The 140575-nt window shown below is 49.8% G+C and overlaps 4 protein-coding genes and 2 long non-coding RNA genes across 12 annotated transcripts; 2 read left to right on the forward strand and 4 right to left on the reverse strand.

Moving 5' to 3' along the window:
* Positions 1 to 5900: 5900 nt before the first annotated feature.
* On the forward strand, positions 5901 to 19626 carry TF (transferrin). The gene is made up of 17 exons (XM_059855089.1): positions 5901 to 6059; positions 8090 to 8253; positions 8428 to 8536; positions 9731 to 9922; positions 10800 to 10935; positions 11208 to 11263; positions 12298 to 12467; positions 12588 to 12774; positions 14124 to 14278; positions 14401 to 14494; positions 15137 to 15166; positions 15829 to 15987; positions 17111 to 17255; positions 17718 to 17782; positions 17894 to 18078; positions 18793 to 18979; positions 19385 to 19626. The coding sequence occupies exons 1-17, from the start codon at positions 6017 to 6019 to the stop codon at positions 19420 to 19422; spliced, it is 2115 nt and encodes a 704-aa protein (XP_059711072.1). The 5' UTR covers positions 5901 to 6016; the 3' UTR covers positions 19423 to 19626.
* Positions 19627 to 20038: 412 nt separating this feature from the next.
* Positions 20039 to 26611, forward strand: SRPRB (SRP receptor subunit beta). The gene is made up of 7 exons (XM_059855091.1): positions 20039 to 20197; positions 20323 to 20417; positions 21241 to 21318; positions 22433 to 22515; positions 23066 to 23202; positions 24001 to 24055; positions 24769 to 26611. Exons 1-7 carry the CDS (start codon positions 20092 to 20094, stop codon positions 24983 to 24985), a joined length of 771 nt encoding a protein of 256 aa, XP_059711074.1. The 5' UTR covers positions 20039 to 20091; the 3' UTR covers positions 24986 to 26611.
* A 2227-nt stretch (positions 26612 to 28838) lies between these two features.
* Positions 28839 to 51317, reverse strand: SLCO2A1 (solute carrier organic anion transporter family member 2A1). Its single transcript, XM_059855090.1, has 14 exons — positions 50914 to 51317; positions 40888 to 41025; positions 38849 to 39011; positions 37165 to 37380; positions 35998 to 36096; positions 34305 to 34432; positions 33204 to 33285; positions 32164 to 32328; positions 31685 to 31874; positions 30502 to 30661; positions 30005 to 30168; positions 29787 to 29851; positions 29562 to 29685; positions 28839 to 29451 (listed from the first exon to the last, which is right to left on the reverse strand). Exons 1-14 carry the CDS (start codon positions 51001 to 51003, stop codon positions 29331 to 29333), a joined length of 1905 nt encoding a protein of 634 aa, XP_059711073.1. The 5' UTR covers positions 51004 to 51317; the 3' UTR covers positions 28839 to 29330.
* A 3853-nt stretch (positions 51318 to 55170) lies between these two features.
* Positions 55171 to 70972, reverse strand: LOC132331588 (uncharacterized). 6 transcript variants are annotated; one of them, XR_009487635.1, is made up of 6 exons: positions 68517 to 70972; positions 67578 to 67649; positions 60079 to 66037; positions 57965 to 58098; positions 56482 to 57159; positions 55171 to 56449 (listed from the first exon to the last, which is right to left on the reverse strand). It is a non-coding gene; the product is annotated as an uncharacterized LOC132331588 (long non-coding RNA). The 6 variants fall into 6 exon arrangements; XR_009487633.1 differs by lacking the exon at positions 67578 to 67649 and having other exon boundaries at positions 60079 to 60273; positions 60491 to 66037; positions 68517 to 70970; XR_009487637.1 differs by lacking the exon at positions 67578 to 67649 and having other exon boundaries at positions 60079 to 61201; positions 65880 to 66037; positions 68517 to 70968.
* A 12472-nt stretch (positions 70973 to 83444) lies between these two features.
* Positions 83445 to 138705, reverse strand: RYK (receptor like tyrosine kinase). 2 transcript variants are annotated; one of them, XM_059855092.1, is made up of 15 exons: positions 138357 to 138705; positions 120600 to 120721; positions 118815 to 118914; positions 118361 to 118495; positions 116120 to 116176; positions 114960 to 115104; positions 111041 to 111142; positions 108116 to 108249; positions 105609 to 105695; positions 93158 to 93227; positions 92457 to 92589; positions 91586 to 91695; positions 88915 to 89074; positions 85382 to 85518; positions 83445 to 84454 (listed from the first exon to the last, which is right to left on the reverse strand). In XM_059855092.1, the coding sequence occupies exons 1-15, from the start codon at positions 138637 to 138639 to the stop codon at positions 84343 to 84345; spliced, it is 1887 nt and encodes a 628-aa protein (XP_059711075.1). In that variant the 5' UTR covers positions 138640 to 138705; the 3' UTR covers positions 83445 to 84342. The 2 variants fall into 2 exon arrangements, with proteins under 2 accessions (XP_059711075.1, XP_059711076.1); XM_059855093.1 differs by having other exon boundaries at positions 108116 to 108241; positions 111042 to 111142; positions 138357 to 138704.
* LOC132331589 (uncharacterized) lies at positions 129652 to 133267 on the reverse strand. The gene is made up of 2 exons (XR_009487638.1): positions 132478 to 133267; positions 129652 to 131277 (listed from the first exon to the last, which is right to left on the reverse strand). It is a non-coding gene; the product is annotated as an uncharacterized LOC132331589 (long non-coding RNA).
* Positions 138706 to 140575: the final 1870 nt, after the last annotated feature.

Genomic DNA, 140575 nt, shown 5'->3' on the forward strand with positions numbered 1-140575 from the left:
TCCTTTCAGGAACATCACAGCTCCTGGTGTTGCCCAGAGTTGCTGGTAATCCTGTTAACCTTGGGGTTAATTAAGCAAACAGAGACCCTTCATTAGGAGGAATGGCACTAATTGCATGTCTGAGAGGGTGAGTTTTGCATGGACTGCTGGCTGGTGGAGCAGAAGCCACTGCTGACTTCAGCAAGGGGGCTGGGGAGTTAATGGGGGCCTGCTTGGGAAAGGAGGTCAGGAAAACCTGTTTCCTCAGCACTGCTGGGCCAGCTGGTGTTTGCTGGAGAGGGGGATGTGCACGGGAGGATGTGGGGCAGTGGCACTGTCCTCCAGAGCTCCCATGCAAGGCACAGAGGGTTGAGTTGCTGGCACCTGGCTGTTCAGCTGCCATTAGTTTCCAACCTGAAAATGTAAATCTATAAGCAGCTCTGGACAAGAAGCCTCAGTCTGCAGCTGAGCTTAGCACTCCAAGCTTGGAAGAGCAGCTTAAAATCGACAGAGAGCTCTTTGTTTGCTCTGTGCAGTTTAGAAATTAGGCAATACTTAGAAGCAATACTTAGGAGCAAATATTGGTTCAAACAACACCAGCTCCAACTCTCCAGTGGCTAGTTTGGCTCTTCCCGGGTAGAAAACAACATTTTGCAACACAGTCAAAACCTGATACCAAATAGTTCTCCTAACCAGCAGGGAAACAGGTTTGTGGCATTTCCTTAAAGATAAACTAAGCGCAGTGACTCTGCAGTTGGAGCATGGCCCCAGAATTGACACATGGGTCCAAACACAGCCTGCAAGCCTGTTTCTGGAAAGCCAGCCACAGCTCTCCAGGGATCTGTCAGGCCTTGGGAGCCATGGGGAATGCCAAGCTGGTCCCAATCCATTGCCAGCCAGGGCCACGCTCTCAGAGCTGGCACTCCCACAGTGGCTTACATTTGCTGCAAGCCCCATGCTGACCTGGGCTCCAGGGCAGGAGAGATTTCCTCTTCCAGGAGAGACTTGGCATCAGGCAAGAGTGCTGGGATTTCCCCCAGGTTCTTACACAGTTGAGATAAACCAGTTCTGCAGAAGCCCCCTGACTTCTCCCTGTCCCTCCTGGGTACCTGAACATTAAATCCCAGAATGGTTTGGGTTTGAAATGACTGTTAAAGACCATCCCATTCCACCCCCTGCCATGGGCAGGGATACTTTTCACTATACCCCTTTGCTCCAAGCCCTGTCCAACCTGGCCTTGGACACTTCCAGGGATGGGGCAGCCACACTTCTCTGGACAACCTGTGCCAGAGCCTCCCCACTCTCACAGGGAAGAATTCCTTCCCAATATCCCATCTAACCCTGCCCTCTGGCAGTGGGAAGCCATTCCCCCTTGCCTTATCACTTTATGCCTTTGTCCAAAGTCCATCTCCAGTTTTCTTGGAGTCCCTTAAGGCACTGGAAGGGGCTTTAAGGTCTCCCCAGAGCCTTCTTTAGTCCTGCTGCTCACACTCTTTTGGATGTGGCCCAGCAGACACTTGGCTGCCATTACACAGTGCCAGCTCATGTCCAGTTTATCACCATCAGTTCCCCAAATCTTCCCCCACAGGGATGCTCCCCATCCATTCACAAACCAGGGGCACCACCTCCCATCTCTCAAGATAGGCATCTTTGCCACTTGAGTGCCAGTCTCAGCTTCTGTCCCACCCAGGCTATTGACAGAAGAAGATCTGGGAAAATGTGATCCTGTCAGGCTGCTCTTCCTGCCTTCACCTGCCTCCACAGGCAGACCCAAGACAGGACAAGAACTTTTGTGGTTGACCGTGCTGACATCCTTGTTTTGGGCACGCTCCGGCCTTCTCCAAGCCACAAACTGGAAATTCCTATTTCCTAAGGGAAACAAGTTAACTCTGGAGAAGCTGTGACTCCTGGTGACTGTATATTTTGCCCTCTTCCTTCAGCACACCCCACCTCGAGGTTCAGTAAATTCCCCTTGGGTTTTTTCTTCCATTTTCTGGGCATTTTCTCCTTAGTCACTCAAAGGTGAGCTGGGTTTTCATCACAACTGCCAGCCTGGTGATGCCTGGGAACACCAACCTTAGCTCCAAAGGCTCCCACAGCTGCCTGGGAGCACCTCTATGGACATAACTGCTCCAAAGAGCTGGGTGAGATACCTGTGTGGTGCCTTGATCACAGCTTTCCCTATTTCCCTGGGTTTTTTTGGTGTTTTCCACAGGCCCAGACACAACCAGAGCTCGGTTAAAGCCCCGTTCAGCTGTGGGATGAGCTGTGCTGTGGGCAGCATCCAGTTCTGTGACAAAGCCAAGCCTTCTCCCACACATCCCTGCCAGCTCTAACTTTATCCCAAAGTCTTTTGGATAAAGGACAAACGTCCTTTCCTTAGGACACAACCAAAACTCCAGTGCAGCCTCATCTCAACCACAAACCACAGGGCACACACATGACCTTGCAGTAATGAGGGAGATGTGAAAATAAACAATATTATTTTACCTTCTCTTTCGCTTGGCATTGTTCTTTCCCCAGGGTTCAGCTGTGTTTATACATCACCGGTGATCCGTGGTTGGGCAGAGGGTGTGTTAATTTGTATTTCTTCATCATTCATGTAATTTTTAGCAGCAGCATCCTCTTTTGGAAAACACAACGGCCGGTGTTGCAATGCAACGAACTCGAGATGTGTGACAATAATTCAGGTCATTCCATGAAGATGTGCACTACAGAAGGGTGGATGTTTCTGGGTAACTGGGACAAAGTCTGAGGGGCACTGACTTAGCTCTGTCCTTTCTGTGAAGCTGCTCCTGCTCACATGAGCCAGAGCATGGAGCTCTTGCCTTGAAGGGCAACAAGAATTTCCAGTGTTACTAAAAATTGGCCTTTGCTGTTCAGTCTCAGCTGAGTCAGCCAGACATGGACATTTGGGAATGGGACCAACCATGCACTCAGGCAGTCAGGTATGAGTCAGAACCTGTAGAGGGAGGTGAGTGTACTTAGCAAGAGGCAGGATTCCCCATGTGACTAAACATGCATTTTCTAACAGAAAATTTGGCAAAGCAGATGTCTGATGGATATTCAGGGGAGGAAATTGATTGCACCACGCAGTTCATCCCTCCTGGACTCCAAAACAAATGGCATTTTGCAGCTGGAGGCCACCTGGGACACTTTCCTTTTCCTTCCAAGGCTTCCCATGGTGGGCTGTACTCCTCAGAAAGAACCACCTTGGAGAGCTGTTGGGTCCTTTGGAGATCAAGGCCTGAGCCCTCAGCCCAGGTGGCCTAGAGGACACAGCCCTGCCTGCTGTGCTTCTGCCATGGGGTACCTCCAAGGAAAGTTGTGTGTTCAAAGAGTTTGTTCTCTGCAGGCTTGGCCACGGGAGTCAAAGCTGTCAAAGGAGCATCCACAGGAAGGATGCACACCAGCAGGAGAGTGGAATCATCATGGAGAAAGGTAGGATTTGCTAGCACCAAAAGGAGAAGCACCTCTGCTTGTGGCTGGTGATTTTCCAGATGACTTGTGGCTGGACGTCTGGAAATGAAGGAGATTGCTGTAGTACAAGAGGTATTGCAATCCAAGCACCTTCCTTCCCCTCTGGATTTGCCCTGATGCCATCTGGAAGAGTAAGGGAAAGAGATGTGAACACCACCCATCCCATCAGCACATCACAGCCATCCCCCTGGCAGGCAGAGAGGGCATTGAGATGCAAGCATAATGTGAGAAGGGAGAGAGGAGCAGTGAGTTGTCCATGGAAAAAGGTCTGGGAACCATGTACAGAAGGCAAAGTTAGTTTGGGCCCTTCAGCAACTGCTCTTCTGTTATTTGAGTGGATCCTTTATGTTTTCCAAGCTCTCTTCTGCATCTTTCCCCTTCACCTGTCCTGTGGTAAAGGAATCTTTATCTGGGCAGCTCTGTAACCACTTGTGGAGTCAATATGCCCAAGCATTTCCACCAATATTTAGGTGCTCAGGTGTCTGTTGTTTCAGCTGCAACTTCAGTTCCTCAATATGTCTGTTAGAAGAGGCATTTTGGAACAAATCAGCAAAAGGCTCTGGAAGAACCACGTGAGACAGTCTCCTGCAAGCCCTTGTGCTCCTTCTTCCCATGGATGGGGATGTTGCTAAGGCTGGATGAGTGAGGCAGGGATCAGTGAGACCTGCAGGAAGCTGGGGATGGATTTCAATTACTTCGACCTGTCTTGGTGGAAAAAGACCTTGGAAGGCCACAGCTTGCTGGAGTAAATATGGATGGGAGATCTTTTAAAAGGAGAGGCTTGAGGTGGGACAAAGTCAGTCCTCCTACAGCTGCAGTGTGTTTGGAGACACTCTGAACATGAGAAATTCTGCTCTTCTGAGAAAGCAGGGGATGAAGGGATGAGAAATAGGAACCAGCCATGCTGAAGGAAGTGCTACAGATGATGCTGAAATAACCAGTGTGGCCAGGAGTGCCTCTCACTCAGCCACAGGCAGGGTGGGCTCCTGGTGCCATGGTGGAGGTGGTCATTGCCTGAGGGCCTCCACCTTCCCTGGGTCACTCTGTACAGCCAAATCCTTAGCCTGGAACTGGGCTCCCACCTGTACTGAAGCCACTCTGGGCACCACCACCACCTGCAGGTTGCCCTGAGCCTGCTGGGAGAAGGGACAAGAGCCAACCCAGGTGCTTTCTGTCAACCTCCAGCTGTGTAGAGAGTGAAGGCTGTAGGGGAAGAAGAACCTGGGCAGGGGACCCAGGAGATCCTCCCTCCAAGGGGAGCTCATGTTCTTGAAGCAAGCCTGGGAGCTGGACCTCCTGACTGGGCTTTTTGCCCTCTTCCTTCAGCACACCCCACCTCGAGGTTCAGTAAATTCCCCTTGGGTTTTTTCTTCCATTTTCTGGGCATTTTCTCCTTAGTCACTCAAAGGTGAGCTGGGTTTTCATCACAACTGCCAGCCTGGTGATGCCTGGGAACACCAACCTTAGCTCCAAAGGCTCCCACAGCTGCCTGGGAGCACCTCTATGGACTTAACTGCTCCAAAGAGCTGGGTGAGATACAGCTGTATCTTCTGTGGGGTGGACATGGCGAGTGGACCAGCCCTAGCAGTGGTCTAGGGATGCTGTTTGGGCTTAGGGGCTGGCTGATGTGGTCCAGGAATTCTCAGTTTGTGTGCATATGCCAAAGGCTGAGGCTGGTCCTGTACCTGGCTGCAAAGATGGGGACATGAGGGCTGGGACAGCATCACAAGGGCTGCCCTTTATAGACCAAGCCGTGCCCTCTGGCCCCAGGGGGACAGGCCAGGAGTGACACAATGGGATGGAGAAGCTTTGCAGAGGAAGTGGGAGGGGGCTAACTGCTTATCTCAGTATTTCTTCCCAGGTTCATCCCAAAAATTTACCAAAAGTGCAGCGTGATGCTTCCTTCTGTCTGCAGGGAACTTATGGAGCTGTCTGGTCACTGCTGTTGGCTTTTTTTTTTTTTTTTTTTTTTGCCAGATCACGTGTAAGAATCATTTACTGCCTTTCAAGCTCGCTGCCATTGCCAGGAGCACGCAAGGGAGCGGGCAGGCACTCGGTGCTGCGAGCCAAGGGGCATCGGGCACCTCAGCAGCAGTTCCTGGCAAACACACAAAACTCTGCTCTGGATCCAGCAGGGACCTTCTGAGATTAGTTCTGGGCAAGGCAGGGGGTGGGCAGCACAAAGAAAATCGCCTCTCCTGCCGCGTTTCAGCCCGCAGGAGAATTCAAATGTCACAACTTGGGAATTTTCCATCTGAAGCCCCTTGTAAAATGCAAAGCGCTTTGCCCTGCTCTGACTCCCGCCTGCGGAAGGGTTCAGTGCCAAAGTGAAAGGCTTCCTAAAAATGGGCTGATCCAGGGAGGGGGGCGATTTAGGAGCTATTGAGAAACAAGGAAGGACAAACAGTGTTAGGTCATTGCTTCTGCAAACACAGCCAAGGCTGTTCCTCTATAAAAGGGGCAGAAAGCGGTTCCAGAGCCATCACAGACTCGGAGGGGACGGTCTGTGACCAAGGCTGCTGCACCCCTCCCACGGCACCGACCCCCCTGCTCCAGCATGAAACTCGCACTCTTCACTGTGCTATCCTTCGGGATAGCGGGTAAGTGTCTGCTGAAAGCAAACCTTGGGGGAAGGAAGTCAAAACTTCCATGGACCCCAGGCTGTTTCGGAGCTGCGGCGTACGCCAAAGCGGGCAGCTGTTCAGGAAAAGCCGGGACACGGAGCGGTGCTTGCTTTGGCAGCCGTGGATCTGTCAAGGGGGACGGTGCTTTGATGTTACTGACGGCAGCTTTGTGGGATGGAGGGAGGGTTGCAGCTGCCCACACTGCCGATGCCCACCCTAAAAGGAGGAGGGATGCTCCGCTCCCACCAGCGCGGAGGAGAATGCTTGGGACGGGCTCCGAGCTCCGGCTGTCACGGGGTGAAAGGAAAAAGCATCCTCCGGCCAGTGCTGTGCTGGGACAGGAGCACGGGCTCAGCCAGGGGGGAGAAATTATAGCAAGACCTGCCTGTTAAGCCTGTACATGTGTTTGGTTAAACTTGAGGGCAGTGACAATAAAATAGAGCTTAAATAATGAAAGATGCCGTGTGCTTCTCACTCTGCCCTGCCGCTGCAGCTGCACTTTGCTCAGGCTCCTGCCTATTTTATGCCAAATTTGTGCTGCTGCAGGGCTGGCTCTGCTTGGAGCAATTCTTTCCTCTTTCTGTGCTCACAGCTCTGGCTGGCAATGAGCAGGTAGCTGTGGCAAGGAGGCTGCTGGCTGCACCTGGCCTGGGGACTGATGCCTGGACAGGGAAAGAGAGATCTCCTTCCTGGAGTAGGCAGCAGGTCTCTTCTAATCCCCCATAAATTGTGGTGGTGATTAATGTCCTCTGTTAGGAAGTGTTCCCTGTGCCTCTGGCATCAGGAAGTCCTTCAGCACCTCTGCTGAATATTAGCATGCAAAGATGTTCCTCCTCTGCACAGAAAGAGACAAGAAGTCACCCAAAAGGTCTGTGACAGTGGCCAGGGCACTCAGGCTGCCACTACCTTCCCAGTCTCACCAGTACAGCTGGGTTGACTCCTCAAGGAGGTCCCCACCCAGCCTCTGCCCCAGGCAGGATGCTTGCTAGCATTAGTTAAGATGACCATGGCTTTGTGCAGCCAAGACTTGAAAAATGTATGATGAACTTGAAAAACATATGAAGAAAGAGGTGGTGGCCGTAGGATTTGAGGCTAAGGATTCTCCCTGTGACCAAAAGCAGCATGTCTACTGGGAGGCTCAGGAATCAGGCAAAGAGAGGCTATTTCTGAGATTAAAGAGAAAATGGAAACTACACAGGTTAATCTGGAGGTGTTTGGATGAAATGTGCCATTGAGGTTTGGAGGGAGAGCGGGGTGCAAGTGGCCTCTTGGTCTGCACAGCCCTGCCCAGAAGGGGCAGAGTGCAGGTGAACTGACAGCACAGGCTGGCCACATCCTTGAACTGCAAGTTTCCAGCATTCCTGGGTTCAGGTTTCTGGAGGAGACATGAATCTGCATCCACCAGAGGCTTCTGCTTTGTTCTGGTGCCCCAGAGCAGCCATTCAGCTGCTTGGAGCACTCATAGAGGGACTGTGGTGGTGCTGTGGCATCTCTCAGGGGGTGCAGTGGAGCAGGTGAGACAGAGGGACAGTTCAATAGATCAGACCATTCAGCTGCCAAGGAGGTGAGAGTGGCAGTGCACTGCACACAGCCTGGCCAGGTCAGAGCTGCTCCCCCTCTGGGGTTATTGGCACAGGCACTGCTTCAGTGCTCCAACTTTTCTCCTGTTTTTGCAAAGGCTTGAGCTTGATTCCTATTGAAGTGTGTGGATTTGTTCTCCTAATGCTGTGGAAGTGGCTGTGAGTCCAGGCTGCTTGAATCACAGTAGTCCAGGGACAGGAATGGTCATCCCAGATGTTCCTGATGGGGCACAAGTCAGGCAAGAAAGAAAGAAAGGACCTTCCTGTGTGGCTTGGGAGATCCTGCATGTGGCCATCACCCAAGGCCACGACCACAGAGAAGCAGTGACCTTGAGCTCACAGGGAACCCTGTGCTCACAAAGATGCTGATTCTCTCCAATCAATGCCTTTCTGTTTCTCTGACACTATTTCTGGTTCTTTCTACAGCTCTGTGTTTTGCTGCTCCCCAAAAGCCAAGTGTCAGGTGGTGCACAATATCCTCAGCAGAAGAGAAAAAATGCAATAGCCTGAAGGACCAAATGCAACAGGAGAACTTTGCTTTCAGTTGCCTGCAGAAAGCATCATACCTTGACTGCATAAAAGCCATTTCGGTGAGTGGGCAGCAAATTCCTCTGCTGGGATCTTTCAGCAGCCTGTTACACCTGGAGATGGAGTTTCCTTTCTGGTTGTTACCTGTGATCCCACTGTTATACACAAGGATCCAGGAGAGACTCTGGGAAGTGCTTCTCCTGCTCTTTGTTAATTGATGAAATCTCTTTGTTTAGAACAGTGAAGCAGATGCCATTAGCTTGGATGGAGGTCAAATTTTTGAGGCAGGCCTTGCTCCCTACAAGCTGAAGCCCATTGCTGCTGAGGTCTATGAACACAGTGAAGGTACATTTCCATGCAATTTTTTAAAGCCAAATGTTGGTAACAAACTGAGAGTGCAGAGGCCATCCCTTGCATGCAGAGTTCCCACATATTTTGGTTGGGGGTCCAAGATATTGCCCCTGGTTTCCAGGTCCCAGAGGGGAAGGCATGGGCGGGCAGTTCAGCAAAATGTGAATCATCACCCATGGTCACAGGACCCAGTGCCCCATTTCTTGTCATTTGCTGCAGTACAGGTCTCTGATCCCATGAGCAGAAATCATGGTCCTCCTGAAGCATGGCATAAAAATGGTGCTGGTTCTAGAGATCTTCTGCTTTCAGTGGCCTTGAACTCTGTGGGTAAAACACAGAGCTGGGAGGCACAGATAAGTTCTGTGATTTCCTGTGCAGTCATCCAGACAGAAAAAAAAAATGATTGGAGAGGCAACAGCATTACTAGTGGTTGGGAGGGACACCCAGTGAGATCACTGAGGCAAGAAATGCAGGCAATGCCCAGGAAAAAAGAAGCATAAAAAGGGCTCTGCAACAATCCCTTCTGACTGGAGTGAGATCCATGGCTCCATCCCTATTCACCCATTGTACCATCCTTCATGTCTTCTGTCTTTTTCCTGAGCCAAACAGATGCCATTTCCCTGCCACATCCAAAGCTCCAATCTCTTTTGACCTCTTCCTTGGAGTTCAGCCTGTTTGTACACAACATTCAGGATCAAAGCAACACAGCAGAGTCATTCCCAACGTGGTAGTTAAGAAAAAGATCTTAAACCTGAAAGGCTGAGGTCTGTACCACCCCCAAAACTCAGTCATTGTATCCATATTTAGCATGTGACAGACTGGGTAAAATTCTAAAGATTAAATATGGAGTTTCAGTCTCACAAGGCGTCCTGGGCAATGGCATTTGAGAAGAGACTTGCCAGTGGAGACTTGCAAAAAGATCCGTTGAAGTGCCTTACAAAACTATGGCACCTTGAATGTGATAGCATTTTCAGGTCACTTATGGGAAGTTGTAATGTGCAGCATTAGTGCAATATGGGCAGCATTAGCTCACCCCCAAGAAAATGAGAAAACCACAAGTGTTCAACCAAATTAGCTGATTGTTTAGAAGCTCAGCACTTTGTTCCCTGAAACTGGGGGTTTAGCAGGATTTGAAATGTCCCTAACTCCTCTTTTCCCATGGCTTCATTCCTTTTTCCTGCCCTGCAGGCTCCACTACCAGCTACTACGCCGTGGCCGTTGTGAAGAAAGGAACAGGCTTCTCTATAAATGAGTTGCAGGGCAAGACCTCGTGCCACACGGGGCTGGGCAGGTCGGCTGGCTGGGTCATCCCCATCGGGACACTCATCCACCGCGGGGCCATCGAGTGGGACGGCAAAGACTCGGGCTCCATTGAGCAAGGTGGGCTGGGGCACGGCGAGGCTGGGCTGGGAGCTCAGCCAGGGCTGGTTATTGGAATGTCACCAATACAGCCAAACAGGACGTGCCTGGGCTTGTCTGGCCCTTGCTGCTTGATCAAAAGGTGGCAGCTGTGGTGTTTCACCCCAGAGACACCTTTGGCTAGCTGGATGCTGCAGCTGGGCGCATGGAGACAAGTCCAGGCTTGCAGGAGCTCAGGTTTACCTCTGGCAGAGAAGCTTTAAGGTGATGGTGAAGGAAAGGAGTTGGTTCTGATGGAGGGTTTTGATCCAGAGCTTTATTCCTGGCCCACAGGCCTCTGAATGCAGTAACAGCTCCAACAGAACTCCTTGAACCACGTGTTTGCTGTTCTTTTTAACCCTGGGGAGAGGGGGAGGGAAGGAACACAAGGGACCACCAACCACATGGGGAGGGAAGTCTCAGGGAACAAATGACACCTGGATGGCCCAATGTCTCCTCAGGAGTGGGGCATCTCCTGAATTCTACCAATCACTCAACGCTCTTCTGGAATGCCAGGATTGACCGACAGCGCTCAGCAGGGGTCAGGGTGTGGAAAGGAGGGATGATTGACACACCTGGCAGGGAATTATCAGGGAGAAACCTGGGGTATATGAGGCAAACCATGACATCACACCACAACAGCTGGTGTCACGGTGAAAGGGGTGACACCAGGTGTCAGGGTGAGACTGGGGTGGGAGCTCAGCCAGGGCTGGTGTCACAGTGAAAGGGGTGTTGCCCAATCTTCTGCGGGGGTCTGGAGGTAGCTCGCAGGGCACTGACATTTCTTGTGGGTCCCCTCCCTTCCCAGTCCTCCTAAAAGTGAATTTTTGACCAACTGTTGCTTCCTTCTCATCCATAGCTGTGGCCAATTTCTTCTCTGCCAGCTGTGTTCCTGGTGTCACCACTGAAGCCAAACTGTACCGTCAGTGCAAGGGGGATGCCAAGACCAAAATGTCCCGCACAGGACCTTATTCTGGATATTCTGGAGCTTTCCAGTGAGTGACAGTTATTTTTCCTTTGGGGGAATATTCTAACCCTGACACATGCAAGTTTTTGTTGTACCAAGGAGAGCTGTGTTGGAATCGTGGGTCCTGAGGAGACTGAATTACTTCTCTGCCACTACAATTTCTTCCCTTCCAGCATCGCTTTTTTGGGGAAGACCATTCTTCTACACCTGCAGTTTATGCCAAAATAATTTGTTGAAACAGGAGATAGGGAGTCACAATGTCAGTTTTTCTAACTTCTCTTCCATTCCTCCCACCTGCAGCTGTCTGAAAGATGGCAAAGGAGACGTGGCTTTTGTGAAACACACAACTGTTCAAGGTACACCTGCAAGATCCCTCATTTCTCCTCTTTCTGCCCCCACCTCTCACTGCCACTCCATCCTGCAATTTGTCTACATTGTGCAGCTTTCATTCCTCTCCAGGCCCAAATGCTTCTTTCATCTCTTGAAAAAAGTTTTGCAAATTGTGAACTGACTCATCCTTGTTAATGAGAAATGGGATTATGGTGGATCCACTTTTTCTTCTCTGGGGTTCTTTGTAGTTGGAAAACTTGCTTGATGCCATATCTCAGAGCCAGCTGTAATGTGAGAAATTGAGCAGGTCACCCATCCCTCTGGAAGGGATTTTGGAGGGAATTCAGCCCACAGCAAGAGTTCACTAAGTCTGTGGAGACCAAGAGTGACCTGGCACACCCAGGACCTGCAGTGAGCTCAGTGGAGGGTCACCAAGGTGGTCATGGGGCAGGGATAACTGTCCTGCAAGGAGGTGCTCTGTGGGATGGGCTTGATCAGCCTGGGGACTGGATACAAGGGGAATTTTTTTTCCCCTTGAGGACAGTGGGGTAGTGGGACAGGTTGTCCAGGACAACCATGCACTCTCCATCCTTGAAGGGTTTCAAGATCTACCTGGAACATCCTGCTCTATCCCTGCCTTGACAAGGGATCTTCAAAAGTCCCTTCACTCTTGAATTCTCATGTAACCTTGTGATCTCAGTCCTGGGTTTTGTCTGCAGCCTTGGCATTAGTCACCTACTGGGCTTCACTGACCATGTGCAGCTCCTGACCTGCTCAATCCATTTGTATGGGATTTGTAAACCTATTTGTATCCCTTTGTGCATAAATCCTTGTACTATTGGGTTAGTTATGGCAGAGGCTGAGGTGATCTCTCTTCCAAAGGCATTGCCTTCATATGCCCAAGGTGACCCCATTGCAAGGGGTGCAGGCCTGCAACCTGCCTTCTGTAAAGAACTCCCCCCAGAGCTTCAACAGAAATAAATTAATTACAAATCTTCCCAAACTCACCTTTCTGTCTGTTTTCATGGTGGTGCAACTCATGGTTCCTCCCTTCCTTCAGAAAATGCCCCAGCTGAGAAGGATGAGTACGAGCTGCTGTGCCTGGATGGCACCCGCCAGCCCGTAGACAACTACAAGGCCTGTCACTGGGCCAGGGTTCCTGCTCATGCTGTTGTGGCTCGAGATGACAGCAAGGTCAATGACATCTGGAACTTCCTCTCCAAAGCACAGGTACCACCAATCTCTCCTGTCCTTCCTCTAACATCCCCTGTCCTCTGGTTTTGATTGCTTTCTCCAGCTTTCTGAGAGTTTTGGTGTGGTTGTTTGCTGAATATTTTTCCCTTGTGGCAGGAAAAATTTGGAGTGGGCACAACCAGCACCTTCCACCTCTTTGGGCCACCTGGCAAGAAGGACCCAGGCCTCAAAGACTTGCTTTTCAAAGACTCTGCAGTACAGCTGAAGCAAATCCCATCACTGATGGATTCTCAGCTCTACCTGGGCTTTGAGTATTACAGTGCTGTCCAGAGCCTCCAGCAAGGTAGGCAGGACATCAAACACCAGTGTCATGTCAGCATGGGCTGTGTGGAAGAGTTGGCATTGGCAAATACAGCCAGGCAAAAATAACATGATTTTTTCAGACACAGACTGTGTTATCTGCAAAATATTTTATGTGAAATCACAGAACCTTCACAAACTTCACTAACATCAATAAAGAAATTTGTTGTATCCAAACCCAAATCACCACACTGACAAACATGGAAAATCTTCATAAACTCTACCACCAGTTATTCAGCTGGTGGTAGAGACTGGGCATGGTCAAAACTACTGCTTAGAAAAACCATTTCTGGGCTGTAAAAAGAAGGAACATCCCAGGACACCAGGTTTGGACACTTGAGGGAACCAATGTCCTTGATTTTCCATCTTTTCCATCCTAGACTCATCAAGCATTTTGTGATAGCTTTCTGAGAGTCAAACATCCCACAAATGATCTCTGAAACCCACTTTGAATTCATAGTACAATTTAAAGTACTTCACTTCTGTCAAGTGATATTTATGGAAGGGGGCGAATGGACTTCACATAGCATCAAACCAGATTATTCAAGTGCTAATCAAACAAGATGATTCAAGTGCTGTTCTACAGAAACATAACTCGGTTAGTCTCATAGCTGTCTGGGCTGTGAGGAGTGGGACATATTACAGGCAGCAGTTCCATGGGTGTTAAGTGGTTGTGCTGTTTTAGCTAACAGAAATCTGCCTGAATGGCTTGTGTTGTGCAGCAGTTGTGCAGCAATTCACCTTTCTCACCTGTAAGTTGATTTTTGAGCCTACTTCAGCTCAAGAATCACCTTTTCTGTCCTTGCCAGCTCAGGGCTTAATGAAATCCTTGCCCTGAGCAGCAGCAGGTTGGTGTGTACAGGTGGTTTGTGGCCAAGTCCCTCACACCAGGATGTGATGGTGTTCTCAGGGGTCCCAGGATGAGGGAAGAGATGAGAATCTTGAATCCATGTTTCAGAAGGCTGATTTATTATTTTATGATATATTTTATATTAAAAGAAAATGCTATATTAAAGCTATACTAAAAGAATAGAAGAAAGGATTTCATCAGAAGGCTAGCAAGGAAAGGAAAGGACTCGTAATAAAATATTGTGAGTGCTCACAGCCTCGACACAGGTGGCTGTCATTGGTCATCAAGTAAAAACAATTTCACATGCTGGGTAAACAATTCTCCAAATCACATTCCAAAGCAGCAAAACATGGGAAAGCTGAAGCTTCCCAGCTTCTCAAGAGAAAAGATCCTAATGAAAGGATTTTTCATGAAATATGTCTGTGACACCAGGACGTGGCTCTGCAAGGCTCATCCCTGTTTTCCCTGTTTTTCCCTTGCAGATCGCCTGAGCCCCAGCCGCAGAGACAGCAAGATCCAGTGGTGTGCCATTGGCAGGGATGAGAAGAAGAAGTGTGACGTCTGGAGCGTGATGAGCAACGGGGATGTGGAGTGTGTTGTGGCAGAGGACACCAAGGAATGCATCACAAAGATCATGGTACAGCTTTTTCCCCTTTTCTCTCACTGTGAACTTCTCAAGTGCTTCTTTTACCATCTGGGCTCTGGAAAGGGCTGGCCTGGGGATGTGCAGTGTTTCATTTCTGCACCTTTCCATTTCAGAAAGGTGAAGCAGATGCCATCAGCTTAGATGGAGGCTTTGTCTACACTGCTGGCATGTGTGGTTTGGTGCCAGTGATGGCAGAGAGCTATGAGGGTAAGCACAGCTCTGTCTCAGGGCCCAACTGGTGGCGAATGGGCTGGTGCCAAAGTGCCAGTTTTATTCTGGAATCCTACAAAGCAGCTGCAGTGCTGCATCCTGCAGAAAGCACAGAATATCCAGGGTTGGAAGGGACCCACCAGGATCATCAATCCAACTCATGGCCCTGCACAGACATGCTGACAATCCCAGCCTGTGCCTGGGTGCGTTGTTCAAATGCTTCCGGAGCTCTGGCAGCCTTGGGGCTGTGCCCATTCCCTGTGAGCCTGGGCAGTGTCTCACCACCCCACTCCTCTGGGGGAGGAACCTTTCCCTGATACCCAACCTAACACACGTGCTCTGAGGCAACTCTGCTCACCATTGCAGGCCTTGTCTTTCCATGGAAGCAGAGTAGGCATGGATAGTCAGGAGCTCTGTTTTGATTAGGATGCCCTGGTCCTTTAGCACCAGCCTTGGTAAAACTGCTTGTTTTAGCTCAGAGGAGCAGCTGGAGGCTGTGCTTTGTTCTGTTGATGCACAAGGTGTTACTTGAAATGGTCACTTTTGCAACAGAGTTTCTCCAGAAATTAGTGAGCTTGATTCTTCTTTTGGATTTGAGGTGTATTTAACTTAACATCTTCTTCTTCTCCCCTCCCACAGATAATCATTGTGAATCACAAGAAGAACCAGGTAATTCCTGCCAACAGAGGGACAGAAAACAGTCCAGAGGGATATAAGTACAAAAGCAGATATGAGTCATGAGTGGAGAATAAATGGCCAGTCTCCACCCAAAGAGTGTCCAGTGTAGATATTAGAATTTTGGGAGATAGGTTTAGTGGTTGGAGGGAAAATTAGTGGCTGCAATAAAATCAAGGTGAAACATTTGGTAGTGGCAGAGATTGGTGTGGTGACACTATAACAGTGTCAGGGCTGTGAACAGAGGAAGAGGGTCTGGGCTGCAGCATTAGGAAATTGTTCTTTCTAGAAATTTAAAGGGGGAGAGGAGGGGAGGGTTTTGTCCTTTGGTAAGGAGAGAATAAAAATCAGGAGTGGATATGAAATCCTCACATGTGCCTTGCCTTCTCATAGGCTTCTCATATGCCCAGGTATCAGAGCTTTGGAGGGCAGGGAAATGTCAGGGATCATAATTTCCCAGGAGTGTGGTGGAAGTAGATGCATCACATCTAGAAACTCTTCCCTTGTTGCTGCCTGGCCAAGTATTTATAAGCACAAAGTAATTCTGTGCTGTTCATAGGTGCCTTTTCCCAAGTGAAGCCAATGCTCTCTCCTAAGGGATCACAGTGGAATCCTTGGGTCAGGCCTCAATTCTTCTCTATTTTATCTTCTGAAAGCAACCTACTTTGCTGTGGCTGTTGTGAAGAAGTCTGACAAGGATATCAGCTGGAACAACCTGCAGGGTAAGAGGTCGTGCCACACCGCCGTGGGGAGAACTGCTGGCTGGAACATCCCCATGGGCCTGATCCACAACAGGACAGGCAACTGCAACTTCGGTGAGTCCAGCTTGGAACCCATTTCTTTGAGCTGGGAATCTGCTCACAAAAAAATCTTTTACCACCCTTCATCGGGTTTTCACAGTTTCTTGTGCCTCAAAGATTCCCTCTTGGAGGGAGGAAATGGAGAAGTTGTTGTTATTTAAGGTTTCACTGAGCAGAATTTTAGGCTTTTGGCATCTGCTTCAGAGTAAGAGATGGCACCTCAGCTGCTTTGGGGGTCTGTGCTTTCTTTTCACATCTCTCCCCTTCCTCTTGCAGCAGCCCGGGAGGTGTTTCCAAAAAGGGAATGTGGGCTACCCCAACAAGGCCTGGTGCTTGTGCAGGGTGTGGAGTGGGGATAAAGGGAGGGGAAGGGCTGAGAACAGGGGATTCAGGCTGATCTTCAAGAAACTTAAAGGGTCTGATCTGACTGCCTGAGACTTCACTGAGAGTTATGGTCCAACAAAAATAATTTGGAAACATCAATGTTAACAACCAAGACAAAGTAAGCATATAATTATTAAAAGATTGAAGATATTAGTGTTAGCAAGTTTTATTCTTGGCTTCTCTATCCTCCTGCCTTCATTTCTGACTGTCCTTCTACCCCAAGAGCTTTGACACTGCTGCCAAATGCACCTCTGCTGACCCATAAAGGCTGTGGAGGCTCCAGCTGGCTCTGTGTGAGCTGGGAATGATTTGCAGGGAAAACATTCCTCTTTTTATGCCAAGATAGTGCCTATTGCACTTGAGCCTTAGGCCCTGCTTCATCACAGAATCACAAAATCATGGAATGGTTCAGGTGGAAAGGGACCCTAAAGCCCATCCCATTCCACCCCCTGCCATGGGCAGGGACACCTTCCACTAGCCCAGGTTGCTCCAAGCCCTGTCCAACTTGGCCTTGGACACTTCCAGGGATCCAGGGGCAGCCACAGCTTCTCTGGGCAACAATAATTATCAACAATAACAGTAATTATCAATAAAACAGAACCCAAGTTCCCTGGTCAAAGCTGGATGCATGTGATGTGCTGCCTACTAAGTCATGCTCCTTCTCCCAGCTCCCCAGTGAGCGAGAATGTGTTATCACAATAAAACCTAACTTCTCAGGGCATGAAAAGTGAATTTCTCCTATCCCTGCCTCCAGATGAATACTTCAGCCAGGGCTGTGCTCCCGGCTCTCCTCCCAGCTCCCGCCTCTGCCAGCTGTGCAAGGGCTCAGGGGGGGTCCCTCCGGAGAAGTGCGTTGCCAGCAGCCACGAGCAGTACTACGGATACACCGGAGCTTTACGGTATGTGCTGGGGACAGCCAGGCTGCCTCAGTGCCCTGGGGCTGCTCTCAGAGGACAGGCCACAGCTGAAGCACAGCCTCATGTCCACACTAACTCTTTTCCTTCATTACACCACTGAAAGGGCATGTCTCTGTAATACTATACATGCTTTTTCTTTGCTTTCTGAAAGTTGATGTGAAATATCTCCGTTCTATAAAACTCATGTCCTGGTGCCTCCAGACAAACCTGGAGAGGCACAAGGCCTGCCACAATGGCAGAAGTGCTCCTCTTTTAACATAAATAAGAAGTGTAAAGGCTGTGTTTCAGATATAATATATTTAAAATATTTATGGCAGGGCTCCTAGACCTGGATGTCCTTGGAGATTAATTGTTCTGAATAAGACTCAAGTCTAAATCAAATCTGTGGGAAAGGGACAGGATTCAAGCTGTTTTATATCACTGGCCTCTCTTTCTTCTTCCCAGGTGTCTGGTTGAGCAGGGGGATGTGGCCTTTATCAAGCATTCCATCGTTGAGGAGAACACTGATGGTACGTGGTCAGGGCTGCCTTCCCCATCTGCATGATTGCCTAGGTGGTGTTGAGGCTGATGTTCTCCTGCCATGCAAGCTCTCTGAATCTCCAAACCCATTCTCTTTAAAGGCAAAAACACAGAAAGCTGGGCCAAAGATCTGAAAATGGATCAGTTTGAGCTGCTGTGCACTGATGGGCAGCGGGCAAATGTCATGGATTACAGAAGATGCAACCTGGCCAAAGTCCCTACCCACGCTGTGATGACACGTCCTGAGAAAGCAGAACAAGTCCGTGAGATGCTGGAGAACCAAGAGGTTTGTAGTGCTGAGAGTAGAAAAAATATTGTGGGGTTGCTCTGATTTTCCCCAAGTCAGTAAGGTGGAAGCTTTTACCTCACTGCTGTGGGGTGACAGCCTTGTCCCTTGGCCTCCCCCTTCCTCCATCCCTTCCCAAGTGCTCTTTCTCCTCTGCCACCTCAGCAAACACACCTTTAGGTAGCAGTGGGATTGCAGCTGTTGCTGCTGTCACACTATGCTTGTGTGACATGAGTTTATCACCTCCTTTCCAGCCTCTGCTCCTGCTGGGGTGTTTCAGAAGCTCCTTTGTGGTGCCTGGTCTGTGCCACAGCTGGGTCGGGCTCAGCCCCAACAGCAGGCTCCCTGCACAGACACAGCTGACCAGAACCAGGCTGAACCATCTCTGTTTCTCCCTGCAGAAATTAATATTGGCTCCACCATTAGGGTCTGGTGAGAGGAACCTGGGGCCTTTTGATTCTACTCGTGGTTAACTTACAGGACCTGCTGGCAGCATCTCTGCACAGAGGGACATGTTAAAATGGGGCAAGAAGTGTGCCTACGGAGCACATGGAGTGATTGCTAGTGAGCAATCCCTCCTCTAAGCATACAGACAGAAGGTTTAGTCCTGAATTTCCAGAGCCTGGCTTGAGGCTTCCCAGACTGATGGTGAAGAACCATGAAGAAGAAGTAGGCCAGCTTTCTACTTCTCTTCTCTTTGTGCCTTTCTTTCAGAGGCTGTTTGGACCAAAAGGAACCAGGAGGGATGATTTCAATATGTTTGCCTATGAATCCAAGGATCTTCTGTTTAAAGACCGGACAAAGTGCCTGATCAGGCTCCATGATGGAATATCATACAAGGAATTCCTTGGAGATAAATACTATGCTTCACTTGCCAGCCTCAACACCTGCAATCCATCAGGTAACTGGAACAGCCCCAGAGGAAGTCCTGAATTGCAGTTCTTACCTAGCAGGCATGAGCAGTTTCTTCTGGAACTGTGCATTCCATGCCTTTAAAGGAAGAAAATGCCAATATTCTTTTCTCAAAGTTCCTTAGGTGAACTGAGAACAGACTTAAAATCTGCTGCTCTGGCAGCATTGTGTATAAAAGACTTTTCCTCGCCTTTAGGAAATAGGGACTTTGAGAAATGCCTCAGAGAACCCCCTCTAGAGCCAGCAGGGTGGGATTTGTGGTTAAAGCTCTTTTTCTGTGGCACACTGTGGATTTCCCATGGTGTGACATTGTTGGCATGGCTGGGTGCGTGCTGGTGGGACGGGAGTGTTTAAAAGCAGGATCTGAACTTCTCCCTGTCCTTTCCCTTTCCAGATCTTCTCCAGGTGTGCACCTTCCTTGCAGACAAGTAGTGAGATGGGAAGGATCCTCGAGGTGGGGGAGAAAACCTCAAGCCATGACTCCTCTCGTGCCCTCAGCAGTGAACACTGACCCACGGAGGGCCCTCTGCCTTCACTGCTTTCTCTGCCCTCCCTCATCACTCTGAAAGTAGCTCTTTGACACTTCACAATTCTCTGCTGCCAGCACAGCAAAAAAATAAAATTTAAAATCGAAAAGGGTGTCCTGAGATTTTTCCAAATGGTCCTTAAGCCCATTCCTTCCTCAGTGTCTCTCACTGTAGGACAGTGACAGACACCTTCTGGCTCTGCACAACTCCTGACAGGAGGGGACAGCCGGGGGTGGTCGGGCTCTGCTCCCAGGGAATGGGGACAGGACAGGGGGAACAGCCTCAGGCTGTGCCAGGGGAGCTTCAGGTTGGAAAATTTCTTTGCAGAATGAGCTGTCCAGCCCTGGCACATCTGCCCGGGATTTAAAAGCCCTGTGCATGTGGCACTTCGGGACGTGGCTTAGTGGTGGCCCTGGCAGCGCTGGGGTCAGAGAGCTTTTGCAGCCCAAACCATTCCATGTTCCTCCACGCTCCTCAGGGGAGAACTACAGCTCCCGTGAGCCCCCGCGCCCCGCCCTTCCCGGCGTGCCGCGGGGCCGGAAGCGGAAGTGCGGCGTGGCCACGAGTGCGGGCCATGGCGGGCGGGCTGGAGCCGCACCTGGCGGCGCTGCGGCGGGAGCTGGGCGGCCCCGCCGTGCTCTCCGTGCTCGTCGCGCTCATCGCCGTCGCCATCACCTTCCGTGAGTTGCGGGAACCTCGCTTTCCCCCCGCCCCGCCGCCTGCTGAGGGCGCGACGGTGCCGGCAGCGGCGGGCTCGGGTGTCCCCTTCTCCTCCTCATCCTCCTCACGCTGCTCTCTCCCGCAGTGCTCTGGCGGTTCGTGCAGGGCAGGAAGAGCAGCCGCAAGGCCGTGCTGCTGCTGGGCCTCTGCGACGCGGGGAAGACGCTGCTTTTCGCTCGGGTGAGCGGGGAGGGCGCGGGGGCCTCTGGTACGGAGGTGAAGGAGTTGCCTTTAGTTCGATTTTTAATCTTTTAATGAAAAGATTGAAAGGTGGGGCTTATAGGTTTAAGGAAAGATGGAGAGCGAGTTTTGTCCACCACGGAGTGTCCAAATAAATTGAGTTTTGGTTTGAATCTGTCACATAATAAAAGGCTTAGGGATGCTTGACCTCACAGCAGTCTGCAGTTCCAATCTCTGGGACCAGGGACAGCACCCCAGGGAACGGCTGGAGCTGTGCCAAGGGAACTGAGGTTGGATATCAGGGAAAGATTCTTCCCCCAGAGGGTGCTGGGGCACTGAACAGGCTTCCCAGGGAACGGGCACAGCCCCGGGGCTGCCAGAGCTCCAGGAGTGTTTGGACAATTCTCTCAGGCACTGGCTGGGATTGTTGGGGTGTCCGTGCAGGGCCAGGGGTTGGGCTGATGGTCCTGGTGGGTCCCTTCCAACCCTGGATATCCTGTTACTGCTAAGTCTGAAAAAGAAAGGGGCACTGCCATGCTTGCCCTGGTCCAAGCTGAAAAACTCTGAAGGCTTCCTTCTTGTTTTAGTGGAGATTCACAATACAAATAAGTATTTATTTTCCTAATGACCACTTATTAATTAATTAGCTGGGGAAAGTGACCCCAGGTGTAGTTCCCTGCAGGAAGCTGTGATCAGATCTCTGCTGCCCATTACCCTGTGGGACCATTTCAGTTTCTGAGGAGGCTGAGGGTGGTGCTGGTGCTGGTTTGGGGCTGGGGAGCCTCTCAGGCTGCTGGCTCTGACGCTGTGCCTGTTCCCCCAGCTGCTGTCGGGGCGCTACCGGGACACCCAGACCTCCATCACCGACAGCTCTGCTGTCTACAGGCTCAGCCAGGACAAGGTGAGTGCCCTGCCCAGCCCTGCTGCAGCTTTTTCCTGCTCCCCCTCATAAACCTGGGAATTTTTCTGCTGCTCAGGCCCCAGTTTGAGTGCAGGACAGGGTTTTTCCAGGCAATCCATACTGAGAAAGAAATACTAGGATGTATAATGTATTGAGCTCCACAGGTTCTTTTTCACTTTGCTTGTAAAATAGTGAAACATTTCTGACTGAAAACCACACCTCTGGGTTGGAGCAGGAGGGAGATCTGGGGGTTTCACTGTTCTGTTGCATTGGTTTATTTCCTCAGCAGTAATTTCTGTTTCTGCCAAGAAAACCTGAAATTAAAAAGCTTCATCAGGTTTAAGCAGAGGCTCCAGCTGGACTTTAAATGGTCCCAGAAAGGATTTTGTTGTTTTTAGGTCCTGTTATTTTTAGGTTCCCAGATCTGGTAGTTTTCAGTTTTTGGCAGTTCATTCATTCTGGAAATCTCTTGTGCTGGATGCACACGTGGCAGGGAGAGCACAATGCTGGCAGCACCTTAACTGCTGGTGAATTGTGAAAGCAGAGGGAGGTTTTGTGGCTTCACCTGCCCAGTCATTCTTAACAACAGTGTGACAGTAAGGCTAAAAACTTTGTAAAATAATGTGCAGCGGTTTTGAAATTTTTTTTTTTCATTTTTGTGTCTCTTTAATTGAGCAGACAAGTATTTGCAAGGCAGATTGCTTTTTTGATTCTTTTTTTAACCATAGCCAAGGTTTCCAGTGAAACCCAAGAGCCGTGGGCAGGAAGGGGCTGCTGCAGCCTTATCTGGAGAGCAGGGACGTGGCCCTGCTCAGCTGTGTGTTCTCTGCCACCTCCTGCCTTTGGCTGCTTCCTTTCCTGGGAAGGGAAACCTCTGGAGCCCCCAGTTAAAAAAGGCTCTTGCAAAGGCACTTTTTGTGTTATTCCCAGCAAGGTTTGGTGCATTTAGGGGAGCTTGGTGTGTGTGAGTGGGTGAGGCTGTTGTGTTCTGTGTCAGGGCAGGTGGGGTTGTGCCTCCAGGACACAAATCCAGGGTCAGGCTGGTTTTCCCCAGTCTGTGATCACAGGAGCCCCTGGATCAGGTGTTGTTAATTCCTTCTTGCCTGTGTTCCAGAGCACTAATGTGACCTTGATCGACCTTCCAGGCCATGAGAGTCTGAGGCTGCAGTTCCTGGAGAGGTTCAAAGCTGCAGCCAGGTAACCTGGAGGGGATCAGCAGGGCAGGAGGGGGCAGGTGGTCCTTTAGAAAGGGATAAATCGAATGATGGTGCTGGGAATGCTGTGAGCTGGCCTGGTGGTGCCCCCAGAGTCAGAGCTCTGCTGTGTGGGGGGGGGGTGCTGCTGGTTAATTTTTGCTTTTCCTTCATAGAATATCCTGAGTGGGAAGGGGCCCACAAGGATCATGGAGTCCAGCTCCTGACCCTGCACAGGACAATCCCAAAATCACACCACAAATTTCTTACTTACCTGTGCTGGTGGTGCACCAGCAGGAAAAGCCACTGCAGCAGGGGGGTCTGGGGGGTGTGGGATATCTGGGGCAGACAGGGGAAGAATTCCTGCTGGGGCTGGAGCTGATGGGATCAAATACATGAAATACATGGGATGTATTTCATCCAGCACATGCTGCCAGCCTGCGCTTGGGCTGGGTGAGCCCAGATGTGGAGATCTCAGCCCAGGCTGGAATACCTGCAGGGGAAGGTGGCTGCAGAGCTCCATCCCCATCCCCTGTCCTTCCCTGTTGCCCCAGAGCCATCGTGTTTGTGGTGGACAGCGTGGCCTTCCAGCGGGAGGTGAAGGATGTGGCAGAGTTCCTGTACCAGGTGCTGGTGGACAGCACCGTGCTCAGGAACGCGCCCGCGCTGCTCATCGCCTGCAACAAGCAAGGTACCCTGGGCTGGGCCTGGCAGTCCTGCAGGGCTCTCTGCCACACCTGCTGGAGCTGGGATTGCAGCAAAAGGAAGGTTGGAGTTTAGGTTTAAGCTCTGACTACTCAGCAGGATTGTTTGAGGACGGGCTGGGAGAGCTGCAGCATTTTGGGTGGGTGTAAGTAAGGCAGGTGGATTTTGTGTGGCTTTTTGTTTCTGCTGGCTTTGTGCAGAGCTGTTCCTCAGTCTCCATCCAGGCAGCAGGAACTAGGATCAGCTCAAGCACAATGAACTATCCCTATACACTCAGCAGCTTTAAAGTTAAAATGTTCAGCTGCCAGGGTTCCATGTTTTCTCTGGAGTAACGAGAACACCCAACTACTAAAAAAGACTCAATTTTCAGATTCCTGCAAGTTCTACAGTGAAAGTGTGGGTCCCTCTGTAACAGTTGGATGTCTTGGGGCAGTTTGTAATTATTTCTTGCCCTAACTGAGGAGTTGCCTGAGGCCTTCATGGCTCTGTGTGCCACAGGTGGAAAGCACAGGACAGGAGGAAGTGCTGCTGCATCAAACCCATCCTCTGAAGTATCTTCCTGCCCAGCAAGAAGTTAATTCCCTCATTGTGTCAGACTGTTGGATTGTTCCCATTCATGCCTGCTATCCCAAAGCTCCAGCATCTCTCATCCCTCTGCAGGCACAGCTGTCCTTGTCCTGGTAGCTCCAGTGACTGCACAGTGTGACCTGGCCTTACTTTAGGGGGAGGAACAAGGTTCTGAATTCTGACAACCAAAGAGCTGATTTCCTTATTTTCTCTCCAGATGTCACAATGGCAAAATCGGCAAAACTCATTCAGCAACAGCTGGAGAAAGAGCTGTAAGTATGAAATGGGATCTCAGTCCCTCTGAGCTTTTCCTCTTGTCCTTTTTCTCTTACCTTAGTGCTCAGTGAGCTCCCTTGAGCCTTGTCTGAATTCCCTGTGGAGCTGGGAGCAGTCTGTTTGATCTGGGGCTTGGAGTGCTGGGTTTACAGTTGGGCTCCATGGTTTAGAGAGCTTTTCCAAGCTAAATGATTCCCTGGATCTATAACCCCTTTGGCCAGCAGACGGCAGCAGGGCTGTTTGTGCCGTGCTTCCTCCAGGCTGAACACCCTGGGGTTAGTTGCCACACATTCACATTCTCCAGGAAAATAAGGGTTGCTTGTTCTGATGTTGAGCATTTGCCAGCTACCTGTGTGTAGGTGTTGGATTTCCAGGGAGTTGTTGTGCCCTGTTAGGCACTGTTATTCCAGTGTTACCGTGGGCAAGTTGGGATAAGGACATCATCATCATCATCATCATCATCATCATCTGACTTCTGCTATCCTTTATTACAAACCAAACCCGGGTGCCCTCCTACTCCCTTGAGCCTCTGCACTTGTGCCTTCCAACAGTGGCCAAAGGCCCTGGCTGAGCCTCACAGGGCAGTGCTGGGCCTTGTGTCCTTGGTGTAGCTGGCATGCTGCTGACACCCCAGACATCCCAGATCCATGGTGCAGGTGATATTCCCCTGGTCCCCAGTTCCTGACCCTTTTCCCTTCTCTCCCTGCAGCAATACCCTGCGGGTGACACGCTCTGCAGCCCCCACCAGCCTGGATGGCTCAGCCACAGGGGGCCCTGCCCAGCTGGGGAAGAAGGGCAAGGACTTTGACTTCTCCCAGCTGCCCATGAAGGTGGAGTTTGTGGAGTGCAGTGCTCGAGGCAGCAAGGGAGAGGAGGGCGAGGCTGACTTGGAGGCCCTGGAGAAGTGGCTGGTGAAGGTGGCCTGAACACAGATGGACAGGGCTGGGGGGCTGAAGGGAAAAAGATGGTCTGGAGCACTCAAATCTCATCTTGATGTAAAAAGAAGGAACTTCAGCTGGAAGTCAGCACTGTGGTGTCTTCTTCTGCTGCTCGTGGGCTTGGGAGAGACCTGACAATTGCTGGTGTGATTCCCTCTGACTGTCCCTTCATGCTGCAATGTTTTTATCCTCTCCCCTCTTCCCTTGCCCTCCTCTGGGCTGCTGAACCTCTGGGCTTTTCTTTTCCTTAGTCTTTAGGCTTTTCATCTGGTAGTTGCCAAGCAAATTAGGAAGGAGTGCACTGGCAGGTGAGTTTTAGAGACTGGAGTGAGCCTGTTGTTTCCTGCCATGGTTTAGACCCCTGTTGCCTCTCAGAGCCACTGACCACCTTATGGCTGGGACTGCTGGGGAGCACTGCACAAGCTCCCTAAGTTTGACAGGCATTGAGAGAGTAGAAAAAGCTGGTTTCCTCTTTGTGTCTGCCTTCCCATTGTTCCAAACTGGTGCAGCCCCATTTCTGTGGGGCAGGAGGAGTGTGAAATGCCCAAACCAGACTGCCTGCCCTGCTTTGCTCCCTGGGCCCAGCTTTGTGCCCATGTCTGGTGATTTCCTGTCTTGATCAGCTCCTGGGAGTTTTTCTTCAGCTGAGGGCTGTGTCCTGAAAGCTTCACTCAGCTTCTCCTTCCAGGCTCTCCTCCCACAGCCAGGAACAAAGAGTGGCAGAGCTACAGGGGGTCATGGCATGAAACTGTGAGATGGGCTCACTTTCAGATCTGTACATGCAGCTGGGACCTGCCAGGCATTTGCTGTGCAGTCTCCTGCTGCCTCCTGCTGCACTGGCTGCAGGAAAGTCTTGCTTTATGTGTAATTAATTAGTCAGCACTAATGGCAGAGTGAGAGGGAAAGTCAGGGCGCTGCCAGCCCGTGGGTGTGCTTCCTCCTTGTGGCAGGGATGCTCAAGGAAGAGGGGAAAGAAATAGGAGATTTTCCCAGTTTGTGTCTCACTGCACATTGCAGAGTTCTAGTGCAGTGTCATTTTTCCTTTGTGGCTTCCCCTGTTTTAGGGTTGGGGGATGGCTGGCTCCTGGCAGACCCTTTTTGTAGTTTGTAGCCCCCTCTCCCCTGTAGTTTGATGCCTCCTTCATCCCTCAACTCATCTGTTGTGTTCTTTTCCTTCTCTGGGGCATTTCCTGCCTCCCTGCAGCATTGCCAAGTGTTAGGAAAAGCAGGAACAGCCTTCAGCAAAGGCCTGTGCCTGTCATGAAGCTGGTCCTTGCATTTCCAGCCTCGGGAGCCATCCGTGCAGGAGGTGGGGAGGGTTATATTTACCAAACATGTTACATTCTTCTGTTTCCTGCAGGCAGAGTCCTGTTGGAACGTGTTTGTCATGCTTTGAACTCCTTTAGCTGGAGGTCTTGGGCTGCCTGCTTCAAATCCATAATGCTGAAATGATTTTGGGCAAAACATTGCTGTTTCTTTATGTGATTGCTCTTGCAAAGATGCAGAAGCTGAGCACCAGCCTCAGCTTAAGGGGGGGAGGTACCATGAGGCCATGGTGGGTTTTAAGTTGTTATTTTAAGAAGTATTCCTTAAGTAAATTATTTTATGCTTAAATGTTTGCTCTCAAGTCTTGCTTCAGTCTGTGCTTTTGCCTTGGCTCTTCTCAGAGATGTCAGATCCACATGGATGGGGCTCTGCTCCTGCTCAGCACAGTGCTGGGGATCAACCTTCCTGCTCTGAGGCCAGGTCTGTGTTGTCAAAAAACTTTGTTTTCTGCACACAGAGGGCTTTGGGGTTGGCTTCTTTTTTGTTTTGTATTTACTTCTTGGTCCGACTAATTGAAAAATTGATAATCACATAGCAAAAAACACCCCCAAATCATAACTGAAAGGCACTTTGGTGATGTGCACAGGAAAGCTCCAGCCAGCTGTGGTGGAGAGCAGCACTGCTGTGCCCTGGAGGTGGCTGTGGCAGCCTGTGGCTGTGCTGGATGGAGATGAGATGCCTCAGCTTTCCTGGGCTGGGGAGTGGCTGCACGGCCGTGGCTGAGCTGGGGCTGTGCCCGGAGCACAGAGCAGAACTCCAGGAGTTCTTTGGGCCTCCCTCCATGATTTTTTAAATATTTAAATACTCAGGGCTGGTTTTCCCCAGTGGCTGAGGGAAAAGAGCAGAACTGGAAAGTCTGAGTGTTGTTTTCTTGTTTTTCTTGATTCCCCAGTCAGCTCTCTGCTTTGTTCTTTGCTCTCTTGACCTTGTTCTCAGCCCGTGGCTCTGTCAGCTGGGAGTGCTGCTCCTGAGGCTGCAGCTTGGCAGGGCTGTGTTGGGATGGCTTTGGCAGGACAGTGGGATGTGATAAACTCAGTCCCTTCTTGCTGCAGCTGCCTGACCCTGAGTCAGGAACCTGCTGTGTTCACACATCCCCAGGGACTTGGGGCCCTTACTGTGCTACAGCTCTTTTGGTCAGTGTTTTTTGCTATGGATCATACTCCAGATTGTTCCCCTGGAAAAGACAGATGTTTTTGGAGGAGAATGATGAGCACAGTGATAACTGGGGTAGCAGAAAACCTGAAAGAGGGAGAGAGATTGCTGAAAAGCAAAAATAACCATGTCTGGATATCAGCAGCCCAAGGGGTGGTTTCTAAGGCTCCCCAACACAGGTGTTCCAGCTGTGACCTTCCCTGTGCACAGAGCCACCATCCTGGCATCTTTGGGGGCCAGGAGCTTTTTGGGCCACCTCATGCTCTTTGTGACTGGCCCCTCCTGGGGCTTGTCCTGCTGGGTGTTACCCGTGGTGTGAAAGAAGTGGAGAAAGTTACAGAAAGTCAGGTGGGTGTTCAGGGAAAAATCTGCCAGGTAGAGGTGGAAATGGAATAGGGTTAACATGGAGAGAGCTCTTTTTTGTGAGGACTTTGGTGATCCAGAGCAAATCCAGGGCAGGTCTGCTCCTGTCCTCTCCTTTCCCTCGACTCTCTCCATGAACATGGAGGCAGCAGGGCCACAACCACAGGGACAGCAGGTAAGGACAGCGGGGCCTGAATGCATTTAACACCCCAAACCCACTGTACCCTGCCCAGAGCCCACTGCATTGAAAAAATTACAGGATTTTTAAGTAGCTTAGTGCTTGATATAAGTAGCTGGACTTGTTAGGCCATGGGTTGAACTTGTTGTGAAGCCTGAGGTTGTGCTGTGTCAGGCAGAGATGGATCAGAAGGAAACCAGGAGCTGACAATCTGATCAATAATAATAGTAAAGATCATTAATAATAGTTAGAATAGGCAAAGCTGCAGTTAAAATATTACATTAAAATGCTTCAGCAGATTGTGGTCTGTGTACTGGAACACAGTATGGGGTTCCATCACAGTGTGGACTAACAGAAGCAACCAAACCCTGACCAAAACCCACCTGAGGATTGTGAAGGGTGAGAAGGACCCCAGGCTCTTGCTCAGGACTGTGGTGTGAGGGAGAGAGTATGAAACTTTTCAATTCCCAGGCATTTCTTTGCTCATGGTCCCTCCTCTGAGGCACCAGCTGGGGCAACTGAATACCAGGACTGATCTGTGCCAACAAACCCATCGGGGATGAGAACCTCGGGTAAAACTGCTGTGCCTGCAGCCCCTGCCTGTATCCCTGTGCCCATCTGGGAGATGTGGGCAGGCCTGGGCAGGTTCCATGGGACTACCAGCCCTCCCCCATCAGGGGTGGAGCTGCAGAAGAATGTCCCCATCTGCCACCATTTCTTCCCCTTTCCCAGCTGGAACGTGCTCAGCAGGGCCAGGCTGTGACCTGCAGCCCTCCCCAGGGCTTGTCTTGCTAGTGGGGTGAGACCAAGAACACCCCACGGTTGGAAAAGTGACCTTTATTTAAAAAATAAAAAGAGCAACAAACCCCAGATGTTCTGCAATAAAGCCCTTGTGCTGTCTTGTCCCAACACGTGCGCGGTGTCCCTGCTGACCTCTGTGGGGGCTGCGGGCGGGGTGACACCGGGCAGCCCCTCGGGGCTGGCAGCCACCTCCCCTGCTCCTGTCCCAGCCGCGAAGGCACCTCCCGGCCGGGAATGTCACACCGGAGCGGGACCGTCGCCCGCAGCAGGCACTTCTCCGGGTCCGTGTGTTCCAGCCCCCTCTGTCTCCTGCTCCAGCTGGCCGGGGCTGCCCCTGCCCAGGGTGACGGGCTGGAGAGCCCGGGAGATGCCGTTCCCAGGGCGGGGCTGGCCCGGAGCATCCCTCGCCGGGAGCACCTGGGCTGCGGAGTCGCTCCCGTGGGAAGTAAAACAAACCCGAAGAAGATAAAGTAGTGGCAGTGGGTGATGGGGGTGCGAGCCAGTCCTCGGGGGCTACACCAGCCCCGCCGCCTTCTCCTGCACGTTGTACTCCTTGCTCCTCTTCACCTTCCAGCTGATGAGGGCGAGCAGCACGGTGCCCACCACCTTGTAGCCCACCTGCAGCCCCAGGTATCTGCCGGGAGAAGAGCAGGGACGTGTCACCTCTGCAGCTGGCGCTTCCAGCCGGCCCCAGGCTGGGCTGGGGCCCCTGCCCTGCCCTGCCCGGGGAGGGGCACAGGGTACCTGTTCCGGAGGAAATCGTTGTTGTAGTAGGCGCAGAAGCGGCCCGGGGCGCACTGCTGCTGCTGCCAGTAGATGCAGGAGGAGTCGATGAGGGCTCCGAACATGGCCGGGGCCGGCAGCCAGGCTGGGGGGGAAAGAGGATGGAGTCAGTGCTGATCCAGAGGAGGCTCAGTGCCTCCTGCAGCTCCAGCAGCCCCCCAGGCTCATTCAGGGAGGAACACTCACCCAGCAGTCTCATCAGCAAGAACTGCACTCCGATGGCAAACGACTTCTCATCCTGGTTCACCACCCTGCAGGGGAGAAGCCACGGGAGGTCAGAGCTGCTGGCCCTGGGTTTGGCCAGGACTTGGGCTGCTTGCACGTTTATGACATCCCGTTGATCCCAAAGTGGGAACCATCATATCAGCTCCCCTCTGGGACTGAGGGCCCTGCACACCACTCACCGTAACACCATCATGTAGAGGGGGTTGTGGGACAGGCAGGCGATCAGGGCAGCAAAGGAGATGAGGAATATGGTAGGAAGGAGCATATGGGAGCAGCTGACTGGACAAGAGCCCGTGGAGGTGGAGAACAGCTCATTCCCATTCAGGGAACAGTTGTGGTAGATCTGTTGGAAACGTTTGGAACAAAACAGACGTCAGACTCCCAGCTCCAGGAGCAGCCTTCTCGGGACAAATCATCCCACATCCCTGTGCAGGACACCCATAGGAGCACCAGCTCCAGTTTTAAGGCACAGCCATGGCATCCTGTAATGGGGTTTGCCACCATCGCTGTTCCTCCAAGCAGGTTCCCAGGGCCTTACAGCAATTCTCCAGGGCACATGGTTGCTCAGCACACCGTGTGGGAAAGGTTCCAACCCCTTGTTGCGTTTATTGGGCTCCTCCAGCACCACTCCACTATTCCCAGCAAGGCTGCTTTGCTACCCACTTGCTTTACTCACCTTTTGTTTGGGGTTGGAGGGGTTGGTGGTGCTGTTGGTGCAGCCAGCGAAGCAGGGGGAGATGTATTCCGTGGTGTTTTTCCGGCACACGGGGTGGAAGATCTGCTTAGAGCATTGGCACCCAACCCGTGCCTTAACCTGCTGCTGGGAGTTGGGTGCACTGCCAGAAAGGAGGGGGGAGAAAGTGGTAAAAAATTAAGAAGTAGGACAGGGGGAATTAAAAAAAAAATCAAATCCCTTTTACTAGTTGAGCAGTTTTCCTGTTCCTGTTTGGGCTGGGACACTGCCAGCAGCAGCCTGGCCTTCTGCCAGCCCCTGATCCCTGCAGGTACCTCTGGAAGCGTGCAGTGAATGTCACAGGAATTATGTTATGTCTACAAACAAGTACTGACACACTTATTTTCTCTTTTTTTTTCTTTTTTTTTTTTTTTTTTTTCTGCTGAAAATTAATCATCCAAAAGCCTGTAGAAATGGACCTGGGCTCCATCCAGAGCTGCACAAACAGATGTGCGAACATCCACAGCTGGAAACACCACACGGACACAAACTGAAAGTGGGCACGTTCCCAAACAAGCCTGATGGCTGTGGAAATGAAGAGGACAAACCCAAATCTGCCCTGTCTTCCCTCACTCCCCCAAGGAGTGCATCTGCTGGAGTCACAGCCTGAGTCCTGCAGGAATGTGGGGCTGGGGAGCTGCCCTTGGGCAGGGTGGGATGGGGCTGCTCCACCCTCTGTGGGAAGATGGCATCAGAAATCTCTTCCTTGCTGGCAGTGCGCTGGGAAATGAGCTCAATGCACTTGACATCGAGCCCTGGTCGTATACAAATGTCATTTTTATCTTAGGAAGTCATGGTAAGAGCCAAAAATATGCACTGAGGTGAGGAGAAAGATGATGTCCAGCTGGAACACTGGGGGCGTGCGAAGTGATGTGGACACAATGTTACTAATTTTCCCCTAAAAATCCAGAGTGAAAAATTACACCCTGCTTGTTTGGCCCAGAAAATCATGGATAAACGCCTTCCCAAGGTTTCTGGGCTGTGAAGCACCCAGACCTCCTCCATGCAGCGGGGATCAAGGAGCAAGAAGGAGCATGGTGACATCTCCTGCCTCTCCACCTGTGTGTGTGCCTGCCCGTGGGTAAGAGCTGGAGAAACGAGGGGCTGGGAGCAGCACCTGCATTACCTGGGGTGGTAGATGCCCTCGATGTGCCCTGTGGAGCAGCCCATGAAGAAGAGGGGCAGGCAGATGAGGATGGAGAAGACGAGCACCACGACGGCGAAGCGCGGGATGGCGCGCAGGGAGAAGGAGAAGCGCTTCATGATGATCCCCCCCAGCAGCATCCCCAGGGCTGCTGCCGGCAGGTTCACAGCTCCTGCAGAGGAATGGAGCCATCAGGGGGGTCCTGCCTGCCCAGAACCCCTCCATGGGCAGGGCACAGCTCTCTGGACCCCACAGGAGTTGGGAGAACCCACAGATCCAACTGGTGTCCGAGACGGGCAGCTGCGGAACTACAGGTCAGGAAAGTCACCAACTACCCCAAAGTGAACCCCTCATCCAAAAATGAGCTTCCACTCACTTCTCCTCCAGGATTTTAAAAGCCTGGAGAAAATGGGCAGTTGGCTCCCTGCTGATGGATACTTTTTGCCTCCATCCGTGCTCACCTATGAGGAAGTTGGCCTGGGAGGAGGAGGCACCGTACTGCTTCTCCAGGAATTTGTTGAGGAAGGTGGACAGACCCGCAATGACGGAGGAGAAGCTGCACTGAGCCAGCACCAGGAGGATGAAGAGGGGGTTGAGCAGCAGCCTGAGGAAGATCTTTGGGAATCCTACAGGGAAAACATAGGAAAAATGTCTTTTAGCTATTTGTACTGGGAAGGAACCCCCACCCTTAGCCTGTTCCCAGTAAGGATGTCTGTGGGACAATGTTGATCTGCTGGGGATGTCTGCGGGCATGGGAAAGTGGGAGGGGAGACACCCTCATGTGTCCCAGCAGCTGGCAGCACCATGGATGGGACATTGTGTCCTCTGGCCCCATCAACAGAGGCAGATGGACCCTGGGAGCAACTCTGTTTATTTGGTCTCTTATGAGTTTTCTAATTAGCAGAGAGTGGTGGAGAGCCAGCATCCATTAAAGCCCAAAGAGAGGAGACAAGGGAACTGACAGCTCCAGGATATGACTGCAGCGGAGGAGGAGGCAAGGAGGGAGGAGCTTTATCTGGGAAGAAATCCTCCTGGAGCTAAAAGAGTCATTAATCTGGTGCCTGAGCAGTGACATCCCTCTCAAGCCTGTTTTGGCTCCACATAAACAGTGTCAGCTGCAGTGGGGTGACCTCGTCGAGGAGCTGGTGGCGCCGGCAGCCCCATGCCCACTCCTGGAGCTGGGGCTAAACCTCCCAGAGACCTTCTCTGGCACACTCCTACCACTTTAAGGTCCTCAACGCAAAATTTGGAAACAATTGAGGCCCCACAGAAGAGGGGCTTCTAGAGGTCTGCAGCCAGAGGGAGGCTGTGCCCACCTTCCCCAGGTCCTTACGCCCTTGTGGTGCCGGAGCTGGTCCACACACAGTGCTGGGCTCCCAAGGACACCCAGCGAGCCCCCTTGGGGTGAATCTGCTGGAGTGGGGGTCCCCACCCACCCCACATGGCCCAGCACAGCCCAGCATCCCCATCCACCCTCTCCTGGACCCCTCCAGGAGTTTACTTTTGATGAACTCCAGCAGGGAGGTGTCTTGAGCAGCCCCTGTCTCCATCTTCCTGAGCATCCCAGCCTCCGTGTTCCGCTCCTGGCAGGGAGAGAGGAGCAGCCTGTGCTGAGAGGGGCTGGCACTGTCCTGGCACAGGGAGGCTCAGCAGGGCCAGGGTCTGTCCCAGGGGCCTTTGACCCCCAGCCAAGCCTTGCAATTACAGCAAAGCCCCGTCCCACGTGCCCTGAGCAATCCTCCAGGCTGGGAGAGCTGGGAGTGTTCGCCTGGAGAAGAGAAGGCTCTGGGAGAGCCCCTTCCAGGGCCTCCAAGAGAACTGGAGAGGGACTTGGGACAGGGGCCTGGAGTGCCAGCACAAGGGGGAATGGCTTCACACTGCCACTAGGGTGAGATGGGACCTTGGGAACAAACTCTTGCAGTGGCGAGGCCCTGGCACAGGGTATCCAGGGAAGCTGTGGCTGCCCCATCCCTCTAAGTGTCCAAGGCCAGGCTGGATGGAGCTTGGAACAACCTGGATTAGTGGAAGGTGTCTCTGCCCATGGCAGGGGGTGGAACAGGATGAGCTTTAAGGTCCTTGCAACCCAAACCATTCCAGGATTCTGTGATTAAAGGCATGAATTATCCCAAATATCACTGCAGCCCCTGAGCAGAGCAGCAAGACAACAGCTTGTTGAGAGGTTTTAAGAACTTGGAAATCTTTCCTCCCCTGAACCCTGACAAAATACCTCCCTTTGAACTCTGCAAAAAGCCTGAAAATGAAAGTTAGAGATAGTTCAGCTCAATTCTGGGGAGTCCTTAACCATAACTGTGAAATATTCTGGGTTTGATTTTACCTTTAAAGAATCAAGAAATAAAACATTTCAAAACAGAACTAAAGTATTTTTGTAACAAAACCAGCAAGGTTTGGCTTTGAAAACACAAAAATTATACATGTTAGTTGTTTTCCAACTATTTAAAATTTGTTGTAATGGGAAAGGGTTGCTGGACTGCCTTCCTCCCTCCCACCCTTCTCCTCTGGGGACAGGTATTCCCTCCCTGAGCACATCCCTGGCTCCAGGATGTGCTCAGGGACATTCCAGCCTCTGGAGATGCAGTCTCACCTCTCCTTTCAGCATGTAGCGAGGGAAGAAGAAGTAAGGGATGGAGGTGAGCACCAGGCAGCCCGAGGAGATGAGCAGCCCCAGCCACCAGGCTCCGATCCACCGCTGGTCGCCCGGCGTCAGGTCCACTGTCAGTGCAACACACAAGGACACTCTGTGAGAGCTCCAGGGGTGAAAGGGACACAGCTCCATCAAAACGTGGGCTGGTGGAGCATGAAGAGTCCCCGTGGGCCCAACCCAAGGGTCTCTCCACTGGCAGGTAAGAGCAAATGGATGGAGGTGGGAGCTCCCACCAGTAAGACTGGCCGTGGTTGTGTTTGACCTGTGTTTTCCCTGGCTAGGAAAACAACCACTGCCACTCATCCCAACTGTACCAAGCCTCCCAAGGTGAGTGCAGGATGGATTTGGTCAGCATGGAAGCACGCTGGTGGCAACCTGTGGGGCAGAGATTATGGGGGCCTGACTCCATCCTCTGCCCGGAGAACACAGTGCTTGGACCATGCTGCTGGCAGGGATGCTGAGCCAAGACAGGGCCTGGGAAAGGCTGTGCTGCTTTCCTGGAAAAAGTTGCTCCCCCATTGTTCCAGGCTGGGTCACTCTCTGCTCACAGGGACCGAGGGAAGGCCCTGTGCTGGCAGAAGCTCCTGGTTTCCGAGTGGACCAAACTCCGGGGGCGCCTTCTCCGGAAAAAGGAGGAGAAGGTGAGAGCCTCTCTGTCTCCAGCACACACATCCTTTGCCTGGGCCATGTGATGCTCATGAGAGGCCTGACAGATTGCCCGGCTTGCCTTGGGGACACGGCTGCCCACGGCCAGGATGGAGCCACGGCCAGCTCTGGGTGGGAGCTCCGTGCCAGGGTGTGACAGGAGAGGAGCCCACACCCCCCTGGAACAATCAGCCCACTTCCCCAAGCAGGACCACTCCACTCTGGAGCCTGGACATCATCATGGAGCAACCAGGCAGAGGCTGCTAAATCCGTCTGCCACCGCGGGGAGTGGGCCAAGGCTTTTTGGCATTTCCTGCCCACGTTCATTTATTATTCTTATCAGGCACCGGACAAAAATGTCAGGCAGCTCTGATCTCTCTAAGGAAACACAGGAAAAGCCATGTTAATGATGGAGCTGGGGTGAATTCTTTAGTGATTAAGTTATCAGAAATAATAAGCACATGCCATGGATAAAGCAAATTATCCCTGCGGTGGCGTCACCCACCACAGAGAGCTGAGAGCTCAGCCCCTCTCTCTGCAGGTGCTGGTGGTGGGTGCTGGGGAGGAGGATGGGTACACTCAAGTTCTCTGTGTATCCACGGGGCAGTGGTTGCTCTGTGGTTCTCTTCTCCATCCCTGGATTCCTCAGATTTCCCTGTTCCTCTCCACCACCACGCTAGGGTTGGGGGATACCTGCTCAGTGTGGTGGCAGTGGGCAGACCCCAGCCATGATCTCCAGTGCAGCACCATGAGTTGGGCATTGGAATGTCCCTGCCCCGAGCTCTGCTTCAGTGGTGGTGTCAGGACCACCTGTATCTTATGGGGTGATGGAGTGGAGTATGCTGGGGGTGCTTTTCCAGGTCGGGTCTTTCCAGGGCAGTGGGTTTTATGGGTCACAGGACTGGTGGCTTCTGTCCCCCTTCATCTCAGAGTGACCTTCTGGCCCACAGAGGGTCTTTAGGACCTGTGCTAGCTGAGCAATACTCACCAGTGTCAACCCTCCCGATATCCACGAAGAGCCGCAGCACCACGGAGCCCAGCAAGTATCCAAAGGCAGGGCCAAACACAGCAATGGCAAAGAGGATGGCTGGGAAAAGGGAGCAGAGAGAGCCCCTGTGAGCAAGGAATTGTAGTTTCCATGCAGATATGGCTTCTGTCTTCCCAGGAAATGCAGGAATGGTGGCACAACACGCAGAGGGGAGACAGCGCCCTTCATCACGCTTCAGATGGTGAGAGGGTCCCCACTGCCCTGACACTGAAGGTGGTGTTTGTCTGACAGGAACACAGGGGGAAGGCAGCTGCCTGTGGACAAACTCCCTCTGCTCTGCTGCCATCGAGGCTTTGCTGACACAATACAAGTTGTCAGCTACATCATTAATATCCGTGATATTTCTGAACACCAGGGAGCAGCAGGGCACTGACATCCTGGACTCCCACAGGTGACTGAGACCTTCATGTCCTCTAGGACAAGGAAACAAACACCTCCTAACCCTCAGATCCAAGGAAAAATATTTGGTTCTAACGTCAGGAGAGGTGAAAGATTCTGAGGGCAAAAAGGCCACCAGACCACTCTGGGTGTAGCTGCACCCTCCCATTCCAAATCAGATAACCCATAAGGTCAGAACATTTTCTTTTGATTTGTTTGCAATGACAGGATCCAAGTTCCCTCCTTGAGAGAAACTCTTTCCACAACTTTCTCAAGATGTTTAAAAGGAGGCAGTGAGCTTGAGCTGCGTCAGACATAAAATGAAATGGGACATGGGGAGATGGAATTTCTGCTACATTGAGGCAATCCTGGAGCCATTCACCCAAACAGACATTCCCACAGCCCTAAAGGGAGCTCCTGTATTATAAACAACACACCAGTCCCTCTTTCCTTCCTCTTTAGAAGCTTTCAGGTTCCTTCAGTTCTCTTTCCTTCATTTTTCTTGCAGATTTGAGAATTTGAAGGGATCAGTGGGACAATTCATTGAAACAGTGATCCCTCACTGCAGAGGGTAGACAAGGATGCTGAAGCCTGGAGCAACTTGGGATAGTGGAAGGTGTCCCTGCCCATGGCAGGGGATGGAACTGGATGAGCTTTCAGACCCCTTCCAAGCCAAACCCCACTGGGATTCTGTGAAACAAAACAAGGCAGAGCAATGGTCCCACTTACCAACATAGAGTGGGGAATTGTTGGAGTCTGCAAAGTCGTCCACGTAGGATATCCCAAAGGGCTGGATGGGCACGGTGCCAATCCCAGCCAGCAGCTGGGCAATGACCATCATGGCCCACACGCTGCTGGCCTCCTTCTCAGGGTCCTGGGTGCTGTTTGAGCACACAAATCTATTCTCTGCATAGCACAGCTCATCCTGCCCCTGGCTTTTGTTACCTGGAAGGGAAAAAAAAAAGTGCATTTCAACACGGGGTACATCCCCTGCCTTCTCCCACACTAAACCCCCACATAGCAGGAATCTCCCAAACTCGCTGAATAAGCACAAACTGCTGGATTTTGGATGGATTGCTCTTTTTGTTCAGCAGTTCTCATCACCCTGCACTTCCTTTGGAGTATGATACTGAGGTCAGCAAACAAGCAGGCTGTGATTTTAATCACACTTTTAAAGAGTTCATGCCATGGAGTGAGGGCAGACCTAACCCATGGCTGGTTTTTGCTCTCTGTGGTCTCTGCTCCCTTGTGGTACCCGGGCAGGAACAGGGAGTGATGCCCCCTGGGGTCAGCTGGCTGCCCTAAGCAGGACACTCTGCCCTGAATCCCTGCTGCCCCCATGGCTCAGGAGTAGCCCAGCTCCTTCCAAAACATGGCCCTTGCTTCTTCATACAGCCCAGACATTGGGGGTCTTCACCCTGCTCCAGACTGCCATGGAAACTCCAGCCAGGACTGAAGTATCTTCAGGGGCTGTTCACAGACTGAATGTGTTCTTTTCCATCAGGCAGTCCACACAATGTCAATATCTCTGCCCTGTCCATCTGTTTTTGCAGCCCATCCTCTAATCCTGTTCAGTTTATCAAAGGTGTTCTGCAAGAATTGTGTTCTGAACAGAACTTTTGGGTCATTTCCATTCTGCATGGAAAACAGAGCTGCCATTGTTCACATGAGCTTGTTCCCAAAGCCTTCCCAGTGAAAGCAGCAGCCTTCCTTGGACTGGATCAGATCATGATCCTGGCCAGAGCAGGCCATGGGGACAGGGAAGCTTTGCTGTATCACAGAATTCCAGAATGGTTTGGGTTGGAAGGGACCTTAAGCCCCACCTCATTCCACCCCCTGCCATGGGCAGGGAGACCTTCCACTATCCCAGGTTGCTCCAAGCCCTGTCCAACCTGGCCTTGGACACTTCCAGGGATCCAGGGGCAGCCACAGCTTCTGTGGACGCCCTGTGCCAGTGCCTCAGTACCCTCAGAGGGAAGGATTACTTCCCTAATATTTAATCTAAACCTACTGTCTCAGAGAAACTGTGGCTGCCCCATCCCCGGAAGTGTTCAAACACAGACTTGGAGCAACCTGGGACAGTGGAAGGTGTTCCTGCCCATGGCACGGGGTGAAAGGAGATGATCTTTAAGGTCCCTTCAAACTCAAGGCATTCCATGATTCTGTAACAACAGCTGGAATAACATGTGCAGGAGAGGCAGAAGAAACCCCACATGTAATTTTGGCATTCAGAATGGGTTCCAGAGCTATAATGACATCAGGTTCAACCAGCAACTGCCCACCTTAAGGCTCTGCCTTCACTCTTTGAATCACGTGTGCCCTGGGAACACCCCCTCGTTTTGGGGGGCAGTCACACATCACCCATCAGGAGCAGCTGGATCTGGGTTTGTGGGGCACAGCTGGTGGCACTCACCCGTGCTGAGGGCAGTGTACTCGTAGGGGCCCGAGAGGAAGTGGGGCAGGGTGACCAGGAAGGCACCCAGGGCCAGCAGCAGCCCCCCCAGGCCGATCACGCGCGGGCGGTGCACGCGGCTGCCGAAGTAGCTGACAAAGATGATGAGCACCACGTTGCCAATCTGGAAAAGGCACAGAGAACGGGGAGGAGCGTGAGAATCCACGCAGAATCCCAGAATGATGAGGTTGGGAGAGACCTCTAAGATCATCGAGTCCAACCTGTGCCCTAACACCTCAACTGGACAATAGCACCAAGTGGCACGGCAATGCTGCCTTCTCATCTCCAGCCACAGGCTCACCTCTGGGCATCCCTTGTGGCATGAATGACATCTCAGCCTTCCTGTCATCTGGCTGGGGCTCTTTCAGCACCCACACCTGCCCCCCACCCCACAGGCAACCCAGAATCATTTAGGTTGGAAAAACCCTCCAAGACCATCAAGTTCTACTGCTCCCCGAGCACTGCCAGGGCCACCACTGCCCCATGTCCCCAAGTGCCACATCCAAACCCTTCCAAGAATGGAGACTCCACCACTGCCCTGGACAGCTGTGCCAGGGCTGGGCAGCCCTTTCTGGGAAGAAATTTTCTCTCATACACAAACTAAACCCCCCCTGGCCCAGCTTGAGGTCATTTCCTCTTGTCCTGTCCCTCATTCCCTGGGAGAAGAGATTGACTGATGTGGCATAAACTGACAATTCCTCCAAAACCAGCAAGGAATGAAACATATTGCCTCCGCTCCTGTGACTCAAACAGACATGAGCCCTGCTACAAAGTCCAGCTCACTGCAAATATTTATGACCCTGGGCATTTGCAACTGCAGACAGCATCAACTAGGAAGCCATGAAACCACACAGCTCGCTCAGGCAAGTGGGTGAACACCACAAAATTCCCATTACATGGGCTTTAACAGGACAACCTAAACATCATTTTAACTTTGGCCTGTTGAAGCTGTCCCTGCTCATTGCAGGAGGTTGAGCAAGATGGCCTTTAAAGGTCCCTTCCAACCCAAACCACTCCGTGATTCTATGTATGGCTAAGAAAAGTTTGTATTTATGTTTGTGTGGGCTCCCTTGTTTGTCTCTTTGTGGGTTTTGTTCTTGGAATTGCTGTAGGCACCAATGCACTAAGATTGCTGTCCTGGACAGGCAGGGCACCTCACACAGTCACAGGCAGCAGGAAGTCTCAGTGGGCCCTGAGACATCTTTTTAATCCCAAATGTCCATGCTGGTTGAGGTAAGACTTGGGCATCCACTTCCCCAGGGATCCAGGAAGATTCCCAGTGTCCAGCTTCTTGATGGAGCATCCCCTGTGCTCACCAGGGAGCTCATGAACAAGTGTGCTGCCACTTGGTGCCAGCAAAAAACAGTCTCTGCCAGCAGATATTTTCCTGTCATTTCCCAGGCCTTGAAGAGCTGCTAGGAAGGACAGAATTCCTGAAAATGTAAACGAGGAAACTTATTCCAAGGGATTTCTTGATAAGAAAGTGTTTCTGAGAAAATCCTCAGCCAGCTCAGAGATATGCCTTAAACTGCCAGAGGGCAGGGTTAGATGGGATATTGGGAAGGAATTCTTCCCTGTGAGGGTGGGCAGGCCCTGGCACAGCTGCCCAGAGAAGCTGTGGCTGCCCCTGGATCCCTGGAAGTGTCCAAGGCCAGGCTGGACAAGGCTTGGAGCAGCCTGGGCTAGTGGAAGGTGTCCCTGCCCATGGCAGGGTGTGCAATGAGACGGGATGAACTTTAAGGACCCTTTCAACCCAAACCATTCTGGAATTCCATCTGGTGGAAGTCTGCTGTTGTCCAAGGGCCACCAGCACAGGACCCCCCGTTCCCCCCGGAGGAGGCAGAGCAGAATGAGGTGTGACGAGGTGTCCCAGAGCACAGCACAGCTGCTCTCCCAGCACAGAGGCTGAGGAAGCCCTGGGTGTGAAGAGCCCCAGGCCCTGTTTTGGGAAGGTGCCCCCCAGGTCCTGGCCACCCTTTGGGTGCTCCTCTCCCAGTTACCTCGTGCAAGCTGGAGATGAAACCTGAGGAGAGGCTGGAGAGCCCAAAGCGCTTCTCGATGGTGGTGAGGCTGCTCTTGAAGTTGGCGCTGTAGAGGAGCTGGGAGAGCTGGAGGAGCCCATGGCACAGCACAAACACCTGTGGGCAAACAAAGAGTGCCACCCCAGTGAGGACCCAGCTGGAATCACAAACTCATTAAGGCTGGAAAAGACCTCCAAGGCCATCAGGTCCAACCTTTGACCAGGTACTGCCATGCCCACTAAACCATACTGAGAAGTGCCACATCAACTCGCTGTTTGGACGCTTCCAGGGATGGTGACCCCACCACTTCCCTGGGCAGCCTGCTCCAATGATCAACCACTCTTTCAGTGAAGAATTTCCCTTGATATCCAATGGGAGTCTCTCCATGCACCCTTTGAGGCCGTGTGAGACCACAGTGCCCTGCTGCTGCGTAACTGCTGGCAACCACATCCTGCATGAGCGTGTTCCAGCTGGCTCTGGCCAAGGGCTGCACCTCTGGCATGGAGCATCCTGGGATTCACTCAGCTGGAAAGTCAATTTACTGAACCTGCTCCAAGGGGTGTTGCTAGAAAAAGTTGAAAAAGGGTGTTAAAAGCCCCAGAGGGAAAGGATGAAATATGCACAGCGTGGTCTCACTACTGGAAGATTCCAAAACAGTATTCCAAACCCAACATCTTCCTTTGAGCTGGGCAGCGAGCCGAGCCAGCAGCCAAGCTGAGCAGAGGCAGAGGAGGGAACACAGAGAGTTTGGGAGAAATCTGGCTGAAATAGCCTGGGTGGGCTGCGAGAGGAGAGCACTCTCAGCCAGGGATGCAAGAGGCAGCTCACAAGTGTCTTTTGATCTATATTTAGTCAGAACAGTTTTCCTTTATTTTTCTTGGAACGGAATGCATCCACACGGCGCCAAAAGCATTTTAAAATCAATTTTAAAATAATCCCAACAAACAAATAAAAACCAAATGAGGGAAGGTCTTTTAATTTAGATTCACAGGAAATCAAATATTTGCTGAATACCGGAAGAGTGTCCCTCAATGATAACGTCGGGAAGTGCAAGATGATGGATGGGGGATCAAAGGTACTGCAGGGCTGACAAATTCCTGATGTTCTTGGCCAGGAGAGCAGCAACAGTCCTTAGGAGTATTTATCTGGAAGGGCGGTAGCACCCAGTAGCCCTGACCCATTAAATGATTAAAAAAAAAAATCAAAAAAGACCAGCTTGGAGGATGCAAATTCCATAAGTGGGTGGAGTTGTGTTTAGGGAGCAGAGGATGATGCATGGCCAGACCCACCAATTGTTGCAGAATTTGGGTAGAAGATGGGAAAGAAAATGATTTCTTGAGAGTCTTCTCCTGTGAAGGAAGAGAGATCCAGCCCAAAGACTTGGCTGGGAATCTAAAAGCGTAAGGGATGGGAGAGATGCTGACAGACAGCAGAAGAGAAGAGGATGGAGATGAAGGAGAAGGAGAAAATGGAGCCCTGGCAGTGTGAGGGCAGGCTTGGAAAAACCTGGAGACCATGAGGAAGATGAAGGAGAAAGGCAAACACCCAAAAATGAGGAAAGAAGGATCACAGGCACAAGCTGCCATCACGGAGTCCCCAGCCACATCTGGGAGGGGTGAGAGCAGACAGGCTGGCATCAGGCTGGCATCAGGCTGGCATCAGGCTGGCATTGCCATTGCAATAACCAGGAGAGGACAAAGCCCAAGCTGGGACTTTGCCCCGACAAAAAGCTGCAGAACAGGAATTTGGGGTGTAACGTGGGAAATCCTCCCAGACAGGGCCAAAGTGGAAGTGAAATATTTGCCAGTAAACTCTTGAAGCTGAATGACCTCTCCATCCTCCCACTATCAGCTCCCACACTTGAAATCCCATCCCAGGACAAAATCCTGCGGGTGGAAGCCGGATCCACCATCCTTCCCAGGCCTGACCTGGAATCATCATCTGGAGCAGAGGGGTGACTCCTGGGAGGATGGCGACTGGAGAGGGGATCTTGTTGCCAGAGATCAATTTTTGTCCCTGTGGCTCTGGGCAGACCCTACAGAAGCCTCTGGAGCAAGGAAGTGCCGGCTGAACAGCAGCGGTCCGGGAGCCACGGAGCAGCTGGACACAGAGCTCTCCTGGAGCCAGGCGCCAGCCAGAGGAGCAAAGCTGTTTACCAACAGGGAGGGAAGAGGGTGGATCACCGAGGCTGAATTTAGCGCAGCAAATGTCAGCCTGACCCCAGGGCAGATGGGGACATGGAGTGTCGAGGACAGAGGGGATGCTGGCACGGAGGGAAGATGAGGAGGAGAGGCAGCCTGGCTCACCAGAGTGCTGGGGGTGGCAGGAGATGGGCTGGAGGCATGGAAGGACCATGGGAACCACGGCAGGAGAGGAGAAGGACAAGCCATGGGTGGAGAGGGCAGGGAGGAAAAGGCAGAGCTGCCAGGAGATGCCCTGAGATGCCTTGGTGATAACCTGGGATGGCCAAAACGGAGCCCTGGGGCCAGAGATGCCTGGGAACAAGCTGGGGCTGCCTGCCAGGAGGGGAGATGAGGTGGGAGAAATGCAGCTGGAGAGCACCAGCAAAGGGAGAGAAAAACCTCGGGGTGTGACTGCTTCCCCCTGTCCTAATCCAGCTCTTGTCTGCAGGATTAACCGGAAAGGCAGAGAAGCCTGGATCCTCCAGGGATGTGATCCCACCCTGAGACCACACAGCAGCCTCAGCCCTCGGATGTGCAGAGCCCTGAGAATGGGAGGGGAAGGGCAGGGGTGATTTTTTTTCTTGGGAAGAACCTGCCACCCAAAACAGCAGAGAAAGGCAAAACAACCTTTGCTCCAGGACTAGTGCAGCTGGAGTCTGGCTTTTCCAGACATGCTCCAAGCATCTGGAGGTGAGATGAGGCCTGATTCAAGACTTCCCCTGAATTCAGCAGACTCAGTTTTAATTATAATAAGGACATCCTAAACCTTGAAGGCTCTGAGTGCAAAAAAACTGGGAGAGAGCCTTACTTGGAGAGCTCCCCAAAAGGAGTCCATGCACACCCTGAGGCTGGTGCACATGAGGGGCACCACTCTCCTGTGTCTCCTCACAGGTCCTCACGGGTCTCTCCCATTCCTGTCTCTCTTCCCCCGTGTTCCCCATCCCCACATGCTCACGCTGACCACCCTCAACCTGCCGGTGCATGGAAACCAGCCCCGGCTCTTCCAGCTGCACCAGATGTGCTGTACTGCCCCTCGCTCCCGCCGAGCAGCCCCAGCAGGGGAGGGAGCTGCCCTAATCCATCTTCCCTGATGACAAGAAGGGGCTCTTGAGGAAGAGCCAAGCTCACTTGCAGGGAGGTTTCGCTGACGCAAAGCCGACACGAGGGCGAAGGCACGGTGGGAGGTTGAGGAGCCGGGGGCACTCCCAAGTGCTGACCCTCCGGAGCAGAGGCTCCCACGGGAGCCTGGAGTATTTTTGGAGCTACAGGCAAGGAGTGCAGACAGGCAGGGAGCAGCACGGGAAGGCCAAAGGCGTGCACCCACGTGGAACCCCCCCAAAATCCCCTTGTAATCGTCCCCGCGCTTCTTTCGGAGCAATCCTGACCCCAAATTGTTTGTACAAGGCACTTGACTCCTTTCCAAAAGGAGCTGCAGTTAGAAGGGAAGAAAACTCCTGGGGCTGCTACCCCCACCCAGCTCGTGGGGACCAGCACCTCCCAGGGCAGTGCTTTTTCCAAAGGAAGAGAAACTCATCCCATGGCAGAGAAGGGGGAGGACTGGTCCTTCCATGCTGTGGACAATGAGAGCTGGCAAGGATTCAGTCAATCCCATCCTAGACTTCTGCCTGAGTTGTGTCCAACAAATACTCAGGTTTTATTTCATAGGAGTGAACCATCTCTATGGAGCTTCCAGGGATCTCCAGGAGTCAGGATAAGGCTCTCCCAGGTGGGAGCCTAAGTCTACTCTGCAGGGACCACAGGTTTGGGAGGATCCTGCCACATGTGGCATGGCCACTGCTCCACCTGGAGGAGTGAGTTGAGGGTTAATTCCTTGCTGTGCTTCCACCCTTCCTGTCCAAAGTCATCCCTCACCTCATTTTTCAGTGTCTTCCCCTTGGCAGCCCTGGTTGGAGATACCTCTGGAGTCTCCCTCCACTTTAATCTCCAGATCTTGCAAGAGGAAAAAAAGGAAAGGGAGGTGGAAATGTAGGAATTAATAAGAATATCCCCACAATTTTAATATGGAGAAGACAGAGTGTTTATTTTAGAGTAGTGAGATAACTCTTACTACACTGGGAGATCCTCCTGCAGTAGGACAGCTGAGGTCACTCAGTCCAAAAGAGATATATCAGCTGGATATGGAGAGTGTAGGGTTAGGGTTGAGTAGAGTGGGGAAATACATCCCTCCTTGGCATCACTTTCCTGGATTTGTAGACCAAAAAGTACCACGAAGGATGAAAAAAAGCACAGCATTTCCAGAAAGGGGGCCAAACACCCTGCACAGAGCCCAGCCTTTAGCACAAAACCTCTGAGCCTGATGGCAGAAGCTGGCTTCTAAGTGGGATTTCTATTGCAAATAACAAAATAACATAAAGATTATCCTGATCAGGGGTTGCCTGAAGCACTCTGGAATGATGACTGTCTACTGCCAAGCCAGGCAGGTTTTACACCCCCCGGCTGTCACGTGCAAAGACAATATTTGCTCTTTTCTGCAACAAACATGGGATTTCCTGGCACTGTATCCCTTCACAAGGCCCAGGTGAGCCCAGCTTTGCCCAAAATGGGGGTTTTTGGCTGCAGAGGCATTCCCTCAGTGTGGGATGCTTCCCAAGAAAATACCGCTCTCCAAATAGGACACCAGGCATCCCTCAGCCTTTCCTCCCTCTGGCAGACTGGGTGGTTGGTCTTCCTTCATTCTTTCCTGAAGGTCTGTTTTCATTCTGGGGCATCAGGATGCGATGAGGTTTTCCCTGAGGGCAGGTCCAGGCTGGCTGTGCTGTGCCTGACCCAGGAGTGTGTGCAAACACTCCTCGTGCTCCCTATCAGCGTCACTCCTCTCCCGTCCTGCTCCCACAATCTTATCTACACTGACCACTCCTTGCTTGTGTTTGGGCACCCAACCACCTCACCCCTCATAAAATTACCTTGTCTCAGGTCTCCTAGACCTTGATCCCACTAAACTTTCCAACTCATCTTTTTCCTTATCCCACTGCTGGCGGTGCTGGTGAAGACAGGGTGGTTCTTCCCTTCTGGAGCCTGATCCCACCAAAAGCAGATGTGACCACAGTGCTGGACCATCCAAACCCAACCTGTGCTGTCTGGTGCCAGCACCATCACCACAAATGCTGGAAGACCCAGGGCCTTCTTCTCCTGTCACTAAGGACCCTCCTGGTGTCTTTGCCACAAACACTCATCCAGCCTGCACAGTGCCCAGAATTGCAATATTGCTTTGGTTTTCTTGCTTAAATCAATGGCTCTAATCAGCCATGACTTTCCCCTTTCTGTGTTTCCCTCTCCAGACCTACAGCCAGGCTGCCTCCAGATCTGTGACTTGATAAATCTCCTGTTCTGGCTAAACAAAGCAACTAATAATCTTTTCCAACAGGATATGAGAGCACAACTGGTACATCTCCAGGCTTCTAGAATACACTCCTCAGCAAATTCCTTGAGTCCCTTGGAAGGAAGGGACAAAAAACTTGCCCTGCTGCTGTTGGGACCTCAGACCCCAAGGCCAGGCTCCGTTTCCTCTGCAGGAGACATCCAGCCTCCCCAGGGAGCTGAGAGCTCCCTGCTCCTGCTCCCTGCTCCCAGCACCTTCACCCCAGGATGCTTTCAAGCCTCATCACACTCTGAGAGCCCACAGACTCCTCCTGACCTTGCTGTCCCCTCTCCTACCCTCTTCCATTCCCTCCCTCTCCTTGCCCCAGTACAACACCCAATTTAAAGCTCTCCTAAGGCTTTTAAATCTCTCTCTGGATCACCTCCGGCTGACATAAGTGAGAATAATTCTCTGTTGTCCTCCTGTTTCCTTTTCCATGCCAGGCAGTCTGCAGGCGTGGAAAAAAAAAGCCTCTCCCTGCCTGCACTCACAACACTTTCACACTGCTCCTCTGTGCTCTCCAGCTTCCAGCTGAAACCAGTCCAGCTCCTTTAAATCAAAAGATATTTATAAAGCTCTCCTCCTTGTCATCTTTCTGGGGATCCCAAAATCAATTAAAATAGTTCAAAACCACGAATGAGACAGTAAAGGCGAAGAAGCCAAAATATCTGAGGCTCTGTAAACAGAGAATTCCTGTGAAATAATCCTTCTCCAGTGGTTGTCTGGGAGCAGAAAATGGACATAGAATCATGGCCTCATTAAGGCTGGAAAAGACCTCCAGGGTCATCAAGCCCAAGATGAGTTTAAATCACATGGTTGGGGCTCTGGACTGGGGGACACTGATGGGGTCCCTGGCCATGGGTGGGTATCAAAAGGACCAGCCACCTTCTCCACCTTTCAAACCTGTTTCAATCCTTTAGGCTGTGAAGTTCTCGGTGTCCCCAGTGCCACCAGGTGCTGGCATCCACCTGAAGGCTGGGCTCATGCTGCATTTGCTGAGGAGCACACAGCTGCAAGTCCCCAAACCCCAGTCTGCACAACCCTGGGAGCTCTGGTGAATGTCCCTGCTCATCAGAGAAATCATGGAATGGTTTGGGTGGGAAGGGAGCTTGAAGCCCATCCAGTCCCACCCCTGCCATGGGCAGGGACACCTCCCACTGTCCCAGGTTGCTCCAAGCCCTGTCCAGCTGGGCCTTGGACACTTCCAGGGATCAGGGGCAGCCACAGCTGCTCTGGGCAACTGTGCCAGGGCCTGCCCACCCTCACAGGGAAGAATTTCCCCTCAATATCCCATCTGAATGTCTCATCACCATCCCCATCTCCACCAGTGCTGTGGGGTTACCGGGATGCTCCAGGTTTCTGGCTGAGGTCAGAGCTCAGCAGAGCGCCAGCACCTGCAGGAGTTTTGTGCTCTGCTTTGTCTCTCGCGGGGGGATGAGGGTGGGAACAGCGAGCTGCCCTCGGACCGAAGGCAGCGGCGGGGCTGCTTCCAGCTGCGGGGCACGGCAGGCAGCAGTCGCGCTCGGCCGGGCCAGGCGGAGCCCGGCGCTATCAGCAGGGACCGAGCCCGCCCTGTGTCACGGCCCCGTCTGCGACACAGAGCCATCGCAGACACACGTGTGACCGCAGCTGGAACTGCACCTATCCGAGCCCACGGCCGCATCCACAGGGAATTGCTTCCTGACGTGCAGCTGCGCTGTTCCTGCATCCCCCAGGACTCCAACCCTGCCCCACGGAATCCCTCAAACTGCCCCTTTCCACCAGGACTTCTCCCTCCCCGATGCCCATCCCTGGCACCAATGTAGTCCCACACCTCCAAACGTCAGTGGCAATGGCTCCAGGTCTGGGTCCAGTTTTCCAGTTCTGGAAAACACCCAGAGAGAGATGGGGTCCAGTGCAGGGGGTGGTGGTCCCTGTCACAGGCATCATGGAGGGGCAAGATGGTTTACATGGAAAAATAATCTGTTATTTTTGCCCCAGCCCTGCAAAAGACACCTTGGATATGATCCCATCACGTGGGCTTTGGGGATTAAATATCAGCTCAGTGATCAACTCTCCCAAGTCGTGATAGTGTCCTTCCAAGCCTGTTAAAAGTAGGGAACTTTGTTGTGTTGGAAATACTGCCCCATCAGAAACTGCCATTGCCTGAGTGAGGATGTTGTGTCTGATGGCTCTGGGGAGGGTGATGCCCACAGCTTCCCATAAAATTTGGGGCTGAATGAGGTTTTTTTATAATCCACAACCAGAGGCTCTTGTACAAATAAGAGCTACAAACCCTTTCAATGCAAGATGTTGGCCATGCCTTGCCCTCTGATGACCACTCATTCCAAAACTCCCCAAACCTGGAAATTCCACTGTGACCCTTTGACATCCTACTCATTTTTGGGGGCTGAGGGGACTGGCACTGCACACAGGCTAAGCCTTTTTGACCCTGAAGCAGTTCTTGTGTTAATGTATATGTGTTTAATGCAAATGTCACAGGACAGGAAGAGGGAATAGGTCAGGAAAGGGTGGGGGATCTTGTTGCCTGACAATTTGTACATTTTTTCTTAAAAGCATGAATTTTTCTCTGAGGGGTGGGTGTCCTGACTGCCCAACATCCCAGATGGAGCACACCATCCCTGTGATGCCAACGAGCTTGTTTGGGTAGAGCTCAAACTGTTCCTTCATGTGCTCGCACGGTGCCACTGCTAGACTGCTGACTCTTTAAACCAGAAACAATGCTAAACTAGGAGTTTTGAAGTAAAAACTTTAAAAAGCACTTTCAAAGCTTTTCTTCAGGCAATGGTTTTGCTGCCACTAGCAAAGTGACACCCCTGAGTTATCTGCCCTTGGCCAGATGCCCCTGAAAGGTCCCATCCAAGTGCCCTGGGGCATGTGGGGTGCTGAGCACCCAGCCTGACTCTGGGGCACCCACAGCCCACACCCTGTGGCTGCCTGTGGGCTGTACAGATGGAGCAGCATTTATTTGTTGGGGCTTTTGTTTTTTAATCTGAAAGTCTGACATCCTGCAAGAGGGTTTGGCAATGTTTTTTCACTCCAGGCTGTTTTTTCTTGCTGCCAGTTGCCAGAAAAGAGCAAGAACTGCAAGAAGAGCTCTGGTTTTGGGTGACTTTACTCACCCCAAGTCAGGGTCATTACTGCAGCAGCCTGGAGGGGGCTGGGGGCAAATTTTGCACCTCCAGCAGAGCAGAGGACAGGTCAGCAGTCCCCTCCAGAGGAACACCAGTGTATCCCAGAAACCACCCAGGGTAATCTCAAGCTCTTTTCTCCTGGAGCCCACAGCCAAAAAGTGTCATCAAGTCACCTGCTGGAATAGCCCAGCTGGGCAGCAGGGACCTTCAGGGGTATGGGGCTGGGAGGCATCACCTGGGATCATGCCTGCAGCCCTGGGAGCTGTCAGCAGGAGCCTCCCGTGGTACCCTCCAGCACTCCCCAGAACCCCAGCACGGCCCGGGGAGCAACACCGTCCTCCATGCAGGGTGAGGGAAGCAAACAAACCCCAAATCCATCCCGAGCAGACACCTTCTCCACGGCCACACATCCTGAAAATCCCGGGCTGGGAAGCGCTGGCACAGCACAGCGCACACGCTCGGGTCCAGGAACAGCGCTGGGAAAGCGCAGCCCGGCCCGGGCAGCCCCGGCACGGAGGGTCCTGCCCCGCCGGCTGCCCCCGGCACATCCCCGGGGCCGCTCCCAAAAACCGCAGCCGGCTGCTCCAGGTGTCCTTGTGAGGAGGTGCTGCCAAGGGAGGATGGAAATCCCCTCTTCCAGGGCCATCCAGGCGGATGTCCCGGGGACAGCTACCAGCACGGGCAGCAGCCTCGGTGCGCATCCAAAACCAGCCCAAAGAGCGGGGAGGGAAGGGAAAGCCAGGTGAGGGCTGGTGTAAAGGCAGCAGGATGGGAAAGGTGACACACGGCCGGGGTGAGCGGAGTGCCCTCAGGCCAGCAGCGAGCTCAGGAGCCTGGAGCTCAGGCAGGGGCCGGCTCTCCGGTGGCAGCACCCAGGTGAGGATCTGGGCAGCCAGCACGGGAAAACCACCTCAGCCCACCGAGCTTTCGTTCCTGTCACTCAAAAGCTCTGCTCACCCGAGTTTTTAAAGCAAGCCCGTGTTATTCTAAGGCAGTGCTTTCTTTTCACACCAGGATGTGGTTAATCATTCCCCAGGCAGCAGCACACCGTGTACGAGAGCCGTGGGGAAGCTCACGGAGAGCTGCTCCATGGGGAGAAACACCCATGTGCCGCGCAGGGCATCACTCCGACCCCGCAGAGCCCCCCGCCCTGCCCGGCCAGGGCTCCCCAGGACTGCCCCAGGAGCTGATGTTCAAATTCTGCATCTCCAAACACTCTTCGTTGCACGGGGATGCGTGGGGTGGGCTGGGGTCCCTCTCCGGGCAGGACCCCCCTCCCTCCCCGCCAGCATCCCTGCCCCATCCTTACTTTGATGTTGCAGAAAAAACTCCTGGAGCAGGTGCCGGAGCTCTTGGGGATGTCCACCGGGGATTTGCCAACTTCGGGGCGGACTCCCATGGCGAGGGCTGCCCGGGGAGCCCGGGATGTTTGGGTGCCGCCGCTCTCCGGCCCGGCCCGTCCCGCCGCCCGCCCGGGCTGTGCCGAAATCCCTCCGAGGCTGCGAGTGAGCCCGGCAGCGGCAGCGCCAAGTGCTTATAAGTCGGCTCTCGGGAGCGATGATGAAACCCTTTCTCCTCCCTCTTTCGCTTTGCGCGCAGAGGGAACTTTAAAGTCGCAGGGAGCAAAGGCAGCGCGCACGGAGCAGGTGGGCAGGGGGCGAGGGCTGTGACAGCGCTCTGCCCGCCCGTGGGGACACCCAGCGCCACCACCCGCCTCCGTGCCCCCGTGCCAGCCTGCAGGACCTGGCTGGACAAGGGAACGGCGCTGGCAGTGGAGCCTTCCCGCGAGGAAAACCACTGGGATTTTAATCCAAAGGTCTCCTGAAGGGGCGAGAGGAAGGGGAGGCACCTTTCAGCGAGTGAGATTTGGCTCCCAGATTTTGGTGGTGGGAGGGGGAAACTGGGTGGTCAGATGGAGAAATCCTTCCCTTGGCCGTGGGGTTTTGGAGGGACAAAAAAAACCTCCAGTGTTTGTTTTGATAGAAAAAACTGCATTTGTGAAGCTCCTGAGCGCTGTTTTTTTTCACCAACACCTCTCGGGGCTGTGTTTATGCAAAGCACTGATTTATTTTGCAAGCTCCTCTCAGGGGGAAACGCGTCAGAAGGAGAAGGGCAGGTTGATCCAGCCGGAGGAGAAACCAGCTCCAGGTGTTCTGTCCTCACTATCGCTTCCCTCTGTGAAGCAGGTGGGGTGAGCAGGGGGACCCCACGCGAAACCGGGGCGCACCCCGGGCTGTCCTGAGGCTGGAGAAATCAATCCCAGCTCCCGGGATGGTGTCCCTGGGGGGCTGGCGGGTCCCTGGGTGCGGTGCCAAGGACCGAGCCCCGCTCCGTGGCTCCCCCGGCCCCGCGGGCTCCGTTCGAGGGCGCTCACCACGAGAGGGTGCCTGGAGCCCGTGGGAAGCGGCTTCCCGGGCGCTGCCGTCCTCCCTCCCGCCGCCCGACCCTGGGGATGTGACCCTGCCCAGGGCAGGGTGGCAATCGGCGCTGCCGAGATAAAAAGAGCTCATTTGGGCTGCCAGCGTCCCAGTTTCTGAAGCCGGTCCCAGGACTGGCTATCACTGGCTTTGGGGTGGCAAAAGAAGCATCTTTGTTTTCCAGTTTTCTTTTCGCACTCCCATCCCCAGATTTGCCAGATCTGAGGTGTGAAGAGACCCTTTATTCCCCGTCAGAGTTAGCCAAGCCCTTTTACCCGACATTCTGCGGCAAGACGTGGAAGTTTCAGCCTCAGCAAGAGAAAAGCTCAAGCAAGCCAGCACCTCTGCTCCTCTCCCATCCTCCCCGGGGGCCCAGCGTGCCACTGACCTAATTTTTGAGGCAGTGCCTGACCTGCTCCCTATTCCGTTTATTTTGCAGCAGCTGTGAGGCTCACTCTGTCATAACAACCCCTCGTGGAGCAGCTGTTCTGGCCACTGACTCCAGCTTTTCCCTACAAATCTGTCTCCATAACCAAAACCTAGCAGGGAAGATGCCTGACAAGTCTGAGCCCGGCCTGGCAGCAGGGAAGCAGCCCTGCCCTGATGGCCTGGGCCATGGGAGGGGTTGGACACCCCATGAGGGAGGGATGGTGGCCCCCACAAGGGGAGGGAAAGGCTCTGGTGGGTCAAAAGGGAATTGAGACCCTCTGCATCTACTTCTGGGGACTGGATGTTGCTGAACCACTGGAATTGTTTAGATTGGAAAAGCCCTCTAAGACCATGGAGTCCAACAGTTCCCCCAGCACTATCCCACGTCTCCAAGTGCCACATCCACACCTCTGTAAATCCCTTCAGGAATGGGGACTCCACCACTGCCCTGAGCAGCCCCTTCCAATGCCTGACCATCCTTCTGGGAAGGAATTTTCCCTATATCCAATCTAAACATCCCCTGGCACAGCTTGAGGCCGTTTCCTCTCATCCTGTCCCTGTTCCCTGGGAGCAGAACCTGACCCCTACCTGGCTGTCCCCTCCTGTCAGGGAGTTGTGCAGAGCCACAAGGTCCCCCCCCGAGCCTCCTTTTCTCCAGGCTGAGCCCCTTTCCAGCTCCCTCAGCCACTCCTGGTGCTCCAGCCCCTTCATGGATGCAGGTCCTTGGTGGGAACTGACCACACATCCCCTCAGGGGCTGGAGCAGCCTCAGACCTGCTGGGCAGCACAGGACCTGTCCCCTCAGGCACCACTGTGCTCCCCGGGTCTGGCCACCCCCAGCAAGCCCCTGCTGGATCTCAGACATGGGGAGGTGCCCCAGCAGGGCCAGTTTGCTGGAGGGCAGGGGGAAATGCTGCTGGCAAACCACCTGGGATTTCTCAATGTGCAGCTCTTGCAATAGGTAAGGCAAGAAAACAGCTGGTTCATGTCCAGCCATGACTGCACTGGGACCCCCCAGGGGCTGCACACCCTGCTGACCCACCTGGTCTGTGCTGCAGGAAAAGCTCCCAGACCATCCTGGTCTGTGCTCCAGAGGAGCTCCCAGACCATCCTGGTCTGTGCTCCAGGAAGGGCTCCCTGACCATCCTGGTCTGTGCTCCAGAAGAGCTCCTAGACCATCCTGGTCTGTGCTCCAGAAGAGCTCCTAGACTATCCTGGTCTGTGCTCCAGAAGAGCTCTCAGATCATCCTGGTCTGTGCTCCAGGAAGGGCTCCCAGACCATCCTGGTCTGTGCTCCAGGAAGAGCTCCCAGACCATCCTGGTCTGTGCTCCAGAGGAGCTCCCTGACCATCCTGGTCTGTGCTCCAGGAAGGGCTCCCTGACCATCCTGGTCTGTGCTCCAGAAGAGCTCCTAGACCATGCTGGTCTGTGCTCCAGAAGAGCTCTCAGATCATCCTGGTCTGTGCTCCAGGAAGGGCTCCCAGACCATGCTGGTCTGTGCTCCAGGAACAGCTCCCTGACCATGCTGGTCTGTGCTCCAGAGGAGCTCCCAGACCATCCTGGTCTGTGCTCCAGGAAGGGCTCCCAGACCATCCTGGTCTGTGCTCCAGAGGAGCTCCCAGACCATGCTGGTCTGTGCTCCAGGAAGATCTCCCAGACCATCCTGGTCTGTGCTCCAGAGGAGCTCCCAGACCATGCTGGTCTGTGCTCCAGGAAGGGCTCCCTGACCATGCTGGTCTGTGCTCCAGAGGAGCTCCCAGACCATCCTGGTCTGTGCTCCAGGAAGGGCTCCCAGACCATCCTGGTCTGTGCTCCAGGAAGGGCTCCCAGACCATCCTGGTCTGTGCTCCAGGAACAGCTCCCAGTTTTTCCCTAGCAGGGAGCACTGCCCAAGCCATGGCAGCTTAAATACCACACTAACACAATAAAAGCTGGCAATCTGAGTTTAAATTCCAGTCATCTCTGGCCATCAGAGAGCACTGCTGACATCTCCCACACTTTTATCCTGCTGGAAGAGAAACTCCAGCCCTTGGACACAGGTTCATCTCCAGCTTTCCTACGCCTGCACTGCTTTTAAATCAAGAGATTGTGCAACAGGAGTTAACAAAATGAGCTGCACATGAGAAAACGGGGGTCTCTGGCCTCTTTTCTGGCCCCACAGCAGTGGGACACTGCTGTCCCCATGCCAGAGAGGCCCAGAGGGGGTTTGCTTTTGGGACAAGTGACAGCTGAGCCCCAGAGCAGGAGGTGACACTGCCTGTCCTCCACCCGAGGCCACCCCCAGCCCTGCAGGGCAGCCAGAGCTACACCCAGGACTGGGAGTGAGGTCAAGGTGGGATGGAGGGCAGGGAGCTCCTCCAGGGGTGACGGCAGAGCTGCGTGTCAGGGGTAGACCTTCCCTCCCATGGGGCTGACTAATAAATACCTCCAGCTGCTCATCCCAAATCCAAAGCCAGGCAAGCAAGCCTCCTGCAGGGCAGCAGCAGAAGCAAGGTGAATTCTGGAGGAATAGATGGGAAGGCAGGTTTTGCCAGGCTGTGACTGCAGGGAGGCTGTGGAGGCAGAGATTTTGGCAGGCTGAGGCTCTAGGAAGAGCAGAGAGGACAGCAGGAGTTCCTCCACTTTTAAGAGCTCACAGGAGAATGGAGGAAATGCTTCTAAATGAGCCCTGGCTGGTGGTGCTTTGTGTCTCTTAAAACAACCACTTTCTTCTCCTCTGCCTTTTCTGTTTCAAGTAACTCCTGTTTATTCTGAGGCCACTTGAGTTTCACCATCAGTAAAGACAATCCCATGAGGCTCTTCAGTTAAATGCTTATAACATTAATATAAATATGAATATAATGATGAATATTAATGTGCATATTAATATGAATAATACCAGAAGCTCTTCAGTTAAACTGGAGATGGCCTGAGGGGTGGATTACTTTGGTGGGAGAGCCAACTCTCCATTCTCCATGACACCTTTCCCACCTCTCCTTTCTCCCCAAAATCTTTTGGAGATGCCATCCCCAAGGTGTCACCTGTGGGGCCTTTAGCTCAGGACATTCCAGAGGAGAAACTCTTCTGGCTGGCTGAAGGAGGGAGACTGGAATTCAGATAATTTATGCCACTCCCTGCCCACCTGTGTTGTGCCATCCACGAGGGAAGGACGGATGGTGACGCGCATCCCTCGCTGCCGTGTGCGTGCTGAGAATTCCAGGGGTCACCCGGCCCCCACAGGACCCCCCAGCCCTCACACCCTCCTGGCACTCTCTGAGCACAGCGTTTCAAGCAGCCAGATGTCTGTAGCCAAGCCAGAGCCCCGGCCTTCCCTGCAGGATGTGTTCTGCACACCAGAACAAAGAGACAGCCTTTGCCTGGGAGGATTTGCAATCTGAAGCATCAGTATCCTGTAGGAAAAGCAATTAAAGCAGGCAGACAAGGATCTGACACGGCCATTCAAAGCAGGATTACACTTCCTTGAGATTGCTTCAAGTGATCACGATGAGACAATCTAAATTGCTTCTGCCCACTGCCAATAAACTGCACAGTTGGTAAATATTTCAGGATGAGTGCCCCTAAGCGAGGATTCTGCTGCCTGAAAAGGTAGAGTCAAATATTTATGTAAAATTCCCTAACCTCCACACCTCCATGGACTCACACCCTGGAGAGACAGACTTTTCCAGGCTCTTCCCTGCCTCAAAACGGGTTGCAGGGCAAAGCTGGTGCATCCAGCAGCACCAAATCCTGCTGCTGCTTGTAGGAGTGCCCTAAATCCCTGCAGGTCTGCAGGGCTGTGAGACGTGGGACTGCATCAGGCCCTGAGCAGCTCGAGGAGGATCCTATCCAGGGGGACACCCCTCAGCAAGGGGCTCATCCCAGCCCAGGCAAGGAGGTGGTGACACCTCAGCATCACCTGCTCCCAGCCCGTGTGATCCAGCTGCACTGGCCATGCCAGGAAAGGACAGAGAGCTCAGGTGTCAGCCTCCTTCTTCCCTCGGGAAGGCCTGGCAGGTGACACCTCTCTATGTGAGATGTGTCACCGTGTGACACCTCTCTGTGTGAGATGTGTCACCGTGTGACACCTCTCTGTGTGAGATGTGTCACCGTGTGACACCCTCTAATTCACTGTGGGTGAGGAGTCTCTGCTCTCTGGCACACGAGGGACTGACGTGAGCACAGAGTCCCCACAGACAGCCCAGGAAGGGCCAGGAGGGTGGGATGGTCTCTGTGGCTCAGGACACGGGGCACCCAAGTGCCCACTCTGGTCACATCCCACTGGAAACCTTCACTTCCTCCAAGAGCTGATCCTTGTTGGGTGGATCATGGAATCACAGCATGGTCTGGCTGGGGAGGGGCTTTAAAGCCCACCCAATGCCACCCCTGCCATGGGCAGGGACACCTCCCACTATCCCAGGTTGCTCCAAGATCTGCTCAACCTGGCCTTGCAGGGATGGGGCAGCCACAGCTTCTGTGGCCCTTAAACTTGGAAATTATTCTCTTTAGCTGTTTTGCCTCCTTTAAAAGACCTCAGAGTGCTCTGGCAGCCACCACTGAATGGAAATTAAACTGAAAAAAGAAAAATATCCAAAAGCTTTAATGGCTCTTACCCCATTACATGGCAGGAGCTGGTCCAAGCACTGTGCAAAGATCACAGCTCTGATCTGATCCCTCCTGAAGCCATTCTGAGGACAGTAAAACCACAAACTTTGGATGCTTGTAGGCTTCCCTCTGGAAAAAAAAAAGTTAAATTCAATAAAAAGAGGATAAGTGAGAGTGAATTCAGCACATCTCATTCCTGACATCTCTGGCTCTGACTGCACTCACACTGCTGCAAGTCCTGAAGTTCTGGGCATTGTTAAATATGGAATGAGAGTTATGTGTTTGCAAGGAAAATGCTTCAGTCTCCACTAATAGGCAACAAAATATTTTTATTATACTATATATTGACTTATTTAACGATGATGGCAACAGGAGTGCCAACAAAGTTGTGTAATCATCGCTTTTTTTTTTCCATTTTGTTTTTCAACTGCTCAGAAGTTTCACAAAAGCTCCTTGTTTGGTTGGAAATCTTGCAGATCGGGGTGTCACTGCATGGTTTGGCTGTCACCAGGGAAGGGCCACCCCCTTCAGCCTGGATTCCAGGAGCCAGGGAAGGGCCACCCCCCTCCAGGAGCCAGCCTGGATTTCAGGCACCAAACTCCTCAGCACAGCCCAGGACAAAGCCATTAAACCTGCTCTGCTTGGCTCTGAGCAAGGTGCTGAGGTTTGGCAGCCACCAAGCCCTGCTGACACGGGTTTAGTAGAGCCCAGCTGGGAATCAGGTTTGACAGATCTGTTCCTGAATGCCCAAAGCTGCTGGATCTCTTTTTTCCTCCTCTGAGGTTTTCCAAGGAGGAAAAACCGACTGCTGCTACGATGTCTTTACATCCCCACACAAAACACCTTGGGAGGGTGTCTCTTCCCATGGGGCTCCCTCCAGCACTGAGATTTAGCAGCTCAAACCCCCAAATTAAGGTGAAGGCTTTGGCCATACCTTGGTGCTGGCAGCTCTGGCTCCATCCTGGGCGTCATTCCCAGAGGAGAAGGCGGGCATTTCCATCCAGGGCAGGATGGAAAACTGCAGTGCCCGTTGGACAAAACATGCTGGAAACTTTCTGTTTGGAGAAGCTGGAATCAAAACAGTGAAGAGGTTTTTTGGATCCTAAGAGCCTCTCCAAGCTCTGAGTGCGGGCAGGGAAGAGCTGATTTTGAGCTGCTATCGGCACGAGCCATTGCAGGTGAAATTTGTTTTCCTTGGAACAGGCAAATCCATCTGGAACAATGGCAGGAATCGACATCTTGCAGGGAAAGATTTTGTTTCATCTTGAAATGCTGCAACACCTTGAAATATTTTCCAATGGAAATGACATTTTCTTTCTGCTGATAAACACAGGAGTTCTCCCATCACAATTTCCATCCTTCTCTGGCCCTTCCCACTTCAGCAGCAGTGGAGCCACATGCAGGAGCAGTGGAGAGCCATCCAACCACCCCATCCAGGGGGATGGAGAGCCATCCAAGCAGTCCCCATGGGCACAGCTCATGGGAACACCTCTTCTAGTGTGGAAAACAGAGGGCAAGACGGTGGGATGTGCTCTGGGCTGAGGAGCCATGAGAGCTCGGGGGATGGCCGACAAATTAGGAGAAAAACAGCACTGAAATGTGACATATCACAGAACAGGTGACCTGGGGATGGCTTTCAAAGCTCTTGGTTTCTCCCTGACAGGAGGAGGAGGCCTCTTTGCATCTCCTCTGTGGGCTGGGTGGGAGCAAGTCCCCGCGGACCCACGTCCAGGGCACAGGAGGAGCACTGGAGAGAAGCCAGAACCCCTGCCAGTTTTCCATAAAGAAATGGAAGGAAAACAGGTAACAGCTGAGAAATCTGAGTGCTGCCTTGCTGTAGTCTCAGGTTTCTCATACCTGGAGAACTCAAGGAACCTCCCACCCCTCCCATCTCCAATCCAGACAAAAACTCTGCTCTTGAAAAGCTTCATCAGCAGAAGAAAGTTGCAGTCTCAGGTTGGCTGCAGCGTTACCCTTTCACAATTTCAAAACATTTCCTTTAGATCGTGCCTTTTTTAGCACTCTGTGATTAGCTCACATTCATAAGCAATCATTTCTGAGCAAAATAATCTGCCGCTGTTTCCTCTCAAAAATGGGCTGAGGACTCTGAAACATCTTCCTTCCCTCATCCCCCCCAGCCCACATTCTAAATGATTGTGAAAAGCTTTGGGTTTGAAACAAAAGGTGTCCCTTTTTTCCTTCCTCTTTGGAAACAATTTTTAATGGAAAAAAAGTCAAAGTATTCCAGTCAAACCTGTTGGAAAGAGGATCCTCTCTTTCCTCTTCTCCTTTAGGAGATGGGACAAGCGGGAACAGCTTGGGACTGGGAGAGGGCAGGGCTAGGTGGGATCCTGGGGAGAAATCCTTCCCTGTGAGAGTGGTTACTCCTGGCACAGGTTGCCCAGAGGAGCTGTGGCTGCACCTGGATCCCTGGAAGTGTCCAAGGGCGGGCTGGACAGGGCTTGGAGCCACCTGGGACAGTGGAAGGTGGGGTGGGGCTGGATGGCTTTAATGTCCCTTCCCAAACCATAGCGTGGTTCCACGATCCAGCATCCTGATGGAGGTGATGCTGCAGCTCCCAGGCCACCCCACAGCCCGTGTGCCCCTGACTGTGCTGGGGATGGGCTGGTGGAAGGAACCACTCAGCACCACGTCCTTGGACCAGCCCCAGCCCACACAGCCCCTGCTCAGGGTGTCAGCAGGGCAGCCTGGCTGTTCCCAGTGCTCTGAGGACAGCAAGGACCCAGGTCACACAAGAAGGGAGTGAGCTTGGAGCAGGTGTGGTGAGGAGCTGCCAGCTCCCATGACACACACTTTGCCTTCACACTCCACCTGAGCCACTTCAGAGCCTCCCGCCAGGTGACAGAGAGAGTGACTGAGTGACTGCTCAGCCTCTGCCACGGCTGCTCAGCCTCACCCTGAAAAGGGAGGCAGGTCTTTATTTTCACAGGGCAATCAGTGAATGGTTCTGACAGCCATGATGGAGCCCTCCCACCCAGAAGAACTCCCTTGACCAACCATCTTCCTGATGGGCTTGGCTTGACTTACCTTAGAAATGACTGGTTTTGAGTCAGGAACATTGTGTTCCTCCTCTGTATCTGACAGCTGACAGTCAGACGAAGGATTTGTCACAAGGTTTGAATTCCAGAGCAAGAGGCGCAGCTGAGATCCCACCAGCTGGATCCATAGTGGCTGGCTGCACAGAGACCCCACTCCAGCTCTCTTTGACAAGCCAGCCCAGAGCTGTAAGGGGAGATACACCCCAGTGTAAAAAGGATGTGGTCAGTGATGGCCCCCTGAAGCTCTCCCAGAATCAATCATTTCACAAGCTGCCAGCTCATGGAGCAAGCTGCCTGTTTTCCCTTGGAAGTGGCATTTTAAAATTTCCCCACACCCTGAGCAAAAGGAGAGTGACAGGAGCTGCTGTTCTTTAGAGAAGAAACTCCCCTGAGCTACTCACCTGAAGGGAGGACCACGCAGCACTGTCACTGGGGTAGGGTGGTAGAGGCCACTGGGGGAGTTTGGTCAGCATTTGGAATTGCACAGTCATCCTTCAGCTCCCTCCCTTCTGGAGTCAAGGAGAATTGGCTTCACCTGGCAGGGGTGGGCACCGTCTATCCAGAACAATGGGAAGCCTCATGGACACCACCACTCTTTTTGGGGCCAGCTGAGCCCTTCACAGACAGCCTGTGGGGTGATTTCAGTGGGGCTGCTCGACCATCCCATCCCAAGCACTGCCCTTCTTTTGGTGAGGAGACACCAAAGTCCTCACCCCACTCAGCCCAGATTCCAGCATCCCTGGCACCCCAGGGACAGCAGGAACCCCACAGCCCAGTGCTCCCCTCGGCACCATGAAGGGAAAAGCTCTGACTCACACCCAAAGACATGTTCAATGTCTTTTCATCCACACAAGTTCAATAATTTCAGCAAGGGATCATTTCCTCCTGTATTTGACCTCTGGCTTTGCTTTTCCTTCTCCTGCAGTCACCAGGTCACACCAGTGAGAAATGTCAACCCACTTCTGGGAACCGCTTCCTGAAATGTGCCCACCTCTGTTATCTCTGTGTTGACATGCTGCTGAAGGAGCCTCTTGACTGGAAACACTCAGCTGGGAAGAGAAATGGGACATCCCATCCTGCTCCTGCCTCCTCCCTGCTCCTTTGGGGAATGTCTGTAGGAAACACAACCCCATCCCTCATGCTCAGGACACTCAATGGCAAGGCTGATGAGGTCCTCATCACCAAGGCACCAAACATCAGACAACAGCTTTCCTCACGTGACTTTTTAATACCAAATTTAAACCACAATGAGCCTGGAAAGATAAAAATAGTGGTTTAAATTTAGGTGGAATAGACTGAGAGGCACCGTCGGCACTTTCCCTGGCAGCGACAGCAGTCTGCAGCCAGGAGGAAGCAAACAAAACAGGAGGAGGGGCTGCCAGGCCAGCTGTAGGATGCAGTTGTTGAGGAGATAGCCAAGGAAAGATGATAGCATGATGTCTGTCCCCTGGAGGCTCTCTGGACAATGCCTGACTCATCGTTTGCTGCCTGCTCCCCTGCTAGAGCGAGCGGGGCAGGGGATGGAACATAACTGAGATAGGTGGAGCACAGCAGCAGTTCTTCTCTCGCATGACTCAGGCTGTACCTCCTCCCACCCCCAGAGGCCCTGGTGTTTGGGGTCTTCCAGGGATCCAAGCTGTCCTCTCTGTGGGCTCTTGATGTCAGCAGAAGGCCGTGGGCACCTGGAGACTCATCTCCTTTTCCAGTCCCACCAGGAGGTTTGCTCTCAGGTGAACGATGTCTGCTCAAACCCAGCCTGGGCACAAGCAGAGCAGCAGCAGAGGGATGGGAAGATGCCACGAGGAATTAAGACTCAGCCAGTTCCCCTCTGCTGCCACAAACAGCAGTGCAGATCTTGCCTGGTCCATCCATGTATCAGGAAGCAGGTTCCTCACTCACCCAAATTAAGGAAAATTAACTCCTGCAGAGGTTGCTGGTGCTGGCATGGACAGCAGCTGCTGCCCCTCCAAAATGCTGGGGAAGACCCAAGGACAGGAACATCAACTTGTCCTGTCAGCCAGGAAAACTCCCAGAAGAGATGTCAAGGATGTGATGCAAACCTGGGGCTAAGGGGAACCTAGAGGGGAAAGATCACAGCCTGGTGTGGACAGAACCCATCAGAGAGGTGGGTGCAGGCAGCAGCTCTCTGGCCCTTGAGTCACTTGGTGCCATCCAGATGGACAAAGTTTCTGGGTTTTCATGGAGCAGTGCCCTGCCGTGGTCTAGAGACGCATCCTTGGGAAAATAACTATGGATGTAGGACACGGGGCATCCTCCCCCCAGGTCATGGGCACAGAGGGGTTGAAAGAGCAGGATTTGGTGCTGTCTTTGTTCCCCAGACAACCAGCCTTTCCCTGCCTCCTGCAGCCTCAGAGCCAGCCCTGATCCTTGATGCAGCCAGGACATTTCACAAGAGCGTGGCAGCACCGAACCGGGAGGGATGGCTCTGTGAACAGCCTGTCCAGAGCTGCTGGCATCCCCAGCTGGACACCAGCCCGGGACTCCTTGTTCTGCAGCACCAGAGATAAGAGGCAGAGCCACTCACAGAGCGCTGAGTGACAGCCAACATCCCCCCTGGAGGGACCAGCCTCGGGAACATCACCTTCAGCGCCCAAATTCCCAGGCAGAAGGAGAGCAGAAGGTTGTGCCCCTCGTGGTGAGGAGGGCACCAGTGCCAAAGTGGGGCTGCACATCTCCCAGCAGCACCCACGGGGGTGGTTCTCCTCCCAGAGCCCGTGGACACATCCCAGGGCACGCCAGGGCATGGCAGGGCTCTCTCATGGGGAAGGGACAACCTTGTTGGGGACATAGTACTGGGCTGGGGTCTCACTGGAGCGTGGGGTGTCCCAGCTACCTTTGGCACAGTCCAGAGATGCTCCATACAGGGAGTTTGGGACTGCTGCAGTTCCCTGGGGCTGCTGCAGGCAGATCAACCACTGGATAGAATCCCAGGATGGTTTGGGTTGGAAGGGACCTTAAAGACCATCTCATTCCAAAGCCCTGCCATGGGCAGGAGGAATGTCTTCCACCAGACCAGGTTGCTCCAAGCCCCATCACATGGAGTGTGCAGAATGCTGTGCTTTCACTGCCAGCTTGGTGTTGGAAGCATTGCTGGGAATCACACAGGAATGGTGAGGACACAAGGCCTCATGGAGTGTGATATGGGGTTTGATTTAACACACTCAGTGTGTTTATATGGTGAGGTCCCTTGAGAAGCAATTTATCATTCTTTGCACAACAATCCAGCCTCCTCTCCTGCTCCTGCCATGCTGCCCAGGAGCACAAGGCGTCTCTGGTGGGTTCCCAGGCCAACATTTCCCTCTGCAGCACAGAGTCCCTTTCTACTCACTGGACACAGCAGCACAATTCACAGAAGCAGAATCTTGTGGCACAGAGCAAACCCAGCAGGTGTGGGGTGCAAAGAGGGAAAGCAGACCTGCAGCTCCTTAGGGCAGAGCCGTCCCCACCACACACTGCCAAGTCTCAAATGTTTTTTAGCCTCTTTTGCAATCCCCACCCCAGGAATTCTCACCTGGGCTGCTGGCACCTCTTCAACTCAGAAAAGTGCCAGGACAGGGGATTTTTTCAAGGCTTCATGGATAATTCCCTTTTTCTTGGGCCAGGTGATACCGGGACATTCTCCTGCAGCGTCCAAGAGGAAAGGTAAACAGGACACTCGGATTCAAACAGAGGGTGTGTGCTCTTCCTTGGCAATTATTTTGAAAAGGCTGACTGGAATGCTGACTGGTATGGCTTCCTCTGGACTGGGAATGTCCCCTGCCACTGCTGGGACTTGGACCAGGACCAAAGAGGCAGCTGGGTGGGTAACACAGCTGGAGGAGTGGAGACATCGGGGTGGTGGGTTCTGTTTTCTCCCACCTTTTCATGTGTACAAGAAACTCTTGTAGGAAGGGTTCTCCTTGGGAAGGATTCAGGAAGAAAATCAATGATTTCAGCAGAGAAAAGCCCAAAGCAAGTGTGCACTCAGGTAAAAGCAGATCCAAACAGGTTTTGCTCCCAGATTCAATTCCTTAATTGAATGGGAATGTGTTGCACTCGAGCTCAATGGAAAACAGCAGAAATGAGCCCAAGAAGAGGCAGAACTTGAGGAAACCATTTTTTGGTCAAACACCATAAATTCAAGCAGAGGAGTGGGTTTCTAAAGTAGCTGTGGCTGCCCCGGGATCCCTGGAAGTGTCCAAGGCCAGGCTGGACAGGGCTTGGAGCAGCCTGGGATAGTGGAAGGTGTCCCTGCCCATGGCAGGGGGTGGAATGAGAGGAGCTTTAATGTTCTGTCCAACCTAAACCAGTCTAGGATTCTGTGTTCCACATCCACAATGGAAGGGAAAGGACAGGTCCCTTCCCACCCAAACCATTCTGTGATTCCAGGGTTTAATGCTCCAGATGGAATGATGGTTCTGTGGAATGGAAGCCAGTGACTCAGACGTATGCCAAGTGAGGACCAAGGATCCACTGCCCCAGCTGGCTTTGGGCCAGCTTGGCTGTGCAGACACAGGTGCCAGAGGGGAAACCCCTGTGTCCCTCAGCAGGACATTCCATGGCTTCCCATGACCAGGGAGGGATGGACATCTAATGTGCAATCTGTCGGTCCCTTTTCCCAAGGAGTTTGGGAGTGTGCTGGTCCTTTTCCATGACAGATGGAAATGAGTGAGGCACAGGTACAATATTTTCCCTGCTTCATTGTTTCCAAGCCCTTTCAGAAGCTGAGTTTCTAAAGAGAAGGGTGGATTGGCAGCATCACCTTAATGAAAACTAATTAAACATAATTATTTAGCCCTTGGAAAATATTCCTGCTCCACCAGCAACACCCTGCAGTTGGCTTTTAAAAGGCAGGAAGAAAGTCCTTTTCCAGAAGCAGGTTTTCCTATCAGCTGATGTGGTGGGGAGAGCTTCTCATTGAGGCCTTTCATGCTCACAGAAACCAGCTTGGCCAAGAGTCTGGCACAACCAGCCTGAGCTTTGCATTTTTGAGAGTAAGGAACAGCCTCCTCCACCCAGTTTCATGGATTTAGGAAATCTGCAGTGAGGTGGGTAGAGTGAGGGGGGGGAAAGCTTCACCGTATCTTCTGATTTTTCTCTGAAAGCTGCTGGATTTAGCATTGAAGAGGTTTTAGAGAGTAAGATATTCCTACCAGAACATTCTCTGCAAGCCGAAACCCCCCAAACCACACAACCAGCCACAGATCAGGATGTTCTGTCTGATGAACTCAGTGAACAGGAAGGGCCATTTCTCAGAAGGGAAGGGTCAGGGAAACGTCAGCCCCTGGTTTGCAGAAATGGATGAGCACTGAGATAAGTTGGAGTTACTAGAAAGACAGAGAGGCCTGGGTTCTAAGAGTCTGCTGGTTTTGTACATTACTTTTCTCCTCTACTATCCCACAGCTCTTCCTCTCTTTCCCTGTGACTCTCAGCACCAAGGACCTGCAACACTCAGTGGTCCAGGCAGCAAAGGATGGGAAAATCCTCCTGACTTCTCCCTCCTTGGGATGCTTCCTCATCTCTTCCCTCCGTTTCTTGGGAGTTCAATTTTCCCAGAGCCCTTTGCAATTCATTCAAGGGGATCTCTCCATGAACATATTCCAGGCTGCCCAGAGCAGCTGTGGCTGCCCCATCCTTGGAATGACCAAGGCCAGGTTGGACAGAGCCTGGAGCAACCAGGGATGGTGGAAGGTGTCCATGCCCACGGCAGGGGGTGAAATGAGATGAAATTTAAGGTTCTGTCCAACCTAAACCAGTCTGGGATTCTGTGTTCCACATCTGGAGCCTTACCATGACACAGACAAGTGTGGCAGGGAGGGATCAGTGCTGGCAGTGCTGGCACAGGAGGGGACACTGCCCGCGTGTGCTCCGGAGCTGTCCGGAATGGAGGAAGCCATGAGCAGAAAGGCTGGGCTGAGTTCTCAGCACCAGCCCCGCTCTTCCCGGAGCTGAAAGAACAAGAAAAAGGAATTGTGTGTTGCAAAACCATTGGAATCTGCAAGGTCACAGCAGAGACTGACCCAGCCTGCCCGGGCTTTGCCCAGAGGGAGCCCCGTGACCAAGGTGGTCGGCAGCAGAACCAAAACCCCTGGATTCTCAGATGTCATCTTTTCACGACCTTTCTTCCATGGAAAACATGTGATTTTTGATTGTAAAGAGCCCACGGGAACCAGCTCTGAGGCAGACAATCCCTGGCTCCTGGGGCCAGTGAAACAATGGGAGCTCTTTGGGAAGCTGAGCCGAGCCCGTGCCGATGTTTTGGGCCATCATTGTTTCATAAAGGGGTTTGGGACCCCTGGTCCTTGACCACCAGGGAGGTGGAATCTGCCACTGTGGCTCAGGGAGAAAGCCAAGTCCTGATGAGATGCTGCTATTCAGTGGCAGAAGTGATGAGGTGACCCTCCCTCCAAGGCTGGCAGCCCCTCCTGGGCAAGGTGTGGGCTCAGCCCAAACCCAGGCTGGGGGTGTTTTGGAGAGGGAACAGCCCAGGATCCCCTCAGCCTCTGCAAACCCAGCTGCACCAGCAGCAACTTGACCCCCACACCACTCACAGAGCTTACAAAGATGAGCCCAAAAGAAACCCCAAAGCACAGATCCCACTTTTTAATGGACAAGGGGGCTCAGGGATTCCAGAGAAGAATGGAATCGGGGATTCCATGCCCCACTCTGACCCCTCACCCTTGTGCTACTGAGCTGCATCTTTTCCATGCAATCACTCAGTTCCCTGTCTCTTCCTCCCTGATGCTTCAGGTGAGCACAAATTTTGTAAGTCATGGCTAAAATCACAGCTCTTGCCAACACCGAGGTCATTGGAGCTGTAGGTCAGGTCTGTAGCAGAAAGCAACACCTTTTATTAATATTTCTAATTTTCTAACATTTCTATTTCTAATATTTTCTAAAACACCACGTCTCCTCCTCAGCCTCATCTTGCTAAAGGTGTGCACAACACTTCTCCTAAGTCTTCCCAGCTGAGTTTCTAGGGAAGCTTCTAGCGTGCTTATGGTCATTTCCTCTGATTTGTTCATTGTTTTGATAGTCAAAGTGCCTTTGGCATGGTCAGAACTGATTGTGGGTCTCCAAAGCCTGGGCTGGTCTGCAGAGCCTGCCCCACACCCCCCCCCCAGTCACAGAAACGTGCACACATGAAGTCTTGGCTGGAATATTGGACAGAAAATACTGTTGGAATATCAGCTAGAAAATAGTGAAGTTTGCCACTGCACCCCGGGGCAAGGTGGACAAGAAGATAAGGTCATACACGGAGGATGCTCACTTAAGAAAAGTGATCAAAGGAGGCTTTTTGGGTAATCAAGTGCAATTTTTATCTCTATGACGGAAAACTTGAGTTATACAGCCCACATGTACCCTCTGGAGCAGAATTTCAAGGAAAAGAAACTCCCTGCATACTTTTGGATGCCTCATTTGCTGAGAGAGGGCTGAATCACAGCATTTGACTAACTGAGGAATCCAGCTTTCTCCAGAAAAACTCACCATGGCACAACTTGTGCTGCTTCCCCTCCTCTAGACCAAGCCATGGTTGATGTTTCCCCAGAGACCTGAAAACTGAGACACTTTGGTAAAACCCTTGCCTGGTGGATATCATCCAACTTTCAGTTTCCAAGGCCTCAAAAATATGAACTTGGGAAGCAGCACAGGCACATGCCAGTGGTGCAAACATTACCCAAAGCAACCTGAGGCAAGATGTCGAGTAATTTACTCCAGGGTTACTCAGGTTCTTTTGTGCTGACAGGGGTGGGGGGCAAAAGAAAACAACTTACATTTGAGAAGTGGTTTATTTACAGGGTTCTTTGACCCTCCTGGCTTTCAGCTCAGGACCTGCAATGGTTTTCAGGCTTTTCCACTTCCCAGGTATGACCCAGGTTGAGCTTCAGCACAGTTGCCACCAAGTTGCTTTCTAAGCCAGGAAAAAAAATCCCTTGGGAGCTACTTGTGATAACTCCTGACTTCCTTTTCTTTTGTCTCCTCACTCCCTGGGTTGCTGCCTTTTTTTTTTTTTTTTTTTTTAAATATGGAATATTTTTAAGGATGTTAAAGCAGAGCAGCCCAGCCCAGGGAAAGTGTGCCAGGGGTGGCTGCCCTGTGCCACAGGACAAGAGTGATTTCCCTGCAGGAAGGGTTGACTGCCTTGGCCAAAGACCTCGAGCTGCTTGGGGAGCAGGAGTCCTGCAGCAGAGCAGACAGGATTTCCAGCTTGGAGAACAATTCCCATCAGGATGTGTTGCTAAGGTCACAAGTGGAAGCAGCAATGATATCCATGCCAAGACTCTCCAGAGCTTTATCCAGGCTCCAAGGATAAGTGAGGCTTTGCAAGATACAAGGGAGCTGGACCTGGACCACCCCTGCAAGGAGAAACAACGGATGCCCAGCATTCCCCAGACCCCTGAGTACCACTTGGATCATCCTGGGTACCTGTGGATTCCTGGAGGCAGGATCAGTCCATAGGAGACACAGGGTGTTGTTCCCATAGCCTATTCACAGGACCTATTTCCTTCATGGGGAGGGCAGCAGAGCTGAGTTGACCAAAGCCAAAAGTGACATGGGCATGGCTTCCAAGCAGCATCCTGAAATGTTCCCTTGAGGCAGGACAGCAATGTCCAAAGCTGGCCCAATCCAGACAGGGACAAGCAGCTTCTTTAATGACAATAGAGTGAAGGGAGGGGCAGATCCACACCTCTTCCCTAGGCCTTGAGACAAGGATGAGAGGAGAGCAGCTGTCACCCAGCAGCACAGACAACGTCCAGGTTCCCATGGCAGTGGTCCCAGCTGGCCCCATGGGCTCAGAAGGGCAGGCCTGGTGCTTCCAGGGCACACACAGACTCTCAGCATGGGCAGGGAAGGGAATCCAGCAGCGATTCCCAGCAAGCTGGACACGCAGGGTGGCATTTTCCTGCATCAGTGATGATGCCCAGCCAGGCAGAGCGGGCTGTGAGTCAGCAGAGGAGCGGCGTCCCTTGGCACTGCACCCCTTGTCCTGTCTCCAGCTCCTCCTTCTCCCTCTGCCTGCTCTCCCACTGTGGTTTCAGAGTGATGTTTTCCTGCTAAGCCCACGTGTGCGGAGACTTGCCCATTCTTCCCCAAAAGCCCCCTGAGCCATGGCATTGACGTCAGCAGCACTCCAGCTGTCAAACAAGGGAGATTAAGGCTTGGCAGGCGGTGCCAAGCCGTGGAGCACGTGTACCTCCCCGGGCAGGTGAGCAACATTCCCTGCCCAACAGGAACAGGCACATTGCATCAACCCATCTGCTGCACCTGGACACCTGACCCGGCCTGATCCCTGGCAGGAGCTGGGTCATGCCTGTGCAGCCCCCAGGGGTCACGGTCCCTGTGCTCACCCACCGTGGCCAGGGCACAGGGCTGGATGGAGGAGTGTCCTGCTTCACGGCAAGTTTGGGAGAGACAAGGACAAGGAGGCAGAGCCTTGGCAGGGGCAGCTCGTCGCTCCAGCCCCTGGGAGGGTTATCCTGCGTGCCAAGGGATGTGCCAGGAACAGGCCTGGGGCTCCTCCCTCCCTGCTCTGCCCAGCACAGGGACAGAGGCCACGACAGAGGAGCGGCACAGCCGAGGCTGCGCTCCCCGCTCGGGGGGCTCAGCCCTGGGGGCTTTCCTGGAGCAGACATCTTCAGGACACTCAGTCCCAACCCACAGCAAGAGCCTGGGCAGCAGGGAATGTCTGGGACGTGGCCAGGCTGGCACCAACTTGAGGGAGCAGCTGGAAAGACTCCTGGAAAACAGGAAGGGAGATGCTGCTGGTAATCACGCTTGACCATCCCATTGTCCTGGCTTTGCATGCCAACCTTCCCATTCCTGCTGCAGGCACAAGGTGCCCCACGGCCAGCAAGGCTGCCAGGACCTGTCTTTTGCCAAAATAAAGGCGGCAGAACTGCAAACACCAAGGTCACCCAGCACTGCCACTGTAACTCAGCTCCCAGGCCGTGCTCAGTAAGGACCTGGGGGCCCCCAGAGCCAGAGGAGAGACAGAAACATCCCTGTGAGCAGAGCAGCACCTGAGCCACCAGCAGGGCACCAGCCTTCCTCCCAGCCTTCACTCTTCACCAAACAGGCAGAGCCAGGAGGGCACCTGAGGTCGGAGAAGCACAATCTGCAACACCCAGAGATAGGAACCACAAGGATTGACAGCTCCAGCTCGAGCTACAAACCCTGTAGGGCTTGTGCCCTGCTTTCTGGGAAGATCTCCAGCTTAGTGTGTCTCCTCCTCCAACGGCAGGATCCCGCTGGCAAACTGGGTCTGGCCAAGAGGGAAGCATGTGGCTCACCCAGGAGGGACAGACAGAGCTGCCTGGGGACAAGGGCACAGCACACCCATGGACATGGCCAGTGTCCATGTCCTGCCCACTCCCTCCACTCCAGGCTGGGAACACCAGACCCCCCACACCAACAGGAGAGCCAGGCCCTGGCACCTCCTTGTGACAGGGCTCCTGTAACTCACCCTGCCCATGGGAATACCTGTTGGTGAGGTCCTGCCTCTAACCAGGAGATGCTCCCTCTCCCAGGCTTACTGGGATGGCAAGAGGCATGAACAGTGCCATGACTCAACATGAGCCAGGCCATCTCCTCCCTGCAGGAACATCACCAGGACAGCTGGACACCAATACCTGGAGGGGACACGAGCAGAGGAACAGAGCACTGGGAAGAGCAGTAGCTGCCACCAGCAGGCTGAGACAGACAGGGGTGTTCAGCTGGAGAAGAAAAATTTTGGGGAGACCTTATTGCAGCCTTTTGGTTCTCACAGAGGCTTATAAAAGAGAGAGAAAAAAATTTTACTCAAGAAAATAGCAACAGAATAGAGGGAAAGGGTTTTAAACTGAAAGGGGAGAGATTTAGATTGCATAGTGGGAAAAAATTGCTCCCTGTGAGGGTGCTGAGGCCCTGGCACAGGGTGCCCAGAGAAGCTGTGCCTGCCCCTGGATCCCTGGAAGTGTCCAAGGCCAGGCTGGACAGGGCTTGGAGCAACTTGGGCTAGTGGAAGGTGTCCCTATCCCTGGGGCAGTGGGTGGAATGAGATGGGCTTTAAGGCCCCTTTCAAAGCAAACCATTCTGTGATTCTACAAAAAAAGCCCAGGGTGAGATTTTTCATAGAAAGCTCCACTGAACACCCCACCCTACCAAGGCACCCTGCAAGTAACACCCCCTGTGCCCACCGAGCCACAGTGTGATACCCAGCTCTGCCCTTCTGGCTGGGCTTTAAGTCACTGTAAGATCCTCACAGCCCAGGAGACCCTTTCCCAGAACCTCCTCTGCTGCTGAGGCCCTTTTCCTGCCCCCACGGCTCCCTGGATGGAGTTCCCTCACTGGAAGGCCATGGTCCAGGGTAGGACATGCTGACCCATCCTGACACAGCAGCTCAACAAACACCTGGCTCCATCCTGGGGCGTGGTGGGGACAGGTGACAGGCAGCCACCCCACCCTGGCACTGTGTCATGACATTTGCTGCTCCTCAGCTCTCCCTGCATATCCTCAGTGGTATCTGAATTTCTCCCAGGTCCAGCTCCCTGCTCACACCAGGAAGAGTGGTCTGGATGACCATTCAAGGTCCCTTACAATCCATTCCATTATTCTCCTGTCTGCTCCCCACTGGGTTTGTGACCTTCAAAATATTCAAATGTTTTGGTCTCATCCAAGTTTTCCTCTGTCTTCCAGGCTGAAGTTTTCCTGCTGGCTCTGTTTGAGCCCTGGTCAGTGCATCCCACCACCCCCACCACCTCCCCTGAATCACCTGCTCAGAGCCCCAGGTCTTCTCTGGGCACTCCTCTTCCCCGGCAGAGCTTTCCAGGAAAAAGCTTAACCGAAAATCTCTGGCAGCATGGACTTTGGCCAGGAAGAAAGCAACAAGCAAACATGAAAACACCAACCAGACCCATCAGCATTTCCTTTTCCTCTAAATGCCAGGGGTGAAGGAAAGAGGAAGGACTTGGGGTTTGTTTTCACTCTCACGGGGTTGCGCACGAGCCGCAGCCCCACGCGCGGCCGAGCCCACGCCAGCCTTTATCTCCCTCAGCAAACAAACCACCCGGCCACTCCACGGGGAGGGTGCCCCACAGCTCGGCCTCATCCCCGAGCACACGGACCCACCCTGCTGAACCACCCAGCCTGGAGCCAGGGATGCCAGCAGGCCACAGCCTCTCGAGGTTCTGCGGCACCAGGGAGGTCCCCAGGGTGCGTAGGTGACACCTGCCTGCTCTTCCCAGCCCGGGTGTGGCTGTCCTTTGTGCTGCTGGGCTGGAGGATCCCCCTGCCAGAGGCAAGCTGATGACCTCTGTGTGATAGGGGAGCATCCCTACTGCCTGTGGAATCCTCAGGGTTGGGAAAGTCCTTGGAGATCACCAAGTCCAAACATCAGCCAGCACCAGAGAGTTCAACACTAACCCACGGCCTCAAGTGCCACATCCACACATTTTGGGAATGCTTCCAGGGATGGTGACTCCACCATTTCCCTGGGCAGGAAGAAATTTTTCATAGTGTCTAGTCCTCCATCTTCTTATGGAACAGCCCTGAACACAGCAGCAGGGACAGGTGACTCAGTGCTGTGCTGGAATCCTGGGGGCCAACAAGGAAGCAAAGCCAGCTCGTTCCTGGGGATCCCACACCTTGCTGGGGTCAGAGGGTAATGCAGACGTGTTTTGCTCTGGGTTCTGACATTCCTGAGAGCTTAGAAAGGTGCATTAGAAACCTGCCAGCCCTCTTGACCCCTTGCTCCTCCTGCCAGTGTTGGCTCAGGTGCAGCCGTGCAGATGCTGCTTTGTTTGCCCAGGGCACGTGGAGGAGCTGCCACGGTTGTTGGAGCTGTGCTGGCTGCTCCCACCTCTCTCTGGGCCCTGGCCAACACCTTTGTTGTTTCTGGAGGCCTCCCCACAAGGGGTACAGCTCCCACCTGTTTGTTTTCTTCAGAGCATCACTCCTGTCTCCCTCTCCCAGCACATCAGCCACCTGCCTTTGTTTGGACAAGCCAAGGAACGAGGCTCTCAGGGCTGCAGCATGCCAGCCTGGAATGTGCCACCCACAGGGACAGCTTGGCACAAAGCTGCAACGGGGAAGCACATTTTGAACAAGTTCATGAGCCCTTGGTGGCATCAAACTGTCTGCAGTGGGACCAGGATGCAGCCCAGCAGTGCAAAACTACGTAAGGACTTGAGCATTCCCTCCCCAAAGTGCGGCCAAAGGGCTTGGGGAATTTTGGATCTCTTTGGAGCAGGGGGGCCCACACTCACAAACTGGGTTTGCAGCTCATTTGACAGCTTTGCATGATGCAGTTACAGAGGAATTTACCCTAAAGATTCCTGATGAAGGAAATCCTGGGGTGGGTGGGATGGCCATAGCCACGTTTTCAGGAGGATTCACAGGGCAGGGAGAAGAGAGGCTTTGCACCACATCCCACCAGGATTCACCCATGGGGGCTGCACATTCCAAGTCCTCCTGGGGTTCTCTGCCAGGCTTTTCACCCTCATTTACCTTTAAGGACCACCTGGAGCAGCCCCTGCCAGCAGTCCCAGGGCAAGTGGGTTTCACTCTCCAAAAGCATCCCTTTTCCATGGCATGTGCTCACCTCACTGCTGGCAGAGGCAGAACAAGCCTGAAGCATCCTAGGGATGGAATTCCCAAAGAAGGAACTCATAGTAGCCCCAAATATGTCCTGACAGCAGAACTCACTCAAAGGGAGAGTCCCAGGACAAGCCAGCCCCTCCCAGGACACACTCCCCTTATCCTTACAAGTACCATCTGCTCCAAGCAAACAGACTTGGGGAAGCTTCTCCTGTGATTTTTGAGTTGCCCTTTGCAGCTCCTGGGAAGGTTGTGGAGGCCTGCAAAGACACAGCAGCTGAGCAAAGTGAGTGACTTGACTTCATACAGTCATGGAATGGTTTGGGTTGGAAGGGACCTTACAGCTCATCCTGCGGCCCCCCTGCCATGGGCAGGAACACCTTCCTCTATCCCAAGTTGCTCCAAGCTCTGTCCAACCTGGCTTTGTACATTCCAGGGATGGGGATGCCAAAGCTTCTCTGGGCACCATGTGCCAGGGCCTCACCTCCCTTCCAGGGAGGAATTGCTTTCTAACATTTAATCTAAACCCACTCTCTTTCAGTTTGAAGCCATTCCCCCTTGCCCTGTCACTCTACCCCTTGTCCAAAGTCCTGCTCTGGCTTTCACATACTGAAAGCCCACAATCACCTTCTCTTCTCCAGGCTGAACATTCCCAGCTCTGCCAGCCTTTCCTCCCAGCAGAGCTGCTCCATCCCTCTGCTCACCCTGGTGCCTCCTCTGGGCTCTCTCCAGCAGCTCCAGGTCCTTCCTGTGCTGGGCCCCAGGGCTGGGGCAGCTCTGCAGATAGGGTCTCACCTGAGCAGGGCAGAGGGGCACAATCCCAATCCCTTTCCTGATGCCCACCCTGGGATCAGCCCAGCCCAGGGGCGTTTCTGGGCTGCGCAGGGAAAGAATGAAAACCTGAGATTGGGAAATTAAAAACAAATCCCAAGCAATTAATGGACACTTAGAGCTGCTTCCTCCCCCATATGGCCTCCCAGATTACTGTATTTTTGCAGTCAAACACAAACAATTTCCTTCTTTCCTGTGCTGGGGGTGCCCAAGCTCTGGGCGATGCTCAAGGATTGACGCGTTACCGGCACTGCGCCATGCGTGAATGAAAACACTTTTCCTCCAACATGGAAAAAAACCCAAAACTAATGAAAACTTTTTTATAGAATGACATTAGTGAAGGCATTTTCCCTATTAGAGCCCATTTGTTTTCCAGGTTTTGGTTCTTCAGGTCTGGGAAGTTGCTGGAGCACCTTGATGAGGTGTTCATATAAGGACAGGACTCCAGACCCTGACATTTTTAAGGGAGCAAATTAAAGCAATGCTAAAAAAGCCCCATTTGAAAGTTTTCTGCTGTTTTCTGTGGCTCTGACATCCAATCTGTGGTGGCTTCCACAGGCTGCAACATCAGCTCATCAAACCTGGGCTCTGGCCCTGCGGCCACCTGGGACAGGACAAACAAGAAACCCTCAGGTTCTGGAACCCCAAGGACCTGCCCAGCACCAAAGTCAGGTGAAAGAAGCCCAAATGAACTTTGGAAGTGGTACAAGATGTTGCTCCTGGATGAGGAATGTACATGGCGGGGGGCCAACAAGCTCCACACAGGGGTCCGACCACCTGGAACCCACGACTTTGCCACCAGCAGCCAAGGGAAGGGAGAGTTTCTGCTCCAGGGAACTGGAGGAAAACACAAACCTGTCACCAGTTACTGTCAGATGAACTCTGCCAAGACACAGGAAGGAGATAAAAAGAACTCAAGCAGCACTCAAGCTTCCTGCAAATCCAGAGCATCTCATCAACGACTCGCCAGGAGGAAATATATTCGTGGGAGTGGCGGCTGCTTGATGTGCTCTCCCACCCACCTCTCCTTCCTATGGCTCCCAATTTCCCCCCTGGGATCCAGCATCTATTGAGCAGACATGTTGAGAAATAGGATATTAATTCCCTAAGCACCAGAGTTTCAAACTGCTCTGGTCCAAATTAGGCAGAATTTGGGAGGGGATAATGGTAAGAGATTCCTGTGTTTCAGTGATCGTGGATCCAGGCAGTCTGGTCCCACAGTCAGAAGCACCACCTGACAATACATGTAAAAACTGTTTTAATTAACTTAATTTTTTCCTTAAAGCTCATAGATTTCAAGATTAGAGACACACACCCAGCATGGCTCAGGCTACCCAAAGGAACAAAGGAGCTTTAAGAGAATTATGTGTTTCTATAGACTTGGAGACAATATCCACAAGTCCCTTCTTGCAACAAACCCTGTGTGTACAACTTAGGGCATTAAGCTTTTCATTATTAAAGTCTGTTTTCCCTTGTTTGGGAGTCATGCTGAAGCTTTCCAGTATGGATAATTGTCCATAGTGTGGGGCACTCCTCATTACACCAGTGTTTCACAAGGGAAAAGGACAAATCTAACACCTGGGTCAGGAGCTGCATTAATTTTAATTTATCCCTAAAGACTTACTGTAATTCCAGTACTCCATGATAACGTCACTCACTCCTCAGGAAGGAACTGAATGTGAGATGCTGTGTGGAATGGATCAGAGAGGGGAAAAGAGGACAAATTTCATGGCAGTGATAGGTAAATCCAGAGTTTACCCACACCAGGAATTTTCTGGGTGTTTATCATCTCCTGGCCTTTTCTGTGAAGAAATGTTTTCCTAACATTCAATCTAAACATCCCTCAGCGCAACCTGAGGCCATTCCCACTTGTTCCCTGTGAGCAGAGACCAAACTCCCCCACCCCACCCTCCTGTCAGGGGGTTGGACAGAGTGAGAAGAACCTACTTTTCTCCAAGCTGAGCCCCCCCAGCTACTCTTCATCAGACTTCTGCTCCATTCCAGAGGTGGCCCCAGCCTGGATGGCCACACGTCTTCAGACCAGCGGCAGCACCGCAAGGGTGGCTGGTTCTGTCCCAAGAAGACCTCCTGTTTCTTGGAAGCAGCATTCCTGTTGCTCCCAGGTAGAGCTTTCTGGCTGAGAGTCTTTGGAGGACGCATTCCAAAATCCAAGACTCTGACGGCGGGTTTGGGGAGCAGCCAACACCATCCCAGGGCACCGAGGATCCAGCCCGGATCCCCCAGGGCACAACAACTCCCTGCAGACACCCAAACCCGGCTCTGACGTGCGATCCTGTTTTCCCAAAAGCTGAGCAGAGCTGGAACTCACAGCTCTTCCCAGAATCCACGCTCTTTGTTATGTCCCAGCGGTGCCAAAACAAAGCTAGGAATGGCCTCTGCAGGTAGGACCAAGATATCCTGAGGTAACATGACGTTGGAGATGGAAGCACTGACATGACATCACCTGAAGCTTCACTTGTCTTCCAAGAGCAACAACTGGGATTTCTGCTGGATGCTGGCACTGAAAACACCTTTTTTATGGAGAGAGCCCTGAGCCCCACACGAGTTGCTGGCATCACCCAGGCTACAAAGGGCACTTGTAGACCAGCTGAGCCCACAACTCAGCTGCCAGCACCACCCTGCTGGAGAAAGGCTCAAACCAGCAAACTTTTCAGTGAGTTTTCACCATCCCTTCATGGTTTTGTAAGAGTTCAAGGCCAATGGTCTCCTCAGCCCCCAGTCAACCACTCCTTTGCTTCAGAAGTAAAATTTGGTAGTTAATCTACAATGGCACCCTATGGAAGGGCCCCTTGGAGAGGCAGCCCAGGTTTCCCACTCCCATGAATCCCAGAGAAGATGCCAGCAACTCCCTCTTCCCATGTGTAATTTCCCCTGTGCTATTTCCAGTTGACTTACAACTAACAGGATGGAAAAGCTCTCCAGGATCACTGAGTCCAACCCCACCCAAACACTGCCAAGGCCACCTCTAAGAGCATTGTCCCCAAGTGCCACATCCACACAGCTTTTAAATCCCTCCAAGGACAGGAATTCCACTACTACCCTGGGTAGCCTGTTTCAATGTCTCACCACCCTTTTGGCAAAGAAATTTCCCCTAATATCCAATCTAAACCTGCCCTGGCCTTGCTTCCCCACCATTTCCTGATGCTCCTAGAAATCCTTCAGCAAGGCAGTCCCATCCATTTCTTGAAAGATAAAATACAAATTTATTTGTGGGATTTATTTGTGGGTTTTTTTTTTGTTTTTCATTGGTTTTTTCCTCCTGTTTTTCATCCCCTTTTTCTTTCCCTGCCCAGCAGGACTGCAGATCCAGTCCCAGTTTGGTCACTGGTACAGAGCAGCTCTCCACCAATTCCACACCTGGTCCTGTGCATCAGCCAGAACAAAACCTGGGTTCTTCCTGAGGGGTGTCCTGTCCAGTTGCTCCACGAAACACTGTTTATACATAAAAAGAGATGCTCCAGACATGACATTTACCCAACACAGAGCCTGAAGCCTCCTGTCAGGCCAACATCGCTCTTCTTCCCTGGTATTTGACCATCTCCCTGCTTGGCTCATCCTTTCATCATGCCCATGGTATCAATATCCTCTTTCCACAGCAGCTTCCTGTCTCCTCATCTCCAAAGACTTCCACATGACTGCAAAGACAAGTTTAGTAGCTCCACTTCCCTATTCCTTCCAGCCTTTTTCATCAAATGCTATTTTCACTGACCTTCAGCATTTCCTAGAGATCTGCTCCTGACCTCTGCCCCATTTGCATCACCACAGACAGACAATGCCTTTATTTTTCCTTGTAGAGCAGTGATCACCCCCAGCATGGCACTTCTCCTGCATGGAACCCCAGAATGTCAAGAGTTGGATGGGACCTTAAAGCTTATCCCATTCCAGCCTCTGCCATAGGCAGGGACACATTTGACTCACCCAGGTTGCTCCAAGCCCTGTGCAACCTGGCCTTGGACACTTCCAGGCATGGGGAGCCACAGCTGCTCTGGGCACCCTGTGCCAGGGCCTCACCTCCCTCACAGGGAGGAATTTCTTCCCAATATTCCATCTAACCCTACTCTCAGCTTGAATCGATTCCCTCTTATCCTGTCATTCCAGTTCCTGACAAAGAGTCCCTCTCCAGCTTCCCTGTAGTCCCCTCAGATCCTGGAAGGCTGTTCTGAGATCTCCACACAACCTTCTTTTCTCCAGGCTGAAGCCCCAGCCTCCCAGCCTGACCCCAGAGGGGAGGTTTACACAGAGGTCCATGCACCCCTGGGTTTCTCCTGGCTCAGAGACAAGGCTTGGAGGGCAGCTCTGTTTACAAGTCCCACCAGCTCTGCTCCATTTGGAAAGGAAAGGTTGGATTCTCTGTGGGCAAGGAGCTTCAAGAACCAAGAAATCCTCACAGCAAGTGTTGACCCAAGGCTGCCTGGAATGAGGTGGGACACAGAGGGCCTGAGCTGTGCAGTCTCAGGACCAGGTAAGCTGGAAAACAGCTTTTATGTGTTGGTTGCAGCACTTGATTTGCATCCTGCACAGGCTATCTCCAGAGGAGATTCCAATTGGATTTCATCCAAGTTTTGCAGCAGAAATGCACATAGCACTCACAGCTCCACCTTCCAGCCTTCTCCAATTCTGTTCCAGAGGGTGAAGAATCACAAATACACTGGAGCCAACCCCCCTAACTTCCACCCTTAGAACAACTGTTTTTTCCAGGGCCTGGGATCTGCACAGAACTGGGATTTCAAACCCATCCCAACCATGAAAATGCCTCATTGTCCAAGGTGTTGGACAGCTCCAAGAGCAAGCCTCAAGCGCCAGCCTCTGCTGTGCATCTCTCCCACATCAGGACAGGTCCCAGACATCTTGTCATCTCCAGGGTGATGTGAGCAGAACCACACAGATCCTTCTCTTACCAGCTGGTTCCAGTCTGATCCCATGAGCCAAATTCCTCGGGCTGGGGGACTCCTTGCAGCCCAGCCAGTGCCAGGGTTTCTGGTCGCTTGTTCTGTGTTTTGGCTCCACAATGGAGGCAAGGCAGGAGTTCTTGGATCCCAGAGGGTTTCTCCCAAACATAACCCACCTCACCAGGTCCAAAGCTATGGGAGGTTCCTTAAACATCCTGTTTCAGGAACCCAGGTGGAAGCTGAGAGTATGGAGCTGCAGGAGGGGCTGAGGGAAGAAAGGAGGGAAAGGAGGAGACAGGATGATGATCCAGCCTCTCCCACCCTAGGAATGCACAGAAGCTGGCATATGAGTCAAAAGCACGCTTGGAGATGTTATTTTGTTTAACTTTGTCTAATTCTTGGATTTCTTAGTGGAAGAATGTTTTCATTGGAATCTTCTGCAAAGCCACCATGTCTGGCAGCAGGACATCGAGCTCAGCCATGTGAGAACACGCCAAGCTCTGCTGAGTCCAACCATCAGTGCCAAATCAGGCCAAAATTTGACCCAAAACAGCCCCCCAATCTTCCAGCCAAACCTTTGCCTCCTGCACAGCAACACAAGCCCTTCTCAGCAGCACTTAGATGTTGCTCCAAGCAAGACCCAGCCTAAGATCAGGACAGGCACAGCACACTCCCTGCAGGAACGGGGTGAGCCATCAGGAATAAAGCACATTCCCTCCACCACAAAACACTCCCTCTCAGCTATGCCACTTCCATCTGATATTCCCAAGGCACTCCCAGAGCAAAGGTAGGTTTTCCACCCCCTCACCCATGAGGCAGCAGCAATTACCAGGAGCATCACTGTGTGGAGCCCATGGATGGCTGCAGGAGTGTCCTTATCTGGCTGGAGGAACCTGGATGTGCCAGGGCATTCAGTGCCTCACTCCCCCAGCAGCAGCTCCACAGATTCCAGCTGCCAGGCTGACTCCTTATCAGGCATTCTGTGGTGCCAGTGGAACTACTTGGATCCCTCACACCAGTTCTCAGAGCTCTTCTGCTTGTTTTTAACACATTTCTTTAATTTCTTCCAATGGCTCCTCACTGAAATTCCTGTGCTGAGATCAAACAGCATCCTGTGATAATCCACTGGCACCAGCAGCAATTCAACTGACAGGGATTTCTCCAGCTGAATTACCACAGCCTCAAGAACTCAAAATCCATGGGTCATTTGCACATGTGCTGTGCTGAAAAAATACCTGATGTGAGGCACAACACACTCCAAGGGGGCTGCTTCCCAATGGGATGGCATGGTCACCCTTCACGTGCCAGGTCAGAGTTTTAACACTGGCATTTGGATTGGTGACCTTTTCTCCTTATTGTTTTAAATCTTCTTTTTCTTTGAAATTATTCCCATCCATCAGCTACCACAAAAAAAAATGTTTAAACTCAATGCCCTGGGAGGAATTCCACCGTTTTGACAGTATCTCCACTTACCTCTGACAAGCACCAGCTGACCTTTCCATGCTGTAGTTTAGAGCACACAACACATGAGTCTTTCCAGACAGAAGAGCTGGAAGCCTTCTCAGATCCCAGCACAAAGGCTGTTGAACACTCTGGGGTGATGATTGCAAGTGTCAAACTCCAGGGAAGAAAATAAATTAAACAAAACAAGGTTACCTCTTAATTCCCACCTTCTTTTGCCATTTCAGTCTCGCCCTTTGCTGCCAATCTGGACACAGCTATAAAACAAAGGAAACAAAGCACTTGAAGCTGAACAAGGAAAGTGTTTTGATCCTCCAAGGTGTCTTGAGATACATGGAAAAACCACAGAGCAGCCATATTCTGAGTGTTGTTTTCCAGGTGTCCTTCACCTCCCTGAACAACATCACAGCTCTCAACCCATCGCTTAGGAAGCCCTGTCTGCTCTCTGCCTTCTTCTCTCCCCATGGTTTGATCCTTCTCTTCATTCCAGAGGGATCACTCCTCCATCTGAGTCCACACAAGAACTCTGCCCTCAGTCCTCAAAGAGAAATCCATCCCACCTGCCTGTCCTTCAGCTGGCTTTCCACCTAAGCCACCAACTTAATGCTCAACACCTCTTGCTTTTTACTCCTTCTTGCCTCATTTTGACTTCTGGCATTACCATCCCAAGAAAACAAAACCTGGGAGCCACAATCTTCCTAGCTTCTTCTTTTGTGTAACCACAGCTTTCTGTTCTTCATCTCCTTGCCTCACCTCCCTGCCATGCTCCATCCAGCTCTTCCCAGGGTCGCACTGAGACTTCTCCACGTACTTTAAGACTAGAAGTTACCAACAATGTTCTCCTTCCAGGAAGTCTGTCTTTCCAACCTTCTACCCCAGTGATCTGCTCCTCAAGAGTTCCCCCAAAAGCCCCTGCAGCTAAGGTACAGCACATGCAGCAAAATCCCTGCAGTAGAGCTATTTGCAGTCTTAGGTACAACAAATTCCTGCAAGGAATCTACTCAAGGTAGCTCTGCTATCAGCAGAATGCCTGTGGTCAAAGCATTGAATCATTGGGGCCTCCAAGACCTCCTTGGTCATTCCAAGACCTCCAAGATCACCGAGTCCAACCTTTGACCAGAGCCCACCATGCCAAACATGCCACAGTGCCACATCCACCTGCTTTCTGAACACTTCCAGGGATGGGGACTCCACCACTGCCCTGGGTGGAGCAGGTGGCCCAGCACCCTCATCCTGTAGATGAACCCTGATTAAATGAAAGCAAATTTCCAAAATGAAGAGTTGTATCTGTACCCTAAGCTGTGCTGAAGCACTTCCCAGTCTTTGTGGATGAAGGCAGGGGAGAAGCAGCCCAGGGAAGGGAAAGGTGACACATTTCCTGCTCCCACAGCTCCGAGTCGAGCAGGTTCAGGTGCAGCACATCCCTGAGCCACGTCCAGCCCACCGTGGTCAGATGTCACCTGTGACACCCCTGGGGTGTGAGCAGAATTGCACAATGCACATCCTGTGTGCACGTGACCCTGCCCTGGGCACAGAGAAGAGGTGGATCATTTTCACCCTGGGCTGTTCTCCAACCTCACTTTTAGAGCTGTGATCTCCACAGATCCTGCTGGAACACCGACCTGGGTGTCAGGAACTGCCACTGCTGACTTCAACACCCACGTCACCGTCAAGTCCTGCCACTGGTACCAGTTCCCCAGGTCACAGTGGAGAGACCACACACCCAAGGCCCTGCTGCTGTCCCTAAACTCCAAACTCAACCAAACAAAACCAGTTCCAATTCTGTCAGGCAAGCACAGCCCATCACAACGTGCCCAAACTTGAGCCAGCAGGAAAGTTTCCTTCCAGGATAAAGCAAGACTTAGGTCACTGGTCACAGGTAACAAACCCTGGAGTACAGACAGGAAAGCTCTGGGGTTTTGAGAGACATGGACCACACAAGGCTCTGCCTCATTAATCCTCTGAGATGACTGATTGTCCTCAGCAAGGTTCACAACTCTGGAAAGAACAGAAGCTGCACATCTGCATGAGCCAGCCAAATCCAGCTGCTCATACTTGCACAGCAGTCTCCTAAAACACTGCAATGGCTCCAGAGCCTGTCAGGGCAATGTCCCACCCCGGCAGTTGCACAAACACTCAAGGCACTGGGTGCTCAGCTGCAGATGGTGAGAGACAAAAGGCAACTTTTCATGTCCCACACTGTGCTGAAGCACAACCCTCCTCGTGGTGCCACCAGGCAGAGGATGCAGCCTGCAGTTCACCAGGAGAACCAGGAGCCATCCTGCAAGTGACTTTGTTACATATAGAAAAAGCTCAAATCACACATTTTGCTGAAAAAACATGTTCAATCCTCTTATGCAAAGTTCAAAACAACCTGGGGTGGATTGGATCTCTGGGATAAGGAAGGCAGCAGAATAATTCCTGAAGTCTCAGGGACCAGCTCCAGGGAATCCACCTTCTCTTCCTGCCAACTCCAACCTAACCACCAGCAACCTGCACACTCCTGCACACACAGGGCAAGGTGAGGGACCAAGCTTTCACGTTAGGTGTAATAGAAAAACATTCTTTACTCTGCAAGTGTCTTTACAAATATATATTTATATATTTAAGCCCATTTCAGGCCACAAAAGCCCATAAAAAACAACCAGTACCTTTTTGAACAAGAGAAACTGCGGGGCAGAAGCCTGAGGTGACAGACACCCACACAGGGGCTGCTCTGGCGCTTCTCTGAAGGCCTTTAGTTAGCACATAAAACCATCTCAAAAATCCTTTGATGTGAAAGGAGGGGCACCATTCTTAGCCCACTTTCACCACTCTCTGTTTGAGGTAAACTGGGATCACTTTTACATCATCACTTTAGAAAGGAGATGTTGTATCCTGAAGACCAGCTTTTCCAAAGAACATCTGTGAATGGGTTAAAAAGGTAAGATGTGTGGATCCAACCATAATGTGCTGTTGTCTCAAAATAGAAGAAGTTGATACTAAAAAGCTATTCCAGATACATACAAGTACAAACACTAGAGCTGGTCAGAAAGATTCAGTTTCAACATTTTGTTAAAAGCAGGGAAAATTTTCTGCAGTGTGTTTTTTTTTTTTTCATTTCCCCTCTCCTCACTTTTCTACCAGTTCCATAAACCCTTCTGAAAAAAATCACGTGTCTGCTGTCAGAGTGCAAAGTCCATCCAAATCTCATGTTTCAGTTCACTATCTCTACACTTTACAAATCCTGATGGCAAACCAAAAGGTCTCAATTTAACTTAGCAAAAGTGATATCTAGAAAATATTCAACACCAAGAGGTCTTACAAAAAAACTTGAGACTACTAAGGCATTCTAAGGCACAGTGTTTTGGAAGAAGTGCTTTCTCCCTGTAGTGTTGCTTTATACACATCATGTGTGTGAGTCCAAGGGATGCAAGGAGCTGCAGGTGGATGCCATGGCTTCTCCCAAGCAGGGAATTCCATCTTCTGCTGCTGTTTCAGACATAGGCTCCCAATGCTGCATGAAATTCAGTGAGACATTGCACCAGCTGCTGAAACTTGGGTCTCTCCTCAGGATCTAGGGCCCAACAGCAGGCCATCACAGCAAACCTGCAACACAGAGGCACATGGAGCACAGGGGAACTGTGTCAGCCAGGCAACCACAGCCCCAGCCTGAAAGGCAAAACAGCATCTGCCACGGGGAAACTGGCTGAGCAACCAGAGAGAGACAAGGAGCCCTGCATCTTATGGTTCATAATGCTGAACAGCTCCTTCCAAGGATGGACACATGGAATGATGAGCAAAGGGGCTGTCACCAGAGGTCCTGGCTTGATTTAGGACATAACCCATGGTAATCCAGGAAGGAGCAGTACAGAGTTCACTGGAAATTGCTCAACTGCTATAAAAGCATGGAATGGTTTGGGTTGGAAGGGACCTTGAGGATTATCTAGTCCCACCCCTGCCAGGGCCAGGGACACTTCCCACTAGCCCAGGTTGCTCCAAGCCCTGTCCAGCCTGGCCTGGAACACTTGCAGGGATGAGGCAGCCACAGCTCCTCTGGGCAACCTGTGCCAGGGCCTCAGCACCCTCACAGGGAGGAATTCCTTCCCAATATCCCATCTAACCCTGCCCTCTGGCACTGGGAAGCCATTTCTCCTTGTCCTGTCACTCTACCCTTTGTCCCAAATCCCTCTCCTGCTCTTCTGGAGCCTGTTTAGGCATTGGAAGGGACTCTAAGTTCTCCCTGGAGCCTTCTCTGGTCCAGGCTGAACACTATCACTGTCTCCAGGGCAGAGGGGGCTCCAGCCATCAGAATATCTCCATGGCCTCCTCTGGACTCACTCCATCAGCTCCACTTCCTTCTGATGCTGGGGACCCCAGAGCCAGAGTTCCACGAGCAACGTTTACCCCAGGGTTTGCCTGCCAGGCAGAGCAAACAGGCAAGGAAAGGCAGCCCTGGCTGTCTCTTTGGGCAGCCTGGCTCAGCACCCCAAGCAGAAAGCAGGAGCTTTCTCCTTCCCCAGCAGAGGCACTCACAGTTCATCGGGGCAGTTGATGGGCTGAGCTATTCGATAGCCATCCTTTAAATAAGCTGCCATCTCGAAGGGGTCGATGTCCACGTAGGGGGTCTGGCCCAGGGTCATCAGCTCCCACAGTGTCACCCCAAAGGCCCACTGCAAAGGAACAGTGCAGGCATTAACACAACATGCTGAACCCCCCAGAGCTCCTCCAGCCAGCCCACAGAGTCAGCTGTGAGGGGGATTACTGACCAAGACAATTACACACAGTAAGAATGCTTTACATAAATGCTGTATATATAACCAAATTCAACATGTCTTGAACTGGGCTAATGAAAAATCACAGAACTGGTGATAAATTGCCCAGAGAAGCTGTGGCTGCCCCATCATCCCTGGAAGTGTTCATGGTCAGGCTGCATGGGGTTTGGAGCAACCTGGGCTAGTGGAAGATGTCCCTGCCCATGGCAGGGAGTAGGATCCAGATGGTCTTCAGGTTCCTCCCACCCCAAACCAACCTGTGGTTCTACAAAGTCAAACTAAACTTAAAATCTTACTGCATTAAGACATCAGTGCTTAGAAATCATGCATTTTTAAACATGAAAATTACAGAACACCTAAATCTAAATTACTGAACATTAAATTATTATCTCCTATAAAAGTTATTTGTTTTTTTACATTCTACTTCTTTAAAATGCCTCAAAAATCCTCCAAAAAAGTCTGCAAAATTCAAAGGATAAGAAATGAAATTATATTTTTTAATTCCAAATAATGTGTATATTTGGAGAGTATGTTCAGGAACAGGACTCAGGAAAAAAAAAAGAGATTTCATCTCAGTAAACCTGATCAGGATTCAACACATTCATCTGGCAACCCTTGCCAGAAGGAGCTTGAAGTGATGAAAAACCCATCTATGAATCCACATACAAGCAGAGTACAAGGAAAATGATTTATTATCTGGTATCCAGAGACCCAGGAGACCAAACAGAGATGGGGCTGATACTGCACGCTCGTGACTCACTACTCAAGCTAAACATCATCATTCATTAAAAAGGGGCAGAATCACGCAAGGCTCACACAATTCTTGTTTTAATCAAGAGAAATCCCACTCACTGCCTTGACCCAAGCCTCAGGGAAGGGATATTTTCAGGTGGGAAGGGCAGAGGGGGAGATGTGGCCCCACTCCAAACAGCCACCAAAGGAAACAAAGCCCCTTTTTAGCTGCTGTGGAGAAGAGTGCTGAGGGACAAGGGGTGATCATGAAGATGAGAGAGTGATTCAAGCAAAACCATTCTGGGAATAGAGCTGTTCTAATTCCATAGGTAGCTGCATAAAAATGGCATGAAGAGATGCAGAATTTCACATCCAACAGCAGGAAAAACACAGAATTAAGATTCAGCAGGAATCGTGGTTTGTTTTCCTACACTCTGGCTGACTGATAGAGCTGTTGGCAGGGGAGCAACACATTATTGGGAAAGTTTCAAGCCAGCAAACACATTTGAAAGAAAGTCATCCAAAAAGCAAGCCTGGAACACATCCCCTGGCATCTCTGCAGACACAGACACTGTTTGTACCAGACTTCATCACCCATTCCCTGTTACATGCAATGGATCACTGGGTTTGTTCCTACCAAACCCACAAAAACATCTGACATCAGCTTTTTATGAAAGGAGTCCAGGTAGATGCAAAGCTGATATTTAGGGCACATGGTGTTTTCTACACCCAGAAAAACTGTTCACTTTTGAACTCTACAAAACTCAGATGGCCACGTGTCTGCAGTTAGAATTGGGTGTTAAAAGGTGGGTGGCATTTATCCCTAAGCAATGAAAAAAGTACTTCTGGTTAAAATGGGCTGGAAGAGAGGCAGAATTGCACTGGAGTTTTCAAAAATTGCTACAATAATGAGATTTACTCATCCTAATAAAATTCCACATCTCACTGCTGCTGTTACATAAGCTTTGATTTCCCAGTTCTCACAAGCAGTAATTGCTTTCATGTCCCAGATTTTTTTTAAAAAAGTAAAGATAAAAAAGCCACCATTTGACTGAGTTCATTTAGCTCTCTAAAAACATGCTTTTACAGGCAACTTCCATTTCCTCTTCTGTCTTCAGGCTGGATCTAACACAAACCCCCATGTGTTTTCCAATGAATACACATGTGGAGCACAACTGGCACCTTCCCTTCCTTCCTCCTTCTCCTTGTTTACATGGCTGCAGCACTAGTACAGAGACCATGGAGGGAAAAAAACCAACCAGAACTTCTCTAAAGTTTCCCAAACTGGCACCAGACCACTATCCTGGATGGGATGCATCCTAGGGAACAAGCTGAGGTCACTGCAACACTGCTCTGATCTCTGAAAGGTCACCTCAGCTGGGAGAGGTTCCTGGCCACTGGAATGAAGGCATCTTCTGGAAGAGCTGGGATTTGGGGGACTATGGGCCACACAGTCAACCACCAGCTCCTGCTAATGTCAGGGAGCTCACTCCCATGTCTGTGAAGCACAGGGACGTCTGGGAACAGCCAGTGTGGATTTATCAAGGGAAGCTGTGCCTGACCAGATCTGTGCTGAGCAGACAGAGCACAGAGTGAGGAATGGATGCCCACCTGGACTTCCAGAGGGTGCTGGGGCACTGCCCAGGCTCCCCAAGGAATGGGCATGGCCCCAAGGCTGCCAGAGCTCCGGGAGCATTTGGGATTGTTGGGGTGTCTGTGCAGGGCCAGGAGCTGGACTGGATGATCCTTGTGGGTCCCTTCCAAGCTGGAATACTTTATGAAAAGCAGACTAGTCCCAGTGCAGCTCCCTGAATTGGAGTGTGCTCCCTGCCAGCACTCCCAAGGGAACAGGGAGCAAGGGGCACTTCTGCTGTGCACGAAGGGCCTGACTGAGCCCTGAACCACCTGCCATGAGCAGCTGATGCAGGAGTGGGAGTAGAGATGCTGCTCTGAACAAGCCACTGTTACCTATCCAGTGCCATGATCTCCTGTCTCCAGCTCTGGGGTCCCCAACATCAGAAGAATGTTGGAGCTGCTGGAGTGAGTCCAGAGGAGGCTACAGAAAGGGCTGGAGCATCAGTGCTCTGGAGCCAGGCTGGGGGAACTTGGGGGTTCACCTGGAGAAGAGAGGCTCCAGGGAGACATCACAGCACCTTCCAGTGCCTAAAGAGGCTCCAGGAGAGCTGGAGAGGGACTTGGGACAAGGGATGGAAGGACGGGACAAGGGGGAAATGGCTGCACACTGCCAGAGGGCAGCATTAGATGAAATATTGGGAAGAAATTGTTCTCTATGAGGGTGGGGAGACCCTGGCACAGGGTGTCCAGCAGCAGCTGTGGCTGCCCCATCCCTGGAAGTGTTCCAGGCCAGGCTTGACAGGTCTTGGAGCCACCTGGGACAGTGGCGTCCCCTTCCATGGCAGGGAGTGGAATTAAATGGGCTTTAAAGGTCCCTTCCAATCCCAACCATTCTGGGATTCTGTGAGTCTCCAACAGCTGAAAAAAGAGCAAAATGTCAACAAAACACATTTCCAAAACACAAGAGGAGGGGAAAAAGACCCTCACCACATCACTAGCACTGGAGAACTCATTGTTGACCAGGCTTTCCAGGGCCATCCAGCGCACGGGCCTGTTCTCGTTGTCCCCCAGGCAGTGGTAGTCCATGGGGAACAGGTCCCGCGACAGCGCGTTGTCCGTGATCTTCACCTGCAGCGCCTCGTCGATGCTGGGCACACAGAACAGCAGGTCAGGGGCTGGTGTGAGCTCAGGATTTACCTCAGAACCCTGGGTTCCTCCCCTGATGATCCCTCCCAGTGTGTCAGTCACCTCTCCTTTCCCCTCCCCGATCCCTGCTGAGCACTGCCTGTCAATCCTGGAATTCCAGAAGGGCATTGACAGAGTGATTGACAGATTCAAAGGATGCCCTCTACCCCCGGGGGGCATTGGGCCATCCAGGTGTCCTTTGTCCCTTGAGACCTCCTCTCCTGTACCTGGCTGGGGGATTCCTACCCCTTCCCTCCCCCTCTCCCCCAGGTTAAAAGAGCCAGCAACCACACTGTCTGAGAGTTCTGTTGGAGGAGGTGCTGCATTCAGAGGCCTGTGGGCCAGGAATAAAGCTCTGGATTAAAACCCTCCATCAGAACCAACTCCTTTCCTTCTCCATCACCTTAAAGCCTCCATCAGAGGGAAACCTGAGCTCCTTCATACCTCCCAACACCCACCTGCAACATCCAGCTAGCCAAAAAAGTGTCTCTGGGGTGTAACACCACAGAGCCACCATTTGGTCCAGCAGCAAGGACCAGACAAGCTCAGGCACGTCCTGTCTGCAATATTGGTAACATTCCAATAGGTCAGCACCCCCACAGCCAACAGCTCTGCCCAGCCCCAAGGGCCACACTCAGCATCTCACTGGGGACTGCTAATCCACAGCTCGGGCACTGGCACTCTCCTGCATCAAGATATGCTTACTCTGTGATTAGCAAATATTATCACAGCACCAGTTCATTCTGTGCCAACTGATAAGCACTAGAAAAATCAGCAGGCTTGATTCAATAAAACCAAACACTTACAAGTGTGAAAAAACACTCTTAAAGCAAACAAGTAACTGCCTCAAGTTACTCCTGCTCTTTTGGAGATCCCCTATCAGAACAATTAAACACTTTGCAGCTCTAGTACCTCTGTGGCAATAATGAGGCAAAGATCTAAGCAAAGAAAGAGCCAGTAATATCTTTAACCATCCAGCACCCTTTGTGGTCCAAAAGCAGTCTCCAATCAAGCCATCTGCTGAACAAGTCTTTATTCCCTCCCCAACAGATATTGATGCTTGTCACAAACAGGGTACTAAGGGAAACTTACTTTAATCAAGAAAAGATGACTCAAAACAGCACAGAGAATTTGCCCCCTCTGGGGTGTGATTCAAACTCTTTGAACATAAAACTGTGTGCAATAAAGTTCAGTGTTCTCACAAACAGCTGACTTCAGAATATGGCAAAGATGTTGGCTTCAACATTGTATGACAAATATACAGAAGGAACACTGGGGTGGGGGTATTGTAACAAACTGGTTTTTGTTGTCTTCTCATCATGCCAATTATTTATTTTGATGAGAAAAATGAAATATAAATGCTCTGTGTGCTTCTCTCTTTACTATTTCAGATACCTTTTTTTTTTTCTATGCACTTTCAGGCCAGTTCATTATCCTCAAAATTTACACAATAGGAAATTTCCTATCTAGTCATTCTTAAGAGGTCAGAGAAATTCCTAGAAGACCTGTTTGAAAACAAATGCAATGCAAAGGGCAATTCCCCAGCAATTAGAGAGCCCTGGACTTGTGTAACCCTCATGTCCACTGTAACGGGACCTGGCTGTGCCATGGGCACATGAGGCCACAAGCATTTCCTCCCTTAAACCTGCCAAGATCACTGGAATCTTGGCTCCCTTCCCACAATTAGGAGATGGGTCTGATGCACTTCCCAGCCTTTCACCACCCAGAGCAAACCTGGGGAACAAAGAGGGGCTGGTGGAACCAAGTCCTTCAGGGAACCTTGGCTACTGGCACCTCTTTCTCTTTCCAAACATAAAGCTGCAGGTGATGTCCCTGAGGTTTGTGATCTCTGCCTGCTGTGGTCACACTTAGTCCTCAGCAGTGAGGAACAGCAATAGGAATTAGGAACAGGATCTGTGAGGAGCCCATCACACTGAGCATCCTGTTGGGGCACAACAGCAGAGACTGTGGTCACTGAGTGACTGAGCTCCTAGAAGGCCACCAAACACCTCCACAGCTACATTCTGGGGTGTATTCCAACCTGAGGATGCTCTCAAACCCCTCTCTGGCATTCCTGCCATTCCGGAGCACATTTGTATCTATCCATCATTTGGCAACTAAAAAATCTACCAATGAACAAAGTCTTTAACTCAGTTTTTAAGGAGAAAAAAATGAAGAAAACCAACTTCAAACAAAAATCTATCCACTGCTAAACTGTCAAAGATACTCCAAGTTTTTATTAAAGTTAAAGGAAGCTTTAATTCTTTTCAAGCCCTTGAAAAAGTGATAGACAAACCCAGCTGAAGCATTTACAGAGAGGATGTTCTGCATCCTTAAGAACCACAGCTCCTGGTTCCCCTTGCTTTGGGGGAAAACAACTTCTCTGACCACATCAGTGACCCCAACCCTGCATTCTGAAGGGGAGCTCAGGCAGAGTGCAGGGAGCTGCAGCTGCAGAGGGGACAGTACTTACACACAGTTCCTTGCAGCCAGGTCTTTGTGGATGACCTCCCTCCTGGCCAGGTAGCTCATCCCACAGGCGATCTGGATGGCCATATGGACCAGATCCTGCTGGGAAATTGCCTGCAAGAGCCCAGAGCAGCAGCCATCAGCCCCTTCAGCCCAGCACCTGCAGGGTTTGCTGTGTCCCAGTGCCCCCAGCCCTTCCAGTCCCCACAAACACAACCACCTATGGGCACTCATGATGGTGCCTTACTCGAAATTTTAACTTCTTTTTTTGACATGCCAAGGGAAAATACTTCCATCTTGCAAATGCCTCACTCTCTGTACCTACTTTTCCTTTGACTGGAAGTGGACATAGGCAAAAATGGTCCATTTTACCCCTTCTCACACCTTTTCACTTTGTTTCCCTGGAAAGCAGCTAATTCCAGGCAGCAGCACAGTCAAAATCCTTGTTGCTCTCCAAAACCATTATCAAAGGCTGTTGCTTCAGCTCCTTTTGCAATTTCACAGTCCCATCATAATTAAATTCTTGCATGTATATATAGCTTGAGAAACCAAAAGTAGTATCAATAAATCTGAAATTTCTCCATACACAACTTCCCTTAATTTAATCCACAACTTTCTCTATTTGTTGCTATAATTTCAGGATGCATTAATTGAGCTCCTACCCTAATGAGAGGTGACAGCTTCCTGCCCTCTGAACATCCAGGAATGCTTTCCTGGTGGGAAACAAGGCAAACACTTGCTGGGGAGCCACCTCTGCAGTTCTCCTGGATCACACTGAACAGGAGAGTGCCACAACCATTCCTCTGGTGGCACAAACTCAGGTGCCAGAGCAATGAAGATTTAATGGCCACAAAGTCCCAGATGCCCGAGGGTACCTGAGGATTGTTGGCCTCCACCAATTTGCACTGTCTCAGGAAGAGTTTAAGGTTCCCCCAGTTCATGTAGGGCAGCAGCACCATTGGTTTCTCTCCCTCCTCTATACAGACATGAGTGATAGGCAGCAGATTCCTGGAAGACACAGAAATTCCTAATGTTATGGAGCTGAAATTTGATTAAAATACTTTTGATTCCTAAACACAGCAATAAAATGAATTTGACATGAATGAAAAGCATTTAATCTTATATTAGGAATTGCAGAGCACAACGTGTCCAATTAACTGAATCCCTGGACAGTTAAAGGGGACTTTCAAGAACGATGAAGAGACTTTTTACCAAGACTTGCAGTGCCAGGATAAGAGGGAATGGTTTCCCACTGCCAGAGGGTAGGGTTAGATGGGAGATTGGGAAGAAATTCTTCCCTGTGAGGGAGGTGAGGCCCTGGCACAGGGTGCACAGGGAAGCTGTGGCTGCCCCTGGATCCCTGGAAGTGTCCAAGGCCAGGCTGGAAAGGACTTGGAGCAGCCTGGGGTAGTAGAAGGTGTCTCTGCCCACAGCAGATGATCTTTAAGGTCCCTTCCCACCCAAACCACCCTGGCATTCCATGATTCTACAGAATTCCCAACAAAGAGCTCCCTCTCCCCAGGGGCTTTTAGCCCAGGTACTTCCACCTCACAGTGACATGGATTTGTCACCTTACCTGTGGTGAAGCCCTCTGAGTTTACAGCTTTCTGTCAGCATCATTGTCACCTGCACCTCCGAGGCTTGATCTGAGGGGAAAAGGAACCACAGATAAACTTTGGAAACAAATCAACATATTAATTAAAATTCAGTCCAGCTCTGCAAGTCACTTAAGGTCGCTTGAGCACGAACAGAACTTGTTTGCCTCCTTCCTTAAAATGGCACTTACAAAAAGCCCCGAAGTTCAAGGCCAAGTTCTGAGGCTCATTTCTGCTTTAAGGAGTGGGGTCAAGCCCAGAAAGGAAATCAAGCACATTCCAGGGGCTGACAGGCTGTGGCTCTGCACTTCCTGACAGCTCCTGGGCAGGCACAAGCCAGCTGCACTGGGCAGCGTGGTCCCATCCTGCCCATGGAAGAAGTGGGATGTGCCAAATGCTTCCCAAGCACAAATGTGCTCCAAGGACACTGCTTTGCTGCTGAGGTACCACTCCAGGTACACTTGTGTTTCTTGCCCCATGGCTGGAGGCTGTTTATGTCTACATTTACTTATTTCCTTGTTCTCTGCTTGACACCCTTGACTCTTGGGAACCTTAGAACTGTGTGCTGTTCTCTCCCCCACCTTTTAGAATGAATAAATAATTAAAACCACTGCTGCCAGCTAAAATTCAGGCATCTGTGATAACTCCAGCAAGCCAAAGCAATTGGAGATCCACTGGGCAGGAGGACAGGTAGTGCCTGGAACCCCTTTCCCATCACTCTTTGTGTATTTGGGGTTTTTTTCCCCCCCTTGGTGGCAAGAACCTCCAGGGAAGCTTATGGAGACATCAACAAGAGCTCTCCCAATCCCACCCCCCTCACACCTGGGAGCATTTTCTGTGTCTCCCTCATGCTGGGACTAGTTCTGGCAGGGAGCTGGCACAGGAGAGCCTAGCACAGCCCAAGGAGCTCTCCTTGCTGCATCAGGGGGAATTTACATGTCCTGGATGAGTCAAGCCAAGGTTTTACTGCCCTGGGAGGAAGGACAAGAATTCCTCTGCTCTTTTCCATCCTCCAAGGCCTGATCCTGCTCCCTGTACAGCCCTGACACCCTTTCCTAACTCAGCCTGAGCCCTGCAAAAGAAAACAGGACTCTGGCTGGGTGAAGAGTGATGGGAGCACTCTGGAGAAGCTCAGAGGTGCCACTAAATCAGTGACAACTGTGGTGGCATATTACAGGTATATATGTGGTATATTATGGGATGCATCAGCCAGTGCTTTTGGGCCCATCACTACAGGGACTTTGAGGGGCTGGAGCTTCTCCAGGGAAGAGAACAGAACTGGGGAAGGGGCTGGAGAACCAGGAGGGGCTGAGGGAGCTGGAAAGGGGCTCAGCCTGGAGAAAAGGAGGCTCAGGGGGGACCTTGTGGCTCTGCACAACTCCTGACAGGAGGGGACAGCTGGGGGTGGTCAGACTCTGCTCCCAGGGAATGGGGACAGGATGAGAGGGAATGGCCTTGAGTTGCAGCAGGGGAGGGTCAAACTGGATCTTGGGAATATTTATTGACAGAAAGGATGGTCAGACATTGGAACAGGCTGCCTGGGGCACTGGTTAAGGATTTAAGTCTGGAGGGGTTTAAATCTGCGTGGATGTGGCACTTGAGGACACGGGTCAGTGGTGGCCTTGGCAGTGCTGGGGGAATGGCTGGACTCAATGGTCTTGGAAGGTTTTTCCAACACAAACAAATCTATGATTCCCTTCTATTTGATAACAACTCTGTATGTGGGGATGGTACAAACAGGTTCTTGCAGTGCAGGAGACACTGAAGCCATGGCCAGCTGAAGTCTGGTCTGCACTCCAACAGAAGCCCTATGGGCTGGACACCTGATGAATTCGATTATGCATGAGACAAAAAGGCTTGGAAAGAGGAAAGAAAAACCAAGATCCTACCTTAAAACAAAGTTACACAGACCTGAATGACTGAATCAGGCAGCTCTAAAAGCCAGTATTAAAAATGGAGGTGGAAAAGCAGATTCTGAGAAGGCAGAGGAGCAGGTTACCTGTACAGAGCTTCAGCAGTAATTACAGGGCCCAAAGACATCAACCTCTTCACCCAGCACATGATGAAGGCAGGAAAGAGATTCCTGGGTGTGAGTTTAAGCTGATTAACTCCTCACACACTCTCTGGCCCTGTGCTTGCTGAACTGGTTTTAATTATAAGAGCCACCAAGCAGTAATTTGCAGCTTTAAATCAGAGATTGTTTCAGAGTGGATTTCAGATCTACAGAACGAGTCCGGCTGGTTTGGACAATGCACCCATTCATCTCCTCCTGGTGACTCTTCTGCCAAAGCCTTTCCCTTTCCAGCACTCAGGGAAGTTTCCAGCAGGTCAGTTTTGTTTTCTCTCCAGGTTATAATGGTTGGGCACCCAAAAGGATGATTGACTCCCAGGCAAGTATATACGGAAACTGAAATCTTATCTTGTGAAACAGTCCCCCCATCCATATTGTGTTTGCTTATCAATATTATTTCCTTGTTTTCTGCATGAAAAAAACCTTACCCAACACCAACAAATTCAACAGACTCAGAACAAACAATAGTGTTCAAGGCTAATTCTCCCCTTGTTGAGACCAGTGCCAATTTAGAGCCACCACACAATTTGATTATTGTGGGTTTGTGCTAGATATAATTCAAAACACAATATTAATCACCACTTCTTGGGAGTGCTTCTTGTCCAAAGGGGGAAAAGAACACCAAAATACTGCTACTGCAACAGTCCCCACTGCAATTAGGCTTCCTTAAATTCCTTTTAAGGCATTTTCATCAGTTACAAAGGAAAAAGTTCAGTTAAACAAACTCTGTCACATTTCGTAGACTATAACCACTTTTGAGCAACCAACACACACATCTTCACAGACCAGGACAAAGGTGATTTTGGCAATATTACAGTTTTTGTTGTGGGGGCCTGGTGAATCTGAGCATCCTGTACTAAAAACCCTTAAAATCAATCCAGCACTTTCTAGTTTTGATAAGAGAAACAGAGCCCCAGAGCCAAGCCAGTGACAGCTGTGCCACAGCAATCCCAGCTTGCTGAGACCTTTTTCCAAGGACATAGTGAGATGAATCCTACAGATTTCATCTTCCTGCCTGGGTCAATGTATAATCCCAAATTCCCCAAACTGTGTCAATCCCTGAGTGCTACATGTAAGCACACACACCTTGTTTTCTTCTCAGAGCTGTTCGTGCAGCCACTCAAACAGAACAGGGGAAGGATCCTGTCACACCCATGGGATGTAAAAATAAAAAGCCCAATGGATTTTGTGGCTCCTTTTGTCTGCCCCAAATCCATGAAGATGTCAGATACAAGCACAGCCACAGAGGGGAGAGGGGGGAAAGCCTCCCACAGAGCCAGAAACCTCTGAAATGACAACAGCTACTTGGAGACATAACTGAGGAGGTCACAGTCTCCTCTTTATTAAATCTGGGCACCAGGAACAGCCCTGAATTTAAGTTGGGTGCTCCAAGGCAACAAAGGCTCATTTTAAAACTTCCTTAAAGCTCTGAAAAAAGCTGAACTGAGATATTACCATTATTTGTGATTAAGAACATGTCAATGCTCAGCCACAAATGGAGTTGCAGTTGGATACTCATGAGCAGCCATATTCCCACAAGGTGATCATGCACCAACAGCTGAGAAACCAAAGAGCAGCAACTTCAGGAAGTTCAGAGGAAGATTTAACACCCAGAAATAATCCAGATACTGAGGATCAAAAAGGTCCAACTTTCAGAAGGTGCCTAAAACCAAGACTGAGAGAGATGAATGAATTCCAGAGAGGAAGATGCTCTCCAAGCCCTGGTTTTACCCAAAAGCCTGGCTGTGAAAGGCTGCCCTGAGGCCCAGGGCAAGAACAAGGCAGGATTCCAAGCTCTGATGGAGCTGCAGTTTTATCTCCTGATATCACAGGTTTGTATGCAGCCAGGCACAATGGGGCTCTTGGCACTGCTGGTTTTAGAGAAGAAGAGTGCTGGGATGTACTGGGGCCCCTTGCTGGTTCATGGAGAGGAAAAACACCTATTCCATTTTTACCAACTTCTTAAAATCCAGCTGCAAAAACGTATTTTAAAATCGTTGTTCTTTATCAATCACATGAATCATTGGGTGAAAAGATCTTGGGGCAGTTCTGTGATGACACTAAATTGAAGGGAAATGCCTGCTCTGAGACCAGGCACTCATCAGCTGCAGGGCACCAGGCTCTGCTTCACCAGGAAAAGTCACTCCACACCCCAGAGGACGTTGCAGAGATGAAAAGCAGCAATTACCTGGATATTGCAGTGGGGAACTGATTAGCTGGATGCTTTCATGAGTCACTTTGTAAGTCAGACCTCCCAGAGCCTCAAAACTGCAAAGCACAGCTTAAGTAGGATCACAGAATCCTTGAGGTTAGAAAAGCCCTCCAAGATCAAGTCCACTCATTCCCCCAGTGCTGCCAAAGCCACTCCTAACCCATGTCCCCAAGTGCCACATTCACACCTCTGTTAAATCCCTTCAGGGATGGGGACTCCATCACTGCCCCAGACAGCTGTGCCAGGGTTGGACAGCTGTTCTGGGAAGAAATTTTCCCTAATATCCAACCTAAACTTCCCCTGGAGCAACTTGAGGCAATTTCTTCTTGTCCTGTCTCCTGTTCCCTGGGAGAACAGACTGACACCCACCTCAGCACAGCCCCCTCTCAGGCAGTACTACAATCTAAAAGACTTCTGGGTGTAGAATGGTCACTGAAAGCTATTTCCTCAGAAGACAAAGCAGAACCTGAAAACCCATGTAACCACAGGTTTCAAAACTGAACTGAGTCCCATTTGAACTCTCTCACAGCCTGCTAGAGGCAGTAACAGCAGATTCTTTCAAGACTCCTGTCAGAAGCAGCTCTGCAAATGCTACAGGCAGGAGCTCCAAGGCTCCTGATGAATGTTTCCAACTGCAATGTTTAAGAAGATGTTTTACCTGCAGCTTTTCTCATCTTTGGGCCATTTGTAATGGCTTGCTCCCCTGAACTTCCTCCTGTCTCATACTGCAAGGAAACACTTCCCCACCTCACAACACTTACACAGCCCACTTTCTACACACCTGCCTGGTTTTTTTTCACAACCTTCTATTACCCTTATTATTTTTCAGCCTTGTGGGCTTTGCCAAACATCCCATGACAAAGTGCACAAGCTCCAGTTATTGAAGGGTGACATCCACACAAGCAGGCACAGTGGTCACAGGAATTTAGAGTGCAGGACTAGAGCTGCTCCAAGTGATAAATGCTCCCAGTATCAACACATTCTTGTTAATTACTGCTGTTTCTGCATGGCAATTAATTAGGTAAAACTGCTCCCAAGGCAGAATCCCACCCCAGTTCAAAGAGAATGCATGCCTGAGTACTGCTTTAACCCCTCCACAGGAGTCCTTGGAAGCAATTCAACACCTGTGCTCACATCTGTTGCACAGGACATTTTTAATGCTCCTATCAAGTAACCTTCACCAGAAGGCAATGCAAGAAGTCATGATCCAACCTGCTTTTTTCACAGGCAGAAAGGGAAGTAGACATAAAAAATATTTCAGCTTTCAAATTTCGAGGCCCCAGGAATGAGACAGAGCCAAGTGGAGCATCTGATCCCTCCTCCTGCCACAGACTGAGCACAGCACACTGTGCTCCTGTTTGTAGCTCAGAGCTGCAGGAGGTGTTCAGGTCATCACTTCCACAAATCAACATCCCCCTGCTTTCCAAGGCAGCCCTGCATCCTACAGAATTCCAGTCTCCTGTAAAGGTAAGACATGCACTCCAAACCACAGCAGGAAGAAGTTACAGCACAGGACACTGCACTTAGTCTTGACAAAATTTCTACAGAGCAGGATTTCTCTTCCAGTCCTGGTATGCAGGCACCAAATATCAACCACGAGTTTATTTTGCAAAGCAAGGCAGCTCACACTGACAAATCCAAGCCTAATTTTGATAAATCTTGGGATTGAGTCAACATGACACTGCTAAAATAGGGAAAGCTGTTCTGGTTTTCCTACATTACAAATGCACATGCAGTTTTAAACCACAAAAAAGGGCTGAGAAAAGCAGGATTTGGGGGTAGTCTTAGCTCCCTGTGTAAGAGTAACACCAGAATCCAGGAAGCAGCAGCAAAGAGGAGGAAGTAAAAGGCTATTTGTTCAATAATCCATTTAACTCAAAGTGAACCTGAAAGTGTTAAGTAAGTTGAAAGTGAAACTGGGAGAGAGAGACATGACTGATGTCCTGGTCCAAAGGTCAAGGGACAGCACATAATAAAACTGATGTACAAGGAGAGATCTTAACTGGATGTAAATTAAAGTGCCAGAGATCTTAACTGGATGTAAATTAAAGTGCCCTGCAGGTGAATATCTTTTAGCACATGGAATAATAAACCTTTAAATAATATAGTACAATACTTTGGAAATCATCCCCTCAGTATTCTCTGACGCATACTGTACTGCTTTAGATGTCTCAGGGTATTTTCTTAAAGAACTAGGACTAAATGACAAATCAAGTGCATTTTTAGGCTGATAGTCAGAAATTTGCCACTTATCCCAAATTCTTTAAATTCAAGTATCTTCCTTTAAAAAGACACAAGAATTTAGCTCAGATGAGCAGTAACTCTTGCTTTTTTTTTTTTTTTTTTTTTGGCATAAACTATATTCTTCAAAAACAGGAGCCTGCCTTCTGATTTTGGAAGATTAAATACTTTTGAACAATTAATTCAAATACTGTATGTTTTAGGTACAAACTTAAACCTAGAACTAGTTTCACAAGGCTGTCCTTTTTAAGAATGAACTGCCCAGAAGAGCAAATTCCATCAATTGAAACATGACCCCTTGAGAACAACTATGATTGCTCCAAGGGGTACCTGGAGCAAGAAACCTTCACCTTGGTCAACACAGAGCTGCTTGTCCCCACTCAAATCCCCTTAAATGTGCCCACTGCTTTCTCCTGCTTGGCACAGACTAATTCTCAGGATTTTTACTCCTACACCTCCCAACTGCATGAAGTCCTCAAGGGTCACCAGTCTTGCAATCCTGGAATGGTTTGGGTTGGAAGGGACCTTAAAGCTCATCTCACTCCACCTCCTGCCATGGGCAGGGACACCTTCCACTAGATCACAATGCTCCAAGCCCTGTCCAGCCTGGCCTGAGCACTTCCAGGAACGGGGCATCTCCTCTTAACTAGACTAACAATAAATTTAAAAGCTCTAAATAGTAAAATGTCAGAGATAACCAAGAATGCTGAAAGTCTTCTAGTGACCTAAGATGACAGAACTCAAAGCTTTGTTAAAAGTTGGTAGAACAATAAAGTTTAAAGAGCTGACCTTTGTCAACACTCTGTTTCCAGTGCTTTCCATGGATGGTTTGTTTCCAAACACTCCTTCCTTGTACATCAGAAAAATGTTAAGTGGTTAGAACACGAAATGGGAGCAGCCGGGTTATCTTGAACAGCACACTGTGTTGTTTTCACCAAAAGTGTACCTTGGCCAGAACATCCTAAATGAGTCAGGGCTCTGCACAGCTCACCCTCACTTCATATGTTCCTGGAATAACACAATTCCATTTGTTTTGCTGAGAATTTTCTCCTTCACAGGAAAAGCACCATTAAACAATGTGTTCTTTAAATCAAAGGTGAAACTTGTGTGTTTTCTTCTTCCTCTAACATCAGATGATTTAAAAGATTCCCCAGAAAGGCTGGAGGGATCTGTTAAACCCTGGCAAGAGATGTAATGCCAGCTTGGAGAAGCATGCCATCAGAGACACTTCCCAAACCTGAGAGGGATTGGAAACCTCCAATTGGAAAGTGAAGCATTCCATCCTCATAACCCAATTTTTCTGTAAAACAAAAAACACAACAAAGAAAGCAAATGCCAGCTAAGTCTCTCATCTTTCTAACAAAGGACTCATTCAGGTTGTGTTGATCCAAAGATTCCAAAATCCCAAATATTCTAGACAACATATCCTTGTTCTTGCTGGCAGTGACACACATCCTCAACCTCCATCAGTGTCTGAAGACAGAACAAAGATGAATTTTCCTCTGAAATGTCTAAGTGTGAAAGCAATTATGACTTTGAACACCTTGCCTAGCAAATGAACACAGCTGAAGTGTGAAGTGCAAAGACAACAGAACAGCTGTATGGCCAACATGAAGGATGTAGGACAGTCTGAGCAAGTCACACTTTTCCCCCAGAGCTTGGGATCTTTGCAGTCTGAAGTTATTAGAGGTTCCAGAAAGCCAAAAGAGATCCATTTTCCTTTGAAGCTCTCCTTGGCACAAGGCACTGCACATATCAGAAGGCTCAGGCACCCAGACACAGATGATACAGCATTTAAAAAAACCTTATAAACTCATCTATTTCATGAACCTGCATGTAGAAACTTTGTCACTGCCATGGGCATGTTACAACTTCCTCCCTGGAGTGAACTAAAGCTCCATGAAAGAAAAAACTCTTTTAAGGATCTGGAGTAAAACCCAGGGATGAATCCTCCTGCAGCCAGTCTTCATAAGAGATGTGGTGTTGAGACTTCAAAAGAAGCACCTCCAACTTTTACACCCCTTCAATTTAAGAGCTACAGAACAAATAATCACTGAATCACTTCAAAAGTACTTCAATACCTTCACAAAGTGTTCAAATGAAAGACCCCAAACTCTGTGGCAGATGAGAAAGCAGTCAGATCATGCTGAACAAGCACACTCCAACCTATCCAACCCTGCACTGATATTGCCTAATCAGGCTCAAACTTGCTCTTTGAGAGTCTGACCTAATAGTTCTACTCCAGCCTGAGACAACAGGGAATACAGAATATTCCAAGAAACTCTGGATGGGCTCTTCCACCTCTCAGGCAGGTTCAGGCTCTCTCAGCTTTCATGTTTTACTGGCTCCTTTAAGAGCAGATCACTTCAGAAGGGGAACAAACACAAAGTTCAGAGAAATCAGGGATCCTGTTTTCCCTCTCCTGGCTTATAGCAAAGCCCTGCATCTCACTGGAGCCCTGGGAAACATCAGGGAGGGAGAGTGGGAAGTGCTGCTACAGTTACTGCAGTCAACTACCTGAGCTTTTGATCCTTTGGGGACAACAATTAACCACAGGGAAAGAATACAGGGAAGAGACAAACTGACAGGGCTGCAATCACTCTCCCTCCAGAGCAGGAAATACCCACAGACAGAACGACTGCCTGATGAGCACAGCAGCCACAACATTCACCTTCCCCAGCACAGGAAATGGGAAAACTGACAGCACACTCCCTCTGCCCCCATTACTGGAAATCACCCCTCTTGAAAGGGTATGGATGCTGTAATACACTGACAGCTGAAGGAGGGACTCATGAAAAATGAGATCCACTGTGACAGGCACTTAGGGCATGACTTTTCTTCATGCATTTTCATTCAGAAACCCCTCCTTGGACAGCACAACCTGGACACCCACCTGAGTGGCACAGAGCTCTTCTCCTAACAGCCAACAAACCCAAACTCTTGGGTAATACTTGTTGGGCTGAGGAGGTTCAGTCTGGAGAAGAAAATTTTCCATGGATACTTTTCTGTAGCTTGTGGATTGTAAGAAATACTGAAACAGACTTTTGATCATGGCTTGCAAGGACAGGAAAGAGGGCAAAGTTTTAAACAAGAAAAGGGTAGATTTACATTTGATATAAGGAAGACAATTCTTTAAAAATTAATTATTTATTCTTCCTTATGAGGTCAGACACTGGCACAGGCTGCCCAGAGAAGCTGTGGCTGCCTCATCCCTGGAAGTGTCCCAGGCCAGGCTGAACAAAGCCTGGAGCAACTTGAGCTAGTGGAAGGTGTCCCTGCCCATGGCAGGGGTGGGAATGGATGGGCTTTAAGGTCCCTTCCAACCCAAACCATGCTGGGATTCTAGGATTCTCTTGTTATGGCTTTAAACCTGGAATTTCAACTCCCCTAATGTCAGAACAGTGTCTTCAGTTTCTCAAGCTCTGATCCTGGTGAGAAAAAAGAGGTGTTTTTTCTCTCCAGGAGGTTATTCTTCCTCACAGTACCTACTCAAAGAACCTCAGTTCACATTTTCCAAAGATCTGGAATACTCCACCCCCACTCCCCATTGTTTCCTGGCATTTGGGGCACCACTGGACTTCATTTTATCACTTTCAGAATGCACCTCTGGGTTAAACAAGGCAGTTCTGGAGCAGCTCATACTTTTGGGAAGGGATAATTTAACTCCATAGACAAAGCTTTTATTCCTTGTCTATTTTCCACGACCCTCAGGCTTCACTGCCTTCAGCAAAGAGATACTTTAATGGCTCTCATACCCATCAAGCTTTTATGGTCCTGCCCTGCTTCTGCTTGTGCCAGAACAGCAGTGTGTGTGTGGCCACAGAATGACTGAGATCAAGGAAAAACTCTGGTTACAAGAGAATTTTTGCAGGTTTTTTTCCTCCAACCAGATCAAATCCCCAACTTATGACATGTCCCAGCCACACACACAGCAGTAACAGCCAGGGTGTGAAAATGAAGCTGTGTAATATCAGCACTGCAAGTGAGCTGCTGTGAGGAGAGGGGATGGTACAGGTTTTATTCCTTGCAAAATCCTGCTGCCCAAGCCAACCTTATCAGCAAAACCTACTCTACACTTTTACACACAGATCCTTTTTAATTCTGGGAAATTCTCTACAGTGATGAATGCCATCACTGCACTGAATCCTTCCCTGCAAAGGGAAGAGCTTTTTTTCCTATAGCACATGAATGTGTCACAGACACAAGCCACTATAAGGGAGAATATGGATTTAGGAGTGCATTGGAAGCCCCATTTTGGGAAAGCAATTCAGTAAGAGAGGTCATGGGAGGCAGCTAAATTAAGATCACTTTTGACAAATGTTATGTTGTTTAATCCAACGCTATAAAAAGTAGCTCGTGTGCCAAGGGCCAAGTTTTTGAGAACTGTTATTAAATAAGAGCCAAGAAATAAAAAAGACAGAACTGTTTGGCAGTGAAAGGGAACAGAAGAAGGCAGAATTCAGAAAATATTCCCAAAATACTAGAAAGAAGCAAATTTTTTGGTTTTTAAATAAGAGAAGCCAGGCTGGGAGAGCTGGGGGTGTTCACCTGGAGAAGAGAAGGCTCCAGGGAGACCTTAGAGCCCCCAAAAGGAGCTCCAGGAGAGGTGGAAAGGCACTTGGGACAAGGGATGGAGGGACAGGACATGCTTTAAGCTGCCAGAGGGCAGGATTAGATGGGATATTGGGAAGAAATCCTTCCCTGTAAGGGTGGTGAGGCCCTGGCACAGTTGCCCAGAGAAGCTGTGGCTGCCCCTGGATCCCTGGAAGTGTCCAAGGCCAGGCTGGATGGGGCTTGGAGCACTGGATAGTGGAAGGTGTCCCTGCCCCTGTCAGGGGTGGGACTGGGTAATCTTCAAGGTCCCTTCCAACCCAAACCATTCCATTATTCTATGTCATGTGAGAGAGAAGAGCACCAGAAACACCTGATTGTGTCAGGAACAGACCAAGGTGGCTGCTTCCTTTAAGCAACATATTTTCCTTAAAGGTAGCAGAGAATAAATGGGTAGCAGAAAGATTCAACAACAAAATTCAGCAGCTTCACCATTTCCCAATCAGGATCTTCAAAAATTAATAGCCAGGAAAAAAAAAAAAAAAAAAAAAAAAAAAAAAAAAAAAAAAAAAAAAAAAAAAAAAAAAAAAAAAAAAAGCAGAATGAGTTGAAATTCTTATAGACACTTATTATTTTTTTGCCAAAAAGAATTAAAGAAGTTGTCAAATGAAAAACCAAAGGCAACTGAAATGACAAAAACAAGTGGTAAAACAACCACTGCACTGGGAATTTGACAAAAAGAGAACTTGTGATGATTGCAGAGGAAGGGATAGATGTAGGATATTTGTAATATACACATGGCATTCATGTGACAGACATGGGGACATTTGCAATATTTTCATCTACACCCACCTTGCTCTTTAAGTCTACCTATGCCCATTTCAAGGTATTTCCTGAACACAGGTGCTGGATTTGGATAAATTCAGTCCTAAATGCCACTTCTCACACTTCAGCTGCAAAGCTTAAGGAAGGTAGAAACTATGCCCTGTCTATTGTACAGCCATGCATTTGTAAAAGATTTTTAAGATACATTCCAGGTGTTTTTCAGCAATTTGCAGGGGACAAGGCTGTGACTGGGAAGACAATGACATGCTGAGGAAAAAAAAACAATCTAATTTTCTACAAACAAAAGTATTCAAGGGTGATGACTGAAAGCACTGGTAGAGAACACATGCATTTTTCTTCCATATAAGATTGCTGTTCCCTCTGGCTGAAGGAAGCATCCAAACTGCTTTTGCTTTTCATCATTTGCATATTTTGGGGAGAAGGGGGTTGTTGTGAAGCCAGGCTTGGCACCCTCAGCCTGCAGCACAATTCAAACACCTGCACACAAACCCACTCCTTCATGCAAACATACCTTTAACAGTTTTGACAAAAACTTGTTTCTCTTTACTGGGGTCTTTTTCTTCTATTAGAATTCCATGGAAAATGCGCCCAAACGTGCCTGGGAACAGAACAACCAATCAGTAAAGTAAAGAAACACTGATAATATTAAGAGTATCTTAAGCAAACAGTACCTTTCAGAGCAGAAAGTGAGGATTGCCTGCAGTTAAAGTGTCTCCAAAGCCAATAAAGTCACCAAGAGAGAACTCAACTGCTCCCCAGCACGAGGGGGATTCACAACTACAGGCAGCAAATGGTGAAGTTTTACATAAATAAAACTTAAGGGGAAAAGCATGAGAGTGAACTAGTGAGAGCAGCAGAGCCCAGAGAAATTAAATATCAATATGATGATGGTTTATTTGTGGCACTTCAGTCAACTCCCTGCACTAAGAACTGGAATTCTAAGCCAAGGCACTGCTCACAAGAACCAAGTTTTTTTGGAAACATTCACAAGGAAACAGCAATTCTGGCCAGCCAGCACACATGGAACACTTTGAAACAGCCAGCACCACATTATTCATAAGTTTCACCTCAACTGGAAGGTGCTGGGGTTGTTTGGGGGTCATTCAGACTCTCCAGCATTCTTCCATTCACAAGATGTTCCTGATGCTACTGCAGGAAGAAGAGCTAACTCTGAGGAGCTGGGCTGAGAACAACTGGTAACACACAGAGAATTAATTGGCTTTTACTGCTCAGCTTGGCAACACCTTCCTGCACCAAGGTGTGCATCATCTCCACACAGTCCATTCCAGCAGAACAGCCTCTTCCCAAGGATCCCTCCTGCCTGACTAGGTTGAAAGGTCCTTGACAGTATGAAATACAGGTCTTGTTTGTTTCCAACTACCTCAAAGAGAGGCAGTGCAACACTTCTGTCACCTGCCCTGGGGCTGCAAGGAAACCCTGCATGACAGGGATCTTCAAACTGCAATCTCAGTAAGCAGCAGCTGAACTCAGGAGAGACTCAGGCAACCACAACACCCTGAATTACTTAATAGCAACTAAATTCCTCCTGTCTTGGTTCTTGAAGACTTTGAGAAAGTGCCTGAATATATATTTCCAAAATGTAAAAGCAGGTGAAGCTATGGAAGCTACCTGAAGTTTATAATGAATCTGTGGCCAATATCTGTAAAAGTTCTTGCATGCATTTACTTTATCCCCTTCTTCCCCTCTGAAGCTCTTTTGTTCTTCAATGGCAGAGACTCAGCACTAAAATTGGTCAGGTTTCCTAAGTCCTCTGACACGTGGATGTGGCACTTGGGGACATGGGTGAAATTGGCAGTGCTGGGGGAGTGCTTGGACTCGATGACCTCAGAGGGCTTTTCTAACCTTAATGACTCTGTGATTAACTTTTGAAGGTTCTGACTCAAAGTAACAGCTGGAGGCTAAGAAACGAGATCCCAGGATTAACTGGGTGCAAACTGCACTCAGCAGCTCCCTATGCCTCATCTGGCAGAGCAGGACAGCTCTGCCACCAAGCATCTGCAGCGTTGCTGGGGCACTGAGTCACTTCTAGTCACGGGTGACTCCCAACATCCCAGCTCCAGGCAGCCCAGAGCAACACAAAGCACATCCCACATGCCAAGGAAGGTTTTTGCAGAGCCCACACTGGGAGTGAGCACAGAGCTGCCCCCCCAGAGGTTCAGAGGCACACACTGAACAAGAATGGGAACATCCTCCACTGCTGCTCAGACTAACACAGAGCATTCTGCCTCCAAAGGATGATTATCTCCAATCTCCAGCTTTGGGAAGTTTGATTTCTCAGGGAACAGAGACTTGAAATTGCAGCAGTAAAGGTGAATGACAAAGTTAATAAAATGTTTAAGCCTATTTTCCAAATTCAGTTTCAACGAGAATCAATTCATGTTGTGCATGAACACTTTCAAAGTGCACAGGAAACAAAGAGTGAACAATTCAGGAGCTGGATGATCCTTGTGGGTCCTTTCAACTCAGGATATTCCAGGAAAACAATCAGGGAGTCTCTGAATCTTTTATATCAGGGCTGTAAATATTGCCTCTGCCAATTAGATTTCCAAAGTAAAGTTATCAAACTAAGACACCAAATTTGGACAACCAGAGTTTTTCTGAGCTTTGGGTAGGTTTTGATTTTTATGTTGTTAAGAGCAGCTCTCCTGTAGGAACTCCCAGAAGTCAGTTACCTTGGCACTGAGAGCCCTGAGTGATTCCCTTTCTCCTCAGCCACCCTTCATTGCAGGCAGCAGGTTATTAAGACAGACAAGCTCAGCGACTTACTGAGCACACCTGGTCACTCCCCCAGCCTAATTAACTCTGGAAGCTGCTTTCCCCACCCCCACACCCCAAATGCAAACATAACTCATCATTCCTCCCATCCACCAAAGCTACAGAGATCAGAAACACCATCCGTGAATGATTTCAGAAAAATCTGTAAATAAATATCCATATATTTATATTTACATATCTACAGCATGTTGTAGGAATGAAGGGTCTGAGAGCTGTAAATACCTTCTTGGAGCACATCTTTGAGGGTGATCCTCTCCCTGGAGATGGCTATGTCCTTCACTTTAGCTTTGGCCTCCATGAGAGTGACACTTTTCAGATCATTCTTCTCTATCCGTAATGTGGGATAACCTGAGGAGCCAGCAGAGCCAAACAATCCAACATAAATACCCTTGGAATGAGACCAGGCACAGGGCTTCACCTCTGACCACCTATGGCTCCACCCACCAGGGAGCAGCACCATCTTAAATATATGATAAATAAATTATTTTAAATTATGATAGTATTTAGCAAGGAAAAACACAACAATAATCATCTGCAAGGAAAGAAATTACACAGGAATTCTCTGTAGTGCCATGCAAACAACTTTGATTATTAACTCTGGGTGAAGGAAACTCCTGTACTGAAGGTGATCAACACTGCACTGCCCTCAGGAGGAGGAAACAGACTGGGAAGATGCCTTACCCCAGCAGGACATTAACAAACTACCAGTGCCCTCTTCTGGCACTTCCCAGACATCTGGATACACCAGGAGAGTCAGAAAACCTGGAATATTTTTGTACATGTGTATGAATTATTAGAGAAATCTTGAGAATTACTCTGATAATAGTTTCTTCAAAATGAAAATGTTACTGAAAGCAAAATTATGCTTTTAACTGTGGAATGACCAAGAATGTCAATCCTGCTTTTTTTCCACACATCCAACCTTTTCTCTTCTTCTCCCAATCTGCACTATTTCCAGTGGTGCTGGGGATGTCCCAAAGCAGGTAAGAGACACTGTGAAGCAAGGGCTGTCCCCAGCAAACAGGTGCCACTTGGGCACAGTGGCCACCATCACCCTGGGCTTGGTCCCCTGCCCGTGGCCAGAAGATTGTGGGGGACAACATTCCAGCAACTGGAACTCAGCCAAATCAACCTGAGTCACTTGGAAAGCCAGACAAAAAAACTGAGGTTGACAGGACATCAGCAGCTCATCCTGAGCTGGGATAAGACACTGAGAGGCTGGAGGGTGTCCAGGGAAGGGAACAGAGCTGGGGAGGGAATGGAGCACCAGGAGGGGCTGAGGGAGCTGGAAAGGGGCTCAGCCTGGAGAAAAGGAGGCTCAGGGGGGACCTTGTGGCTCTGCACAGCTCCTGACAGGAGGGGACAGCTGGGGGTGGTCAGACTCTGCTCCCAGGGAACAGGGACAGGAGGAGAGGGAATGGCCTTGAGTTGCAGCAGGGGAGGGTCAAACTGGATCTTGGGAATATTTATTGACAGAAAGGATGGTCAGACATTGGAACAGGCTGCCTGGGGCACTGGTTAAGGATTTAAGTCTGGAGGGGTTTAAATCTGTGTGGATGTGGCACTTGAGGACACAGGTCAGTGGTGGCCTTGGCAGTGCTGGGGGAACAACTGAACTTGATAATCAGGGCCTTTCCAACCTAAATCATTCTGTGATTCTAAGAGACAGAAAATCAAAAGGCTGGGGAAGGACTCAGGTGACAAGAGGGAAATCAGCTCTAGGATAATTTGCAGGGTAAACTCTGTGAAAAGGAATATTTTAACATTTTTTAACATTTCATACATTAAATTTTTACAAGCCTGTTTTTAAATTAATGCTTATACCAATACATTTTAAAGGCAGCTCTTAGCAAGTGAAATATAAACTCAGATGACAAATAAGTTTGTTGGGATTTTTTTTTAGGGAGATACAGTACAATTTAGAAGTGAGCCAAATCTCTCCCAGAGGTGCAGTTCAACCTCAGGTAAACACCTGTTTCCACACATGGGGAGGAAAAAAGGAGAACACAGGAGGGCTGAGATGACTTTTCTGCTGTGCTCCCTCATGATGGGACAGTCTCTATCACCAAGTGCCATCAGAGAACAATGGGAGAGACTTTGGGGTCTTATTAGTTGGTTTTAAAAAAAAAAAAAAAATCTATGCTGGTCACCTTCCCCCCAGCTGGAGCAGTCCCTTCCCTGGAGCAGGGCTGGATGGGATAGCCCTCCACCAGACAGTAATCTGAGCAGTAAAAATTCCACAGGTAACAAATATGTTCATTAACAACAGAATTAACTCAGACACAGCTGAGAGCACTTGGTCTGTTCAACATGGAGGAGACTGAAAGGCCTGGTCCCAGTCTGCAGCTCCTCCCAAGGGGCAACTCTGAGCTCTTCTCTCTGTGACCAGGGACAGGACCCCAGGGAACAGCTGGAGCTGAGTCAGGGGAGTTTAGGTTGGAGATCAGGGAAAGGTTTTTCCCCCAGAGGGTGCTGGGAACTGCCCAGGGAATGGGCATGGCCCTAAAGCTGCCAGAGCTCCAGGAGAGTTTGGACAATGCTCTCAGGGATGCACAGGGTGGGATTGTTGGGGTGTCTGAGCAGGGCCAGGTTGGACTGGATGATCCCTGTGGGTCCCAGCCAGCTGGGATATTCTGGTAACTGGGTATCTGTTACCAGGTCAGCATCTAAACTGCTGCCACTCTTCCCTCCCTCTCACTGCTCTCCTCAGCTGTTTTCTATCATTTCAAGCAAAGCTGTAAGCAACAGAAGATGACAGGAATAGCACATCAGGATTCATACATGTGGCATCACCTGCTTTAGGAACTGACCCCACGGTTGGGTGGACACATCCTGTTCTCTCTCCTCTGCTTGGACTGCACGAGGCAGGCTCTTCCCAGTGTTAAAACAGATACTTCACAGCTACTGGTGAAGTCTGGCTGGCTGCTCTGGATGCAGGGAGAACAACCCAAGGCACAAACACAGCCTCATGCTCATACGACCACTCCCATCCCCCCGAACTCACTCCTGACTATGGCATGGCTGGATAAAACACACTCTGTGTGAATTCAAGAAGCAGTGACAGAGACAGAGAATTATTCACGTTCCTTTCTTGCATTTGCCACCCAAGCAGCATGGCAGGAGGCTCTGTGCTTAGATTAACACTTACTGGTTACTGGTGTGGCATTGTTGGGCGTGTCAGCCCGCAGGTACTGTGTCGTCTGCGTGGAGGGCTGCGACAGCCCCTGCGAGCTGCTGCTGTCACTGATGCTGTGGGGAAACAAAAATGCACATCAACATCACTGCTTGCCTCTCCAACACATCCCAAATTAACCTGCTGAGGTCAAAACCAGGAGATTTTCCAGGCAAGACTTCAAAAACTCTGCTCTTTTAAAGTCGCTCACACACAAGAATGTATTTCAGGTGACTCAAAAATCTTGGCACTAAGCATGAACAGCTTCCTCCTATTTGCTTTCCAGAACTTGCTCTATCTTCTGGTACTTCTCCCCACTTTTGAATAATCAAAGTGACAAAGCATTCCTTGCCAGAACCACCCTGCCATACCAAGAACAACTACTACATTCCAGGAAAGATTTGCACACGTTTCTCTCATGGCAGTGATGTCCCACTCAGACAAGGGCTCTATTTCACAGCCTACCCTACTTTGTCACTGCCCTCCCTAAGGATATCTGTTGTCCCTTCCAGCACCACCTAAAATGTGCTTTTTGAGATGCTTTCTTTGGGCAGAAGGACCCAGGGGCCCACAGAGTATCCATGAAACAGGTAAACCACAGCCTAAACCACAGCAGCTCACTTCTGTCTTATTTTCATAGTCAAAACCCTAAAAAAAGGGCTGTTGCAGCTGTAATGGACCAAAACTGCTGTTAGCAGGTCAGATGGCAGAGCCAGAAGCTTTTTTGTAGTTCTTCCCCTCCAAACACACACAAACATCCCTCCCCCCCTTTGATCCAACTTCAAGTGGGTTTCCCACTGCTGTCTGTAGTGGGAGGACAAAGAGAAAACTGATTTGGGATACAACCTCTGATTTGCCAAATAATCAACATTTAAGGTTTCTTGAGCTGCTGCTGAGCAAGGGCCAAGCAGGGCCAGCCACCCCTGCAGGATTGTCAGACCTGCCTGGTGATGCCCTCCAGGCCCACTGCTACCTCTGAAGCCAGGCTTCCTTTAAAAACCAGAAATCCAAGTCCACTGTTCCCTATTATAGCCCAACCATGGATGAACCCACTGAATTTTTTATTTGGAACAGAATCTACTGAATCTCACTATACAAACGTACTCATTTATAGCTGGCCTCAATCTGTCCCTGGAACTTTTTTTTTTTTTTTAATAGTTATTCCCACTTCCAGATGCAGGGTTCCAGCACAGCACTTAGCACGAGCCTAAAAACCACAGATGCTGGTCTAGCTCCCCCCCTTTAACTTCCTTCAGAGTTTTTGAATGAATATTCTTTGGTGCTGGCAACTTATTACTGCTTATTTGAACTGCTCCCACTGTTGCATCCACGAGCTGCCTCAGTATGATCCACTCTGCAGCGAGCTCCCCAGGAAGGAGAGTCCTGGCATGGTCACCACATCAAACACCAAGGCACAACTTGCATTTCCTTTTCTTGCTCTGGCTGGAAACTCCTTTTGTAACCTGATCACCCACTAGCCCTGCGGATTCCTTTGGCTGGAGGCAAGTGTGAGGAAGGAATTATTCTTTTAATGCCTGCTGCAAGACTGAAAAACTGCCTTTTGGGCTGGCTTCATTCTGGTTTTTAGGTCTAACTCACTTCCTGAGCTTCCTCACTTGCATATTCTGTCAGCTATTTGAACCATGCCTTCTTGCTTTAATGGCTCCCATTATCCTGCTGTTAAGCCATGCCAGCTTTCCTTGGCACTTTTCCAGGGCCTTTGCTCTGAGGTTTGCAGATTTGCTGTGGACTTCCAATACAATGTTCCTAAATAATCCATGTGCAGCCTGTAAACTCGGCTTGAGCTTCCAGTTAACAACCCTCCTCGGTTTTATTTAGTTCTGGGGGTTGAAATTAAGAGCACCAGTGGGTTTTCCAGGCTCTGTTGCTCCTGGGAGGTCATTAACCCTGATGACATTGTCATATTCCATTCAGGAACCTTTCACAGAAACACTCTGAGATTATTATTCACAATCAAATCAGAAATTCTTGCTTCAAAACAAGTCCCACACCTCCTGATTGTCAGGCACATTTTGCTTCTGTTACACCTTTGCTCTGGCACTGCCTCAGCAACAGTTCTTACACAGCAGCACATCCAGGCAAGGCATCTTCAGGCTCAAAAAATAAGTCATCACATGGTGCTTGACGAGCTAAACCCCAAGGAGCTGCACAAACTTCAGAAAATCACACAATGGTCTGGGTTGGAAGAGACCTCAAAGACCATCTCATTCCAAACTCTTTCCACAGACAGGGAAAAGTGCCCTGAATTTACCAGAATTTATACAGGGATTCAGAGCAAATTAACACCTGCAAACCACAAAGGACTAACATCAGATGGATTTTTAGCTTTATCTCCACAGAAAGCCAGTTGGTTTTTTAGGATTTTTACCTTGTATCTCCCCAGAAATCCAGTGCAATGGAGTAGAGGGGAGGACATCTGATCACACTGCTGGGCTGGACACCTCAACACCTCACTATCCCACACCACAAATGGAATGTTCTTCCTTTCTGAATTAAAGCAAGCTGCACATCCTTTAACACCTTCAGCTGATTCAAACCCCTCCATCAGACAAGCAGGCACAAAGGAATTGAGGAAAGCTGACAAGTTCATTTGGTTACCATCAAGAAACCACAACTGCTCAGTGCAGTGGCACTGCCAAAGCCACACGGGCTGGGGACACCAGGGGAGGGAAGGGCAGGGAGAAAACTGAAAGGAACAGATGAATGGATAAGGAGGAGGATAAAAAGATAAAACTACTCCAGGAGGCTGCAGGCAGCACAGAAGCAGTTCAAGACATCCTTTAGTTCAAGATATCCTTTCACAGGGGTGACCACCCACAGGCTGTTTTCCAAAGGATCCAGTTTCACACTGCCTGCTCCTGAACAGTTGCATCTGATGCATGCTGTTCACACAGCCTCAGTCCACCTGCTTTTCCAGCCTCCCTTCTCCTTGGTGCTTAATCCCCACTCCAATGCCCTTGGACTCATGTTACAACTCCATTTTCCATGCATGTGCTACATTTTTTCCTCATTGGAAATATATTTGAGAGAGCCCAAGACTGCCAGTTTTATAACCAAGCAGTTGTAAAGCTCAGGCTGTACCCCAAGGCTGAACTGAATACTGGAAAATCAATCAAAGTAGGGAAAACTGAAATTCAGTCTCCTGCAGGTGTCAGTAAAACCCAAATGTTTTCATCCAATCATGTAAAAGCATGGAATGGTTTGGGTGGGAAGGGACCTTAAAGCCCATCCAGTTCCACCCCTGCCATGGGTAAGGACACTTTCCACTAGCCCAGGGTGCTCCAAGCCCTGTCCAGCCTGGAGCACTTCCAGGGATCCAGAGGCAGCACCAGCTTCTCTGGGCAACCTGTGCCAGGGCCTCAGCACCCTCACAAGGAAGAATTTCTTCCCAATATCCCACCTAAGGCAAAATAAAGGTAAAAACTCTCTGGCAGTGGAAAGCCATTCCCTCTTCTCTTGGCATTCCAAGCCCTTAGCCAGGAGCCCCTTTAGGCACTGAAAGGGACTCTAAGGTCTCCCTGGATTCTTCTCCAGTATGAACACCCCCAGCTCTCCCAGCCTGCCTTCCCAGTGAGCCCAAGTCAATTTTTCCTTCAACCCTGACAATCCCTTATTCTGTCTGAATCTTCCCACTCCACACAAATATTCTGGCAAAACCTGAACAACCCTTCCACCTCAGAAACAGCAGAGCACCTGCAACTGCTGCCTTTCTGCAGCACAGCTCTCTCCACAGCCCCACACAGGCAGCATCTGCTACAGCTTGCCACTGAGAGCAGAAGTTGCAGACCACCACAGAGTGCTCATTTTGAGACTGAACTCCCCCTAATCTGAGTAAATATGTCCCAAAACCACACTGGGAAAGCTTGAACATACCTGTCATCCAACTCTATCCTTTTCATGCTGTGGAGGTGCAAGACAGCCAGGATGATTGCCACCAGGAATATCACAGCACAGCACACACCCACACTGATATAGAACACTCGGGTCGAAGTGGTGGGAGCTGCATTTACAGGATCAACTGCAACAGATGTGGAAAGTTACTGAACCCTTCTCAAAAAGGAGAAAAACCAACAAAAAACCCCAAAGAAACATTTGTTAGTTTGTTATGGCAGCACAAGCAGAGGCTCTGGAGGCAGGGAGAGGCAGCAGCCTCAGCCATCCCCAGTGTTCTATAAGGTATCCTGGAGAACAACTGCTCTGGAGGAGACAGTGGGAGGTAGAGAGAGCACTGAGCCCCTCTCAAAAAGTAGAAAAACCAACAAAAAACCCCAAAGAAACATTTGTTAGTTTGTTATGGCAGCACAAGCAGAGGCTCTGGAGGCAGGGAGAGGCAGCAGCCTCAGCCATCCCCAGTGTTCTATAAGGTATCCTGGAGAACAACTGCTCTGGAGGAGACAGTGGGAGGTAGAGAGAGCACTGAGCCCCTCTCAAAAAGTAGAAAAACCAACAAAAAACCCCAAAGAAACATTTGTTAGTTTGTTATGGCAGCACAAGCAGAGGGGCTGGAGGTAGGGAGAGGCAGCAGCCTCAGCCATCCCCAGTGTTCTGTAAGGTATCCTGGAGAACAACTGCTCTGGAGGAGACAGTGGGAGGTAAAGAGAGCACTGAGCACTCTTTCCCACTGCTTTCCAACAGCATTTTGGCAAAAACACTCCCATTTTGGGTATTATGGAGCAACAATCAGCCAATGATATTTCCAGCTAGAAGAGGGGGAAAGGAAACTACCTCATTCTATTCCTTCAATAGTGATAAATTGAAACAGCAAACCAGACAGGTCCTAAGGTCAAGAAAACAGATCAGAGCCATGTACAGAAACCAGAGCCCTTAAGATGTGATACAGAAGTTGTTATAAGACTTGGAATAGGTTTTTTTCCTCTTCACCAGTTAAAACAATAATTATCAAAAACCCACTGCAATACTGGGTATAGTACAGACTACCTGGGGACTGTTTGCATAGGGAAAGCTGTGGAATCAAAGCACATTAAAAGTTTTTCAGGTTTTAAACCCCAAGTTGTACATTCAGGATTACTTACACATAGCCTTGCTGCTGTTTTTATCAGCTGTTGGAGATTTGACTTCTGGTTCAAGCTCTAAAGAGATGAGAGAGAGGGGAAGCCATTAAGTTTGGAGTACACTTATTACAGCAGCCCTTCACATTGTCTCAGGTATGGAAAAAACAGATCTGCTTTTCCAAAGGGAAGAGCTGATTCAAGGACTACACTAATCCCTACATTTCCATTTAAATACCTAACCAGGTAGAATTAAAATCACACTGAAACACATGTCCAGGGAGGAAAAGTTTGAACCCACTGAATGCTTGTAAAACCGTGCAGCTTGTCCAAGGTCCAAAGCAACAGAAGGAAGAGGTGCAGAGAATGCTGAGTGCCTTAGCAAACACAAAGACCTCACAGAATCAGTTCTTACAGGACAGAAAATCATTGCTGGGATGTTCAGTGAAGACTACCCTGATCTTCTGGAGGAAATCCTGGCTCCAGTCTAATGTTGCTCACCCTAGGAAGGGGTCAGAGATGCAACCACAGGCACTGTGCCTTCTCAGCTGATGCCAGTCAGGAGTCAAGAGTTAAAACAGAAGGATGGAAGAGGTGATGTCCATTTAAGTACCCAAAAATATGCAAGTGAAGGCAGGAGGACAACACAGCTCATGTGAGGAGCAGTCCTTTAGAAAGTGGGTAAATCTTCATTAAGCTTACTCTGAGTCTGGTTACCAAGAGGAGCAGTGCAAACCTGGGGAATGCAGGAGATGCCTCCAGATAAACCCCCCTGAGCATCTGCAGACAGCAGAGGGTATCCCAAGGATTTCTGCAGCTGCACAGGCACAGTCCCACTTGCACACCCCCCTTCCTGCTCTCAGTTGTGTCAAACAGTCCACAGCCCCTTCCCACTCCTTGTTAAGCCAGTGCAGCTTAGGAAAAAGTAATCCAAGGGAGTGAAAAATCAGTTTTTCTTTTTTTATCCCTTTTTTGAACTTGAGGAGGAGCTATCAGGAATGCCCTGAGCAAAACAACTAGCAAGTTCCTGCATATTCCTAACTTCTGCATTAAATTCAATCAGAAACCCCCATATGCTCTACACCCATCAACACACACCAAACAAAGCCATCTTTTTGTTTTTATGAACCTGCAGAAATGAGATCTCTGTAAGGAACACTTCTGATGGATCAGGCAGTGGCTCTGTCTCACCCCTCAGTAAACTGTGTGGTGCTTCTGGAAAGCTCCATCACACATCCACAGCTCAGTAAGCTGTGAATGGCTCAGCAGGGCTGACTTCCCCCACTTGGAGTATTTGAAAAAATACCCAGGAAAACATGAAATAAAGGTAAAAGTATCAACGTTATCAGCCAGACCTCCATTTTACTAGAAGCAGATACACCCTTTCAATTAAGAATGGTCTTCCTGAAGAAAGGAACATGAGCATCCCAACGTTATGTGCTACAAGGCATGGTTGACTCTTCCATCCACACCTTCTCCAAGCTCATCCTTTGATATTTATACTAAAGAAAAGTGATAAATCCCTCCTTGGAAAGACAGCTACTGTCCTCAAAAGCTCCAGGTAAGTTGAAACAGGCAGGAGGGGCATACAAAGAGAGAGGTGGCCATCCCTAAATACCACCTAGGAGTGGAACACCACGGGCATTTTTAAGGAGGGCACAGCTCCTGGGATTCTCTAAAATAATCTTCTTCTGATGCCTATGAAAATACTAGAAAATCCTAGGAAAATTCTAGGAAGCAGCAACAGTAAACAGGAACAATCCAACAATAAATTATGCTTGCAGATTCCCAAGTGGTAACACAGAAGAGTCAACTAAGGATTTCCAAAATCTGGATTATCTCCCAAGCTCATTTTGTACTTCACATCCAACAGACTAACACCTCCTACACTCACTAAACAGCAGATTTTATCACAGTTTATAAACTAAGTAGATTTTCTTGGTAATTTTTAGGACAATTTGAATTCTTAGTTTTGAAGGAACTGATTTCTTCTTTCCAAACAGAGAGAAAATGTTTTTTGTTACATATCTGTTAAAAGGTCAGTCAGTGCAGTGGAACTCTTGGGGAAGGCTGGTTAAAGCAGAAGCTGATGAATGAACAAAAGTCCTCATTCCTCTCTGAAAGGCAGGATTTTACCTGGTTTCTTCCAATCCTCCCCAAAATTCACTCTGTGACTCCCATCCTGGATCAAACACCATCCCACTCCCTTTTCCTATCACACTTCAACAGTAAAAACTTTAAAATATCTGAAACTCAATCTCTTACTCTTGTAGCACATTTTCCTCCGTTTGAAATTTAAAACTGTGATGTTTTTTGAGGAATTTATTGTTAAGTTGAGCTGCATCAGGATTGTGACGTCGGAGTCGAGTCTGCCGGTGCAGGAGAGTTCAACACGGAACACTGTGGACACAGCACAGGGGTTACAGGGGAGTGGGACACTCTCAGACTCTGAGATAACATTTAAATAAGGGCATTTTGAGATAATGTTCATGAAGTACATTACAGACATCATAAATTATCACCTTAATAAAGAACTTGATACTAAGAAACGCTGTTTTAGTCTTCACGCCTCACCACTTCAGCTATTAGAGCATTAAAGGACATGGATGTTAAATTCATTTTTGTCAACTTTATGAAGTGTTCACAGATCACTAAAACTGCATTTGTGGCTAAATGACCATTATTCATCCATCAGCTGGATGGGGGTGGGAGAGTTTACCTGAGAGGGTGCGAGGAACTTCTCCTTGTAGAGAAATGTTGGCCTGGGGCAGAGCCATAGCCATGGGATCATGGACCTGAAATCCCAGTTTGTACTCAACCTGTAACAACAGATGGGAGAGAGAAAACACATCCAAAATCTGTCTTGGAGTATAAAGAAATGCAACACCCCTTTTCATAATTCTTCTTGAAAATAAAGACCCATACATTTTTTTCAAGGAGTGCTGGTAATTTTAGGCATCCATATTCCAAGTTTCTTATGTGACATTTTAGTATCAACACTTTTGTGACAGTTCAAATGAAGAAAGCCAAAACAGAAGCTACTCTTCAAATCTTTCCTTAAAATCTGGGGTAGAATTCAGAGTGCTTGTATTAAAAAAAATTCCCCCACAAACTTCACTCAATCATACTTTTAACCTTGTTCAGAGTCAGTTTGTTAAAGCTGCTAGAATTCAAAAAACTCCCCTTCTCACAATCAGTTTAACAAACAAAATTGCTCAGAAATAGTTTATTCAACTATAGTCCAAGATTTTATTTCCACTTAAGAAGCTGACTCTGCAAACATTCATTCAAAAAAAAGTACAGGACCTACTCTAAGTGTTAAGTTCCTCTTGGAAATTCATCCTACCCCTCCACTCTCAGCTGAATTAATTTGTTTGACTTTGTGCCAATAGTTAGTTTTCCCCCCTTTCTAAAACAAGATATGGTTCATTTCTGATATCAATTTATTTTTTAGTCAAGATGCCAAGGGAAGAGACACAACCCCATTTCTGAGCTCCTGCAAATCACACGACACCAGGTTAGAGAGGAAGATGCTGAGGGACGGAATCCCAGGAATGGGAAGCTCTAAAATTCCTCCTCAGAATTCACAGCCAGGCCCAAGGAAAGACAGGGCAGGGCCAGCAGTGCAGGGAGCCTGGGCTGAAGCTGTGACAAGGGAACTCCTCTCAAATGACAAGAGACTGAACTGTCACTGTGCCTGTGGAATGTGGGATCAGGGCTGGCTGCCACTCGACCCAACTCCACTGCAGGCCAAAAGTCACTCCTCTTAACAAGTCACACCCCAAAGGGAAGAACAATGGCAGGAGGAATCTTCAGGACCTGCACTGGTGGAGTTGTTTAATACTGCTGCTCCTGCTGCAGCCTTAAGGGCAGAAGAAGAGGCATCACTCATGTTTAAAAGAACAGAATGAACATCTGGCAGAGACTAAACAGATCACTTCATATATGAAAATAAATTGTTCAGTAACTGGAAATGTTTCAGAATGTAAGAGCATACGCAATCTCTCTGACAGCTGCTGCTGCATGCTCCAGGCAGTGATTAAGTGACATAAAAAGCCCTTCCCATTTCATCAGGGCTCAGTAATAACACACTGGATGCTGCTTTTATAGGCTCTCCTTGTCTCCAAGCATATGTTTCTAGAAATCTCTACAACAATTGCTCTACATATGACTTCCAGAGGCTTCAGTTCATGGCTGCCCTTCTGTGTGTCCAATGCACCAAGGGAAAAGATTCCACAGCCAGTGACTTGGATGCATACATGGACCTTGCCAGGAGCAAGAAGCATAAAATACTTTGAAATAACTGCTTCAACTTTCCAAATTAAGAAGCAGCTTGGATGTATTCCATCTTAACTTATTGCCTGCAGTCACATAAATAAGTATTTTGCACCTTGCATATGCTAATTTTTGCAAAGAAAACAGCCATTAAATGATAGCAGTGGGTATGCACCAAGTAGAACAGCTCGTGTCTCAAGTAGCCAGAGCAGAAGTCATGCCTGCTCACCTTGGATTTGGCATGCCAGGTGAAGTGGAGATTGTTGGTCTCGCTGGGTATCAGGAGATTGAAGGACAAGGCATAGTGATTAACCACATCATTCCTCACATAAGACAGCTCTGCATCCAGACCTGTAAGAAGAAAGAGAAGAGTAAGACAGGGAAGAACAGGACCAAACACATTGGAACAGGCAACTTTCAGGACCAGCAGCTCCACTTAGATCTGCATGTTGAAGCAAACACTTCCTCTAGCCCACAAGTTCCAAGGCAGGTTTGGAGACCAAGGCTCACAGCCAGCAGCTCTCACAGAGTGCTCCAAAGCCTTACAGAGCAATCACTTCAGAGAGGTGCCACAGCCCCAAGGAACAGGTAAAAGCCAGAATGTAATGGAAGGAAACACAACTTTTCACACAAACATCCAGGAGAGTCATTACAGGCTCTCCTGAACATTCCCTGTTCTGCTTCTGGGAATCACAGCTTGTTTTATTTACAATTGTGCTCACTCAAACCAAACTGCTCTGGATTATCAATTGGTTAATCATAGGTAATTCCTTCTGGAATAGCTCATTTCTTGAGCCCAACACCTAGGCAGTATGGAATTAGCTTCAAGGAAATTAGATCACAGAGTCACAGAATGGCTTGGATTTAAAGCCCCTGCCATGGGCAGGGACACCTTCCACCAGCCCAGGTTGCTCCAAGCCCCACCCAGCCTGGCCTGGAACACTTCCAGGGATCCAGGGGCAGCCACAGCTTCTGTGGGCACCCTGTGCCAGGGCCTAACCACCCTCCCAGGGAACACTTTCTTCCTAATATCTAATCTAAATATCTCTTTTATAGTTTAAAGCCATTCCCCCTTGTCCTATCATGGTCTGCTTGTGTAAAAGGTGAGTCCTCCTCATACAGAATGAGATGTGACACTTGTACACCCAGCAATACCAACATTTTTGTGCCAACCCTTTGCTTTCTGAACATCTAAGTACACCTAGAGACCTGAAAGCCCCACAAAACTATTCATGTCAGGGCCCTAAGGTGCATTTCCCTCCGTAAGACACAGCCTGTGATATTACAAACACTGCAGCTGCTGTTGCTTTTTGTGGCACACGATCCAAGGTCCCACTGAACACAGGGCAGGACCCTGCAGCTTGCCCTGAGTGTCAATAGCAATCAGTGGTAGGGCAAGCATTGCTTCTCTGCAGGGGTAAAATTAATCCCAGCTCCACATCCCCAGGACAGAACCACAGTGGATTTGCAGGCAGTACCATGTGGCCCTGTCTCATCCAGCTCATCCTCCAGTGCTCCCAGTTAAATGCTATCAAGGCTCTTGGATATGCCAGGAGAACAATGGGGTAAATCAGACATGGAGTATTCCACACTGAGAGAACAGAGCTCAAACAGTCACTGTCCAAATGGGGATGGAGACAGCAGATTCTGGGATGCCTCCTCATGGTCTTCCAGTACCTAAAAGGGGGCTTTTAAAATACAGGAAGACATTTTTCAAAGTGAGGCAGTGACAGGACAAGGGGGAATGGTTTTAAACTAAAAGAGGAGTGATTTAGATGGGATATTAGGAAAAAATTCTTCCCTGTGAGGGTGGGCAGGCCCTGGCACAGGATGCCCAGAGAAGCTGTGGTTGCTCCAATCCTGGAAGTGTTCCAGGCCAGGCTGGATGGGGCTTGGAGCAACCTGGGATAGTGGAAAGTGTCCTTACCCATGGCAGGGGGTGGAACTGGATGAATTTTTTCCAACCTAAACCATTCTGTGATTCCATGAATTATTATTTTTATAGCTAGAAAGTAAAAAATATTGGAGAGGCTGTGACTTCAAGATGACAGCATTTCAGACATCCTGAAATCATTTCAAGAATACAGGGAATCATGAAAGGCTGGGTTTTCTTAAGAAATTAAGGAAAAATAAATTCAAGCCAACCACTGAACTGTGTAGATAAACTGCATTTGAAGAAAGGGAGTATAAGTTCAAGAGAAGCAATTCCTCCTGTTTAGTGCAAAAACTGGGTACAGATCAGTACAAAGTAACATTCTGTCTTATTTCAGAACTTGATTTATTCCACCTTGTTTCCACAAGTACAAAAACGCAGACAAGATGTTCCTCTTCATTCTTGTTGCTGTTATCCACTTTTATTCCCTGCTGGCTCATCAGGGTCCCAAAACTTAACCAAAACCCCACAGTTTCATCAAAGGTACTGGGGGTGGCGAGGGGGAGAACCCCAAAGACTGGATGCACAAAAGGAATCAAGATCATGGAGTAATCCCAGGGAGAAATGATCTCACATGAGATGTTGAGCAGAAGATGATGCAGGTGCTGCTCTAAGTGTTAACATAAACAGCCTGAGACAGTTCTTCTACACACAGTCCCTATTTCCACTTAAAAATAAATGGGAAATACAAAAACGTATCCACCAGCAAAAGAGGGAGGAGGGGGAAGCCCACATAGCCCCAGAAACAAAACTAAATTTTGAAAACACATAAACCCCTGCCTGGATAATTTTTTACATGTCTACATGTTTACATGTGAAACTCAACTCGAGTAAGCAAACACAGGAGTGTGGAGAAGAGCTCACTACTATCAGATAGTTGGCATTAGATCCAACCAAGATGGGAAGGTTTAAAGGTAGAACTTTCATTCAAATTAACACCATTAAGTACAAATCATTTCTAAAATTGGGGAAACAATGTGAAACAATGCAGTTGGAATAAGGAAGCTGCCTCTGGAATAAAGAAAACCTTCTCTTGTTGATAAATGGTCCCAGCAACCAGAGGTTCACAGAAACATTTCAAAATTTCAGGATGATAATCCTTGATTTAATAGAAACTTTGTAGAGAAACTGGTGATTGTAATCAAATGGGTACACAGCAATAAAATTCATAAGAATAATACAAAATGCAATCCTAACTGAGGCTGTCAAAAGTATCTTGATGTGCAATAAAATCCAAAGGTGTACAAAACCAAGTTACCCTATCAAACCTCCAAGCTTTAATAGTGGTACAACACTGAGTAATTTCCTTTTATAGGACACCAATGTTTTGTGCCTCTACTGCCAGAAAAAACTCCACACTAATAGGAGACACTAATTATATGAACTTCACAAGTAAAATATAAGAGCTGCATGAGCATCAATGTTGTGTTGTATTCAAAATGTTATGCTTCAAGACTGGCACAGAAAAATAATTCCAGAGGTTTTGTACTACAGCTCTGAATTCCTTAAAAAAAAGGCAGAAGACTGTCTGGCTCAGAGTTCTGCTCCCATCAGGGAGCTAAAGAAACTGCCTAGGAAAGGACTCAAACCCAAGGACACAGTGACACTTTACCAGCAGATCCTCTGTGCTTCCTGTGTTCATGGGTCACAAACTTCGGGAAGTTCCTCAAAAAGGCTGGAGTGGGACCTTTCAAAAGGGGCTGGAGTGCCAGGATGAGGGGGAATGGCTTCCCACTGCCAAAGGGCAGGGTTAGATGGAATATTGGGAAGGAATTCCCTGTGAGGGTGGTGGAGCCCTGGCACAGTGTTTTAAGGCCAGGCTGGATGAGGCTTGGAGTACCCTGGGTGCAATGGTGCAATGGTGTCTCTGCCCATGGCAGGGGGTGGGACTGGATGGGCTTTAAGGTCTCTTCCAACCCAAACCTTTCCATGGTTCTGTGATTAAACTCCCAGGCACTATCTCCCAACTGCTTCTCACTAGATAGTTTTTCTCCTAGGAATCTGGGTTAATGTTTTCTCCAAGCCTGGAAACAGATGGATTCACCCTTGGGAAATGTTAGTTTCAATACAGTACAGTAATTTCCCCCTTTAAGCTTATCAACAATTAAAACACTTCCCCTCTAGAACATCTTTTCCCATCAGTGAACTGAGACAAAATTCCTTTTCCCATGCACAGCTAAGAACCAGGGTCCTCCCCAGACAAGCCAGCTCCCATCTCCCCACCTCCAATTCACTACAGGACAGATGTGCTTGCAAACCACCCTTCCATTTCTAATTTTTCATCCCCTCACTACCTCCCCAACTCAATCCTGAATTCCCCAAGCACTCTGTCTGTATAATTTATCTCAATCAGGCCAGCAAAACACACAGAACTTTGCAGCTGAACCTGCCAGTGAGAAAGAGCCCCAGCCAGTGCTGCAGGCAGGCAGCCAGGCAGGCAAGTGTGTTCTGCAGGCACAGGGGAGCCCAGTGCCCATCCTGGGAGCTGCACCACATTCCAGCCCTAGAGGATGGCACTGGGAAGGTACAGCCAGGGCAGGAATCACACAGGGCACTGCAGAGAACAGCAATGAGAGGCCAGAGCCCTGGTTCACTGATGGGGTGTGGGATCTGAGTCTGTGACAGCTGAACTCAGAACTGCTTTAATTCTGCATTTCCCTCTCTTCCTTCAGACTTGCAAACTCACACATGCCTGGCAACATTCCTTATTTAAGCCTTCAGCAAGCCAAGCGCAAGGAGTCAAGCTAGCACTATGCAGGGAGAGAAAAGAAGTGTGGGAACACTCCTCAGTGAGGTAAACTCCCTGGATTAATGAGGATGGCCAGGAGCACCCCACATGGAGGGTGAGACTGCAGCAGCACTAGATGGAGCTTACACTGAAACAGTCCTGTGCCTTCATCAGATGCTGTCAGGTTTTTCCAAAGCATGCTTTGGACTTAGGTAGCTTAGAAAAATGGCATCAAATGAAGCGGGTCACTGCCAATACACAGCCTTAAGCAGCAACCTCAAGGTTTCACTTTTTTAGTGTAAATCTCTTCCAAACTCAGCAGCAGCATAAGAAACACCAGCTGAGGTAGCAGGCTGCAGAGAAAAAGAGAAACAAGTTCTAGTTTCTCAGTTGTTTCAGATTTCAAGAATGCTCAGTGAACTACTAAACCTAACCCTCCTTACTGGTGGAGGGGAGGGAAATGAGAAAAGAGAAAATGTCATTCTGCAAGATGCTGCATTCCTCTGAAGGTGCTCAATTCTTCCTTTGCACTATGTAGGGTAAATCCAAGATGAATTTAATGTTTTATGTCCTAAATAGAATGATAAAAGGAGAAAACAGGTGACTCTAGGAGGAAAACACAGATGCAACAGAAACAGCTACAGGAAATGGGCAGCTCCTCAGTAATTTTCTAGGCAAAGTGGCAAAACATAAAGAAAGGGGTAAGGAGCCCTACGAAGAAATATCACAAAATGCAGAGGAGGAAAAGCAGCTTCTGTTGGTTTAAGCAGAATATTGGTGATCAATTCTGACCAGTTTGAAAAGCTGGGCTGCAGCTTTGCTTTGGCACAGCTCCCTAAACAAGTCCATATGCAGACAAGGCACAGCACAGAAGGATCTGATTTCTCCTTACTTGGACTTGACTAACCTACACCAACACACATGAAATCAGAGCAATGCTCTGCTGGATTTCGAGGCAAAACCACCAACCTTTTACCCAGGCAACCTCTAAATCTCATTATTAACTTCCCCATCTTTGTACCTTGGGCACAGACTTGAAAGAATAAATTAAAGTTGAAGGCAAACAAAAAGGTAAATTTAAGCAGCAGCGCAGAGAAAGTCTGTCATTCTTTGCACTGTTTAACATAACAAAGCATCTGAAGAAGCTCAGAAAGGAAGGGGAGAGGCCAACTTTCATTCCTAGATGCCAAGGATGCTGGCCAACCCTTGTGTTCATGACAAAATTGAATCATGTCAGTCTAGCAGCCTGACAAAACACTTCTTTTCAAATGCCCCTGTGCAAATGCAGTCTAGCTTCAACTTTTTTTTCTTTTTTTTCTTTTTTTTTTCATTTTAAGCACAATATACAAAAGGAACTTGCCTCTGCCACCATGGGAAAATTAGGTTTTATTTTTATGAAGAAAATATATCCTGCAACATGCACCAGTACTTACATGTTCTTCCTAAAGATGACAGCAGTGTTTAGGGGTCTCTTACCTGGGGTTGCACTTTGTTACTAAATCACTCAAAATCTCCATAACATAATTCTGGCAGATTTGTCTTAAATGAGGAGACACAAAATGAGTGTGCAATACAAGAGCTTCCTGAGTGTGCAATGCAAGAGTTTCCTATTATTTTTGCTGCTTTACAAAAAGCAGCATTTCATTAAAAGCAGTCTGGTAACAATAGCTGACAATTATCTGTCCAGTGGCTCTCCAGCAGAGAAATGACTGAAATCGGGAGTTATTTTTTTAATGCTCTAGTCTGTAATTTAAAAGAGTTTCTTCATCAGCAGCTGAGAAATCTCTGCAGTGTGACATCAAACTACCACAGCCCACCCAGAGCAGAGCCACTCCTGATCCTGACTCACAGCCACTGAAACCAATTAAAGGCAAGATTTACCCAGTTCAGTGAGTTACCATCTTTATATAAATATTTTATTTGTTCTATTATGTACTCCAGAGAATGAGGCCTCTGCTCCTGAGCTGCTCATCTGGGTCAGTCCTCTGGCCACAGCAGAAGTTTCCACGCCAGGATGAACACTCATGTGAGAGAGTACAAACCCCAAGGTTCAACACCCCTCCAACCCCACTCCCCTCCCAAGCCTGCTCATCCCACTCCATAAACACACTGGATTCTCCCATCACTGGACCAGTACTTACCTTGCTGAAAAAGACAGCTTCTTTTTACTTCAATTTTCCTTTAATTTAAAGTGCACCCTAAGTCTGAAACACTGACTTTAAATGCTAAACTTTTCTGGTTTTGCAGCATGTTCTGCAAATGTCCACTGGAAAATACAGCCCAAACACAAGGAAATGTGACTGCAGAACTAAAAATCAGCTCTTGACTACTGAAACTTCCCTTTTTTTTTTTTTTTTTTTTTTTACAGGGTTGAAAGAACACGTTCCCAGAACAAGCTTTATTAGTTTGAATGTACTTAATTAATTCAACAATCAGCTTTGCCCAGGGCTGAAACTACAGCTGGGAGTTCAAAGATACAAGGAAAAAAATGCAAACTGATCCACATGGATCGATGTAGTTTAGAAAATAGCAAACTACTGGAAATGCAATACTAATCCTCTGAAAATATTGACACACAAAAAACTACTTACATCATATTTGTGCATATCCAGTGTATACAATCATAAAGTAACTGACCACAGCCTTCCACCTGCATTTTTACTTAAGATTTCCACAAAGCTACAGTCTGTCAGAGTTGCTGGTCAGGATTTTGGGCTGAAATATTTGTTTTTAAACACCTTACAGGTTGGGAGTATGTGGAAAAGATGACTGATGAAAAATAAAACAGGGCAAAACCAAGGTAAACCTTCAGCAACATGGAGATGATGAAGCAGCAGCATTTCAGTCTCCTAACACAGGCACCAGGGACTGTCAAAGGATGGTGATCAGTGTCAAGCCAAAAGACAAAGCTGCAGCACAAACCCAGCAATGCTCACACCTCTGCAAGCTCACCCAACTCCAAGGAGCAGCAGCAGAGGAAACGTGGGCTGTGGTTATTTGTTACCTGGGCAGAGTTAACTTCTCATGAGCTGACGGGGGAATACTCGTGCAAGGCATTCAATTTGAGGAAATACCCAACATAACTTCAAGGCAATTAATGCACCCTTGAAAACTGACCAAGACTCCCCAGCAGGAAATCTTAGCAGGAAGCTTCCCAACATCCAGCAAATGGGAAAAAAACTCTTAGCTGAGGGCTCTCATTAAGTCCTTGTGAATCTTCACAGGCAGTTCACCCCCAATTCACCTCACTGATACTGTTAAATACAATTTGCAAATTCAACACCCCAGGCAAATGTGTTTTTTTTTTTTTCCACTGAAAGGCCTTTTGGAAAGTCAGAGGGAGGACTTCACTTCCACAGGAAGAAGCTCCCCTCGGAGATGGCACCTGCTGAAGTACAATCAATATTTAACTCGATCCATACTAAATAGAAGATATTTATTGTTCCAATGACCCACCTGCTCACCCTTTGTCTCTGAACAGCAAAAACCACATTTCAACCACCTGCTTGCTCTTCTCTCCTTCACCTACAGAAAAAAAAATCTCCACTTTTCTGCTAGGTAGGATATAAAGATCCCTGTAGAAATAGTTAAATGACCCTTCTTAATTGGGGGGGGAACCCAAACCAAAACCATATATCTCACCTCAGAGCAAAATGCAAGTCGACTCTGCTCCTGAGAACATCTTTCTAAATGAAATTTGGCCATTGCAAGAATTAAAAGAAAACCTAGAAAACTCACCAAAACAGCAGCTACACTGCTGTTAACAGGCAGGATGGTGCACATGAGTTACCTGAAGCACCAATTCCAAAGGAAAAATGCAGCAGAGATGAACAGATGGATACTTGAAGGCAGAAGAAAATTAGTGGCAAGGACTTACACACAGGGAAAGGGCAAATGGGACAAGTGGGAATAGGAATTGCACAGGTACAGGGCAGGAAGCAACTGAAAGGAAACTCAGTAATACAAAAAATAAATCTAACTTCAGGGGAAAATATGAAAGAACTTTATTCTTAGGTGTACTTATGAAATAAAAATTAAACTTAGCAGCTATGGCAAATCTCGTAATTACTGTAATACGAAGTTTGATGCTCCTTTTGAATTAGAATGAAATCAAACACTGAGAATAGAAAAAAAGGTTCCCTCCTCATGAACTGCAGTTGCCAAGACCATAGCCCTCAAAATAAAACTTCTGATCAAATGCTCAGTAGTGCCCCAAAGCTTTGGAAGGGAGTGGCTGTCACCTTCCCAGCTAAAACACCACCACCTCACAGAGGTATGCTGGTGTTATTTGAGCTTGTGAATAACATGTGTTTGTGGTGTTTCAGTGTCACCTACCCAGAGAAATTGTGCCATTTTATTTTTATTTTGTTTAGTTACAGCAATGCTCCCACACTGATTTAGTTATCCCTGTAGACAAGACCCTAAGTCACCTCAGGAACAGTGTCTGGGACAGTGCCATGGCTAGTCCAGTAATGAGCACCTGGCAAAGTACAAATAAATTTAATGTCAATTAGGAAGCACAGACACAGCCTCTCCCTCAGTGCATCATGTGGGAAATGGATTTATAGAAAATTTTTAAAGTTTGATAGAAGGTTCATAGAGTGTGTATTTGTATGTAAATTTTGAGATAAGAAATGTTTATTTAGAAATGTTATGGAATAGGACAGATATTGTTGAGAGAGAAATAGAATTAGAAATAAGTTTTAAAAGGTGGTTTTGTAAAAAAGATTAGATATTTTAGAGAAATAGAACTATGAAAGCTTTTGTAGTAGGACGTATGAGAGGAAATTTTAGATGATTGATTTTAAGGTATTTGTGGTATAGTGTGGTAAAAGTTGATAGGTTAAGAAATGTTTACAGTGTATTGTAATTAAGAAATAGTTGGTTTTTGATTGTAATGGTGTGAATTATAACATTTGTATTGTTATACTTTTCATATGAGACTGAAAATGGAATAAAAGTTCTTAAAACATGAAAAAACACCCACTTCAGATCCCTCAGCCTTTAAGTCTGTACTCCTAGTTCTGTGCCCGAAGGGATTGCTGAAGGGATGATGGACTGTCCACATCTTTTGAGATGTTTTGAACACTCTCATCAGTGACACAGATTGTTTAACACAAAACCAAGCTCTAAGCAAACCAAGACAGGCCTGTTCACTCCTGTGGCCATCTCTAAACCTACAGAGCTTAGTATTTTTTTTTTTTTTGTTATTAGGAATTACTCTGCAAGGCCATCAACTTATTTCATCAAGGCCCAACCAGATTGGAGAGGATAACCATCATTAGTTTATTAGTCTGCTCTAGATTCCCAAGCCACAGCTCCCATGCCTGTGCTCCTGCTCTGCTCTTTCCCAAGCAGCGTGCTGAAATCAATATACTGGTTAATTTAATTACAGCTATTCAACACCCAGTAAGTGGCAGGGAAATTCTAAAGCATCACATTAGTTTCATGCTGTTGCTTCTGCTCCCAGCTCTCTGGAGCAGTCAGTGCAAATATGTGAGTTATCCGCTTGAAAGAAGGACAAAGGCAGCGATGGAAGAGGAATAATGCCTTTGAAGCCTCTGCCATCGAGCCCTTTGTGCCACCACAAGGCATTTGCAGAGAGTGTTAGCATTCATCCCGACATGGGAGCTGCTGGTGCTGCTGCCATTCTGGGGGAAAAGGGAAAAGAGCTCAATTCACCAGGCACAACTCATTCAATGCACTTCAGCCTGTACTCCCTGCTCTCATGGCTGAGACCTCGAGTACGATTCAATCCTGCACACTAAAGTACAGAGGAGTAACTCTGACTCCACTGCAAGGAAAGCAGGAGCCTCCACGATATTCCAGTCTGGACAGTTTCAGGTACGAATTAGTCATCAAGTCATTTCACTAGAGCTCAGCACAACCGTGAATCAACACATTTGGAATTTGTCTCATTAATTCAGCTTTTCCAGTATCCAAACACAACTGTGAATAGCAGAAGGGGAGGAGAAAAAACACAAGGCTTCGTCCTTTAAAATACCCAGAGTGTACAGTACAGCTGCCTCCCCAGCTCCCACTCTCAGGAAAACACCACCCTGGGATTTTCTGTGCCTGTGAACATGATCCCTATCTCCTTTATTTCCCTCTGCGCAGGTGGTGTTTAGGAGCAGTTTCGGTCCCTGCCTTCCTCTCAGTATCCTGAGCCTTTCTTGCTGGCTTTTCTCATGCATGCAGGGAGCTGTGCCTCCATTTCCTCTCTTTCGTTTCCATTCTGTCTGTGCACTGGAGGGAGAAAGAGACCGAACAATCAGCAGTGATAAATAGGATGCTGCCAAACAGAATGCAGGTGTAAAGTCACAGGAGTGAGGAATGCAGCTTCGGGAATTTTTCCCCTCACCACCACCAGGACAGCTTTCAGAGGTCAGGTTTCTTCCAAGTCCCCGACACACAAATATTACAAGAGCCACAAACATTTATCACTAGACAGACCTTGGCCTCTGGGGAGCTGAAATGGCTGTTTTCCTCCCAGGCCTGAGCACAGAGCTGCACCAGACAGCCCAGCTGCGCTCCACCCTCACAGTCCCCCCTGAACACTGATTTCCAGAAAGAAACAGCCTTCTCCAGGCAGGATTCAGACAGAGCCCCCAGCACTGGAAATCCCAACACATCAGCTGATGTGGTAAAGCAGGATTCAGAAATCAACCACCCACCTCAGCAATGCTGAGCAAATCAACACACACAAGGCCTGAAGTTTATTTCAGACTTCCACCTTAGCGGCATCACAGAATATGGTTTCAAAGCAATCCTAATCCAGGCCAGAGGCTGCCTCCTTTAGGAGGAAGGCCTTCCACTGGCTATTTCAAGCTTCTAGAAGCTTATTCTTCTGCAGGTGTGCAAGAATTACCAATACTGCAGTGGATTCTACAATTTCACACATCCCCAAAGAAATGGCACTGTTATTAGAAGTGTGCAAGCTAAAGGGGAGGTAACAGAATGGAAAGGGACAGAGGAGCCCCAACTGCAGCTGGTTCACAGAAGCCTCATTATGGACATGAACCATGGCACTGGGTCAATCAGATCATCAGACACCCAGGCACAATGGGAGGCTCCAGAAGGAACACAGGTAAATCAGACAGACACCCAGGCACAATGGGAGGCTCCAGAAGGAACACAGGTAAATCAGACAGACACCCAGGCACAATGGCGGGCTCCAGAAGGAACACAGGTAAATCAGACAGACACCCAGGCACAATGGCGGGCTCCAGAAGGAACACAGGCTGCTGCAGGGAACTTGTCACAACCTGCTGCTACTACAAAGCCCTGAATATCTGCCTGTCCCCAGCCCCACAGCTCCAGAGCAGGCTGGGTAATGCCTCTCCACAATCCCAAACCCACCAGCTACTGCCCACCCATCACAGACTGTCAGTGGGTTAAAGGGCTTTATAGAGCAAAATAACAGAATTATTATCCTAAAAACAGCACCTGCACTTCACTGGATATATCAGAACATTTTCAGCAGTTCAGTTTTGTTTCAGTGTGTGGTGTCTGCCAGGATCAGAAGTACACTTTCCATCCAGGTGTGCACCTATGTAAATCTTCCCTTTCTACTGGTGCCATGAAGTGGGATTTTGTACTCCTGCAAAGACAGGCATGTGGAACACTGAAAAAGTACAGCCTGCAAAAAGCTTCTCTTCTTCAAAGCCAAGCACTTAAATGCTACGAAATGAAGATTTCAGAACTCATATAAAAGAGAACCTGACCTTGAACTGTAACTCTTGTTACCACACACACATTGGGTTCTACACCCTGGGGTACTCAAACATCTGCTCCTTGGGGGACATCTCCTTCATCCTGCTGCAACTTTAGAGGCTCTTGGCTGCATTTTTTCCAGTACCTATGAGTTCCCCAACTCCCATGGAAAATTATCTTGGGTGCTGCTAACAACCCTCACAGAGAGCACGGCACTGGCTGGCTGGTGGTGCTTCAGGCTGTGATTCTGTCCAAGGCAGGCTGAGTGGGATTTTAACAAGGCCCTGAAGCTTTTCAAGAATCACAAAGAATACACACTTTCAGCTCCCTTTCATAACAATCAGGCAACAAAGGAACAAGAGGATTTCTAGCCACTATAGGTGCTGTGCAAGTACCATAAAGCACTTTTGATGGGAACTCCTGTCGGTGGCCAACTCCCCAAAACAGTGACATCAACAAAGATGTTTCACAGTATAAAATGAAGACAATTAACATCATCTGCTGCAATAAGATGATGTTTAGACTCCATTTCTAACATATAAAATTGCACTTGGCCTCTACTTTCCCAGGGCTCTGCTCAGCCCTGGTGAAGGCACACCTGGAGCAATGGGCTTCCCAACAGAAGAGCAACAGAGCTACAAGAGAGGGTTCAGTGAAGGTCCACAAAGAGAATTAAAGGAACTGCAACACCTCTACTGTGAGAAGACACTGAGAAAGCTGGAGCTGTTCAGCTTGGAGGGGAGCTGGCTCAGGGGGATCTCATCAATGTATATAAATATCCAAAGGGGTGTGCAGAGAGAATGGAAGCAGGTTCTTCCCACCAGTGCCCAGTGGGAAGATCCAAAAATCAGGCACAAACTGAAACACAGGAAGGTCGGCCTGAGCAGCAAGAAAAATTCATACAGAGAGGGTGACTGAGCACTGGCACAGGCTGCCCAGAAAAGTGGTGAAGTCTCCATCCTCTGAGACGTTCAAAAGCTCCTGGATGTGGCACTGGACAAGCAGCTCTGGGTGGCCCAGCTTGGGTAAGGGGTGGGACCAGATGACCTCCAGAGGTCCCTGCCAACCTCAACCACCCTGTGAGTCACCACCTCAATTTACAAACCAAACAAACAACCCTCTGCTGTAACAGATTTTGCATCGATGTTGCATCTTGCAGCCAGACAACTCATTTTAGTAAACTGCACAACGGCTTTTAATGAAATTCTAGAACACATAAGTACAAGTCACATAAGTGAAATTAATTTAACTCTTTAATTGAGTGAGTGCAAATATAAAACTAACAACAGACAGCATTCAGTGATTGCTCAGAAGAAACTAGGCTAGAGAACACTACATTTGGAAACTCAATGTAAACACTGCAGGACTTCTGACTTTAAAATTCCCCTGCAATTCTAATTTAGCCCCCCATATACATGCATTATGATAGCCCTTAGTTACACAATAATGTGGTGGTATTTCCCCCCACATAGGACTAAAGTCTCAGTTAACATCCAGACCAGACTCCTAAAAAGATCCAGAGCCATGTGACAGGAGGGCTATCCACAAGACCAATTTCACAGCTGAAAGGCACGTAGTCTCCAAAAAAAAACCCTGCAGGGACAGAAAGGGTTGTCCTCACTGCTTAAGCACCTTATAGCTGCCATGAATGCTGCAAAAGAACAGCATGCAATGCCAGGAGAAGTGCTTAAGCCAAGTTTTCACAGGCAGCTATTGATTCTGGTCCTCAGAATCAGAGGGTAGAACCTGTGAGGCTGAGCTCAGAACTGCTGGGAACTCACAATCAAGGTCTAAGAGATGCACCAGGAATGTACAAAATGCCAAATAACACCATGTTCTGAAACAGACGAGATCCAATCCTTAATTATTAAAGTGAGCTATCTAATAATGAGCATTTTCTACCTTATTCTCTAAACCTTAGATTGGTACCTGCAAAACAGGGATATACCAGCCTTCACATCCCAGGATCCTGTGAAAAGCAGGACAATGGAGCATTTCAACACGAGGCATACACCACATTCTGACTTCATGGGAAAACTGCAATGAAAGTCACTAAATCAAATAGAGACCTCCTACTGAGTAACTCATCACTAACTCCACACCACCTGCATGCTCAGCACCACAGGGTGGTCACTGGAAAAAGGAATAGGATCAGGTGGTGCTCTCACACCTGTTCAGTCACTACATAAAACAAACAAAACTTTCTTCGGGTCTGAGCACAGGCCCAAAAAAGGTTCTCCAGATGAACCAGCTCTAAAAAGCTACAGATGATGGTGCCAAGAGAGTTCACAGACACCCCTAACATTATTGTGGTGCTCTGGATGTCTCTCCCCAAGAAGCAGCACTTCCCTTCCTCCTCCCCAACTCCCCCTCACCCAGTACCTCATCACCGCTCTCACCCTGACACCTCTGCCTCCTGCTGCCATCACTGGAGTCATCTCAGCCAAGTCCCCTCAGCTAACTCCTTCCTACTCCATTCCCTCTAGTGCCGAATCCTGCCTGCTGTAAGTGGAATCTGACACATTCAACTATGTGAAAACCACAGATTATTTTTCCCAAAGGCTTGTAGTCTGGATGGCTGGGAATATTTTCCACGGGAATGGCAAGAGATACTTCTGACAGAGACACCTTATGCCTGCCATATAGCAAGTCCTGCTTTCAGACCCTGAGAACTCCACAGTATTTCGAAAAAAAAATCTACCTCACACAACAAGATGAGCCAGTTTCCTCTAGTTTTCTTGTACATAAAGTCCTGAAGACTACAAAACAATTCCTCCTAAGGCAGACACATGGTCAGAATTCCACAGCCCGACGGTGGAAATCTGGCGTGAGCACAGAGAAAGGAGCAGGCAGTTTTCACTGTAAATCACTGTATCTGTCCTTCCTCTGCACCACAAAGAACAGCAGCCACAAATAATCTGCAACAAGTTCCTATTTCACTTCCAAGAGCCACAGCCTGATTATAACAACCCATGGTTCTGCAAGACACTGAACCCCGGGTTTGGGGAAAGCAGCAGCACCAGACACTCCACTGAACCGTGGCAGCCTGGCTGATGGAGAGACCACATGGGGATATGGCCCCACAGAGTTTCCACCAGACCCTGGGATGCTCCAGCTCTGCATTGCTGTCTGTGACTGATTCAGCAGCCACATGTGTGCTTATATTTATTCCTAATCAAATTTGTCACCTAAAGATGTATAGGGGGGATATTTAGAAGCATGAAAACAGCACGGGCTGTAGTAACTGTAGTAATTCCATGTAACATTTGCGTTTATGAGCAGAAAATCTGAGAGTTTCTGTTCAGCCACAGCAAGACAGTAGCAGACACGAAGTTGTTTAGAGACAAAAGGTGAAAGAATCCAGTTTCTATTAGCAGCTTCACTGAACTTAACACTTCACTTCACAAGCAACCTCATTTTCCTATCCCCCGTGACTGACTATCCCAGCATCTGCTGACCCACAGCTTTTCTCAGGAGAGCTCCAGAAGCTGAACCCCCTCACTGCTCTTTTCAAGTTCACACATCAGTATGAGACCTTAAACCATGAACTTGATTGTATATAAATCCCAATCAGATACTACTAAATGGAACATATGAAAAGCTGGGTTTGTTTTCAGAATACTGAACACCTGGAACAAAACTGTCTGTCCCTCTGGATTTTTTTTTCTGCCAAAAAAATACATGAAGTTATTGATAAATTGGCCTGTGTCTAAATGCCTCCTTAAACTACATCTCACCTACAGCCAACAGCACGTGTAGAGATACCCCTAAAATTAAATCTGCTTATGCCAACAACACCATTGTGTCGTGAAAGTTTAGTTTGCAACAGATTTCCAGTGATCTGAACCCCACTAACTGAAGGAAGTCCCAGTTTACCTCCACATTAGATTCCAATTTACCCAAGTCTCTGGGGTCACAGAGGCAGAACAGATCATTCACGTCAGATACTAAAAGTGATATAAACCAGCTACAGACAGCTGAATAGTAAGTGCAAGCGCCTTCAGCCATGTAGTAAAAGACACCCATAAGGGAAGCTAAAGGAAGAAATTCAGCTTAAAAAATAGTAACAGCACATCTTGCCTCCTCAGTTGCTACCTCATGATGAATAATTATGCCAGTGGGCCACAGAAGCCTGAACAAATCCAACTAACAGATTTCAGACGCTAGACAGGGGAAAGCTCAAACCTTACCATTCAGTACTCCCAAGATTAACTACTTATTTAGAATCCCAGCTCAGCAGCAAGCCAGACATTTTACCCTCTCTCTGTACCAGAGCACCTGGCAGCAAGCACGTGCCACATACAAATGACAACAGCAGGACATGATCACCAGGGCAAACCATGAGGGAAAAATGTTTACAGTGTTCTTCAGTCCCCAGATCCCCTGACTTGGGTCAGCAGTGTGTTCACAGAGTGCAAATTAACTGAAGATATTTTTATTTTGTCCATTTGACGCAAATAAAATCTTGCACTGCCAGTTTTCCAGCTTGCAGAGATGCAGAGCACTTGGGAAAAACAAATCACTGGGGACACCAACAGATTTGTTTTGAAACTCCAGCCACCAACTCTAAACAAGAGCCTATGGAAGGCAAAGCCTACAGAAAACAAATCTTTGTTTAAGTCAGACTCTCCAAGCACAGAACTCCTGTGAAAGCCTTCCACAGTGAGCCAGATGGGGGACTTCAGGAACTGCCTCCAAGTCCTTGCGCAGCAATTGTCAGCCTGCCTAGAAATTAAGATTCCTTTCACACACACACACCCAATTATTGCCAGGTCTCCTCTCTGCCCTCTGCATGTCGCTTGCCTGGCTAATTAAATCATGGGCCTGAGCTCACCTCTTCCAGGGCTTACCCTGCTCCCACAGGACACCATCCCCAGTTGCTCCAATCTGGGGAGCCCCTCCACCATAAGGGTGAAGCCTTTTCTTCCCCTAACTGCACACACACAAAACGGCACAGAGACCCCTTTGACTCGTCTATTCTCACCATGATCCCAGTCCTACAAAACCCACAGATCCCTGGGATCACCCATCCCCACCCCAGTCCTATAGTTCTCCATCCCCTCCTGAGCTCCAGGTCCTTCATCCACACTCACAACCCTTTCCATCCTCCTCTGCACCCCCAAATCTTCATCCCACAGACATCTCCCGTCTCCTGGACGCCCCAGCAAAGCCCTGGTCCTGCTGACACCCACCATTCCCACCCCAGTGCCTCAGCCCCCCACCCTCCCGAGCCCCAGGTCCTCCATCCCGCTCACAGCCACTCCCACAGAACCCACACAAATCTCTGGATTCACCTATTCCCATCGCAGACCCCCATTCTCTCATAACCCGGAATTCCTTCATACCCACTCACAGCCTCTCCACCCTCCCCAGCATCCGAGATCTGTTTCCCTCCCAACATTCCCATAGACACCCCAATTCCCTCCTGGACCCCACAGCCACCTCCGGTCCTGCTAACGCCCATCATTCCCAGCCCAGTCCCACAGCTCCCCACCCTTTTCCAGCCCCCTCAAACTTCCACCCCGGCCGGCAGAACTCCCCTCACCCCTTCTGAGCGGCCGGACTCCCCCCGCACCAGCCCCGGGCCCCGTGCCGCCCCGGGGCGCACTCACCGATCAGCTGCCGCACCTCCTCCTCGCTCAGGTAGATGCTGAGGCTGGGCCCGGGGCCGCTGGGGGGCCAGTCCGGGGCATGCGGGCCGGGGCCGGGCTGGCCCTGGACGCCGGCGGGCAGCACCAGCAGCAGCAGCAGCAGCGGCGGCGGCAGGAGGCGGAGGAGATGGCGGCGCGGGCCCCGCACCCGCCGGCCCCGCCGCGGCCCCGCGCCCGCCTCCTCCGCCGCCTCACGGGGCCGGGCCCGCCGCCCCCCGCCGGGCTCCCGGCGCCGCGGCACCATCGCTCCGCGGGGACGGAGGGACGGACGCAGGGCCGGGGGGAAGCGGGCGGGACCCCCCGCCCCGCCGGACCCTCGCACGGCGCGGCCGCCGCCAGGCCCCGCCCCGCGCACGCGCCGCTCCCGCCGCCGCGGGCGGCCCCTCAGCGCGGGCGGGAGGGGCGGGATCCCCCTCACGGCTCTTCCCGCCTCTTCCCGCATCCCGCCCGGCGCCGGGAGGAAGAGGAGGAGGGAGAGAGCATCTCCGCTCTCTGCGTAGTGCCGGTCACAGAACGACAAAATCACTGAGGTCGGAGAATACTTCGAAGACCATCCGGTCCAAGCTGTGACCGATTGCCGCCTTGTCACCGAGCCCAGGGCACTCAGTGCTATGTCCAGGCCTTCCTTGGACACCTCCAGGGATGGGGGCTCCAAACCTCCTTAGGCAGCCCCTGCTTATTCCTGACCACCCTTTCCATGATGAATATGAATTTGCCCAATATGAATCTGCCCTGGCACAGCTTGAGACTGTTCCTTCTCTGTGGCATTCACATTCTCTGGAAAAATCCCTTCACCCAGGAATTTTCTCCTGGGAAGTTGAGAAGCCTCAGAGAAAAGGAAAACAACTCCTATCTCATTTGTTTCTCCTGTGTTTTGCCCCTTTGGAATGTGTTTGGAGATTGTTTACCCACAGGTGATTGTTTCATTGGATTTGTGAGTTGTTTTCACTCATTGGCCAATTGGGGCCAAGCTGTGTCAGGACTCTGGAGAGAGTCAGGAGTTTTCATTATTATCTTTTTAGCATTCTCTAGGTATCCTTTCTGTATTCTTTAGTATAGTTTAGTATAGTATTCTTTAATATAATATAGTATCATAAAATAATAAATTAGCCATCTGAGAACATGGAGTCAGATTCATCGTTCCTCCCTTCATCGGAGCACCCTGCAAATACAATACTTCTCATCCTGTCCCTGTTCCCTGGGAGCAGAGTCTGACCCCCACCTGGCTGTCCCCTCCTGTCAGGGAGTTGTGCAGAGCCACAAGGTCCACCCTGAGCCTCCTTTTCTCCAGGCTGAGCCCCTTTCCCAGCTCCTGGTGCTCCAGCCCCTTCCCCATCTCCGTTTCCTTCCCGGGACACGCTCCAGCCCCACCATGTCCCTCTTGTCACGAGGGCCAGAACTGGACATAGCACTTGAGGGCCCTCACAGTGCCCAGTCATTGTCACTGCCCTGGTCCTGCTGGACCCATTGGCCTCTTGCCCACATGGGCACACCTGGGCTCGTGTTCAGCCACTGTTGACCAGCATCTCCAAAGCCTTGGCCAGGTCCTTTATGGCATCTGACCCCAATCCCTCATCAGTGGGATCCACCCACTGAATCACTTCATGCTCATCCTGAGACCCTGCACATCCCCATGCTCCCACTTAGTTGTGGCTAACTCCATCCTAAATCCTTCCAGCCCCCATTCAGGATGGGCCAGGGGGTCATGGCCAAAACTGGAAATGCTCTGCCAAAATATCCCTGAAAAAAGATAATCCCAGAGTGACAGACTGTGGGATGCCTGGTGCCCACCAAAGCTGCTCCATCAGCTGGACAGGGGAGAGAAAATATAATGCTCCTAAGCTGAGATAGAAACAGGAAGAGACCACTCAGCAATTACTGTCATGGGCAAAACAGGAGGGAAGTTGGAGGAAATTTATGGAATTTATTACCAGATTTGTAGGATAATGAGAAGCCTGTTTTGGAGCAGGCCGACATCAGCTCCATAAGACACAGGGGAAGCCTTCTGGCAGCTTCTCAAAGAAACCACTCCTATCGCTCCCCCACCACCCAAAACCCAACACACTGCCCAGAAGCTTTCCCAACTGGAAATACTGCTGGAATACCAGTGTTTTAGTTTAAGAGAATTTCCTTTTTTGGTAATTTTTTTAAAACAAGAAATTGAAGTTTTTTTTAAATGC

This window comes from Haemorhous mexicanus, chromosome 10 (genome assembly GCF_027477595.1).
Source record: "Haemorhous mexicanus isolate bHaeMex1 chromosome 10, bHaeMex1.pri, whole genome shotgun sequence".
Classification (NCBI taxonomy): Eukaryota; Metazoa; Chordata; class Aves; order Passeriformes; family Fringillidae; genus Haemorhous; species Haemorhous mexicanus.

Excerpts from the sequence above, each read along its gene's own strand:
- TF (XM_059855089.1), top strand. The coding sequence starts at position 6,017 with ATGAAACTCGCACTCTTCACTGTGCTATCCTTCGGGATAGCGG. Across the intron at positions 11,264-12,297 it reads GAAACACACAACTGTTCAAG|AAAATGCCCCAGCTGAGAAG; the intron begins GTACACCTGCAA and ends CCCTTCCTTCAG. Across the intron at positions 12,775-14,123 it reads TGTCCAGAGCCTCCAGCAAG|ATCGCCTGAGCCCCAGCCGC; the intron begins GTAGGCAGGACA and ends TTTCCCTTGCAG.
- SLCO2A1 (XM_059855090.1), bottom strand. The coding sequence starts at position 51,003 with ATGGGAGTCCGCCCCGAAGTTGGCAAATCCCCGGTGGACATCCCCAAG. Across the intron at positions 39,012-40,887 it reads TCATCTCCAGCTTGCACGAG|ATTGGCAACGTGGTGCTCAT; the intron begins GTAACTGGGAGA and ends TGCCTTTTCCAG. Across the intron at positions 29,852-30,004 it reads CTCTACATGATGGTGTTACG|GGTGGTGAACCAGGATGAGA; the intron begins GTGAGTGGTGTG and ends TCTCCCCTGCAG.
- SRPRB (XM_059855091.1), top strand. The coding sequence starts at position 20,092 with ATGGCGGGCGGGCTGGAGCCGCACCTGGCGGCGCTGCGGCGGGAGCTG. Across the intron at positions 20,198-20,322 it reads CGCCGTCGCCATCACCTTCC|TGCTCTGGCGGTTCGTGCAG; the intron begins GTGAGTTGCGGG and ends TCTCTCCCGCAG. Across the intron at positions 24,056-24,768 it reads CAACAGCTGGAGAAAGAGCT|CAATACCCTGCGGGTGACAC; the intron begins GTAAGTATGAAA and ends CTCTCCCTGCAG.
- RYK (XM_059855092.1), bottom strand. The coding sequence starts at position 138,639 with ATGGTGCCGCGGCGCCGGGAGCCCGGCGGGGGGCGGCGGGCCCGGCCC. Across the intron at positions 111,143-114,959 it reads AGGATAGAGTTGGATGACAG|CATCAGTGACAGCAGCAGCT; the intron begins GTATGTTCAAGC and ends GTTTCCCCACAG. Across the intron at positions 105,696-108,115 it reads CAAAGATGTGCTCCAAGAAG|GCACGTTTGGGCGCATTTTC; the intron begins GTATTTACAGCT and ends TTCTGTTCCCAG.